This window comes from Prionailurus viverrinus, chromosome C2 (genome assembly GCF_022837055.1).
Source record: "Prionailurus viverrinus isolate Anna chromosome C2, UM_Priviv_1.0, whole genome shotgun sequence".
Lineage (NCBI taxonomy): Eukaryota > Metazoa > Chordata > Mammalia > Carnivora > Felidae > Prionailurus > Prionailurus viverrinus.
In genome coordinates this window covers 49,458,037-49,602,215 of record NC_062569.1, presented here as the reverse complement: position 1 = coordinate 49,602,215, position 144,179 = coordinate 49,458,037, and the positions used below count along the sequence as shown (strand labels likewise).

General features: G+C 39.3%; 1 protein-coding gene and 1 long non-coding RNA gene across 3 annotated transcripts; one reads left to right on the top strand and one right to left on the bottom strand.

Moving 5' to 3' along the window:
• Positions 1 to 38,614: 38,614 nt before the first annotated feature.
• On the bottom strand, positions 38,615 to 43,235 carry LOC125175708 (uncharacterized). Its single transcript, XR_007155934.1, has 2 exons — positions 43,148 to 43,235; positions 38,615 to 38,680 (listed from the first exon to the last, which is right to left on the bottom strand). It is a non-coding gene; the product is annotated as an uncharacterized LOC125175708 (long non-coding RNA).
• Positions 43,146 to 109,365, top strand: STRIT1 (small transmembrane regulator of ion transport 1). 2 transcript variants are annotated; one of them, XM_047876508.1, is made up of 5 exons: positions 43,146 to 43,436; positions 61,345 to 61,421; positions 77,712 to 77,907; positions 80,442 to 80,537; positions 104,747 to 109,365. In XM_047876508.1, exons 3-4 carry the CDS (start codon positions 77,895 to 77,897, stop codon positions 80,531 to 80,533), a joined length of 105 nt encoding a protein of 34 aa, XP_047732464.1. In that variant the 5' UTR covers positions 43,146 to 43,436; positions 61,345 to 61,421; positions 77,712 to 77,894; the 3' UTR covers positions 80,534 to 80,537; positions 104,747 to 109,365. The 2 variants fall into 2 exon arrangements, with proteins under 2 accessions (XP_047732464.1, XP_047732463.1); XM_047876507.1 differs by lacking the exons at positions 43,146 to 43,436; positions 61,345 to 61,421; positions 77,712 to 77,907; positions 104,747 to 109,365 and adding exons at positions 78,595 to 78,691; positions 80,637 to 80,713.
• Positions 109,366 to 144,179: the final 34,814 nt, after the last annotated feature.

Below are 144,179 nucleotides of genomic sequence, written 5' to 3'. Positions count from 1 at the left end.
ACCTGAGCCGAAGTTGGACGTGCAACCGACTGAGCCACCCAGGCGCCCCTCATAGTTTTTAAAATACCTAAAAAGTTAGACAAATCTTTAATTAATCAAGGACAAAAGAGAATATGCAAATAAAACATTTAATGAAAAAGGGAAACAGTTACAAGCAAAGTTAGGCTTTTAAATAATAAAGTTATAAGCAACCATCACTCTCAGATTTGTAATAGAAATTCCAAATGGATCAGGGCTACTAACGGAAATGAAATGAGAATTATCCTACCTTCAACCTAGCTATTTTAATGGATGGGTTCTAATAGAATTTCAATGAACAAATAATTCTCATTTAAGTAAATTGTTCCAGAAACTTGAAAAGACTAAAAGCAAAATGAGTCATTTTTGAGGATAGCATAACCTTGATTCTTCAAGCAGTCAATAAAACAAAAGAAAATTGTAAGTCCAGTTATGACAGAAAAATCCAGTGTAAAATTTTAGATAATGAAAGCCAATCATATATTATAGAAATGTAATATGATGTAGTAGAATTTATTCCAGGAATACAAAACTAACTGAAAATCAGAAAATCTATCATTAAAATGAATCACATTAGGCGCTCCTGGGTGACTCAGTCGGTTAGGTGTCCGACTTTGGCTCAGGTCATGATCTCATGGTTTGTGGGTCTGAGCCCCGCATCGGATTCTGTGGTGACAGCTCAGAGCCTGGAGCCTGCTTCGGATTCTGTGTCTCCTTCTCTTTCTGCCCCTCCCCACTTGTGCTCTGCCTCTGTCTTTCAAAAACAAATAAATGTAAAAAAAAAAAAAATTTAAAAGAAAGAATCACATTAATAGAAAGAACTTGATAAATTTTAACATCTCTTGATGGAAAAAAAAAAGTACCTCACAGTAAATTAAGACATGAAGGAAACTCCATTAACTTGATAAATATTGCGTATAAAAACACTACAGAAAATATTTAGTGGATAAACTATTTATTTATTTATTTATTTATTTATTTATTTATTTATTTATTTAATGGAGCAACTTTAAATTCACTCCCTTTTAGATCTGGAACAACAGAAGAACATGGCATATAAGCAATGCTTACTGACCCACAAATAATTAAAGGTCCTGGCTAATGCAGAAAGACAAGAAATAGAAATGAGAGGGAAAAGAGTTTGGAAGAAAGAGCAAACTTGTTATTTGCATACAACATAATCATCTGCATAAAAAACACAGCACAATAAGCAGACAAACTCTTAGTATAATGAGAGAGTTCAGAAGCTTGCTAGTTAAAGGTAAACTTAGGAAACTCCACCATAGCAATAATTGAAAATGCTATAGAAAAACAGGCATGATAACAACAAATTACATATAAAATTACATATTACATAGTTAGGAATCAATTACAAAGAATGCAAAAAAATTATTATAAAAAATTTTAAACTATAAGAGAAATAAAATAAGGCCTGAATGATTAGAAAGCTATAGCATGTTAATGACAGAATGACAATGTTGTAAAGATCTAAATTGTCCTCATGTTAATCCACCAATTTAACACAATTCTAATAAAAAGTTCTTGTGTCAGAGTGGAGGATATTCTCTTAAATATGATAGTAAAATTGCAAAAATAAGGTAAAAATAGTAGACTTAGTTATATACAATTAAGGATTTCTATTAAAGAAGACTATAGGTAAATTTAACAGAATGAGGATGAGCTTGGAGAAGATATATAGTGTATACTAACAAGTGATTAATATCTAAGATATGCAATGAACAAATCAGTGAAGAAAAGAAAATGCTTAAAAGAAATAAATAAGCAATCCATAGAAGGAGAAATCTATATGGGTAACAAATATGTGAAGAGGTATCCAATTTCAGTAGTAATCAGAAATGTAAATGAAAACAGTAGCAATCTCCTTTATAAGCATCAGATTGGCGAATGTTAGAATGTTGGAAAATCCCAAGTGGGCAAACAAGAATTCTCATGCATCCCTCCTGGGAATGTAAAGGAACAATTTCTGAAGTACTTCATAATAATGAAATACTATATAGCAGTCAGAGGTAACAATATTATATCAATGTAGATGCAGTCATCATTGTATAATATTACTACATATTAATATTATATATATATTTTTAATTTTATTGTTTATTTTTTAAAATTTATACCCAAATTAGTATATAGTGCAACAATGATTTCAGGAGTAGATTCCTTAATGCCCCTTACCCATTTAGCCCATCCCCCCTCCCACAACCCCTCCAGCAACCATCAGTTTGTTCTCCATATTTATAAATCTTTTCTGTTTTGTCCCCCTCCCTGTTTTTATATTATTTTTGTTTCCCTTCCCTTATTTTCATCTGTTTTGTCTCTTCAAATCCTCATATGAGTGAAGTCATATGATTTTTGTCTTTCTCTGACTAATTTCACTTAGCATAATGCCCTCCAGTTCCATCCACGTAGTTGCAAATGGCAAGATTTCATTCTTCCTGATCGCCAAGTAATACTCCATTGTATATATATACCACATCTTCTTTATTCATTCATCCATCGAGGGACATTTGGGCTCTTTCCATACTTTGGATATTGTTGGTAGTGCTGCTATAAACATTGGGATGCATGTGTCCCTTTGAAACAGCACACCTGTATCCCGTGGATAAATGCCTAGTAGTGCAATTGCTGGGTCATAGGGTAGTTCTATTTTTAGTTTTTTGAGAAACCTCCTGACTGTTTTCCAGAGTGGCTGCACCAGCTTGCACTGCCACCAACAATGCAAAAGAGATCCTCTTTCTCCACATCCTTGCCAACATCTGTTGTTGCCTGAGTTGTTAAAGTTAGCCATCCTGACAAGTGTGAGGTGGTATCTCATTGTGGTTTTGATTTCTATTTCCCTGATGATGAGTGAAGTTGAGCATTTTTTCATGTGTTGGCCATCTGGATGTCTTCTTTGGAGAAGTGTCTATTCATGTCTTTTGCCCATTTCTTCACTGGATTATTTGTTTTTTGGGTATTGAGTTTGATAAGCTCTTTATAGATTTGGGATACTAACCCTTTATCTGATATGTTGTTTGTAAATATCTTCTTCCATTCCATCGGTTGCCCTTTAGTTTTGCTGATTGTTTCCTTCGCTGTGCAGAAGCTTTGTATTTTGATGAGGTCCCAGTAGTTCATTTTTGCTTTTGTTTCTCTTGCCTCTGGAGACGTGTTAAGTAAGAAGTTGCTGCGGGCAAGACCAAAGAGGTTTTTGCCTGCTTTCTCCTCGAGGATTTTGATGGCTTCCTATCTTACATTTAGGTCTTTCATCCATTTTGAGTTTATTTTTGTTAATATTATACATATTAAAAAAAAGCAATGGAATAATTCAGTGCTATTTGTATACATTGAAATCACATTCACATATCTTTCCAAGACACCTATAGATGCAATGATATACATTAAGCACATTAGAATTCATGCCTATGGGGCAAGGGAAGGGAAATAATTGTGTGGGTTATGATGGGGAAAAACACAGAAATAAAACAAGAGAAGAGCTTTGCATGGATTGATGATGATAGCCTGAAACTGAAGAATATTGTACGCAACACTCTCTGTCCAAAGTCCAAAAGGAGGACAATAACAAAACAAAGTAAGGAGTGTGAAGCACAAGTCTGTGGGGCTGAGTGAGGAATCCAAGTGTGGTAAAAGTGCCATGTAGAGAGAATTTCAGAGGGCTGAGCCTGTTTCACCTGACATCAGTATATACCAAACTCAAGGTTGGTTTTCAAGGTTCTTCCTGCAAGCCGTGGGCACCCTAGTGAATTGTTCATGAAATGGGAATAATTTGATACTAAAAATATTAGAATTGCTAGATGAGTGCTGGGGTGATATATAACAAAGTACCACAGACTGGGTACTTTGTAACAGTAGAAATTTATTTCTCACAGTTCTGGAGTCTGGAAGTCTAAGATTAGGGTTCCAGCATGGTCAGGTCCTGGTGAGACTCTCTTCTGCGTTGGTTGCACACTCCTGTCTTCTCTTTCTATCCTCACATGGCAGAGAATAGAGAGAGGGAGCAAGGTGTCTCCTGACTCATGAGGGCACTACTCTCCATCATGGGGGCTCCACTCTCATGACCTCATTTAATCCTAATCATCTCCCAAAGGCCCCACCAACGAACACTATCGCATTGTGGGGTAGGGTTTCAATGTATCAATTTGGGAGGTGGGAGACAGTGGCATTCAGTCCATTCACATGCTATAAGGATTCATTGCCAGTGTATTGCAAGGCAATTTGCAGGGAGCACATTAAGCCTCTCTTTCCACAAAAGAGCTCTTTGAGGAGAAGTAACAAATGCACATCTCCCTCTATGACCCTTGTAGTATTTTATTTGGCCATCCTCTTATTCATCCCATCACTTGAGAGTGGTTCCTCTTCACATCAGAGTGGCATATCCAGACTCTGCATGCAGGGGTAAAGTGGGCTTCAGTCTTGGCCCACAGCTTTGCACAGGGCTTGGTATCCAATCATAAATTAGTCCCTAAGGGGGCATGAGAACATCCCAGTAATTTGTTCTGACAAAAGCTGGATTAAACATTTCCAGGTCATTTGGTGCTCAGTGTGGCTCAATTAGGCACACCCGAACCCACAGGCATCTGGCTTTTTGTACTTTTGGAGAACAAACCAACATGAGAGAGAAAGTCACCACAGCAACTCCATGTGGCTGGGAGACAGAAAGTCATAAACACTGGATTCTTCCCAGCCCAGCCCTGGGACAGACTCTATTTATGTACCATTTGATGCAGTGAGCTTATTAGGTTCTCTTAGATGGCTATATGCATTCCACAAGAACATGAATTTGCTTATTGTTTTTTTAAATTAGACTTTAAGGTGCCATTATTAATACAAGCACTTCTATCAAGAATGTCAGATCTCATTTTTATTTTAATTTCAAATCTCAAATTTATGTTCTCTGCTATTTTTAATTCAAAAGTATTATGTGATTCATCACACAGCATGTGTTACTAGATTCCTTAGGATTTCATATATTCTAGCAACTTCTAATGATTTACATAAACATACCTGGCGTGCATTAAATGAAGTTTAGTCATTTTAAATGCAGGGTAGTCTCCACTGCATTTCTATCTTTTAAAATTTGTTTTGCTTTTAAGCTAGTGGTTTCATTATTTTTCTTTTTAACACTCAACTTATTTAGGGTTTAGGACCATTTTTCCCTGTGACATTAGTTTCAAACTAACTTTTTTGCCTTGAATTATTTTCCTGATGAATTTTGGTCATGATGGAGTAGATTGAATAAAGCTGTGAGTTAAGTATATTTCCCCCCCACTTAATCCATTTGAACACCTTTATATCAGCTTAATATTCCATAATATACAAACAGCTGAAATATTTTCCCAATTGTTTTCAGATTTGATTACCTAAAAAAGTTTTATAACTATTTTTAAAGGGGGATTAAAAACCAATAACAGTGGTGGTCCTTAAATATCAAATTAGAATTCTTGCTGAAAAATTAACAAGTGAAATAAATCAGTCCAGTGTCTGATTGCACATCAAATGATAAAGATCAACTTCCCCTTTGTGGAAATGCTAAAGCTGTTCTCACTGCACTTCTCTTCCTGTCCTTTGAAAATTTGAATGAAATATTATTTCAGTGGCTAGATATAAAGCTAGCAATATATGTACATGTGTAATCCTCTAGAGTTGCAAGGAAACTACCAGTTGCTTGTCTAGGTGACCACTGAATAGTGTCTTAGAACTTCCAAAATTAGAGGTTGTCTCTGAAGGCAGGATTAGAAGTTATTGATATTGTTTCTTTGCAAGGAGGTGGATATTTTAGGGTTCTAAGTCAAAGGATTTTGTAATCTCTTTCTCCACTATCAAATACAGTGCTAAAAAATGTTGTCTATCCTATCTAGCTTCTAGTTTTCTGGCAAAAGTGAGATTTAAAGATATAAATAGCTCTGGAACCCAAGGTGGCAGATAGGGGATAGGATACAGCAGAAAGGTTTTGCTCTCCATTCTCAAGTCTTTGGCAGAAATGCATTGGTTGTTCCAGGAGTAACAGTAGTAACAGAGAGGTAGTCTGATCCTTTTCAAACCTTCTTCAGAAGAAAAATTTGGGTCCACTATGTCTGTCAATACTAATTGTCTTAATTCATTCAGGACAATGGGAGATGAGATTCTTTCTTTCTTCTAGAAGAATTATAGATAGCAAGTCAGCACAATCTTCCAACAAAGAGTCCTGAGCAAGGTATTTGGCAGATATTACATTTCTCCTCCCTCAGTGTATTTATCTTCTGGAGAACAGTCACACAGATCTTCCTGTAACTTGCTTACAAACAGTGGTTATAGTCTATTAACCTCCTTTGTTCCCTGAGGAAGAGAAAAATAATTACGTAGGTATGTTAGATTGTCCTAAGGTTTTTGAGAATCTCTTCTAACATTCTACACCTTGATTGTATCAATTGGTAACCAATGTCTGTGACAATCTTTGGTGCATAAAATATTCCCTTATTTGATCTGTTAAAGTTAAATAAAGATGGATAGTTATGATTGCCTGCCTTGATAACAAACTCCCAAGTCAAATTAATACAGAATTTCTATGCAAGACTACTTTCATCCCAGCTGTCTGGAGATTACCATTACAGATTTCAGATTGCTCACGTTTATTCAATATATTTGGCTTGTTGCTTTCACTTAATTTTCTTTTTTTTTTTTTAAATTTTTTTTTAACGTTTTATTTATTTTTGAGACAGAGAGAGACAGAGCATGAATGGGGGAGGGGCAGAGAGAGAGGGAGACACAGAATCGGAAGCAGGCTCCAGGCTCTGAGCCATCAGCCCAGAGCCCCACGCGGGGCTCAAACCCACGGACCGCGAGATCGTGACCTGAGCTGAAGTCGGACGCCCAACCGACCGAGCCACCCAGGCGCCCCTTAATTTTCAACTTTAGAATTGGTTTTATTGTGTTTTCTATTCTTATTACAACAAATAGGATTCTTCTAATTGAGTCCAATTTAAATGGAGTCTGAAAACTGAGGCAAGTGCCAATTTACCTCAGCATATTAGATTTGAAGCTGATGTCATGGCCTTAATAAGTCTTAACTTAAACACTGTATGTGATTTTTGAGCAACACCATTTCCTTCTGTAAATTGGGTTTTACATTAATTATAATCTCTTATATGTCACCGTATGTCTTGAATTTGCAAAGCACTGGCTGTAACATTACACAGTTTATTTAAATTGACACACAGTTTTTCAGTATTTACCACTTTAATTACTTGGTGATTATTTAGTGCCTAAATTGGAACCTTGGTCATTTAAACATAAAACACTTATTGGAAGGTTAGTCCCCTGTAACTGCTAGAATCAAGCATTTACTAACAGCTGCAATATGTTTTTGAACCTCATATCCCTCCAAGTATTAGGGCAACATAACTTTCTCAAAAGGCCAGGGTAGCTGTTTCTTGTATCCCTGACAAACGATGATCCTTTTTCTTCCTGAACATCTATAGAGACAAGAAGCTGACAGCTTCCCAAAGCAGGCATTAAGGCACTAGATACCACAAAAATGTGGGCATAGGGAGTGGTGGAATGAGTGTACTATAAGAACAGAAAATCATACTTGAAGACTGAGATCTTAGAGTTTAAACTTGAGGAATTGAATTATTCTCCATATTCACAGAATTCAAGCCACACCCATTGGGTGATTGAAATGGGTGGAGCCTAATGATGTAACTGAAGTTTAGAAAGTCTTGGAGATGGGAGCCTCCCTGGTGAGTAAGTCTCCCTTGTGGACTCAGGTTCTCCAGATGATGGGAGAAGTAGTTGGGGCATAAAGTTGTGGAAAAGAAACCTGGAGGTCAGTAATTGCCATTAAAAAAAGAGGGGGGGGGGGTGCCTGGGTGGCTCAGTTGGTTAAGCATCCAAATTTTGATTTCAGTTCAGGTCATGATCTTACAGTTTATGATTAGAACCATGCTTGGGATTATTTCTCTCTCTCTCTCTCCATCTCTCTCTGCCCCTCCACTGCTCACATGTACGTGCACTCTCTCTCTTTCTCTCTCTCAAAAATACATAAATGAACATTAAAAAAAAAAAATAAAGGAGAAGTAAAGTTGCCACTCCCAGTGCTATTAGGATGATTTCATATTTCTCAGTCACCTATCTTTCCTGAATCAGGATTACTACTATGTTCTATTTCCTGAATGCCATTCTTCTATCTGTACTTTAAGAACTGATGGCTTTTCCAAGAACAACCAGATGTAACACCACTAGAAAAAAGTCATGACGTACCTTTTCCACATAGACTTTTCAGTAAAACAGTTACATAGTGAGTTGATATGCTTAAGTTCTATTCACTCAGCCCTAGGAAAAAGAAAACAAAAAACACTTCTCCTACAGAGAGATAGACAATCTTAGGTTATCTTAGTGTCAAAAGGCAGCACTTTTTTCTTAAAGAATTTTTTAAGTTTATTTATTTATTTTGAGAGAGAGAATGAATGTAGGGGAGGGGCAGAGAGAGAGGGAGACAGAGAATCCAAAGCAGGCTCCAGGCTCTGAGCTGTCAGCATAGAGCCTGACACGGAGCTTGAACCCACAAACCGCGAGGTCATGACCTGAGCCGAAATCAGATGCTTAATAAACAGAGCCACCCAGGTGCCCCTGATTTGGACCTCTTTAAGTCTCCTTTCGAATCTGGTTTCCTCTTATTCCAGTCCATCTGAAGATACACTGGCTACTATAGAATTGTTGCAGAGATTGGATATTTTTGACTAAAATGAAATTTTTGGCTTCTGTATTAGTTTTAGTTATCAATGTGATCTTATTACTTGGAAGCAAAATCGACCATCAGAAAAGTGAGAAACTTAATTTTTGAGGAGGCTTCAGAGGAATGGAATAGATAATTAAATTGAGGCTACATGACTAAATCACTGCAAAGGCTTGTCTTGCCTATAAAAATGGTCAGTCTGTTTTTATTTTTAGCAGAAAAGCTGGGACATTGAACAGAGATCCTTGCCTATCTTCACTTCTCCTTTTTGTGGTAACAGGGATTTGCTTCAGCTGTCTGCATCTTCCCCCAATAGAATAAGGTCCCTGTCTATTCCTGAGGATTCAGGTCAGACCAAGACATTCCACCCTCACTTTGTCCCCTAATGTCTATCACACTATTCTGCATATTCTCTGCACCTATCTGTTATGATCTTGGTTATTTGTTAATTTCCTTAATGGAAGTAAGCTTCTTGAGCATGTTATTTATTTGGTTTTGTTTGTTGTGCCTAGTAGAGTGCTGAGCACATGGTAGGCACCCCTCAAATATTTACTGACCCAATGGTGGAATACAATTACAATTAATCTTGGGCTGCTTTCCTTTGTTCTTTTTAGTCATCCATGACTTTCTAAAGGAGGAGAAAGGACTGTCCCAAAACCTAGAGCCATTGTTCACATTCATTTACTAATTTAATGACACATAAACTGAACAGTTCTAATATTGGTTTCCTTCAATGATATGCATATATTCCATTCACTGTTAGAATTAGTTTGACCATGATCACTTGGAAGTGAATCCTGGAGAACAAGTTTTAACAACAACCACCAATATATGTATCTACTGCTTCTTAGGTGCCAGGCATTGTTCTAAATTCTTTATTTGGATGGTCTCATTTAATTTTTACAACATCTTTGGCTATAGGTACTCCTGTTTTCTCAATTTCTAGAGTGGGAAATTTGCAAAGAAAGGCTAAGTAACTTGCTTAGGGGCCACCTAGGATATAAACCCAGGTAATCAGGCTCCAGAATCTGTGCTCTCCACCTAGGAAAGGTGATGGATGGAAGGGGTCTGTCTCTCAAACATTCTCAGAATCGAGATGGTTCTTAAATATCTTCCTTAAAACATCACTGCCCAAGTATTTCATGTTTCTCCTGGAATACTTTCAGTGATAAACAACTCACAACCTTATAAAGTAGAACACCCCATCTTCTGACCAAGTTCATATTTTTGAAAAGCTTTTCCTAAATATTGAACTAAGGCCTTTTCTTCTCCACTTTTTTTTTTTTTTTTTTTTAATTTTTTTTTCTCCAACGTTTATTTATTTTTGGGACAGAGAGAGACAGAGCATGAACGGGCAAGGGGCAGAGAGAGAGGGAGACACAGAATCGGAAACAAGCTCCAGGCTCCGAGCCATCAGCCCAGAGCCTGACGCGGGGCTCGAACTCACGGACTGCGAGATCGTGACCTGGCTGAAGTCGGACGCTTAACCGACTGCGCCACCCAGGCGCCCCTCTCCACTTTCTTATTTGTTCCCTTTGGTGCATGAAACAATTCCAGTCCTTCCTCCAGCTGACTGTCCTTCTGACACAGGACACGGTCTATCACAAGCCTTCTGAATTTTCTCGTCCCCACGTTGTACATCCCCAGCCTCATGATTGTTTAAGGATTTGTTTAAACCATGTACGACATGGTTTCACATGTATTCATCCTGGCCTCTGTTATCTGAATGCATTCCATGTTCTGCAAAGTTTGTCTTTCAACTTAAAGCTCTTCTTGAATTAAACCTTGTAATTGAAATACATGAATCATGATATCATCCTGTCTAGTCCTTTTAAAGTTCTCTACCTTTGGCTTTGGTAATACTATCTGAATATTTTTTCTTTCTTTCTTTCTTTTTTTTTTTTTTTTAAGCTTGTTTATTTATTTTGAGAGAGGGCAAGCAGGGTAGGGGCAGAGTGAGAGAGGAGAGAGAGAGAATCCCAAACAGGCTCCGCCCTATCAGCACAGAGCCTGATGAGGGCCTGGAACTCACAAATGGTGAGATATGACCTGAGCGGAAATCAAGAGTTGGACACTTAACTGACTGAGCTCTCCAGGCGCCCTGAATATTTTTTCTTTTATTTGCTAATATGATGCCAAAGTGAAGCTCTTGTAGGTTTCAAGAAGCAAAGATAAGCTCAGGAGACAGAGATTTGCAGCAAAGCCACATGAGGAAATAAGGGAGACTTAGGGCCACACTGAGGCCACAGCAATAGCTCTGGGGCATGACAGGAATTTCAGTAGATGTCCCCTCAGAAATGGGTTCCTGTGTTTCCTCTTTGCTGCCCAGTCACTCCTGGGATTCAGCCAGTCTCCCACTTGGTACCTGTTGTTCCTGACTTCTGGCTATTTCATATTCTCTTTTCTCCTATTCTGGCTTCTATTGTTTCTGTGCTTCTTCCTGCTCCTTCTCTATGTATGTTTTTCAGATTCACATTAAGATATTTAGGCTGGAAAATGTGTAGGCTTCTCTCCCCACTCTTAACTATCCTGAATTTCAAAGTAAATGCCATGTGAAGTTTTATGATAAATATAAATAAGTCCAGAAAAAGTTCTGATTTTTTTCCCCTGTAATTATCATTTTAATGCTTTCAAAATAAAACAAATATCAATTATTTCCATAATACTTTCTTTGGCACTCTGGTGATTAGATATGAAATTTGCCTATTCAGAAATCAGAATGTTTTTATTTCCCCTTACGAACTGCTAATTCTTTTTTTTTTTTTTTTTTTTTTATGCCAGGTTCTCAAACGGTCTAAGCAATGAGATCTGATCAGCTCAATTAGGTCACAATTGTGCCTGTTTGGCAGGATCCGTGAGCCAGGCTGCTCTTTAATCAGGCATGCCTTCTTGGTACAACCAGTTGTAACCAGGATTTCAGGGTTACGTGGTACCAAATAGCCCCCTGGGTGGGTGTAGCTGAAATCCTAGAGTGGGTGAGGAGTCTGTCAGGCAGATTGCATGGCCATTTGTATATACATATATGTATACAGACCGCTGGAGGACTTGCTCACTGCCACATTCTACACCATGATTAATTCTTTCACCTTGAAATGTGGTGTCCTCAGCGAAGTACAAACTAACTCATGTTGCCAACCGTCCTAGGGGACCCTGGTCTTCACAAACCAGGGCTCCAGTGAGACACATGGCCCTGGCCAGACCACTCTAGGGTGTGCAGGTGGCAATGGAGAGGGGAAAGCCATCTGGCTCTCCACGTACAAGAGACCTGTATCCTGCACTTGGCTCAACTTGAGTATGGGAAATATACCTGCTAGCAACCTTTGGAGGGTGCTGATATTTCTACCACTCTATTAAGGATTTCAGTGATACCAGTTTAGATATGTGTGTTTTTGCTCTAACCTTATCATTGTTTTTCCAAGAAAGTGATATTCGTGTATAGAAATAGCGCCTGTGAAAGCCGACAGAAACACAGGCAGACCCCAGAGAGCCATCTGCTGGACTCTAATCTGCTCTGATGCTCTCTCAGGCTTATCTGCAGGGTCTGTTTGGTGGCCATATTTGAGCTGTCCTGAAGGCTTCTGCTTGGCCCTGGAGTCTTCCCTTCTCCTTATACTATGCCTGTGACAGCTGATGTTTGTTCCAGGGCAGCCTGGCAAGTTGCCCAATAGCAGAGAGCTTATTTCCAGACATGCAAAGACGCTGGCAGATTGGGGAGAAAAAGTGGGTTGTTTTTATTTTCATGCCCAGGAGTAATTGCACAGAAAGGCGATGCCCTGGGCGTTTCCCCACCAGCAGCAGATGTCACTGGTTGGGGGGAAGAAGTGCAGCCTCTCCTCCCCTCCTCACTTCCCTTTTCCTGGTAAAGCCCAAGGCAATAAAATTAAATCAAGCATTACTATTTTTTACATTGAAAATGCTCTTGAGTTTGAATTATGGATTCAAATGGCTCTTAAAGAGAGCACCCGAGGGGCTCTGAATGCTGCCAGATGGCAGGGGAGCCAGGCAGGGGAGCCAGCACCGGCTGCCTCTGACAGAGATAAGACCACAGGAGGCTCCTTTCTCTTGTAAACTGTGAGAAACCAGCCACACACATCTCCAGTTCAAGGTTTTCCTCCCCTTCCTACATTGGTGTTTGTGTTCGGTGGGATTCCTTGCCCAGGGTTGACTCATTAGGCCTTTTGGGTAGCTGGACCTCATTTGTGAGCCACGTGCAAGGCTGCTGGTGTCCAGCCAGGCAATTCAGGTCTGTGACTTGTATCCTGTAACATCCCCCAGGCCTTGGAGACACTTGATCTGGCACCTGGGGAAGACTGGAGAAGCTCCCGGTCTGTAAAAGCTTGTGGGGGAAGGTAGGGAGGAAATGCACAGAGGGAGAAGAGAGAATCTGCCAGAAATTAAATGCAGACAGTCTGCTCCTCAGAGTAGCCAAGGCTCTTTGGAGATGGGCATGGGGCTTGGTTCTGCTGCCCATTCCCAGAGGATATGACCTAAACTGAAATCTTTTTCAGGCTCCTCTCAGTCTTACAGTTGTTCAGAATGTCTCAGTCCACTGAACATCTGTCCATCCACTCACCCACACTCCCATCCAACAAAGATGGGTCTTCTGCTGATGCTGTGCTGTAGGCTGGATGACAAAGCTGAACAAATCACGGGAGCTATTATCTACTATGAGACTCCCACATGTGGCTGCTCTCAGAACTCCCCAGGAGCTTTTAGAGAAACTCAGCATCCCTGGTTTCACCCCAGACCTATTGAGTCTGTATCTCTGGGTGTGAGGAGGCCTGGAAATCTCATTTTCAAAGCTCCCCAGGTGATTTTGATGTGCACTTGAGTTTGAGAACGACCTAGGGGGTAAGCAGTTACAGTCAGAAGGTGGGACACATGCTAGAAAATCAATTGCAAGTGCCAGGTGAACCCCTGAACAAAGTTCTCTGAAAGTTCACTCCATTCTGGAGGAGTGGGGAAAGGTAAGAGAGGAGGTCACATGGAGCAGGTTCTTGAAGGGTGAGCAGTTTTCCAAGCAAGATATTGGAGCAAGAAGATTCTAGCCACCAGAAATGGCAGTCACAAGAGCATGGAAGTGTTCAAGGGATTATGGGGAGTTCAGTGTTGTGGGAGGATGGGGTACCCCTGGGGTACACAAGCAGTGAGTCTGGTACTGGTGCAAACAAAAAGTAGTGCATGTTTCAGGGGAAAGTTGGCTTGAGTTCGGGTTTCTCTAAGATGATCTGCGGTGATGTTCAAGAAGAAATGTGAAATGCATTTAAATCCCAAGAAAGCTGTCTGACTGGAGACATCATTTTGGAAACCAAAGCATATGGTTAGATAGGAAGGTGGCCTGGGCATCTGTGTAGCAACCTCCTCAAGTAGCTGTGAGAGCTTCAGGGTGGGCCCAGGATCCAGCCCAGACCCTGGAGGTAGTCTGGGAAACTCCAGGCCTCTAAAACTCTAGAGCGGACCTGGAGCTTTCTTTGGACGTAGCTTTTAGAGGATGTCTCATGTCCAGACAGAGTCCTCTTGAGGCTGACTCTGCAGTGGGTGCGAGTAGTAGGGTGAAGTGCCTTTTAAATAGGACACTCTCTTTGTGTTCAGCCAGCCAGGGCCACGAACGTGGTAAGGCCCTCCACCGAGCCCCTCTACCCAGTCATTCTCCAACAGGGAGCTGGTTGGGGCACAGTATCTGCTCACTCCTTTATTTGACAAACAAGTACTGAGCATCTGCTGTGTGCCAGGGACTGTGCGTGGCTTGGCGGATACGAGGTCGAATGAACGCAGCTCCCTAGGTGTGTGCTACTTCTGCCATTGATGTTATTTGTAAAGCTTTATGTCCCCCTCCTTTATTTTTCTTTCTTTCTGAGTGAAACAGGGTAAATATGCTGCCACTTCTTACCAAAAAATGTGCTATGCGTTGAATAAACTCAAATGAACAAAGAAAACCAGAAGAATCCATCTTTGCTTACTCTGTTCTCCAACAAAGCAGTTTAATGTTGTATTTAGTGTATAAGTCATTCCCCAGGAGAGCTCCGCTTGAGAACAATCAGCGGAATGAAGTCTCTAGTTCTGAATTGTCTTTTTGGATAACAAAAACTTGGGGTGAATAATGATAATGATAATGATAATAATAATAATAAAAGATGTACTGGAAGATGCCTTTTGTTAAACGAGGGGAAAAAAACTGCAGACATTTTTTAATGCTATGTCTGGTCTCTATACAGAAGCCTGTCAGCTTCATGCTGTTTTTAGTCAATTTCACAGTGGGGGAGAGAAATGCCGATGACTTAGGAGAAACAAGTTCAAAGTAGGTAACACAATTGCTGAAAGCATTTCCTCAAAAGGAGAGCTTTATAGTTGTAGCTAAAAGCAAATAGAAATCTAGGTGCATATATGGAGGGTGTTTCCAGGTGATGGTTGTGGGAAGTACAGACCCAGGGAGGGTTGGGAGGCTGCCTTTTTGGAGAAAACAGGGAATTTTGTGTACCTACATTGACTCTAAGTTTACATGTAAGGGTGCAGATGTTGCTGTTCTGTTCTTGGAAGAATGCCTTCCCCAGAGTCCTCACCTTGGGGTGAGGACGGGATGTGTTGAGCAAGAGCACCGGAATTTTCAATCTCAACTTGTTTCTACTCAGGATTCATGGCAGGCTCAATGAGTATTAACTGAATGAATAATATGCTTGTATTTTATTATATCATATTAATATTAACAAATGCTCTAAGACAGTGATGGTCCTGGCACTAAGACCACTCTCCCAGAGTTCAGACTACTAGCATAAAGCCCAGGACGAACTTAATTGAATTATTCTTCCTCATTTCTGTGTCAAGATGCTTTTATTTATTTATTTTTAATTTTTTAAAATTTTTATTTATTTATTTATTTAAAAAAAAATTTTTTTTTTCAACGTTTATTTATTTTTGGGACAGAGAGAGACAGAGCATGAACGGGGGAGGGGCAGAGAGAGAGGGAGACACAGAATCGGAAACAGGTTCCAGGCTCTGAGCCATCAGCCCAGAGCCTGACGTGGGGCTCGAACTCACGGACCGCAAGATCGTGACCTGGCTGAAGTCGGACACTTAACCGACTGCGCCACCCAGGCGCCCCAAATTTTTATTTATTTTTGAGACAGAGAGAGAGAGCGAGAGCGAGAGCGAGCGCACAAGTGGGGGAGGGGCAGAGAGAGAGGGAGACACAGAATCCAAAGCCAGCTCCAGGCTCCGAGCTGTCAGCACAGAGCTTGATGTGGGGCTCGAACCCACCAACTGTGAGATCATGACCTGAGATGAAGTTGGATGCTTGACTGACTGAGCTGCCCAGGCACCCCTGTCAAGATGCTTTTAAAGGAGGGGAGAAGGTTCAAGTTAGTGAGGTGACCCTTATTACCATTAGGTATATCTTGGACTTCACCAAAGGAATGTCCCTACAGCGACTATACAGAGGGAACTTGCCACCACACACCTTGGCCTAAATACTGGAGTGGGAGCAGCTGTTTGGATTTGACCACAGGCCACATTAAGATCTGAGATGAGTGTGGCAGGGTGAATGGCAAGGAGACATAAGGTAGTGATGGAAGAGGATGAGACGTCTGTGGGAGAATTATCTTCCCTAACTCAGTGCCTTAGAAAGGGAAGGAGGCAGGAGATATTAAAACTATGAATAAATGAAAATAGGACTCTTTCCTGGCCACTGAACATTTGGACCATTGCTGCTTCTGGAAGTCCCTTTCTGATCCATACCATTAATATGATGCATGGTGTTTCCTTCAACCAATGTGTGCCACTCTTTAAAGTCTGTTGAATTACGCTAACAAACTGAGTGTTTTCATTTACTGTGTTCTTTCCCAGCTCTTTTCCTTATACACGTGTCCAGAGACAGCTCCCGATTGGTCCAAATGGTCATTTGGGTCATATGTGGCCCAGCTGGCACTGCAACTGTCACCGCATGCCTTCCTTCGCTGTTTATTAGAATGCCTTTCATTCCCAGTGTTCTTCCCAGAGGCCAAAATGTTTGTGGCTACCATATGGTACCCACTTCCCTTATTTTATGGGATCCTGGCAGCCTCCCATCTCCAGTCGTTTCTGGGTCCTGCTTTTATCTGACAAAGCAGTTCATTCACATGCAAAAGTTAGTGAGTTGTCTGGCTAACTGTGGGGTAGAGTGTAGTAGCTCCTTCTCCACAGCATGTGCATAGGAAAGTCTATCAATTCTTCCTAGACTTTGATTTATTTCATGCAATATCTATTATATTTGATCTGTATGGTTCCAGAAGTCAGTCTATAACATCCTAAAGTGCAAATACCTTGCTTTTGTCATTTTCCTATTTTTTGATAATTGTATCACCATGCCAAATAATGCTGAGATAAACATTTGTAATCTACCTACTTTCTTTAAAAAAACAAAAAAGTTTATTTGTTTTGAGAGAGAGAGAGAAAGAGAGAGTGTGCAGAGAGAGAGAAAGAGAGCTGGAGAGAGAGAATCTCTAGCAGGCTCTGCACTGTCGGCACAGAGCCCATCGTGGGTCTTGGCCTTATGAACCATGACATCATGACCTGAGGCAAAATCAAGAGTCAGACACTTAACCAACTGAGCCTACCATCCTTTCTTTGGGATGATTTTTCTTAATGAATCAACCTTAATTTTTAAGGTTAACTCCCATGAAGGGATCATGAATCAAGAATTTAAGTTATATTGGCTTTTACAAAGATATTATGGTTACTTGGACATGTCCATAGCTTACTGGACTGGGACAAACCATCAAGGTAGATCTCTTGAAATATTTCTATTTTGTCAGGTAGGTAATGCTATTTCCCATGTTCATGGGTATGTAGTCAGGGCAAAGAGGTGATGACCCTTGACGTGGGCCTGCTTTGTGGGCCTTTTCAATGAAGTTCTGTGAAAACAGAGCTGAGCATGGAGAATACTGTATCACTTAAAAAATGCTAAATCCTGTGATTTATTTTAGCACATTTGAGTCTTTATTTGTAATATTTATTATAGTCTCAATGGATTGCCTGATCTACTTTCCTGCTATTGTTTTAAAGAAATTTCTCTCCAGATATAGTACTGAGTGAAGTAATTTGCTTGAATGTAATGTCAAATTAACTGCACATAGCCTAGGTAGAGAAATCTCCTTGTTGATTTCCTGAGGCTCAGCGTGAGCTCACCTTAAGTGGTGCCAAGTGGGTCCTGTGGGGCTGCGGAAGGTCACAGCACCAGCAAGAGGGGCTCCTTTGTCGAGAACAGCGGTGTAGAGCCTAGGCCTCCAGGAAAACCCAAGAGAAGGAGAAGTGTTGGCAAAGCTGCGAAGTCATTGCCCAGGAAACTAGACACCTCTGGAATAGAGTCATATCTGCGGTGACAAAATTGCCACAAAGTTGAATAGACTTGTGTTTTACTTGGAGAGAAGCCGGTCAGCAGGAAGCCCTGAGCAAAAGGCAGTGTCATTCTGGAGCCACTCTACTGGCTAAGGATTTACCTTCTGCCTCTTTCCCCTCATTTCCTTAATCCCCTGACTTTTAGAAATAAGAATGAAAGCTATGGGGCGCTTGGATGGCTCATTGGGTTGAACATCCAACTTCGGCTGAGGTCATGATCTCACAGTTGGTGAGTTCGAGCCCCGCATGAGGCTTGTTGCTTTCAGAGTGGAGTCTGCTTTGGATCTTCTGCCCCCACCCTCCTTGGCCCCTCCCCACTCATGCTCTCTCTCAAAAATAACTAAACATTAAAACAAATAAAAACCCAAAAGCTAAAACCATGGTAGATCTAGTTAAAATACTGTATTTTTATATTCAAATAAACATTACAGGCAAATGTGCAAGGTTCAGGGGTACAGAATTTTCTTTACACAGTGGAAAAAAAAGTAAACAAATGAGACTTCCTACTTTGTTAGTTTATCTTGTTAATCACAAATTGCAAAATCCCTCACTATTTTTCTATCAAATTAATGAGAGAGAAACCCTCCTGTATTAGTTTGTGAGGGCTGCCAAAACCAAGTCCCAGACACTGGGCAGCTTATGTAACAGAAATGTATTTTCTCACAGTTCTGGAGACCAGAAGTTAAAGATCAAGCTGTCATTGGGGTTGGTTTCTTTTGAGGCCTCTCTCCTTGGCTTGTAGATGGCTGTTTTCTCCCTGTGTCTTCACATGGTGTTTCCTGTGTGTGTGTGTGTGTGTGTGTGTGTGTGTGTGTGTGTGTGTGTCTGTCTGTCTGTCTGTCTGGGTCCTAATCTCTTCTTATAAGGACCCTAGTTGAGTTGGATTAGAGCTTGCCTTAATGACCTTATTTAACCTTAATTGCCTCTTTAAAGACCCTATCCCCAGATATAGTTACATTCTGAGGTGCTGGGATTAGCATGGATTTTGTGGGGACACTTTAGCATACTTTCTTCATGAGAGTTTTGGAGTACATTCTAAAACTGTGCAGATTTTCTGTGATTAAAAATTATATTTAAAACATTTTAAGTTCCTACCAAATATGTGCCCAAAACTCCACGAGGTCCAATGTGAGCCTCGAGGGAAGGAATTGGAGTCCTTTTCAAAGTAAGATTGAAATGAGTGTGAAGACAGAAATAACTTTAAAAATGGGAAAGTTAAAAGGATAGTTTATAACAGTCTGCTAAAATGAGTATTAACTGTAAAAGAAGACAGTCATGGGAGCTGGAATTTTCAAGGTGGGATTTTTGGAAGAGGTAGATTTTTAGCAATAACACAGTGGGGGGTGGGGGGGGGCAATGGTGCCTGGGTAGCTCTGCCCATTAAGTGCCCTACTCTTGATTTTGGCTCAGGTCATGATCTCACACGCTTTGGGATATTGAACCTTGCGTTGGGCTCTGTGCTGACAGGGTGGAGACTGCTTGGAATTCAGTCTGTCTGTCTGTCTGTCTGTCTGTCTGTCTCTCTCTCTCTGCCCCTCCCATGCATACATTCTCTCTCAAAATAAATAAACTTAAAAAAAAAAAAGAACACAGATAATATGCTGTCTATCCCTCATCCCCTTTTTTCTCAAGCTCTACCAATTCCACACATGTGTACTTCATCTTTTGATGGCTTAATTAGCACAAAAAGTCTAGGATCTGGTGGTTCCTGCTCCTCTACTAGAGTAGGAGGAAAGTTTGGGTGTCCTTTCCCTTCCTCCCCTTCCTCTTGTTAGTTATATTGTCCTTATTTCTTTTTCTTTCTATAAAAAATAGCACAGTACTCACTAGCAAAAGCTCTTATACCTAGGATTATATACATTAATCTCAGGGTGCCTGGCTGGCTCAGTCAGTGGGGTGTGTGACTCTTGATCTCAAAGTTGTAGGTTTGGGCCCTACATTGGGTGTAGAAATTATTTAGTAAAATCTTAATTTTTTTTTTTCAACGTTTATTTATTTTTGGGACAGAGAGAGACAGAGCATGAACGGGCGAGGGGCAGAGAGAGAGGGAGACACAGAATCGGAAACAGGCTCCAGGCTCTGAGCCATCAGCCCAGAGCCCGACGCGGGGCTCGAACTCACGGACTGCGAGATCGTGACCTGGCTGAAGTCGGACGCTTAACCGACTGCGCCACCCAGGCGCCCCTGTAAAATCTTAAAATATATACATATATACCTTGGTGGAAGTGAAAATTATCTGCATACCTAATCCTTTTGGAGAGAAGTAGTGTGTCTGCCTTAAGTAAAAGCAGTTATTTTTTCTTGTGTGAGAACACTCAGACTGAATGCCTAATGAGTAAATTTAGGAATAAGTTAGAACATTCACATTTAAGTCAGAAATAATTATTTTCTGAATGTTGGCTACTAATATTGGCTATAAAATTGCACTAGGCTTTGGATGACAGAGTGCAAAATATGAACAGGAACATAATCCAGAGCTTTCAGTGAGCAAGAGGGCAGCAGATAATGGGGGTTAAGGTGTAAGCAGACTCTTCTTGGACTGATATTAAAATGCCGTTTCTGTGTTTCTAGTAGCTTCCAAGATCTAAGAAAAGTTTTGCAGATCTTCAAGTTTTGCTGACCAAACCTGATTTACCTCTACCCAAGAAGCAGTTATCAGTATTAATTTTAGTCACTTGTTTGGTACTTTTGTCACAAAGTAGATTACATTCCCTGAAATACAATAATTTTCCTCTCCAATATCTATCACATTATTCCTACCAAGCAGGCCTCTAGCACAGGTAGGAGAAAAGATGAAAGGACAAAATTTCTGAATGCTACAGTTGAAGAATTCTGGAAAAAAACACTCCTGGGCAAATGTCTGTTGAGCACCTGCTATGTGCTAGGCATTGTCCTTGGTGATACAGTTAGAAAGATGAAAAATGCATGATTCTACACTCAGGAAGCTCACATTTTGGTGGAAGAGATGCTCAAACCTCTTAATATCATACAATGTCAACCAACAGCACTGTACTAGAAATACACACTAAGTGATGTAGAAACTCTGACTAGAAAGTAACTGACTGTGAGGAGTTAGTTACAGAATAGGTTACTCTGCAGAACAGGTGAAGCTTGAGGCTAGGGACTTGAAGTGTAAGTGAGAGTTTACCAGGTAGAGAACAGATGGAAAGATGTGACAGGCTGGTAACAACATAATGACAGCAGAGAGGATAAAGTGCATATGATCGGTACACGTTGTCATAGTGCAAAATGGAAGCAATTTAAATGCTCGACACCACAGGGGAATGCATAAGTACATTGCTAAATATTCATACAGTGGACTATTATGTAACCTTTTTAAATGATGTTTACAAAGACGTTTTAATGTGGGGAAGTGCTTATGCTATAATATTAAGAAAAAAATAAGCAAATATAATGGTCTATATGGAATAAGCTCATCTTTTATGGACATAAAAGTCTGGAAGAAAAATGTACATATCATTGCTTTTTGCTAGTTTGCAGTATTTGAATTCAGCTTTCATGAGTTTATATTGTTTTAATAGAAAAACAAGAGTCAGAAAATTAAAAAGAGTGTATGTCAGGTTGCAGAGTAAAGACTAGAGTAGCTGGAGCTGAGGCCTGGGGGAGGGAGATGAGGCAGGCAGGCCACCCTGCTGCGGTCACTTACTTATCCTGGAGCTGATAGGGAATTATGGAACTCCAGTTTGTACTGAACACTGAAGCCCTGTTAAAACAGAAAAATGAGTCATGAGGGGCAGAACACTGAGCTTCCATCACTTGTAAATTTTTGCCTTGAGTTACAGTGGTGGTCATGCTGCTGGGTCCACAAATACCGTGGACCCAATTTTCTATGCATTCTGTTGCCTCTTGATAAGCCCTATACAGCAGTTTTTCCCTCTAGAGCTGGAATAGATTACTGCTACTACTATTGAACACTTGGAGAGCTACTTGGCTTGCATTTACATAAATATATTTTTTCATTGTGTTTTTCTACCTGTGTATAATTAAATTTGCACAAGTTAAATACGCATACACCCATGCTGTACTGGCTTTTCTGGCAGAGCTGTGTCCTCAGGAATAGGGACATAGGACTTCCAGGTTTGGAAGGGGACAGAAGGGCAAAGGCTTAAGATGTTTTTTGCCATCATGGAGTGTTTTCGTGGAACACCCTGGGAATCTGGGGGTTGGTGGGGAAACCTTCAGTGTTAGGGTTGGAAGTCCAAGGAGTAAAGGTAGGGGAACCTTAAGCTCAAATTTACTTACTTCTCAGGTTTTTCTAGGGTTGGAATGAAAATTGCAGCTAGGCCATATTGTTATTTGACATCAATACGTCTAACTTGTGAGATTTTATTCAAGCCAGTGCAAAAAAAAAAAAAAAAAAAAAAAATCTATCTAGCCAGCCAGCCAGCCATCTAGGATGACAAATTCTGACATAGATAAATAAGAGTGCGCCTTCTTTGTTTACACAAGGCCTTTGTTACCTGAGGCCAGGCTTGACACAGTCAGTCTCAAAGGATGGAGACTGCTACCGCACCTTGGAAAGAAGCAGGTGTAGAGACACCGACCACATCTCCTCACTCCTGCCCTCTGTCCTCAGCTTGTGGGTGCAAGCTTTCCTGAGAGAACAGTCTCATGGCAGAACAGAGAGAGAGGTCTGAATTTGTGCCGATGGTTGATTTAGCATGTCAAGGGCTCAAGCAATGAATTTCTCTAGAACTAGTATGTAGCTACCCAGAGCATACAACGGCCGGGAGCTGGTTAAGGCCAGGCTCTTGCAAAAACAAATTACCCACATCACTATGACCCAACCAAATTTATGAAAGTTGAATCTGAAAAGAAGTATTATCAGTGAATGAAAAAAAAAAAAAACTGGCTCAAAAAGTTCCCGGGACTTAACGAAAGAGTCTTAGCTAGTCAGTGAGAAAGCTGGGGCTAAGAGCTCAGCTCCCCAAGCCCCCAGACTGTACTCCAGAAGTCAGCACATCTCATTTCACTGTTGTTCCATGATTTCCATTGGCAACATGAGATTATCCTCACCTTTTCCTCTTTTAACACAATGGTACACACATAGGCTTGAAATTTTTTCTCAGTTTTGATTCGAGGAAAGCTGGTGGTGCCCTTTGTTTTACAGTCGAGCTGTTGCAACCTGACTGAGCAGGCCAAAGTGGAAATGTGAGAAGAGCCTTTCCCCAGACAGTTAGAATACATAATGCAGATGGAAATTTCCAAGATCTGAATCCCTAAACCTGGACATATCTCCCCTCTGTCCTTGAAATATATAAGTAAACTAGCAAGATGTAAAAAAATTGAACCCAAGTAAATATTCATCATTTTCCTTCTTCCATTCTGGATCCTACAGAATATAACAGGTAGTGCTCTTTGCACTGGCTCTTGGATTTTAAAGTGTACGTGTGCAGAGGGCCTGGGTGGCTCAGTTAGTTGAGCATCCGACTTCGGCTCAGGTCATGATCTCACGGTTTGTGAGATTGAGCCCTGCATTGGGCTCCGTATTGACAGCTCAGAGCGTGGAGCCTGCTTCAGATTCTGTGCCTCCCCCTCTGTCTGCCCCTCCCCCACCCCCGACTCACACTCTCTTTTTCCCTCTTTCTCTCACAAATAAACATTAAACAAATTTAAAACATTAAAGTGTGTGTGTGTATAGGAGCAAGTGTGTGTGAGCATCTGTGTGCAAGTGTGTGAGTGTGTGTGCATGAAAGTGTGCCTGTGTGGGTGTGCATGTGATTATGAGTGTGTGAGGACATGTAAGCACATGTAAGCACAAGAATGTGGGTGTGCCTGTGTCAGAGTGTTGTGCATGTGTGTGCACTTTGGTAAAAATAGGAGTTGAGACACTAATTTCTTTTGATAACCAGTCCAACTTCTGCAGCTCCAGTTATGACATACACCTGTTCGCAGCACTCTTAAGATGGGAAATTGTATTCATGTTGACAGCACAGTTTTCAGAGTAGTGGTTTTAATAGGTTGAAGTCACATCAGCGGTATTTAGAGATGTTTGGCAATGTCAGGAAAATATTTGCCTTCATTTCTTAACTGCTCCAAGTTTTGATGCAAGTACCAAGGCACGTATTAAAGGCCAAGATTTTACTTTCAGATATAGCAAAGGCTTTATTTATAGGAAAGATATGTGTTCTAGTCTTGTCTTCCTCCATTTCAAATTTCATACTGCAGCCAAAATGATTTCAAATTCATGATTAAATTTGTTACTCTTTACCTGAATTCCTTTAATTATTTCTGTAGAAAACAACAAATATTGGTTGCCTACCCAATTCACTCCCTGCTTCCGATGGATGTCATTTAGTTGGACATCCCTGACCTCAGAGCTCCAATGCCATAGCACTAGAGATGGATGCTGGCTGGCTGAAGCCTCAACGACTTCACCTTCTCAGCAGCTTTCCTGCCCACAGTCACCTGCTCAAGGCTGGAGTGTGCACTCAGCTGGGAGGCCAGGGTGCATCTCAGGATCTTTTCTTGAAATGCTGGGACCGAGACATGCCCTCTTTCAGGATAAGCTGAGGCAGACCCAACCCTAGGAAATGTTGGCATCTTGAAATAGGGATGGGAGCCAGCCTGGGGAAGCTGTGATCCTTTAGAAAGTGAAGTAAAGAGAAAGAATGTGAGCCCATAGTGACTCTATTACAATATTCCTGAAGCTCACCTGCTTGAAGGCTCACTGTGAGACCTGAGCATTCTTGGGGAGAGTGCGGGTGACCCCACCACTGCACTCTCCACCAGCCTCCATTGCCTCCTGCCCGAAGGTGTCTCCAGGTGTGAAGTAGGCCCCAGTCTCTGTTCATGCATGCCCCCACTCAAGAAAATGTACACCAGTTTCTCCCACGTGCTCCCTCCCTCTGCTCCTCCTTAGAGGGGGTGAGCCTGTGAGATTCTGCCACTCCCGGATAAGGAGACTGATGCCTAGAGTCAGTCCCCTCCTAGAGGGAGATCCCCCTCCCTCTAGGCACTTCTAGGTGCTCCAAGAGATGTTTTTGACCTCCTCCTTTTGTTCCAGAGTATTCAAAACAGGGGGATGAAAGTGCCCTCTCCAGACCTCTTTGCCTTGAGGACTTCCTTCTGGATTTCTACTATTTTCCTTACATAGGACACAGAGATAAGTGAAGTCCTGGGGGATGACTTGTGTATCTTTCAGTAATTCTCACAGAACATGTCCAGAAGCTCTTCTTTAAGATTTGAGGACATTATTACTAATTGCCCTCAGCATTGGGACTTAAATAAACAGTTTTGTGATAAGAACAAAAATACCATCCAATGTCCTATTATAGGTCTCAAGACTAAAGGTCCACATTAAAGACACTAATTGTGAAAATATTTTTAAGTGACAAATTATAGGTGCACAGTGTTTCATAAAAGAATGGCAAGTACACATGGATTTCTAATTAGCAATAAAAAGAACACTTTGAGAAGTACTTTTGTTGAGAGAAAAACAGAATGGTTCTGGCAGATAATATGAATGAGGTGTAATGGGTTGTGCATAAGACGATAGAGAGTAGTGGGGATTGTGGTAAACTACACCACAGAGCTGTTTAAAAAGGTCAGCTGAAACTCAGTTCCAGAGATTTTGTTTCATGAAGAAACATGGCCTTAAAACTAGGTCCTATTGTGTCTTTTTAAAAACAGTTTATTTTTTTTTGAGAGAGAGAGAAAGAGAGAGAGAGCAGAGAGAGAGGGAGAGAGAGAATCCAAAACAGACTCTGCACTGTTAATGCAGAGCCTAATGTGAGGCTCGGTCCCACAACTAGGAGCTCCTCATCTGAGGCAAAATCAAGAGTTGGATGCTTACCTGAATGAGCCACCCAGGTGACTCTAGATCCTATTATTTCTTAAGAGGAGTTGGAAATACTTTTTTTTTTAAATGTAAAGTCCCCCAAATTTTAAATAATGGCAACTAAATCAAAAAACATACTGGGCTCAACAAAAGCCTAACACCTGGCCAAATGTGGTATTTAGAACAACAGTTTACCACCTCTGAGAAAGTGCTATATAAATATTAAACGTTATGATGATGGGAATGATGAATGCTGTTCAACATTTTCTTTTTTTTTTTTAATTTTTTTTCAACGTTTATTTATTTTTGGGACAGAGAGAGACAGAGCATGAACAGGGGAGGGGCAGCGAGAGAGGGAGACACAGAATCAGAAACAGGCTCCAGGCTCTGAGCCATCAGCCCAGAGCCTGACGCGGGGCTCGAACTCACGGACCGGGAGATCATGACCTGGCTGAAGTCGGACGCTTAACCGACTGCGCCACCCAGGCGCCCCAACATTTTCTAAACAATGCTGTAAAGTGATAACTGTGTATTACAGTAATCTAAAATATGTCCGGGGCGACTGGGTGGCTCAGTCGGCTAAGCATCCACCTTCGGCTCAGGTCATGATCTCATGGTTCTTGAGTTCAAGCCCCATACTGGGCTCTCAGCTGTCAGCACAAAGCCTGCTTCAGATCCTCCTTCCCCTTCCCTCTCTGTACCTCCCTTGCTCATGCTCTCTTTCTCTCAAAAATAAATAAAACATTTAAAAAATATGTCAATCTGGGGCACCTGGGTGGCTTAGTCAGTGAAGCATCTAACTCTTGATTTTAACTCAGATCATGATGTCACGGTCATGAGATCAAGCCCCATGTTGGACTCCACGCTTGGCATGGAGCCTGCTGAAGGTTCTCTCTCTCCCTCTCCCTCTTCTCTCTCTCTCTCTGCCCCTCCCCTGAGCTCTCTCTCAAAAAATAAATAAATGAATAAAATGAAATATGGTGATCTGATCCTATTGTCCTGAAGCTCAGCATTTCTACCAGGCGGACTTTGCTGGAAGACAGACTCTATAGGTAATAGGTGGTGACATTTAATTCCTAGAGCAGTTGTCCACCGTGCTCCAACTGACAGGACCAGCATACCCTTCATCATTGGGTGGCAGGAGTTAAAAATATACTGAATCAAAATCTATTCTATTCACTTGCATATCACTATCCTTTGACTCAAAACGTAGGATGGGTCAGGGAGAAGGATGGGAAGTCAATGACCAGTACCAAACAGACTCTTACTGAAGAAACGAATGAAATGGGTGTAACGCCATGGTTGTGTTCACATCCATGTATTTTTATCAACTGATTTTAAAATTCGGTCTGATTCATTCATTTTCAGTTCAGTGAGCCCCATACTATGGAAATGATTTTTGTAAACATCTCTCAGGCCAAGAGGCTTTTGTTTAGGCTTCACGAAGAATTAGCAGTGCAAAGCTCTGAGAAGTTTTGCCCTCCAAATCAATTTATGTGACAATGTTAGAATAATTGCTTGTGTGATATGCAGAGAAAGACACTTGAGGCGGTGGTTCCAGATGAGGGCTCTTTGTAAAATGCAAGCATACAGCCGGCTGACCAATGGCTGCTAGTGCTACCTTCACAGGCTCTTCCTTGTCGTCTTGGAATTTGTCCTGCTGCTGGTGGGGGCGGAGTTCTCCCACATGCATTTGCTTTAATGTCAACTTCTTTAAGTGGCATAGAGGTGGGAGGCTGGTTCCTAGGGTTTTCCCTTCCCATTCTTTCTCCTCACCTACTCTTCTGCCTCCCCTTTATAACTTGTGCTCACACACACTCAAACATTCACAAATTCCTACACTCTCATTTTACCTCCAGACGAGTACTGGGAGAGCATCCTTTTGTGTAACGAGGCCATTGGCTTGGGGAAGGAAGGAAAAGGAAAAAAGAATACCCTCCTAAGAAAGATGGTTTATAGTCTCATCAGGTTTATAGTCAATCTTTTAGAATTATTCTATTTTACTTAAAAAATAACTTTTCACAAGGAGGAGTGCCTTTGGCTATGTTTCTAACTCTAAAAGAGTCTAGACTGGCTTTTTATACTGGTTGGCTTAGTCACTCATTCAATTAATATTTCTTGACCCTCTTCTAAGCATTAGGCACTGTTCGAGTCAGTGGAAAGAGAACAACAACAACAAAAAAAGACAAAAACACCTACTTTTCCAGTGGATGTAAATGAATTAGATTAGAGCAGCGAGGTTGTATTCAGAGGGCAAATTATCAGCAGGTGGACAGTAAGATCAAACACCTGTTGAAGATGATTTGCATTTTAAGTGCACAAACACTGTTTTCTCAAACAAAGCATAGTTTCTTATTTAGAAAAAAAATCACAGTCGATTCTTAAATACAGAGAGCAAACTGAGGGTTGCTGGAGGGGTCATGGATGAGAGGGTGGGTAAAATGGGTGAGGGGCATTAAGGAGGCACTTATTGGGCTGAGCACTGGGTGTTATATGTAAGTGATGAATCACTGGGTTCTACTCCTGAAGCCAAGACTACACTGGCTTGAATGTAAATTTAAAAAGAAAAAAGAAAAAAAGAAAAAATCACGGTCTTCAAGAAGTGAGGCATTCATTGGGTTTCAATAGAAAATATACTTGGTTTTATTATGGTTAAAAAGTGAAGCACTATCCCTACTCATAGATGCAGAGGCTGAGACTGCATCCTCACAACTACCATTTACTAGTGTTAAAAGAAATCTAGGCATATTTAAATTTTTTTAAGTTTATTTATTTATTTTGAGAGTGTGTGTGTGTGAGTGCGGGAGGGGCAGAGAGAGAGAAGAGAGAGAATCCCAAGCAGTCTCCATGCTGTCAGTGCAGAGCCCAATGTGGGGCTTGGTCTCACAAATCTTGAGAGCATGACCTGAGCCAGGATCAGGAGTTGGTTGTTTAACTGACTGAGCCACCCAGCCACCCCACATATTAAAAATTTTGAGTTTATGTGAGCAAAATCAATTTAAGTCAGGCAGTATCCAATCTAACAGAAAAGAGCTCTGAGGAGCTGTACACAATAAAAGACTTTTATAGGCAGAAGGGAGCAGGGACAGGAATGTGATAGTAGGCAAGAGGGAATTGATCATTGCAAGGTTATGTTCCTTTGGGGGATGGCAGGGGTCTATCAGGCATATCACCTAACTAGTACTGATCAGAAGATTTCTGAGAGACTGGTTGAAGCTTCCATTTCTAGGAAAGACAAAATTGTAACTAAGCCTTGGTTTGGTGATGTGGGGCTTAGCATAAGTGGCTCAATTTTGGGCCTGTTTTCTTATTTTTAACCAGCATTGCCACCTTGGGAGTGTCTCCTTTTTTCCCTGTAAGTACCCTTGTTTGTAAAATGGGGTTAGTCCCTAATACAAGATAGACCTATGATGGCATTTAGATAGTGTACTCTCAGGAAAATCATTTTGTCTACTGTGAAGTGCCACAGAGGATATTATGGTTAAGTTTGGGAGTAGGTGAGGTGAGTTGGAAGGGAGAGGAGGCAGAGGGAGACCAGGACCCAAGTGGAGACAAATGTATCTAAAGAGATGGTCCAGGCGGGGGTGGTTGTTGTGGAAATGGCCTGATCTCTTAGTGCCCTGGATGAGATTATGGCAAAGAGACCTTTTCTGGAGGCAATGTCCTCACTACTCTGTTATTATGCAAGTGAATATGACTAGTTTCGGGTCTGGGCAGGTACTTAGGAGAACTGGCTCTGTTGTCCAAGTTCATTAACTACCCATGTGATGCTGGGAAGTTACTGCACTATTCTGGGTTCCATGTTCCATGCCGCTCACTGGCAAACAGCCTCAGGAGATTGGGCTTTTGGTAGGTTGGAGGTGGAGGCAGGAGGACACTGGCAGTTTCCCCATATAGGAGTCTGCTTTGCCTTTCTTCGGGAGCTGAAAATTTCAGTGTAGTGCAGTTTAAATGGTTTAAGAAGGACATGAGGAATAGAGGACGTGCTTTGCTGAAGGTATAGATGTCAGATTATAAATCAGAGAGTGGTAAGGGGCCTTGGACCACCTAAATCCAAATTCCACATTTTGTAGGTTAGGAAGAGGGCTGGTAATGATACATCCCATGTGATCTACCCCCATGAGAATCAGCACCCTCTTTACCTTTCTCCACATGCCTTTGTCTATAAGGCTTATATTAGGGTGGATCTTTTACATATAAAGTTGACTTTATATCGAAATCTTGTTATCATAAAGGATTATGAGTTTTATAATACTGAAGGTTTGTTGTACTAGTTCCATGAACTATTGATCTCTCTGTGCATATGCTTGTGCATGTGTGTGTGTGTGTGCTTGTGTGTGGGTCCATGCACGTGTTTGTGCGTGTACATGAATGCCTATGTTCTGTTGACCCAACTGTGCTGGTTGATCTGGTTCACTGTAATCCCAGGTCAGGGGAAAGGGAGCAGACACTCTTGTAAAATACTAGAAGTGTATCCAAACACTATGGTAACCAGTAAATTTATATTTACATTAGCTTATCATAATCTTATTTTAGTATTTGACTTAGTTTCATTCATTTTTAAATTTCACTTTCAAACTTTTAAAGCTCTTTTCCTCCCCCTGGAGGCCACACCTGTCTATGTTTTCCCAGCGCGCGCGCGTGCGTGCGTGCGTGCGTGTGTGTGTGTGTGTGTGTGTGTGTTGAGGGGAAGGGGTGTGGTCTGTTATTAATTAATTAATTTCTTTATTGGCCTATTTAGGTCTGTCCCTACTTCTAAGCCAAGCCCTTCTGGTGCTGTGGGATACAGAGGAGAGGCACAGGGCAAAGATGTCACTCTCCCACTGAGCAGGCTATAGTTCCTTCATTGTTGTTTCTCCAGCTCATACAGGCTGCCTGGCATCATGCTCCCCCTGCAGTGGCCCAGGTCCAGTGTGCCTCTCCAGGAGGCGCCGCTGTGGCAGGTTTCCTCCTGCTGGAGCTCCCTGCCCTGGCCTGGGAGAGCCAGCTCTGCTGGACCTCCTCCACCACACCTGTTAAGCCCTCCAAAGACTGTCTGTCCCACAGTCCCATTTGCTGGGTTCCCAACCCCAGCTGGAGGACACTAGGGTGAGGAATTGGCAAGTATGAGTTCAGCTCTGTCTGAGATGGCCACCCCACCTGTGGGGACACCTGACATCCTTGCCACGGCCATTCCAGGAGTGTGGGCCACTGCTCTGCTGTCCGCTCCCCATCCCTGATCTCACTCCTCTTGTCCTTTGCTGGGAGCAGATGGGCAAGCCAGAGACTAAGCAGACATGGGTCAGGGACAGAACTGCCCTCCTCTCTTTCTTCCAGACACCCCAACTTAATGAGAGGTTCTCTTGGGGTGCTCCACTCTTGACTTTGGAGAGAGTAAGCACTCCCTGTCTCTCCACAAGGAAGGCCTAGCTTCTCTCCATCACTGCACTCCCCTAGATGGCAGACTCCTCCTTCTTTGGGTTTAATCTGAGCCGGGGGTGGGATGTTCTTGGAGGGCTGGTTGGTTCCAAAGATTCTCAGTGAGCCTGCAGGCCCCTACTACCCACTCTAGCTGCAGGCAGATGTCAGCTCTCTGAACTAGGAAAGGGCTTTTAGTGCCTTTGTTCTTGGCGTTGGACCTTTGCCACAATTCTGAGACACCAGGAGAAATCCCTCTTGACATTCTGTATCACAGCCAACATACTCTGTTCTCTGTCAAAGAGCTCAAATCAAACCCCTGGTATTTCAATGCAAGATGTGCAATCCGGAATCCCACTGATTGCTAGCACATAGTTCAGAGGTATACATTTCAGTTTTAATGGGCAAATATGTCCAATTTTCTCTAAACTCTTGACTAATATATAAAGAGCTAAATTTTTCTTTAATATGTTGCTTTTGTATTTTTAATCCTGAAGAGAAATTTCCAGAAAATGAGATTTTCACATAAGTTTAACTAGTTTGTAAATAGTTGTACATAGTAAACTGATAACTCAACATTTGTTTGGTTATTTTAATTAATTATTAAAAAACTCTGTAGCAGAGAAACAGACCTGCCCAATGTCATCCAGTGGGATTAGTCAGTGGCCAGGGAGGGCCAGATACTAAGGCTCCTGACACTTTCCACCATAATGGGGCTCACGGGTTCTCTATTATATACCCTAAATCTTCCAGAAATCATCTTGACCCCCAACACCTAATTTGATGGTTTAACTGCATGATAACTGTACCTCACACTGTGTTTGAGAGTAACAGACCTCCATGTAAGTGTAAGTCACGAGGTGGAATTTTTTAAAGTTTATGTAATAGTAGTTTAATTATTTCAGTGCAGTGACTATCTGGGCCACCTAAACCAGGTGTCAAAATATTCCTTCTGCAATGATGCAAAATATTTCTTTTGCAGTGAATACAGAAATGAGGTATCCAATGGGTTTCAGTAGAAAATATACTTGCTTTTAGCATGGTTAAAAAGTGGAGCACTATCCCTACTCATAGACACCGAGGAGAGCATTTCCAGTCTCCTACACACAGGGGGTTTAACTGCAGCCATCAATTTATATGTGTCTATTGTTGGGGAACTTATTGGTGCAAACACCAGTATGTATATTTGATGGCCAGTTTTTAAAAATGTTTTAATAACTGGCTTTATTATCTTTTAGCAGACATATAAATAAATTCTTTTTGGGTTACAGGGGGAAAATAGTCAAAAAGATTGATTGGAGAAACAATTTTCCTAACTGCATCATAATGGAGTAGAAGCAATAATTTTATTAAAGAACTTTTTTCCGCAAAAAGAAAAAGCTGGAAGGAGTTTATGCATTTATCAGACCTGCCAGAGATCCAGAGATGTCTCTTTCACAGTGGCTAGAATTTCCCAAATATGCCAAGTGAAACATACATGGAACCAGGGAGCCTCACGGTCCTGGGGGTAAGACAGTTGACTTTGAAATAGGAGCAGACCAGCCAGGTCAGCCAGCAAATGGGTGAAGAACAAGAAAGAAGCCAGACAGACACTTTGAAGCCGATCATTTAGGGACAGCATGACTGACCATCTTGGTATTTCTGAGTTGCAGAACTGCTTGAATCCCTGCTTTAATGCCCTGCTTTATGAGGTCCCTAAATAGTTCTTCCTCAGAGAGAGATCTGGCCTTATGGGTGAACTGTGTAGGCTTGCTTTCAGGATATCTTCTTTTGCTTTGCTTGGTTGATAAAAGCATAGTCACAGATTCATTCTTTTACCTAGTATATGTGTGTTTGTTGGGGGCTGTCTTCTGCAGCCACCACATTGGGTGTCTTCTATGGGAAGTGGCACAGAGTGTTACTTACACAGGGCAGGACCTGGTCCTTCAGGGGACCTGTATTAGTCTTCTCAGCTGCCATAATAAAATACCATGGGCTGGGTGGCTTAAACAACAGACATTTATTTTCTCACAGTTCTGGAGGTTAGAAGTCTGCCCCAGACTGAATGTTTGTGCCTCCCTTCCCCCCCCCCCATTCATATGTTGAAAGCCTAATCCCAGTGTAATGGTATTTGATGTGAGGCCTTTGGAGGTAATTAGGTAGTTAGGGTGGAGCCCTCAGGTATAGGATTTGTGCCCATATAAGAAGACACCAGAGAGCTAGCTAGCTCTCTCTCCACCAGATGAGGATATAATGAGAAATCAGCAGTCTGCAACCAACCCAGAGGAGGGCCCTCACCTGACCTTGTTGGTACCCTCATCTCAGACTTGCAGCTTCCAGAGATACATTTCTGTTGTTTAAAAGCCACCCAGCCAGCCCATGGTAGTTTGTTGTAATATACCAAACTGACTAAAGTTCAAGATCAAGGTGCCAGCAGATTTGGTTCCAGGTGAGAGCTCTCTCTGGTTTGCAGATAGATACCTTCTTGCTCTGTACTACCCACATGGCCCATCTTATGTGCATACAATCAATGACAGAGAGAGAGAGAGGACAGAGAGCACAAAATTAGCTCTGGTGTCTCCTCTTTCTATAAGGACATTAGTTTTATTGGATCAGGGCTCCAGCCTGATGGCCCCGTTTAACCTTAATTACCTCCCTAAAAGTCCTATCTCCACATATGCTCACACTGGGGGTTAGGACTTCACTATATGGATTTTAGGGATACACACTTCAGTCCATAAGAAGACCCATGTGGCACACCCGTATGAACTGATGTCTGGCCCTTGTGGGCTCCAGCACTGATGTCTTCACCTGTCACCTGACTTAATCCATTCTGGGATTCACCTCCTGGACTTTTCCAATAGTCTCTATCCACAAATGAACTTTTGCCCCTTACCTGTCTCCATCCTACACACATTGCTTCAGCTCCCCCTTCCTACTTCCTGCCCCTGTGTCAGAGTCACCTGCCATGGGCATATTGCTGCAGAAGAGGGTGCATTAATCCATGTCATTTTTGCTTCTACCATGTACAAGACAGATTATCAGGATCTATGTCAAAGATTCATCTTGGGAGAAAACTCCATATTGAAGTCCCCAGGGCCTGGAAATTAGCTCTTGCCATTCAGTAGATATTACTGTGTGAGGTGCTCTGCCAGGACTGAGGAAGATGTAGTCTCTATTCCCACAGTGGATGGGATCCCTTTCAATCCATGATGAACTGTCAATTTAACAAGAAAACCCTTGAGTGATTTATTAAAAGATAGACTTTGACAGCAAAGTATTTGCAAACATATATCACCCCTCTGGAAACCATAAACCTGCTCCTGTTTGTGGTGATGCATTTATTCATCCAGCAATCACATGTGTTCATTATAGAGGGAGTGTAAGTTGCCAGCAGAGGCCAGAGTAGGTGAGACTGGAAAGTTAGACAGGATTCAGATTATGAAGGCCTTGTGTTCCTAGCTGAAGACTTTGTTCTGGAGGTAATAGGAAAGGTAGAGGCACAGGGGATAGATTCATGTGACTCTGAAGTTGTGGAACCCACAGGATATGGACCATGAGGGCAAGGGCTCACTCCATAATAACCCCTGGCTTCTGGCTGGTGAGCCTGGGGGGCTGTCTTCTAGAAAGAGAATGCAGAAGTCAGAGCGGGCTTCTGGCAGGGGTGATGGTTTTGCTTGGGGAGCATGGAAGTGGCAGATGCCAGGGGGGCATCTAGGTGGGGATTCTGAGAGTCTGTGTTTCCCTTGAGCCTGGGTGCTCTGGAAAGAGACCTTTTCTTCTCACTCTCTCCTTCTTTGGTACCTGCTTCTGTCTGAAAGCCTTTCTCCTTCTGCCTGGCTCATTCTCAGGCCATCTTCAAACTCCTTTCCCGGAGTTCCTTGGAGGGATCCTCCCCAGGAGTACCACTTTATCCACCAGGTCCATGGCTGACTTTAGCCCCTAAGCATGATTATTTTGTCACAACTGCTGTCCTGCCTGGACGCAGCCTGAACCCCCCTCCCCCCACCCCTTCCCATGTGCTCAGACAGGACTTGGCTTGCCTGTCCCCAGCTGTTTGTGCTTCCGGGTTGGATAGCCAGCTGCATCTTGTGGCTCCCTAGTTACCCCTTTACTAAAACACTGTAGAGTCCCAAGCTCTTCTAGGTACAGACCGTTCCTGGGTACACTTAGAACTTAAGGAAACAGAGAGACAACATTAGGACATTGCTATCACAGAGCCTTTTTGGAAAGTAGACCCAGTAATATAAATAAATGCATGATGAAAAAAAAAATCAAAACATAGGAGGTCCAGGGCCCTTTCCTGGAGGGGAGACAGTACAGAAACAAGGCCCGGTCTTTCAGGAAATGCATTTCATCCCCTTCCTCATTTTCTCAAACTCAGGTCAGAGAACCTCTTATTTCAGGTTCTGGTGAAAACACGAGGTAGAAGCCCTGTTTCTGAATTATAATAATAAAAATCACAACAGTAGTAATAACTAATGTTTATTGACTGATTACAATGTGCCAGGCACTGAGTACATTGCATGTATTATGCCATTTCATCCTCATAGCAAGGCTATACTTACTGTTATATACTGTTATTAGTCCTTTTTTTTTTTTTTTTTTTTACAAGAAAAAGACATGGAACTTAAACAGGTTACGTCACTTGTCCATGGGTCCCACAGCATGGCAGTGGTGAGACTGGGCTCAAACCTACCTACCCAGGACGCATGTTTTGTGTGTATACTGGGTCTAATAGTGTCTCCCCCAAATTCAAGTCCACTTGGAGCCTCAGAATGTGACCTTATTTGGAAATAGCTCTTTGCGGATATGATTAGTTAAGATGAGGTCAATGCTGGATTAGGGTGGGCCCTAAATCCAGTGACTGGTGTCCTTATGGGAAGGTCACATGAAGACACAGAGACATAGGGGTGAGAAAGCCAGGTGAAGATGCAGATTGGAGGGATGGGTCCTTAAGCCAAGAGCACCACGGATTGCTGGCGACCACCCATGCCAGAAAAGGATCTTGGGACAGATTCCCCCTCAGAGCCTCAAGAAGGAACCAACCCTGCTGGCATGTTGGTGCCAGACATCTAGCCTCCACAACTGTGCACTGATAAATTTTTGTTGTTTTAAGTCACTCAGTTGTTACAATACCCCAGGAAACTGACACACTGGACTATGGCTGAATTAATTTTTCAAATCATTTCTGAATAGTCAAAATGATAATCATTTTCCAGGTACTTTCCACCTTCTTCCAGTGTTGATCTGACAAGGCTTATTTTAACCTAGATTCATTTCCTCCTTTATACAAAATTTCCTGGTTTATTTATGTATAGGTGTGCCATCTAGTGGCATGAAGTGAGAAATGCTTGTTATTTTTAGAAATGGCTATGATTTGAGTAGTCTCATTTGCTTGCTCCCTGAAGAATATCAGAAAGAAAATCCTGCAGTAGAATCTTTCCTAAATATCTGTCTGAGTGACACAAGATAATTCAGATGATTTTCTAAAATTATATCTAGGTTTTAAAAGAGGTAAAATTAAGACATTAATTTTAAGTTGGACTTACAGCAAATTTTTTTTTTTTGCACTATTTTTACAATTCAGCGTATATGAGGAAGTTTGTGTTAAAAATACATGAACCTTGTGGGAATATCTTTTAGTTTTATTGTGAATTAAAGTAACTTTAGTAACTTAACCAACTTTATCTCTGCATCTACAGATCTACCTACCTATCTCCATATATGCATATTTTATAAGATTTGATGTTATTATTGGGAGATTATTATACAAACAGCATTAACAGATTTAGCTGCATTTAACCTACATACATAGGGTAATTCTGCCATACAAAAATAGAATGAAAATGGATTATGCTACTTTCAACCCCACTGCCTTTTTGTAATGGTGAATGATGTTGTTTTCAAAATTACCCATGGATTAGTCCTCCTGGCAGTGCCCCGATCATCTCACACCTGGAATGGAGGAATTCTCACTGTGCTCTCCTCCACCTCGTAGAGCACTGCTCAGTTAATCCTTGCAAGGCTCTACTTTCTTCCCCTGCTAAGTCAGTGGATTTTTTTCTCTTACCTTTCCAAGCTTCCTGCTCTAGGGCCCTGGACTAAGGAATGATGGTGTCACCACCCCTCAACATTTATCTTACATGATTCAAAGTAAAGCATCCCCTGACCCATAAAAGACACAGGTTACATCTACTTTGGAAGGTAAATAGCCCCTTCTTAGAATTTTGGTTTGCAAAATTCTTGATAAACTTGGCCAAGTTTAATATTTCTCCTTTTCAGGGACCTCTGCTTGCTCATGCCCTCAACAAGTACTCAATTTGCTTCTTAGATCACGCACCTTAGTTGTCAAACTGATTTGCTTCAGTGCCTCATTTATAACCTGTCTCCCTCGTTGCTCTCCTTCCTCAGCCCTCCCTCTCATGCTGACTAATGTTCGTTCTGGTCTCCATGACAGACTTGTGCTCGGCTCTCACCTGAAATGGAGCTGTCTCTCTCCATGAGCCAAGTTCCAACAATTCCCTAAGGCCCACACCAAATCATGCCTTCTGCAAAGGCAGGAACATTTTTTAACCCCACTTTGGCCCTGCCAGCATCAACATGTGTTCTGTTTTTCTTCATCCATAACTGAGAGTTTGGAAAGACCGGGTGGCTTTCCATGGAACACTTCAAGATCTGTTTTTAAATCGTTCATTTTAGACACCTTGTAATCTGAAAGATGTAAACAGTGGAAATACTGCTTGGCAAAACCCAATAAAGAAATCAAGAAAGATTTTATTTTATAACTCTCCCTGGATGATGCATGGCTTGATAGAGCAATATTTTTTAGATTGATAGCACTCGGCAGAGCTTTCTATGGGGAATATTGTTGACTCACGTACAACGAATAATTTTTATATTGAAATTCACTTCTAGCTTATCTGATGTTTCTATCTGCCTTGAGACATTAGCAAACATAAAAATGAAAAAAATATTGGCATATAACAAGAGAATATTTTTAATCTAGCATTTTTACTAGAAACACATTATTGCTTTTTTAAATGGAAAAGCCAATTATTTTACACTCACAACAGAATCATTCAAATCATAAAACATCCAAGAAAGTGCTTAAAAAAATAAAAATGATTGACACTTCAGACTCTGATTGCCCTGACACTGTATGTTCTAGCTTGGGAATTTTCTGATCTTGTAAAAAAACCATCTTTCTTTCATCTCTTCTTCCCACAGACCTAAGAAGTTTTTGGTTGGGGAGAGGGCAGTTACTTATGCTTAGGAAATTTTGATGTGACATTCCTGCCCTTTGGAGTCCTTTTTTGATGACTGGATTTTCAGTTTCTTCCACAGCTTGTTACATGATGCCAGGAATTAATCATTAGTTGTGGCTGCGAAAAGGAAAAAAAAAAAAAAAGGAAACAATAACTATAATAAATACATAATATATGTACTTGTTATATTTAATAAATAATAAATATGTAATACATAAAACGTAATAAAATATAATGAACACTGTGTCGGTGCTTGTTATAGTGAAAATAGTAGGCACTGAACTATTTGTCACTAGAGGTGCCTGTTAAATTGCCATGTGCTACAAAATCTTTCTCTCTTTATTTTTATTACTTTTTTATATACATATATAGAGAGATTGAAAGCAAGAGTGCAGGAGAGGGGCAGAGGGACAGAGAGAGAGAATCTTGAGCAGGCTCCATGCTCAGTACAGAGCCTGATGCGGGGCTCAATGCCACGACCGGGAGATCGTGACCTGAGCTGAAATCAAGAGTCAGACGCTGAACTGACTGAGCCACCCAGGCTACTAGAAAAGAGAAGCCTCATACACAACATGGCTACCATAAGCTTTGTTATTTGTGTCTTGATCAAATCAAGGCTATGATAATTAGACATTCAATTAGATTAGATGTCAGAGCTGTTATTGTCAAAACGCGGAATCTGTTGCATACATAATGCATGTTAGAAATAGGCTCTCCTTTGTAAGCAATGTGAGATAGTCAACATATAAGGATTGGCTGTTCCTCTTGCATGAATAAGATGTAAAAACTGGGGGAGGCCTACAGTCTACATCCTTAGGGAAGATACCACACGCTCAGTCCCTAATGGTCCCGTGTCCCATTGGTGTAAGATGATTGCTTGCTGATGCCTAAAAGTCTAACAGAATGTTGCCTCTATGTGCTGTTGTATCTGGCTCAAGTGAACTTGTCAGGAAACCTAAAAGGGATCCAGGAAGATGGGACTTCTGTTAGCTTATGTGGAGTTTTGTGCTGCTTGCTAATGAGTGTGTGGTCAACACGTACCTGTATACATGTTCCCTTTGCTTTTGTTATAGCCTGAATAGCAAGAGTGGGGCCACAGCTCACCCTTATCTACATCAAACTGCTCTATAGGCTCCTGCTAAGGTCAGCTTCTGCTAGCTGAGGTTAGTTAGTAACAGTATATAAACTTGCCTTTGTAAAATGCCTTAGTTGAGGGAATACATGTCAACATCTTATCAATCAACATTGATAATTGGCTAGACTGTATTGCCCTTTGGCATAACTGAATTACATATCATGCTAGATGATGAAAGTCTTATTAAAAAAAAAGAAAAATAGAGCAAGGTAAGAAGAAGCAGTTGTGGGGGCAGAGTAGTTGGGTCCTCTGGGGTCTTAGCTATTTTAAGTACTTTGCCTTTTTCTCTGAGACAAATAGGGGGACATTGCAGGGTTTTGAACAGAGGACTGATATAATCTGATTTAGGATCATTCTGATAGTTGGATTGAGAATAGTCTTGGAGAGCTGGGCTGGAAGCAGGTTCACCAGTGAGGATGCTTTTTTGGGAATCCAGGTGAGAGATGACAGTCTCTCAGGCATCAAGGGTATCCAGGAGTGGTTGCAGCTAGATCTGTTTTATAGTTAGAGCTTACTAGATTTGCTGATGGATTTCATCGAAGATATATGAGCAGGAAGAGCCAACAATGACCCCCTTTTGGCCTCAGCATCTGGAAAATGGAATTTCCATTAGCTGAAAAATTGAAGCCTGGGATGAAGTAGGGTTGAAGAAAATAAATAAATATGGGGATATCTTGTAGTCCATAATTGCTATAAAAATGTCAGCCTGTAGAATTTGGCGTGTTTATCAAGTCTATGTAATTTAGCATATTTTAGTAAACTGTTGCTTTTTGCCTAACGTACTCTTATGTAAATTTCCTGGTTTCTGATGATCGCATCACACCCCGCACAAGAAATCTGCTTTCATTTGCTCTGATTGCTTCTTGTCTCCCTCACAACCTCCTGCCCTGCCTCTAGTCCAGCACAGTGCTGAGGTAAAGATTATTGGCGGGAATTGGCGGGAATCGGACCATTTGCACCTGTTAGCTAGTGAGGAAGTTTGCCATCTGCTTAGCTTATGAAATCACTTAAAGAGCAGAACATAGTTTCTGTCACCAGTTTGCCTCCAACAGTCATTAGTAATGTGAGATGTTTATTGAATTTGGGGTTCCTAGGGTCTGGCCTGTCAGGATCTGGTTCAACTTTTAGATTTCTCTTTCTTGGAGACTTCACAGAAAAACCTCATGGTGCCAAAAATATACATGATATGTTAAGCATTAGCGTGGAGTAGTGAGGTGAGATGTGCCATCCAGATCCTAAGAAGGAGGAAAAAAATGAAACATTCAAAACACCATATTCTTGTTTACTTAAAAAATAACTAACGTACTTTCTAGCCATGGTAACACGTAACAGAGACTGGATTCAATCTCTAACATAAAAAAGGAAAACCAGACAAAATGTAGGAAACAAAGGTTTCCACACATTGGCTACGAAGCAATGCAGGACTGTGATCCTTGAGGAAAGGACAACCAAATCAATAAGATGAGCTCTGGAACTGACCCAAACTTTTGCCCAAAGGCAGTTTCCAGGCTGCAGAGTCTTGAAGTCTGGCTGAGTTGAAAAGCTTGAAATTGGAATTCTGGGGGCTAGATGCCTGGAGTTTGTGGGACAGAATATCAGGGAAGAGAGCTACAGAGAGTTTCTGAGACACACAGATGGGTCCTCTCTGGTCTTTGGCCGAGCTCTGATCTGCTCGTGTGTGAGAAGACACTCAGCCAGCACTAGATCAAACATGTCCCAGAGCTCACACTGGGTTGGGAGTATATCATATCCCCACAAACTAGAGTGGGGAGGCCTTGTAAGATGTGGACATTGAGTAGGATGAGAAGAAGGAGGTTAGCACGAGACTGTCAGTTTCTCCTGACCCATCCTGGTGAACTTTAAAGCAAGTTTCAAAAGGATGAAACTGTTCCTAAGTAACTTGGGTCTAAGTAACTGCGTGCTAAAATAGAGTCCAATACTCCTTAAAGTGCTACAACAAAATCCAGTACCCCGAAAAATGTAAAATTTACAATATCCAGCCAGCATCCAATCCGAATGACCAGGTATATTAGTTTCTTGGAGCTGTCATAGCAAAGGCACACACACTGGGTGGCTTAGGATAACAGAAATGGATTCTCTCACAAGAGAATTAGTTGACATAGATGTTGCAACAACTATGATAAAAATTCTCCATATGCAGGGTGCGTGGGTGGTTCAGTCGTTTAAGCGTCTGACTTTGGCTCATGTCATGATCTCAAGGTTTGCATGTTCGTGTGCTGTGTGGGGCTCTGGGCTGACAGCTCAAAGCCTGGAGTCTGCTTCAGATTCTGTATCTCCCTCTCTCTCTAACCCTTCCCTGCTCACACTCTACTTCTCTCTCTCTCAAAAATAAACAAACATGAAAAAAAATTACAAAAATTCTCCATATGCTCCATTTTGGATAGTTTTTTTTATTATGTGTTCTTTTGGGTTATTTTTTATATAATTTCATCTAATCTCTGTGATAGCATAGAAGACAGAGATTAATATTGTAAGTCATAAGTAACCCCTTAAAAAAAACTTTGAGAATGTGAGTCATGGAAATTTTCATAGTTCATTCCTTACTTTTAAATGGAAATAATAATACTTAAACCTCACAGATAAGTTGTGATGATCAAGTGAAAGTTTTATAAATTACCTGGTATATAACTGACTCTTATTAAAGAATAGCAAGTATTTTTGTTAATAAAAGCTGAGGCAATGACAAAAGCAATTATAGGTCCAATTATGATAGACCTATGATGGATGAGGCTGACCACAATAGTTTAATTATGATGGTTTTGATTTATTGCTTTTGGTAAGAACTGTACCAATTCAGACAAGCTGGGATAAGGCGAAAGTCAAATTTGAGTGAGCAGTCTTAATTACAGAATTTGAAGAAATGGTTTTTGATTATTGTCAACTACATGCAGTAATTTGAACCAGGCAGCAACGTTTTGCCTAGTATATATCCTTAAGGGACTGGGCTTTAATGATTACATAAAATGATCTTTCATTAGCATAACAGGCTTTCAGTTGCTATAAAACAGTTTCTTTACATAAGCAGTTTGTTTTCTTTAGCGATAGTATAACTCCTATTGGAATGATTTGACCAGCAACAACCATATGACAATTTCTTTATAGAGCCAGGCACCAGCCTCAAGGCATCAGCTGAGGGCTATAGCCCTGGCCATTGGGGCACCTGCACCCTGGGGAGCCCCCCTGTGAATGCCTGGCCTCTGGTGATGCCACTTCTTTCCTGTTGTTCCCCCACCTGTGGTGGTGGTAGCTGCTTCCTGCAGTTAGTAATATCCAGATTATTTTAGCCTGCGAATTTTTGCTCTTTCAGTGCTCCAACAACCATACAACCAAGTCCTGAGTTAAATCCCCTCTGTTTTAAATACCTAGCATAACTATTCTCTTGACCAGATCCCAGCTGATAGCATATCAGAGAAACAGTTGGCACCGACCAGACCAGAGAGATGCCAGAGATGGAGCAGAGGGGCAGTAACCAGAGAACGAGCTGGAGCTGTGCGGGGGGCAGGAACTAGAGGGAGGATTTCTAGGGCAACCCACCCAGTTGGTTGATGATGCAACTTTGGCAGAGTGTGCTGTCATAATGGCGCCCCCACCAGCGTTTCCTGCTCTCTAGCTGAGTGGCCTTGTCAAAGCCTCATCCACTACTTACAACATGGGTCTTCAGTTTGCAAAATGTGAAGGTTAGTCCAGAGGAATCCCATGCCATGCTTCTTTTTGGCTGTAAGTTTCTCTTGAATGGTTGACAGTTTTGCCCAGGTCCAGGTCGGGAAGACTCTCCTGTTTCTTTCCATATGCTAAGGGCATACAGGATTAAGAAAGCAGAATGATTTGGCCCCCTGGCATGCACTGCCTCCTGAACAGGTAGCAGAAAGGTTTTGTACAGCCTCTGTCAGGTTCAGATACCAGTCAGCCAGAGGAGGCAGCACATGTCAGACTTGGCAGAAAGCACTGCCACATGGCACTGACCATGTCACAGTGCAGCATGTTACATGTCAGTATGATTGTGTTTGAATGGTGGTCATTCCAAGTGTGGCAGCAAGATGAAGTCATAACCAGAAAGCTTATTAGGTTCCTGGGATGGTGCAAAAGGAGGCACCGGGCAGGATTCCTGAATATGGTATAATTAAAATGACTATGCATGTTTTCCCGTCTATAAAATGTACTGCCTTTTCTGAATAAGTTTTACAAGAAGGAATAAAGTCTAATTGCTTGCCACTTAAAAAAAATTTTTTTTAATGTTTATTTTTGACAGAGAGAGAGAGAGAGAGAGAGAGAGACGGAGCATGAGCGGGGGAGGGGCAGAGAGAGACACACACACAGAAACTGAAGCAGGCTCCAGGCTCTGAGCTGTCAGCGCAGAGCCCAAAACAGGGCTTGAACTCACAGACCGCGAGATCATGACCCGAGCTGAAGTCGGATGCTCAACCGACTGAGCCACCCAGGCATCCCAGTTTGCCACTTTTTAAAGAACTGGACTTTTCATTTTAGGTCTATTGTACGTGGCAGCTAGGTCTCCTTGGTCTTAATATAATTAGTATGGAAAAAGCTTTGAATTTGTTCCTGTGAAATTCCCAGGGATGTGTCTGCATCCTGCCCATGGGCTTCTGGCAAAACCTGTTTTGTATTCTGATATAAGGTGACCCGATATCAAAGCCTTATACCCTCAGCAGGTGAAGATGATGATATTGGACACTGAAGGGATCTGGGACTCTGAAAAGCATCATTTGCAATTAGTTTGAGGGTAGGTAGCTCAGCTGGCTGGCTTTCACGTTGTCAGTTACCATGAAAAAGTATCTGCTGGATATTGAATACCTATGACAGTAATAGTATCCTGGGTGTCAATCAGTTGGAAAATAAATCCTTTCAGGGTGGGTCAGATGTTGTTGGTCTTTAATTTCCATGGGCCAGATCATTTTCTGGTCCTGATGTAAGCATTCAGAGGACTTGAAACCATTCTTTTTTGGCCACATATGAGTGAGGCTAAAACAGCCGCCATCCATTTTCAGCTTGTACCACCTACTGAGCCAACCCATCCCCAAACCACGGTCAACTGCTCGTAAGGGATCCCCCATATGGCTGTGGCTTTGGGTTGAGAAAACGACAACGTGGTTGACAAGGGGGTCTGAGCTACCAGCTTACACAACTTGCTTGTGCCCTTTGATCTTGCTCATTTGGGATCCCAGACATACTATTTCCATCTTGTGATGAATTGCTGCTGGGCTCACTGGACACTATGACTTGGTGGGTCTGATAATAGGCCCACGCTCATGCTGAGCAGTTCTGGATGCATGATTGTTCTGGTGGTGTCCCATGGCCAACCACTCGCCCTCACACATAGCCCAGGAGCAAAGGAGAAGGTGTTTTTCTTTAATTTTTTTTTTAACTTTTATTTAGTTTTGAGAGACAGAGCATGAATGGGGGAGGGGCAGAGAGAGGGGGAAACACAGAATCCAAAGCAGGCTCCAGGCTCTGAGCCGCCCAGATGCAGGGCTTGAACCCATGAACTGTGAGATCATGACCTGTGCCGAAGTCAGACGCTTAACCGACTGAGCCACCCAGGAGCCCCGAGAAGGTGTTTTTCAAGAGGCCTTGAATTCTTTCCTGTATGGGACATGGCCATGTGCAAGACGCCCAGGGCCTGTGTGGTCATCCTCCACTGGGGTTTACTACACACTCCACATGGCATCCCTTCCCACAGCTACTATCTCTCGTGCTATAGGGTCTGCCGGTTCACAGGCCCAGGTGACAGGACTCCTTGTGCACCAGAACCGAGACGTGCTGTAGAGCTCTTCTCTTCTCTGGGTCCCACTTAAGGCTGGTGGACTTTGTGTCACCCACTATGGAGACTGAAGCATATTCCCAGGTGTGGCACATGCCGCCTGTAGAACCTCAATGCGCTGCGCTAACGTTTTCAAGGTTGAAGGTGTAAGATATAATAATTTGTCTTTTCCTTTGGAGAGGATTTACTGGCATGCCTCTTGCCACTCGACTCCAGGATTTTTATTGATGAAGTCCCTTGAATCTTTGTAAGGCTTATCTTTTACCTTTTGGAGCACCTGAGTCTTTCCAAAGCCTCCGGCACGCTAGACTTCTCAACTCATCCTGGCCAATTAGCATAATGTTATATACGTGATGCATCAGTGTGATTCTTTGTGGGATATCCACATAGTTCACACATCTTAGTATATTGTTACCAGTGGAAGGAGAGTTGACACGGCTCGGGGTTTGTACAGTCCTGCCTATTCCATGTGAATGGAAACTGTTTCTGATCTCCTTTTCTTTAACAAATGTTTATTCAATTTTGAGAGAAAGCATGAGTTGGGGAGGGGGAGGAGGGAGAGGGGGACAGAGGATCCCAAGCTGGTTCTGCACCCACAGCAACAAGCCTGACGAGAGGCTTCAATTCACGAATTATGAGATCATTACCTGAGCCAGACACTCAACTGACTGAGCCACCAAGGTGCCCCTGAACTTCTCTGATTAGAAAAGAAGATATGTCAAATCAATGGCCAGAAAAATACCACATCTGGCATAGTGGCTGCAATTGGGCTATTCTTTAGTTGAGTTTTCAATATTCCACTCTAGAGCCTGTTTGTTTCTCCATGGGCCAGACAGGAGAATGAAATGAAGATCTGATGGGTACCACCATCCTGCATCCCTTTTTAAAAAAAAAAAAAAATTTTTTTAACATTTATTTATTTTTGAGACACACACACACACACACAGAACAGAAGCAGGGGAGGGGTAGAGAGAGACAGGGAGACACAGAATCTGAAGCAGGCTCCAGGCTCCGAGCTGTCAGCACAGAGCCTGATGTGGGGCTCAAACTCACAAACTGTGAGATCATGACCTGAACCGAAGTTGGACACTTAACCAACTAAGCCACCCAGGCACCCCCTTTTTTTTAAAAAAAAAATTTTAATGACCATCCTTCATCCTTTAGGTCCTTAAGGGTAGCATTGATTCCTGCCATCTCCCCACCCCTTGGACCTGATATTTTTTAAAAGTTGGTGGTGGGCATTTTCAGAAGCTTCAGTTTGACTTTCCCCACAATGATACCGCTTATCTCACAAGTTGAGGCCCCAACTTGTGTTATAACTACTGACAAAAGCATTGATTAAGCATGCCAGTCCCAATTATGAATTCAGGAACAAGGTAAATCTTATTTGGTGGGTCCACAGACCCAGTGGACTACTTCTATCACATCATAACCCCCTCCTGCAAAGAGGAGGACCAGAATGATGCATTGTCACAAATCGGGAATAGATGGTAAATATCAAAAGAATGGCACTGATGGTGATGGTTACAGGAACTGGAAGAAAAACATTGGAGCTGAAGACCCTTATTCTAAGATCCTTATAAATATAGCATATTCCTGGAGTGGATGCTTGGGAGATTTATATGTAAGATGAAATTTATGTAATGTAAATTTAAATGTATATGTATATCTGCTAATAATCAGCAGGGGTGCATTATTTTTATTTCAGAAATAGATATCTCCACCCCCTCCCAAAGAATCTCAGACACTTGCATCAAAATAAAATAAATTACTCATTGGAGCTTACTAATTTTGAATTGACAGGCATGGATCCAAGGGAAATATGGATATGAGCAAGTAACAAGAACACGTCAGCTGCAGTTTACTTTCATCCTTAAGTGTGTTGCCCTTGACAGTTTTAATAACTATTTCTGTCTAAGTTACAAAGCTTTGTACTGTTTGGCTTTTAGTTAAATTGGCTCCCTGAAAAAGGAATATATGCTAACGCTCATGCTCCAGTTGCTTTCAAGTAAAGCAGATTAGCAATATCATGCATCATGTCGGTTTCTGCTCACTAATCACAAATGTTGACATGTTTCTTCAAAAATGTATTCACTACATCTGCTGCTTTCTGAAAGACTGAAATAGTGGCTCTTTTTTTGGAAATGGCATTAATGGCATATTGATAACCACGTTTGGTTACAATACACATTGTGAGATCCATATGCAGAATAAAAGGCCCATCTCTCTTTCCAAATGGATTGCTATTAAAACTCTCAGAACTCTCAGCTCTGGCTCAGCTGAGCAGGCAAGTGGCCCAGCAGGAGCCGGTTCCTTTGCCTTGACTGTCTTTCACAGTAATGAGGGCCTTTAGTATTTGGAAGGGACATCAAAGGTCATCTGGTGGCAAGAAGATCCCACATCTGACATCGCATTTATCAGATTCTCCTGGGGAGCTTAAAAATACATCCATCGCCGTCCTTATGCAGGCCCAGTAAATCAGAATACCTGGAAGAAGAACTGGAAAACCTTAGCCAGATCTGGGGATTGCTGATCTGATCCAGCTGCCTTCATGATTTCAGTAAGTCTTCATATTTAGAGTCAGAAGTAAGTAGGTCTTGTTAAACTTATCTCCAACATCTGGTTGTTGAACTATTTGTGAATGTCCTTGCACGGACAGACCAGAGCCATCGGGTTTTTATCTGATGGGGCATCATGTCCCGTTCATCTCAATATCCTCCCACAGAGCCTCTGCTGTGCCTTGTTCAGAGCCACAACATAGTTTGAGTCAGATGAATTAATAAACTTAGGTTTTAGACTTTCTTTCAGACAAAAAGGGAAAAAATAAATGTCATTCTTATTTTCTTTTTGTACCTAAACATTGGCTGTATCAGAACAAAAAGTGTTGTAATTATTTAAAAGCATGAAGTGGATTCCTTACCCATATGGAGGAATTTGAAGTTCTTCATTGCCATCTGCTGGAGTCAGTGTTGCACTAAATCCAAACTGCTGTAGTATACCAAAGCTTCCCCCGTAAAACAGCTTATATGGCTAATAATGCTGGAACTCCTATCCCCCCCAGGCCCCAGGCTAAAAGCCAGGTGCCACCCAGAGACATGTGGATGCAGAGTTGTGGGAATGAGGAGGCGTGGATTCCAGCCAGGTATCTCCAAATTTCGTCACTTGACACGTATTCATGCTCAGCTGCCTTCACTTCTGGGGGCAAAGTGGAAGCTTCTATAGTGAATGGTTCTGATCCTTGAGCTCAGAGAGAACGCTCCTTTCCCAGTTGTTTGGTGGGAGAGCGAAGCTGAAAGGGAAGCAGGCTCAGCGTCCCGGGACTGAAGCTGTGTGTGCGCTGGGCACACGTGAGCCCATGGTGTCCCTCTGTGAGGTGGAGACCCGAGCTACTCACAGACTAACACATGCCTCCTACTGTTAGGACAAACTGTCTGGAAGCATCTGTTTACTTATCCTTAACACAGTGTAAATCACTAACTTTATTCATCCTTTCTCATCCTTCTGTGAGGATGTAAGGTGGGTCTGTGTCCCTGAAGGACCCTTCCCCGGGTCTATTCCACCCTGTCCATTACTTATAGCAGGAGATTATTAAGGACATTGAAGAAAAAGTGCATCCTATTCCCTATTATAAGAAGGATGGGTCTTTTCTTGCTTTTTCAACATACATGAAACAGGATGACCCAAACCAAGCGAACCTGAACTCAAAGCCTCAAATTTGCTGGGATAACTCGAGGACAGTGTTGTCTCTGGGCTGGATGGCCCTTCGCTATCACGGGAGTGGAAGAAACTCTTCCTTCCCGTGCTATGGCTGTGGCTGGGCAGATGGAGGGGACGTACTTACCTGGAGCTCTAAGCACTTACGTGTGCTGGCATAGGTGTGCTTTACTTACACGATGCCCTTGCCCCTGGGCCTGCATCAAGCTGCATGTTAAATAGGGGACGTGTAGTAGGTTTTTGTTGCCCTGAGTCCTGAAGCATGAGACCTTTATTGGTCTCCGCGGGACACATTCTGCCTTTCTCTTCTCCTGGGTCCTGACTTTTTTGTTCTTTTTCCCTTTTCCCAGGCCCACCTCCCCCTTGGCATCTGACCAATCCTCAGCCATGACTTAGTTCTAACAGGTGACAGGCAAGAAAAGTAGCCAACACTTGGAAGAGGAGAGACTGGGGCAGAGGAGGGTGGGGCGGGAGCGGGCCCAAGAAAGAGTTTGAGTTGGGTCATCATTTCAGCGCTAGGGCCACGTCCTCCCTGAAGCTATCTGTGATGATGACCCTACTCCCCCCTCATGACCCACCATTATCTGTACCTTTCATGGGGGCCACTTGTCACATTCTGCCTTACTTAGAGGTGCTACATACAGATAAGAACTCCTCTGGCTTATCATCTGTTCTGGGGAAATTTTCAACTTTCAAAACAAAAAAAAATCATCTTTCTATCCTGCACATCGCAAAAAACACCATGTGACTTACTTTTAATATTAAATACTTGTTGAACCAAAGAAAGCAGGAGATGGGAGCTGGGTTTCAGCCTGAGGCTTGTAGCTCACAAAGAACAACACCTCCCAGTGCAAAGGGAAGTGAGAGTGTGTGGACCCACTGGTTGGGACATTCCTGGGGAAGAAAGAAGTTATCCTGTAGATGTGCCAAAAAGTCTCCATCAGAAGTAATTCAACCTCACTGGGGTGCCTGGGTGGCTCAGTTGGTTAAGCGTGGGACTCTTGGTTTCAGCTTAGGTCATGATCTCACAGTTCACACGTTCCAGCCCTGCGTCGGGCCTTTCGCTGACAGCACGGAGCCTTGGGGATTCTCTCTCTCCCTCTCTCTCTCTGCCTCTCTCTCTCTCTGTCTGTCTCTCAAATAAAGTTAAGTTTTTTTTTTTTCAAGAAGAAATTCAACCTCAGAATGCAATGGTTAATAAATTTAGGAAGTGAGTGAAGTACAAATTATAAATGAGTACATATATTTAGATGTTCATTTATTTGATGCATAGAATGAAAGTTTTCACAATTAACGTAAACCCACAGTATGAGTGCAACAGAAGGCAAACTGAAAGTGTATAGATGACATTTATCCAGTTTCTGAATAAAAACCAACTATGCAAAGCCATGTTTGGCTCAGGAGCGCAGCTCCATCATGTGGTATTTAATAATCCCCACCAGCCCTCCTGTATTGGCTACAGATGTGGTTCTTCCTGTCGGTCATGTGGGCATTATCCCTGCAGCAAGTGCAGTAGGTAATAGAGATAGGTTGCACTGAAGTTAGAAATGTCATGGATTATGTAGCTCACCCTGATGTCCTAAATGTTGTGGTACTGTGCTCTGAGTCTGAAAGTCAAATAAGAGCTGGACCCATTAAGAGTAGAAATATTGAACTCACATGGTCTGAAAAAACAAAAACTGAGCGCATTTAGTAAGGCATGCTTGCAATTCTCTGCAATTAAAAACTGTTAGTAACCATGCTGGATAGGGACCCTCCGTTTTCAAGCGTAATTACAAGAATGAACCGAGGGTTTGCGATCTGCTCACTAGAGGGTGTTAGACACTAAAGAGCTGCCTTCTCAAGGAGCGCTGAGCTGGATTGACCAAGACTGAGGAAAACAGATGCCAGACTTCCTGTGACAGGGCCGTCTTTTCATAGATTTTTAAAAAAGGATCCTTTACTAGTATGGTCAATAAATCGGAATAATTTTTAAATTGTTTTTCTAATTTTACTGTAAATGTTCACTGGAGGAAAACAGAAAAGTAATAGAGATACCCTAACATATGAAAAGCATTTTAATTCACTTATAAAGTCCACATTGAGAACCAAACATGATTAATAACAGGTTTAACCACAGACTTGCTGGAAGCTGAACATTCTTAAGCAACACAAGCCACGATTTCATATGGTTTCACTTAGTATTTTGGTGTCTATCTTTATTTTCTTTCCTATGCTTATAAAGTGTTAATAATTTATTTTTTACTTGATATTATACAGACTATGTATTAACGTTCATGTATGAATATATTACTTATAAGTTTATGTCTAGGCTTTGCATATTATGTGGATCAATATTAGATTATTCTCGAAGTTTTGAAAGGTAATTTTCAAGGAAATGAATTATCAGTCCAAACTTTGTCTGAAATCACTCAGTTTTCCGTAACTATAATTTTTTTCAGCTGCTTAACAGAGACAAAAAAGGCGACAGCTAATTAATATCAGTTGTATCAATTGTATCTTGCTTGTATCAAGCAAGATAGAGAATAAAAAGCAATGGTTCTTGATATCAAAGATTGTGTAATCTAGCCAGGGAAATGACACTAACAGCATCGCAGGAATGAATGATAGTGAAGTAAGCAGAATGCCAGTGCCAGTCCAATATTCCTGTAACATTGAGTTGTAGACCCTGCCTGCTGAAGAAGCTCCGAGAAGGAATCAGAGTTAGGTGAACTTTTCCAACAGGCCTCCTGGAAGAAGCAGACTTCAGAATACAGTTTTGAGAAGGCAGGGACTGTGCCTAACTTCTTCATTACTGCATCCCCAGCATTCAGGGTGAGGCCTGGAAGGCAATTCGTTTCTTAAAAACGTCAGCACCTCTGCTCTTTTTATGTAAGAATGGTGATACTGCCCTCCAGGGGAGGATGTGTCATTGAAGATATATTCCAGTCCTGTGAGGAGGCCATTCACTCATGTATCAGGTTTTCCTACTATCTTTTATTAGAGAAGTAATGAGGTTCTGGAACACTGTCTAGGGCCATAAGTCAGAGTGCAGGTCATTAGCTCTTGTTGCAGGTGAACTTTTAACCTTAGCTTCACGAGCACGGAATGAGCTAATCCGCCACCGGTGATATATAAAATATGCTCAGCAGAAGTATATTGTTTTTTTCTTTGTTGTCTTGAAAGACCTAGAATAAAAGGGAAAAAATGGCTAAGAGAAGCTTAAAGGTATGGGAAGATGTGTGGTGATGGAGTTTTTTTCCCTCCGTAGTCTCTTGAAACATTCTCACACAAAATCCTGTTCTGAATAAAGTATGAAGGCTAGAATGAAAATTGCAGTGCACGGTTAAGCCAGGCATTCAAAATGCCTTACAGATTTTGAAACTATATTCTGGTTTTAATTTTTTCATGCTATATGATCGGTGCTGGCTGTAGGCCATGCGTCCTCTCAAGTTGGAAACCTCTTGCCAGGCAGAACATTGCTGGAAGCTATTAGAGACGCCAGCTCTGTCAACACAGGACACCCGTGGGCTTAGCTATCCTGCATGGGCCTAGGGCCGAGGTAAAGAACTTATATTAGATGCATTTGAATTTTGTGACTCAGTGACCACATTTCCCAGCTTTGAGGGCCAGGCAAAAGACATAAACAGGTTTACCCGAGATACAAAATCTGGCTACAGTTTCCTGGATTGCACACAAAACACTGAAGTAGCTTAAGCATTTAAACATTAGTGTTGCCTACCACTTTAGGAACTACAATCCCCTACTAGATTCAGTGTGAACTGGTTGCAGTGATGGTAGAAAACAAGAACGCATTGAAACTTCTGAAATGTTAATGAAGCTATTATTGCAGAAGGAACCCTGCTCTGAGATTTGGGTTTCCTTGTGTCAGTGGCTACTAATTAGCTGTATGTCCTTTGGTTAGTGTCCTCCCATTTCTGGTCTCACTTTCCTATCTGTAAAACAGGTCAAACTAGGCAACCTAAGATCCTTTCTTGCTCTGCCACTGTATGCTTCACAGATCATAGCTTAGTCAATATATCTTAGGTGTAGAAATGATTCTGAAACTATTAGTGTGTATTAACCTTGAAAAAAAAGGTAGGCTTCTGGTTGAGGAAAAATGCACGACAGATTTCATGTATTATACCCCAAACTGTGCCACTAAAAAAATGAATGCAATTTCTAATATTCTGTACATTTGACTTAAAAATAATTAATGATTTTCTGCTTTTCAGGTTGGTTTTAGTGAATGTAACTGATGGCAACATGTACTTGTTTGTATTATATTTTGTTAATTGGCAAAAAAATTTCAGGGAATTTGGTGGGGTGGCTGGTGCGAGCCATTCTAGTTTTGAGAAGCAGTGAAGACTGAGGAAGAAGAAATAGAGAGTTTACATTTTACATTTTCTTGGGATTAGGTGTTTGGAAACAGAACTTCCTCGGCAGCCGAAACACTGTAATGAGGGAAATAAAATGTTCCTGGCTAAGTCAATGTCCCTGTGCATTCATATTACCTACCTATGAGCACATGTTTTGAATTTTGGCCTGCGTATCTAATGGCATGCAGAGTTCTTCACTTGATGTCTGCTCATCAGGGTGATGTCACACTTGTCTGGCCAGGAGCTATTGCTAGACGAAATTTTCTTGACTCAAGGATCATGCTGTGTATGGTATGTGCATGTGGTGGGGGATAGAATCTAAATACATAAGTATCAGACTTCAGCAGAGGTCAGGGATCTCAGAATGGCATTACATCTATTTCTGCTCTTACCAAACTTATACTCCAGCTTTTTTTTTTTTTTTTTTTTTTTGTCCTGGTGATTTTTCCTCTTTGGATTTTACCTGAGTAGACAAGCATGAAATGAAGTTCTCTTTGCATTTTACTAATGTCAGGAATTCTTGCAGCTCAATATCGCTGATTGGTAACGGTCCACCACACCAGGGACAGGTAGTGGCTTTACGCAATGCCCAGGACTCCTTCAGTCCACCAGCTGCCCCAAGGATCACGACCCACCAGTCCACAGCTGAGTCCTTCCCCAGGCATTGCTCTTAGCCTTAGGGGGTGACCTTGCCCCAGTTTCCATCTCCTTCCTAGGGTGGCCTACGTCCAAAATCTGGTCGATGTGGAGGTACAAAGGCCTGGCCTCCTTGTCTCAAGCTTTCATGGCCCTGAGGGCCATCCCAGCTCCATGGCCTCCTACGGGATTCACTGAGGCTGACTGAGATCTTGATCACAGCTGCATCACAGTTTAACCTCGCCTTCTGCCCAGTTCCACATCTCTTTTTTACCTCACCATGTCATTCCTCAGAGCCCCCAGGGAAGCCTCCTGGGTGCTAACCTCAGACTCACAGTCTGTTTCCCTGCAAACAGACTGAATGGGAACTGTTTTCCCATTTAATGGTGTGAGCTTCCTCAGTGTCCATGCTCAATCCTAGTAAGATAAACTCTTCTGGAAAAGTTAATATTGACTGTCTGGAATATTAACACATAAAATTTAGTATTTGTATTTTTTACTTTAGTGTCTAGTAGAAAATTCTAAAATAAAAAAATGACTCTTTTACTTATTGCAAATATTCCTAAAACCTCATTCCTTCTTTGGATATACTGGAATGGTCTTTAAAAAATTACAAAATATTGTTCAGTATGGTAATCATGGCCTCTTTTAATAGTGTCTTTATATGATTTATCCACTAGCTTTTTTCATCTTCATTAGAATGAAAAATTAAAATGCTTGATATTGTTCATAAGAAATAATTAGTGCAGCTGAACACACATAGAACTGGATTTTTTTCCTTATGATTTATTTCTTCACTGTTGTGACTCAAACCACACACATAAATAACAATGAAAATTTCAAAGAAATAGCCTAAACTGGTACTGCTTTGTACCAGTTTATATGCACGTGCCCTGTACCTTGCATGAAAATTCCATTTTTGTAAATCCATTTTTAGGATTTTTTGGGGGGAGTCATAATTGAACTTAGTAACTTTTGTCCACCTTTTAACTAAGCCACAAGAGATATTCAACTGAGATTGATGACATATGCCTCTTAAAGAAAGTATTGTGCTTTTATCATGATGATCTCTTGCCAGATTTGGAAATTAACAAATGAAACAAAATAGATTTTATATCAAAATGGCACCTAGAAATTTCAATTGATAGATGTATCAAATATATAAATAAATGACATAAATTCTATTTCTCTAGGAAATAGAGGAATTTGAAACTTTGTAATATCTTTTATGAAACAAAATCTGTCTCTTCAGTAATAAAATCAAGGTGTATTTAAAAATTTATTTTAGGCTGAAGCTCCCCAATTTTTCGTGCATGGGATGCAATATTTGACATTTTTCAGTTTGGTTTTTTTTCAAGCTCAAGGTGTTCATAGCTCAATACAGTTTACAGAATGGATGCTTTTCCTTATCAAATGACCACTGTATGGATTGATATTATGAAAATCATGGGGTTGTTCAGGCAGGGGCAGGGAAGCACTGTATCATTAGCATCCACTATGCAGGCTATAGAAAACATTTCCAGTAAAAGCCTGATGCTGCCATCTTGGAGTTGGCAGAGAGACGACATGGCTATGGGCAGGGTGAAGCAAAGCCTAATGTTCAAATGGCATCTGAGACACATACGCTATTTATAGAGTTGAGAGAGTAATCTGGTAAAAGAATTACACTGGGTTTCCATAACGTGTCTTGGAAGCCTGTTGTATTCCATCCATGTCTCTACTTGGGTGTCAAAGTTAAAGAGACCTCTGGTTAGAAGTTTCAGAAAATAAGTTCTGTTTCTTACTCTTTCTAACTGGGTTGTTCAACCTTTCTCTCTGGGGCTATTTCCAAATTTCACTTGTGTCTCTCAAAGCTGATGGGGGAAAAAATAAAAAAATAAAGTGCACAGATGCGGATATTTAAGGGAATACAATGCCCTTTGAAAGATCTGAATAGGAATTAAACATATAAGCGTGTAAATGGAGAATCATGTAACTATTTGTCAAACTTATGAGGTATAACAAATTCATTATTAATAGCTGGGGCAAGGGATATCACCTTATGTTTCCTGTCCTGATAAAATCTGATATCTTTCCAACTGGTGTTGATCATTGTTGTTTTGGCATCTGGCACCTTCTTTGCTTTGGGAAAGGTTTTGGGCCACAAAAAGATAGCGATTGCTTACAGCCAAATCAATTGGGGAAATTTTTGGTTAAATTGATTTCTTCACTGTAGAACTTCTCAGATCCTGTATTATGAGTCTTCAAGAAAGGGATATCATAGTGTCACTTATCTAGATAATTTGATCACAAAATCGTTTTTGTGTGTGCATGATTCATTAGTGTGCATTTGAAAGAGGGATTTCTGGATCAGTTTTGGAAATGCTGACCTTAGTTCTGTTTTTGATTATAATATTTTAGAAAGTTTTTCTAGCTTTGTAAAATGAATTGGAAGTTTTAGAATTTCTCCCTCCCGCCCATGCTTTGAAAGTCACTACAAAAAATTACAAGGATTTGTAACTCTTAATTCTTCTTGTGTAAGATGGGCCAGACGACAAAAGTCATCCACGTTTGAGGATTTCATGAGAATTATTTTTTGAGAAATAAAATTTTATTTTTATCCTTTTTCTTTAAAAGTTTATTTATTTATTTTGAGGATGGGGGAAGGGGCAGAAAGAGAGAGAGAATTCCAAGCAGGCTCAGTGCTGTCAGCACAGAGCCCTATAGGGGGATTGATCCCACAAGTCAGATGCTCAAATGAAGGAGCCACCCAGGAGCCCCACCTTGGTTGTTTTTTAAACACAACTTTCTTAGGACCCCTGGGTGGCTCAAGTTGGTTAAGCAATTGACTCTTGATTTCAGCTCAGGTCATGATCTAATGATTCATGAGATGGAACCCTGTGCTGTCAGCATGGAACCTGCTTGGAATTTTCTCCCTCTCTCTGTCTCTGTCTCTGTCTCTGTCTCTGTCTCTCTCTCTCAAAATCAAATATAAATAAACATTAAAAAAATAAACACAACTTTCTTATGCAACATAACTTTTTCTATGTTGGACTTCCTAACCAGCAAATAGGCAATTCAAGGGATACAAGGAGATCAAAGATTAATGATGATGTGAATAAATTGGACTTTCTGGAAACACCCTTGCTTTTCATAAAGGAATGCTGAACTTTAGTGACTTTAGCAGTCCGCATGAAGACAAGGGTCTATGAGGTTGGAGAATCCATGCCTGGCAGCTGACTGCCTGATATCACCTCTTACAGGGAATAGGAGTGGTGTGGGGGGCAGGGTATAGGTGGGTGTATATCAAATCTCAGGGACCTGTACTGAAAAAACACATTTCTATTTCACTTAAACCATGTTACTCAGTTTCCAGATTAAGATTTTTTTTGAGTACCACTTTGCACCACTGAGGTACCTGATATTTACAAAGCATCTTATATATAAACTAGTTTTAAATATTTTACTGTGCTATTGTATCTACTTAAGGTGTTAACAAAACAGGCCTGGTCATGTTTTACTACAATATGGTTATTGATCTATATTTATGTTTTTCTACTTGCTCTTGAGTAAGTTTTGAAAATTCACACAGTGGAAATAAATTTTAGGTCCAAGATGAAGCCACTCCTGACCAAGGTGCTATGTCAGCAAACCAATTTTTGTGTTTCTATAACGTCCCCCTTGACCAGAAACACGTATATCCAGTCACCCAATATGCGAATACTGATTTCCTTATTCCTTGATTTCTCCAAATGAGGTCAGATATGCAGCACCAGCCAATCATGCCCCATTTTCTGTTGCCACTTCTTTTTTAAAATGTTTATGGGGGCGCCTGGGTGGCTCAGTCGGTTGGGCGGCCGACTTCGGCTTGGGTCATGATCTCGCAGTCCGTGAGTTCGAGCCCCGCATCGGGCTCTGTGCTGACAGCTCAGAGCCTGGAGCCTGTTTCAGATTCTATGTCTCCCTCTCTCTGACCCTCCCCCGTTCATGCTCTGTCTCTCTCTGTCTCAAAAACAAATAAACGTTAAAAAAAAATTCTAAAAAAATGTTTATGTATTTATTTTGAGAGTGAGTGGGGAAGGGGCAGAGAGAATCCAAGCAGTCTCTGGACTGACAGCACAGAGCCCAACCGGGGCTCAAACTCACCAGCCATGAGATCATGACCTGAGCTGAAACCAAGAGCCAAATGTTTAACCACTGAACCATCCAGACACCCCTCCCTGTTACTACTTCTTTTTTTTTTTTAATGTTTTTTTAATTTATTTTTAAGACAGCATGAGTGGGGATGGGGCAAAGAGAGGGGGAGACACAGAATCTGAAGCAGGCTCCAGGCTCCAGGCTCCAGGCTCCGAGCTGTCAGCACAGAGCCCGACACAGGGCTCGAACTCATGAACCATGAGATCATGACCTAAGCCGAAGTCGGATGCTCAACCGACCGAGCCCCCCGGGCCCCCCAACCTGTTACTACTTCTAATGCTCTATAAAGTTTGCTCTTGATCCAAATCCCTCAGGAAGAGTGTTCCACTGCTTGTGAGACATTGAACTCCCTCAATGCATGGATTGTTTTGCCTTCAACAAAGGACAATAAACTTGTTACTAACTTTAGTTTTGTCATTTGACTTTGCCTTTGCAAAAATTATGTATTTTACCATCTTTTTAAAATCCTACTTCTCAACAGATGATGAGCAACAGAAGTCATGTGCTTTCCATCTTTCTCAAGCCCATATCACCAGCACAGTGTTGCACAAGGTAGACATTTATAAAATGTGGTGAGATCATGTCTGCAGGTCAGCGTTGTCATTCTTCATAGCATCATTCTGCACATGTTCGTGTGATACTGTAATATAATGAGAAATGTATATTTGGTCTTCTCTGGTTCCTGGCAGAGCTCCTAAAATCCTTGGAATTTCCTGAATGAAAGGGATGGGGGGAACATCTTTTGTAATTCATAACAAGCCTCTTTCAACTATACCAGAGTCATGCTAAAGAGGTGACCCTTAGAGGTAGGGGACTGGTTGCCAGAGGAACCAACCCTGTGATTAGAGGTTTGTAACTTTCAGCCCCACCCTCTGATCTCAGGGAGGGGAGAGGGGCTGAAAATTGAGTTAATCACCAATGACCAATGCTTTAATCAATCATTCCTGCATAATGAAATAATAAAGCCTAAAAAATTTTAAAACATAAAAATTCTAAACAGTGGAGTTCAGAGAGCTTCCGGGTTGGAGAATTCATCAATATGCTGAGAGAATGGTGCACGCAGAGAGGCGTGGAAGCTCTGTGCTGCCCCCCTTACCCTACCCTGCATAGTTCTTACATTTGGCTGTTCCTGAATTATAGGCTTTAGACTAAACCAGTCATAGTACGTAAACTATTTTCCTGAATTCTGTGAGCCATCCTAGAAAATTATCAAACCTGAGGAGAGGGTCATGGGAACCCTCCATTTACAGCCGGTAGGTCAGAAGTACAGGAAGCCTGGACTTTGAAACTGGTGTGTGAAGTGGTGGCAGTCTTGTGGGACTAAACTCTTGTGGGTGTGTGCTAATTCCAGGTAGTGTCAGAACTGAATTACAATTCAATTGTAAGCGTTGGAGAATTTGTTGTTGATATGGGAAACCAACCACCACCCTTGACATTTAGTGTCAAAGGTGTTCTGGGAATAGAAATAGATCATAGTGTTAGCTAGTGATAGCTATCATCTATCTATTGAGTGGTCGATATTTTGCCAGCGCTCACCATATATTGTTTCTAATTCCAATGATCTTTTAAGATCATATTCTTGGCACCATTTTACTAATGAGAAAACTAAAACAATTGCTTAGTAAAGTTTATATTTCAGATAAACTGAGTTTTCAGTTCTCCCTAACTTGCGATCCCTGCCTACCCTTACCCCACACTAGGCTACTACTACATGTCTCTATAGCCATAAGAAATCTACTGGGGACAATTTATTCAATGAACATATACTGAGTGACTCGTGTGGTCCCATTATTCTGCAGGATGCTGTGTGTCAGAACATAACAGAAGGAGAATAATAATAGTAGGAGAAAACATTTAATTCCCAAAAAAAATAGATACTTTTATTGTCTTCCTCTTACAGAGGAGAACAGTGAGGCACAGGATTGCTATGTAATTTGCCCAAGGCCACACAGCTGAGTGGCAGAGCCATTACTGAAACACAAGACATCTGACTCCAAAGTTGAAATGCCTCTTATATGCCATCCCTTATATCAATGCGTTTTGAGTCTGATTTGAAAACAAAACAGATATACATGGTACAGTTATAGAACTATGATTCCATAGTGTCCATACAAATCTGAAAGAACATGCTATAACCTTCATATTCAAGACAAAAATATCTTCATGGATCTCATATGCAAGTTTCGTGAGCTGCAATGTGATTCAATAGCTTATAATGATCAGTTCAGTTACTTGGTTTAACTACAAATTTTTGTTCAGTGAATTTTTTATGTCATCTTTTGATTGAAATTCCCTAAAAAGAAGCTCCCATCATGACTATTTCTGCCATTCTGAATCTCAAAAAGACAAGGACCAAGAAGATCACATATGAGCCTCTGAATAGAATATAATATCTTTGGTGAAATGCAGTTGGCTCATTTAGACATAGTTCTGCTCAAAATAACCTAGATGGGCTGGATGGAATTTATTGCATTACTAATGTTCTAAAGGCAGATTTCCCAGTAATAACTCACCCATGAAACTCTACTTCAACAAAAGGCTACTTGATGGCATAGAATAAACTGAAATGCTTTTTTACAGCCAGAGATTTCCAAACCATCTATACCCCCATCCCTGTAAGCAAATGGGTCAGAAATATTTATGAGGCACCTTGCATTTTTATCACCTCTGCAATGGAATATAGCAATTTCATCATGACCACATTCCATCTCTACCTTTATTCTGGTGATGGACTCCTTAGCATATCATAAGCAATCCATTAGTGAAAGGAACTTTGGCATTCAGAAAGGAATGAAGGGGAAAAACAGAAGTTGTTGAAACTAGTTATTTTTGAGCAATATACTATCAATAGCTAAACTAATAGTTAATTTCAGAACAATGTCAGCATAGGCAGTTGGGAAGATAGCTGCCTGGTAATTTAATTGATCTGCTGAAGGTATTAACCATTTATTTTTCTTTATTATAGAAAGAAACATTCAGTTGATCTTGGTAAATTCCAAATGGCCAGCATTTGAGACATGATGTAAGACTCATCACAGACAGGTTAGCTTTGTTTTCCCCCTTTTTTTCCTAAGAAAGAAGCATGTGATAATAACTGCTTTAAAAGCATCTCTTTAAAGCTGTCAGAGGTCAAATTAAACATTAAAGCATTTTGCCGTTGATCAGCATTGCTGTTTTGTCTTTCTTCCTTGTTAGAATGCTATATAGAGAAAGCCAATATGTGATTTTACATTAATTTTTTAAGAATAATGATTTTATTATTTATGTAAGTGTTGCATGATTTTTATTTTAAAATTCAAGCAACTCAAAAGTTCACAAAGAAGAAAACTTAAAAAATGAACTAGAAAAGGAATCTATATTATATTAGCTAATATAGATAATAATAAAGTCTAAGTATGAAAAAACATCAAGTAACATATATACTTTTGTTATTTTAAATTATTTTCTTTTAGAAACCCTGGTTAAAAATTTGGTTAGCCAACTCTCAAATTTCATTACACATTCATAAGGTATGAGACATACATTGTTTAAACTGAAATTTGTAGATGACCTTATATGAAATGCTAGTTCTAGATTATTCTAGTTTTTATTTTTTTATTTTTTAATTTTTAATTAAAAATACTTTTTTTAGTTTATTTATTTTACTCTGAGAGAGAGAGAGAGAGAGAGAGGGCAAGCAGGGTAGGAGCAGAGAGAGAGAGGGAGAGAGAGAATTTCAAGTGCTCCACACTGTCAGCACAGAGCCCGATGCTGGGCTCGTACTCACAAACTGTGAGATCATGAACTGAGCCAAAATTGAGTCTGATGCTTAACTGACTGAGCCACCCAGGTGTCCCTTTATTTTTATTTTTTATTTTACATTTTTATTTTAATTCCAATTAGTTAACATACAGTGTTGTATTAGTTTCAGGTATACAATATAGCGATTCAACACTTCAATCCATCACCAGTGCTCATCACAGGTACACTCCTTAATCCCTATCACCTATTTAATTCATCCCTATACCTACCTCCCCTCTGGTAACCATCAGTTTGTTCTGCATAATGAAAAGTCTGTTTCTTGATTTGTCTCTCTCTTATTATTTTTTTTCCTTTGCTTGCTTGTTTTGCTTCTTAAATTCCACATCTGAGTGAAATCATATGATATTTGTCTTTCTCTGACTTATTTTGCTCAGCATAATATTCTAGCTCCATCCATGCCGTTACAAATGGCAAGATTCCATTCTTTTTTATGGCTGAATAGTATTTCATTGTATATATATATACCATTCTCTCTTTATCCATTCATCAGCTGATGGACACTTGGGGTGCTTCCATAATTTGGCTATTGTAAATAGTGCTGCTATAAACACAGGAGTGCCTATATCCTTTTGAATTAGTGCTTTTGTGTTCTTTGGGTAAATACCCAGTAGTGTGATTGCTGGATCATAGGGTAGTTCTATTTTTAACTATTTGAGGAACCACCATACCGTTTTCCAGAGTGGCTGCATCAGTTTGCATTCTCACCAACAGTGCAGGAGTGTTCCTTTTTCTCCACATCCTTGCCAACGCCTGTTGTTTCTTGTGTTTTTGATTTTAGCCATTCTGACAGGTGTGAAGTGATATCTCATTGTGGTTTTGATTTGCATTTCCCTAATGATCAGTGATGTCGAGTATCTTTTCATGTATCTGTTGACCATCTGTATGTCTTCTTTGGAGAAAGGTCTATTCATGTCTTCTGCCCATATTTTAATTGGATTATTTGTTTTTAGGGTGTTGGGTTTTATCAATTCCTTATATATTTTGGATACTAACCCTTTATTGGATATGTCATTTGCAGTAGATTTTACTTTCCAAAGGAAATATGGCTTTGTATTAATACAAATTTCATTGTGTTAATTAATATTAATTTGTTATTATTAAGCACCCATGCACAAAGCATTTTTTTAGTCATAAAGATAAATATGGTAGCAGAGACTAGGTAGGTACTTGGACACACAGGTAGATGATATTTACTAACCTTCCTTCGCATTAGACTTGTGACTGAATTCTGTCTGGTGGAATGTGGATAGATTGATACACAACTTTAGGGAGAAACCAGAAGATCTCCCATGCATTTATGTAAAGGCTTTTATTTCTTTGCTTCCCATAAAGATCTAGTGAAAGATTTTGAAGTTCTAGGTGTTAGTGGGGCCACTGGATGAATAAAGCTCTTGATAATTATTTTTACTAATACTTATTGGTGAAACCTTATAGAAATTATTTTTTCAAGTAATATACTGTAGGCATTGATTTTATATACAAAAATCACTTCTGTAATTATGATGCTTTATTTCATACAGTAACCCAATTCCCTCCACTTTTTGTTCTATAATTAACATGCAGCTAGATTTCTGTCATTATCATATGATTTCTAGAGATGCCTGAAATCATTCTAGCGTTCTGAATGGGAAGAGACTTGGATGGATTTTCTTTCTTTTCTTGCCTTAAAAAAAATTTACTCTGTTATCACATCCTGGGTGTTCATTTTATTTCCTTTCTATGCTATCAGATAAGTTTTCCTGCTTTTTAAAACTAAGAATAAATGCGCTTCACACAAATCACCACAAACCTCATATTTTTCTGCTGTCTACATGCTTTTCTCATATCTTCTTTCATCATCATGTGCAGTTTTGATTTTCCTCAGCACTTTTAATTTTTAAAAATGTTTATTTATTTTGAGAGAGAGACAGAGTGAGTGAGCACACAAACAGGGGAGGGGCAAAGAGAGAGAGAAAGACACAGAATCTGAAGCAGGCTGCAGGCTCTGAGCTGTCAGCACAGAGCCCGACATGGGGATGGAACTCAGACTGTGAGATCATGACCTGAGCCAAAGGCAGACGCTCAACCGACTGAGCCACCCAGACGGCTTTGATTTTCCTCAGCACCTTAAGTGTGGGAGATGGATGCCAAATGCTTTGAAGCTTATGACCTAGGTTAAAAGGCCACAGGAGGCCTGAACAGACTTGGAGACACCCGAAAACAACCATGTTGCAATGACCTTCACCACCTCACCATGCAGTAGCTCATGAATGGTCAACACAACGACCTTATGTGGGCTGCATAAACATTGTCCTTCCCTGGCATGAAAATAACCACATTTTTAGAAAATATTTTTGCAAAAATGGAGGATTTAGAGATTAGGATTATTTATCCCAGAGACAATGACTATGGAAGGCCTCCCTCAAGTTTACAAGGAGTTATTATGCAGAGAATAGGGACCAGCTGTTCTCCATCTCTGAAGAATCCCGAAGAGAGAGCTAACCCTCAGCATGAAGTAATTAGGTTGGGTATGAAAAAGGATTCCTGGTGGTGAGAGTGAAACAAGGAAATGAACCTCTTTGAGGAATACCTTAAAATTGGAAAGAACTCCAAAAGCAGAATCACTGTCCTGGAGCACTCCCAACATGTGAAATCTCTAAAAGCCTTGTACTTGTAGGAAATGTGCAATTACTTATCTGCATTTCTCAATGGGCATCCATGACATCCTCAGTGACTGCATGTTTATGGTGGTGTGTTGGGCATGTATTTGCTCTAGATGGTAAGTAATTTGTGTTTTGTTTCCTCATATGGTTCTAGTGATGCAGTCTGGGGAGGTAGGATTGTGTTGGCCGTGGCAGGCATCCTGCTCTATTATTTTGATTCCAAGATCTATGTGGTGTTTGACAAATTGCTTAATCTCTCTGAGACTTGATTTCCTATAATAAAAGAGGATAATTAAGGAATAAATACGTCAGTGTATTTGGGTCACAAATACAAAGCTAGCACTTATAGGAAACAACACTCCCTGAACAGATGCATAAATACTTAGTATCGTATATTAAAATTTTTGTCCTATAAAAAGTGTTACTCCATGATTTATTTTTTATTTAAAAACATTTTTTAAACGTTTATTCATTTTTGAGAGATCGAGAGAGACAGAGTAGGAGTGGGGGAAGGACAGAGAGAGGGAGACACAGAATCTGAAGCAGACTCCAGGCTCTGAGCTGTCAGCACAGAGCTAGACGTGGGACACAATCCGTGAGATCATGACCTAAGCTGAAGTTGGATGTTCAACCGACTGAGCCACCCAGGCATCCCTATTTAATTTTTTAATTCAGAGAGAGAGTGAGCACGTAGGGGAGGGGACAGAGACAAAGAGAGAGGGAGAGAATCTTAAGCAGGCTCCATGCTCAGCGTAGAGACCAAGGCAGGGCTGGATCCCATGACTCTGGAATCATGACCTGAGCCAAAATCAAGAGTCTGGATGCTCAACCAACTGAGCCACCCAGGGGCCCCTCCATGATTCATTTTAAAAGCAAAATACCACTTAGAAATTTAAAAATTCTCTCAAACAATTCCTTTGTCAAAGAGAAAATCAAAAGTAATATGTCAGAATATCTAGAAAACATTATTAATTAAAACATGACATATCAGAACCCATGATACAGCTAAAACTGTGCTCAGAGGAAAAATATACAACCTTAAATGTTTTTATAGATGAACAAAAATTAATGAAGTAAGCATCACATTTTAAAAATTAGATAAAAGACAAGGAGATAAACCCAAGAAAAGTTGAAGGAAGTAACTCAGAAATTTAAAAGCAAAAATTAATGAATATAAAACAGGAAAATGATAAGCCTGAAAAATAAATTCAAGAGTTGACTCTTTGAAAAACTAGTGAAAAAGAGAAAAGCATAATTATACAAAATAATAAAGGAGATGGGGAAATGACCATGGATACTGAGGAAATGGAAGTAATTGACTCTTGATCAACTCAATATTGGAGTGAAGTGGAATAGTTTTTAGGGAAAGGTAAATTGCTAAGACCATCCCCTCCCCCTAAAGAGGAAGGCCATTTTCCATATTCAGAGGCCATTTACTGTGAAAGAGATACATAAAAGTTGTTCAAAACACTAATGCCTGTCTAATGACAGCTTGGCTCTAATTGATGCAACTATAAATGTGGGGGGGCAGAGAGGGGGAAGGAGATATAGAAATTGGAAAAGAGAAGGTAAATTATTGTTTGTAGATAATGATTTATATATCAAAACCTAAGAAAATCAACTGAAAATTATTGTCGATCATAAGCAAATTTGGAAAGTTGTTTGTATACAAAATTCATATAAAAAAGTATAATGGAAAAAACACATTTAGAAAAACAACCCATAAATAAACTCAAGAAGAAATGTGCAAGAATTTTATGAAAAGAATTCTAACACATAAAAGAAGTCTTCACTGAATAGAAAAGCATTTCGTGTTCTTGGAAGGGTACATGGAATATTACGAAGTTTCACACATCCCCACGTTAATCCTAAACTTAATGCAGGTTAATTAAAGATAAGGAGTTTTTAATTTTTATTTTGTTTTCTTTTTTTGTGGGAACTAAGTGGTTTGAAAATTCAAGAGAAAAATTAAATCTGTCAGAATAGCAAAAATAGTTCTGAAAATAAGAGCAACAAAGGGGGATGAGACATGCAGATTTTAAAATATATTTCAAAGCTAAGATATTTAAAACAGATTGTTACTTGCATGTGAATACACAGGTCACTAATAAAAGCTAGTAGGTCAAGAAATAGATTCAGGTCTCTATCCTAATAAGAGTTTAGATTACAATAAAAGACTCTTAAGTACAGAGAACAAACTGATGGTTGCTGGTGGGGTGTTGGGTAAGGGGGATGGGCTAAAAGGGGGATGGGCATTAGGGAGAGCAAGGGAGCTATAGGTAAGTGACAAATCACTAAATTCTATTCCTGAAATCATTATTATACTATATGTAAACTAATTTGGATTTAAATGAAAAAAAAAGAGTTTAGGTTACAGAGGTACATGCATTTGTCAAATTCAGTTAATGTACAGTTAAGATTTATACATTTCACTGTATATAGTTTATTTTGAAAAAAATATTAAAATGTATTGGACTCTTGTCCAATGACATGCATACTAAACTATTCAAAGGGAAGAGTGCTGCTATCTGCAGTTTATTTTGAAAAAAATCAGAAAGTCAAAAAATCAGATGGATTGATGAAATTTTGTACACATAGATGGGAAATTTTGTAATTATGTAAAACTATCTCAACATTGCTTGAAATGTGCTTGAAAATGTCACGATAAAGTGTTGGAAAATAGGTTTAAATGTATAGAGATTTAGAATACAGTAAAGATGAAAGTGGTTATAACTTTATAGAATGAAAGATTTTGTCTCCTATTATAATAGTTTTAGGAACCAGAATGCTGGTGGGAAGGGCTAGGTCTAGGGAACAGAATTACTCCTGGGGTGACTCTCATAGATTCTGTAGTGTTCCTGGGGGTTCTGACTTGTGAGGCTGTGTGAAGCCTCCATGAGGGCTTCCCCATTGGGAGGCATGTTGGCCAGCAAGGGGAGCACAGGTCCTCTGGGACAGCACATGTTCAAAGAGCCGAGAGAAAAATGTAGTCACTGGACCAGAGCAAATGTGCAGGCCAAGGATGGCTCTGTCCTTCAAGCATGGTGATTATTCACTCCTTTGAGTTTTGTGTTAAGCTGCTCTCTTATAGCTTAAAGCCTTAGGATTGAGAACAGTTTGTCCAGGAGTTCTGAGTAGTTCATAAAGTACAGTTATTTAACTATTTGTCTTCTGTGGTTTTGTGCTGCTCAACCCTATATTTATAGTTCTCAAAGATTGTGTGGAATGGGTGTTGGGAGAAGAGCATTTTTCTGTTTTGTACACAGCCCAGCCCCCAGCAGGAGTAATTTTGCCACCATGTGGAGAGAACTAGCCACACTTCTTCAACCGTAAAAATACCCTTTGGCTCTGATGGGTAAATTTGGGGTTCCTTTTGTTTAGGGTCTGAGGGTGGGATAGGTGTATACCTTTGGGTAGTAAAAGGGAAATATCAGGGGGCACCTGGGTGGCTCAGTTGGTTGAACATCTGACTTTGGCTCAGGTCATGATCTCAGGGTCCATGGGTTCGAGCCCTACATTGGGTTCTGTGCTGGCAGCCTGGAGCCTGCTTCGGACTCTGTGTCACCCTCTCTCTTTCTGCCCCTCCATCACTCACACTCTGTCTCTCTCTCTTGAAAATGAATAAATGTTAAAAAAAATTTTTTAATAAAAATAAATAAATGGTAAATATCAGAAACTTGATTCCATAGTTTTGAGAGTTCTTAGGGAGAGTTCTTAGGGAGGGGAAAGTGTTAAACAGTTTACAGAATATGTTTACAACTGAATAGGTTTCCTCAGCATATCCTTCATTGAAAATATCAGCTTTCATGTCCCCTTTTTTGTTCTGAAAAACTACCACTTGAAAATACAGAAATGCTAATGCATGGTCTCTGAGAAAAAACTTGTTTGTCTTTTGGTTTAAATTTATTTGATTGACAATATCGTGGGCCTTTAAAACCCTACACCTGCCTGAGCACTATTGGAAACAAGCACTGGAAAGCTTTCAGTGATGAAGGTCACCCAGCTCCCACACATAGTTCCCACTGGACATTATTTCCATGAGGTATAAAGTGTATAATTAGCAAAGGGTCAGCAAATAAGGTTTTTAAGAATGTGATTATAGAAGCAGAAAATCATTTCAGGCAAGAATGTAAAATGTGGGTGTTAAAGTGTTCAGTGATGAACTGGACCACATCCCCAATTCCAGCTGCTTTGTACTCTCTTCACAAACTCACCTTCAAAGCTCCAGACTGTGCAAAGTGCCTTATATACCTTTGCCTCTTAACTTTCATGATAATCCTATAAATTGGTCTTATCTCTGTTTTACAGATCAAGAAAACTAAGGCCAAGAGAGTAAAGTCAAGTTAAAGCATAATTTTCAAAAAGATAAAATCAGAACTCTCAGACAAATATAAAAAGGACCTGTATCAAATATTTTATTGAATTCATAATTAAGGAGGGAAAAAGATGTTATGATCAGTTCAAAGAGCATTAAGAGTGTATTTATCATCAACATAACAAAGAAATGCTAGGATGAGATTGATGAACTAGATATAGAACTGGTTAATGTCCAGCAGGCCATTGAGATTTGGGGTTATCTACTCCATTGGGTATAAATTACTTGAATCTCTACTGGACAGAAATGTACAAGTTATCAAGTAAATTCCCTAAGTATGGGAACTTTAATCAATAGTAAAAATGAGGTGAACACAGTACGGGTCTTGACAATCCTTGAATGACCTTTGTCCCTATGTGATACTGAAAGAATCTGCCTCCATCTGTCTGCCTTATTTCCAAGTATGAAGAATTTTTCTGGCAGTAACCCGTTCCAGGTCTCACAAATAGCATAGTAGTAGAGCAGAGATTCAAACTCCTGACACTGTGACTCTACCGTCCATGTATTCAACCTGTTGTCATGACTCAGTAATGAGTTTTTTTTTTTTTAAAGACTATTGGAATCTCTCAGATCTGTGCAGATAATTCCCTTTGATAGCCAATGCATCTTTGAAACACATAGATTCTCTGGGTGATGAAACCATCCAACCCAGCCAATAAACATCAATCTAAAGTAATAGCACCTTTTGTGTCTGTGTTAGTAGAGATTGCTCAGGCTACGGACTCCAAGAACAGGAGTACTATATTAAGAATGACACTGAAAAAAACACTTTATATTTACCTCTGTCTTTATATGAAAACATTCAAGAAATAGATTCAGACTGAAACCATATTTCATATACTGTTTTGCAAGGTGGGGGTACTGGTGGCAACGGCTTGAAGTTTAGGGAAAAATGTCTTAGAATAGGAAATGGATACATAGATGCTGACCTTTGGGTATCTATCAGCCTTCTTCCTTAAATTCCTTTATACTTTACAGTAGGCTAATAAAGGATTCTCATATATAATCACTGAACACATCATGTCATGAATCATGTAAAATCACTGAACATGTCATGTCACCAAAGAGGTCATGGATACCAGGAAAGCAGCAGGAAGGTGAGAGGTTGGAAGTAAGGAGGCTGACTGTGAAATTGGAAAAGTCACTTCACTTTTCCATGCATGCCTGCTGCTGTCATGGGCTCCATTCTGCCCAGGTCCCAGCCCGGCCCCACAACTCTGCTCCCCGCAGCTCTGCACTGTCTGAGGCTCTGGCCTGCCCGCAGTGTCCACTGCTATGTGGATGCTGTTACAGGACTTAGAGCCTGGGCCTGCGCATACTCGAGCTGTGGCTGGATCAATACATCACGCATACACAGTCTCCTGAATATCCTTCTGCTTGTGCACATGCTCCATTTCTCCATCAACTCTGATGAAACCCAAGAGCAAAGATAAATTATTAAGAATTTCAAGACACTGACATCAGAGCATTAAGCCAAGCATGGGGGCCTTTTTAGCACAGAGTCCTAAATGACGGTACAGGTTGCATACCAAGAAGCTGACCCTGAAAGGAACTCTCAGGGCCTTGTAAATGCACATGACTTTGTGATTTCACTTACTGGCTCTCTCCAAATAATCATCTTGTATCCCGAAACCTCTGTTCTGATATATTTACCAAGGAACAAATCTTTAATGTTTGGGTGGATGATGATAAACATACAAGACTAAGAATGAACAGTTAAAAATGGGAAAAGTCAGAAGAATCTGATGCCACAGAAGCCAAGAAAGAATTTCAAGAAGAATAAAGTAACCAAGTGACACTAAGAGGTCATCAGTAAGTAAGATCAGGACTGAAAAATTTCTATGGACTTTGGCCACATGGAATTTATGTGATAATAGATGTTCATGATCTTAGGAACAAGCTGTTTTAATAGAAAAATGCAGGCAGAAGCTAAATCAGAAGTACATTGGGAAGTGAGTGGGAGTTGAAAAATGGACTCCTACAACCTGCCTTATGCGGCCTGAGGATGAAGAGATAATCTAAGACAACCCTCAGGAATGACTGTGGCTACATGTATCAGGGAACATCTAGTTCTTTGTACATGTTGCTTCTCATTCATCTTGATCTCTGCTTATGATAATTATAATAAATATCATGTATTGGGAATCTACTACGTGTTAGGCTAGCGCTGAGCACATAATACCCATTTATCTCTAATTCTGCAACAACCTTGTATGCTATTTCTCTCATTTTCCAAATGAAGAAATAGACTCAAGAGTACACATGACTTGTTTAAGTTCACACAGCGATTGCCAGAGATGGTGTTCAAACTTGATCCTGAGTCCCTCCTCCTTCACTATCATAGTCCCTGCTGCTTTGAGCCACTCTTTCTTTTCTATGACATGTAAGGAGTCCCAGGGAAGAGGATCAGGTAGTTTGTAATCCTTTGTTGCCTCTTACTCATTAATCTCAGTACATTTCATATTTTGGACACCTCAGATTGGATAAATATTGTTCAATACATTCTATTGCAATTTGCTTGACACAGCAACTTGGTCAACAAAAATTCATAATATGGGAAAGTCCCACCCAACCTATCAGAACCATATTAGTCACACCTTTGTAAATGTGCCACACTACTTTCTGCCCTCATTAATAGTCACCTTTCTTGATGAGAATTGACCACCACCCTGGTCCAAGTCTCCACCATTTCTTATCTGTATCATTACAATAGTCACTAACAAGTCTGCTTCTACCTTTGGTCTCAATCAAACAGCCACAAATGAGACTTCAGAACTATAGGTCTGATCATGTAATCTCTCTCTTCAAAACTTTCTGTTGGCTCCCTGTTTCACTCAGAGGGGAAAAAACAAAATTCTAACAATAGCTGATAAAGCCTCCTTACTACCTGGACTCTTCCCTTACTGCCATCCCCCTTGCTCACCCTGCTGGAGTCACACTAACTCCTTGTTGTCCTTTCTCCCAATGCTGTTTTACCTCTCCCTCATTTTTTGCCTTCGAGGTCTGGGGTTCTTTTCTAAAACTTTTTTGTTTCAAGAACTAATTTGAACTTGTTAAAAAATTGAGGTATAATTCACATACCATAAAATTCACTCTTTTAAAGTATACAATTCAAGGGCACCTGTGTGGCTCCCAACTTTGGCTCAGGTCATGATCTTGCGGTCCATGGGTTTGAGCCCTGCATCAAGCTCTGTGCTGACAGCTCAGAGCCTGGAGCCTGCTTTGGATTCTGTGTCTCCCTCTTTCTCTGCCCCTCCCACGCTTGTGCTCTGTCTCTCTCACTGTCAAAAATAAACACTAAGAAAAATAAAGTGTACAATTCTGTGGTTTGAGTATATTCACAAAGTTGTGCAACCAGTACTGTTATCTAATTCCAGAACATTTTCATCACTCCCCAAGAAAACTCAATAGCCTTTAGCCATCACTCCCCATTCCCATCTCCCCCAGTCCAGAGCAACCATCAATCTACTTTCTGTCTCTATGGTTTCTCCTATTGTGGACATTTCATATAGACAGAATCATACAATACAATATGACATTTTTACATACCATGATATTTTCAATGTTCAACCATGCTGTAGGATGTACCAAAACATGTTTTAATGGTTGACTATTACCCTGTGTGGCTATACCACATTTAGCTTATCTGTTCATCAGTTTATAGATATTTGGTTTGTTTCTACTTTTTGAGCCTTATGAATAATGCTGCCCTGAACTTCTGTATATAGTTTTTGTATACTTGTTTTCAATTCTTTTGGGTATACACCTAAGAATGGAATTGCTAGGTCATAAGGTAGTTCTATATCTAACATTTTGTGGAATTACAAAACTGTTTTTTAGAGTGGCTGAACCATTTTGCATTCCTACCAGCATTGTATGAGGGGTCTAATTTCTCTACATCTTTGTCAACCCTTGTTATTGTGCAACTTTTTATTTTAGCCATTTTGGTGGGGGTGAAGTGGTATCTTATTGTGGTTTTGATTTACATTTCTCTAATGACTAATGATTTGAGTGTATTTTCATATGCTTATTGACTACTTATACATTTCCTTTGGATAAAAATCTATTTGAATGCTTTGCCCTTTTTAAACTGGGTTGTCTCTTGTTGAGTTATAAGACTTTTTTAAATATATTCTGGATATTAAACCATTGTCAGATATATGATTTGCAAATATTTTTTCCCATTCCATAGATTATCTTTTTTCTTTCTCAGTGGTATTCTTTGATATACAAAAGTTTTAAATTTTGATGAGGCCAATTTATCTGGTTTTTTTTTTTTTGATTGCTTGTACTTTATGTATGTTTCTTTATCTAAGAAACTGTTGCCTGTTTACCCCTATGATTTCTTCTAATTTTATAGTTTTAGCTCTTACATTTAGGTCTTTGGTTCATTTTGGCTTAATTTTTGTATATGGTATGAGGTAGGAGTTCACTTTCATTCTTTTGTATGTAGAAGACTAGTTGTCCCAGCACCATTTGTTGAAAAGACTATTCTTTCCCTAATATACTGTCTTGGCACCTCAGTTGAAAATCAATTAACCACTAGTGAGTGGATTTATTTCTGGATGTTCAATTCTATTCTATTCACCTGTATGTCTCTCCTTATGCCTGTACCACACATTATTGATTACTGTAGCTTTATAGTACATTTTCAATTCAGTAAGTGTGAGTCCCTTGTATTTCCTCTTTAAGACTGTTTTGATTATTCAGGGTCCTTTGTAATTCCATATGAATTCTAAGATTAGATTTTCCATTTCTGTAAAAAAGACCATTGGTATTTTGATAGGAATACAGTCACCCTGTAGATTGTTTTGAGTGGTACTGCCATCTTTAACAATATTGTTTCAATTTGTGAACACAGAATGCCTTTCTATTTATTTAGATTTTCTTTAATTTCCTTCAGCAAGGGTTTGTTAGTCTTTAGTTACAAGGCTTATACATCTTTGATTAAATTTATTCTTTATTCTTAAGTATTTTATTCTTTTTGATGCTATTGTAATGTTATTTTTTAATTTAATTTTCAAACTGTTCATTGCTATTGTGTAGAAATACAGTTGACTTTTGCATGTTGATCTTATATTTTACAATCTTGCTGAATTTGATTATTACTTCTAAAAGAGTTTTTTGGGGGGTGGGTTTTTTGAGCTGGGGTGGCTCAGTTGGTTAAGCATCTGACTTCAGCTCAGGTCATGATCTCACGGTTCACAACTTCAAGCCCCACATAGGGCTCTGTGCTGACAGCTCAGAGCCTGGAGTCTGCTTCTGGTTCTGTGTGTGTGTCTCTCTCTGCCCCTCCCCTGCTCATGCTCTCTCTCTCTCAAAAATACGTAAATATTTAAAAATTTAAAAAAATAAGAGAGTTTTTTTGTGTGCAGAAGGGGCTCTTAAGGATTTATTGGTATATGAGATCATGTTATATGCAAATGAAGATAGCTTAATTCTTCTTTTCTAATTTGGATGACTTTTTATCTCATCTTCTTGCTTAATTCTCCTGGCTACAACCTCCAGTACAGTATTGAATCAAAGTATAAGCGTACACATTCTTGTTTTATTCATGAGATTGGTGGGGGGGGGCATCCAGTCTTTTGCCATTAAATATGATGCTAGCTGTGAGTTTTTGTAGATTCCCTTTATGAGGTTGGGGAAGTTCGCTTTTATCACCAATTGGTTGGTTGGAGTCTGTCAAATGCTTTTCTGCATTTAGTGAGATGATCATGTGTTTTTGTTTTGTTTTGTTTTTTGGGCTTTTAAAAAAATTTTATTAATATGGTGTATTACATGAATTGGTATTTGAATGTGGTGCTGACTTTGCATTCCTGGGTTAAATCCCACTTAGTCCTGGGATGTAATTCAGGATGTTGTATGTTGCTGGATTTGGTCTGTCAGTTTATTGTTGAGAATTTTTCACCTATATTCATTAGAGAGATTGGTCTGTAGTTTTTTTCTTATAATATCTTTGGTTTGGGTATTGGAGTAATACTGGCCTTGTAGAATGAGTTGGGAAGTCTTCCCTCCTCTTCTATAGTTTTTGAGGTATTGGTGTTAACTCTAAATGTTTGGAAGAATTCACCAGCGAAGATACCTGTTCCAGGGCTTTTTTTTTTTTTTAATTATTTTTTAAATGTTTATTTTTGAGAGGGGGAGAGAGAGAGACAGAGTGTGAGTGGAGGAGGGGCAGAGAGACAGGGAGACAAAATCTGAAGCAGGTTCCAGGCTGTGAGCTGTCAACACAGAGCCTGACTTGGGGCTGGAACTCACAAGCTGCGAGATCCTGACCTGAGCTGAAGTCTGATGCTTAACCATGCTTAACCAACTGAGCCACCGTGGCACCCCTCAGGGCTTTTCTTTGTGAAACATTTTTTTTTTATTATAACTTCAATTGCTTTACTTGTTATAAGTGTATTCAAATTTTCTTTCTTTTTGAATCCGTTTGGGTAAGCTAAGGTCTTAAGAGGAATTTGTCCATTTAATCTATCATGTGAAGATTTATCTACTATAATTCCAGACACTAATGGTTAGAAAAAATTAGAAAAATGAAGAATTATGATTTATCTTGAATAAAGAGCCAAATATTTGACTTTTTTTACCTTAAGTGCCCTGGAAGAATCTAATGTCACTTTGATAATAAGGGATTTGAGAACTCATGAAGAAATTTTTATGCAAAGTAGAAATGTAAAACATTCCTAAATGGTATGCCCTAAGAGGAAGATTAGAAAATTGTCAAAAGAGGCCCTTGCATTTTGAGTTCAAAGTGAATTCAGTCTATTAGTGAATAAAACATTTTTCCTGAATAAACATTATAATTATTTTTTAAAAGTTACTGATGGGATACCAAAGAAATGAGATTCTAGACTGAACTCTTTTCTGAGATCTGGGCAATTCATGTTCATTGAATTAGTTCCCCCCCCCCCCCCCCCCATTTTCTGTAGAAAACAAAAATAAATGATGAGTTATAAAGTAATTCCTCCTCAAAATTCAAATTGGTAGCAATGTTAATAATAGTCAATTTTATATCAAAAAAGAAAGCTTAAGGTAATTTTAATGTAGAAATGTTTTTATACATTCTGTTTTTAACCACTTTAGGCAAATTGTTTTATACTAGTATATATGTATATTTGTTTTTTGGATGGTATGTCACTGTTTCTTTTTAATATCTTTTTTTTTTTTTTTGGTTTTAAGATAGGGTATTCATTTGAATCTATTTAGTTTAAAAAATCAGTATTTAAGTGAGATTAATCACTTTTTCATTCTGTTTATCTTGCCTCAATTAACCTTTTATCAATATATCATTATTTAGTATTAAAAAAAAATGGACTTTACCGGGGATTTTGTTACATAGATATTACAAGTCTCTCTTCTGTCTGGTATACCCAGGCATTTTTAAAAATATATTTAAATTGTATATAGAGAAAGAGAGAGATGACAACTGTGCTTGAATGATATAACATAAACATATTGCATAATCATGTAATAAACTTACCACATTGTTGGCTGCACAGTCTAATTATAGGCATATGACTTGAGGTAAAAAATCAATTCATCCCGAATTCATATATCACAAAGGATTCACTGTGGCTGAGGCGTCACTGCAAGTGGGAAAGTAGGAAGATGAGGCTTTTCAGGTACTCAGTGAGGAATTCAGATTTTTATTTTCTGGGAGATGGAGAACCATGGGTGGATTCTGGTGAGTGATGAGATGTGGTCATTTGCAGGGACAACTCCCTCTCGGAGCTCTGTGGAGGTAGACTTGGTCAGGCAACTCTTGTCTTTTCAAGAAGGACACCCTTAATCTCGTGGTGGACTTTTTGAGAAGTTGGTCACAGGGTCATTTTGCAAAACTTTTCCATCCAGACCTGAAAATTAAAGTTATTCCAGTGAGAATCTAGAGCACAGTCTAGGTCATATTGCATAAACCAGGTTGGACTTTGAAAAATGGGATGTCCTATTTTTATACATTGCTAATAAAAACAAGCTTATGACTGCTCTCTGAAAATTCTAGGCAATACCCCAGCCTTTCGTTGTTTTAGTTTCTAGTACATTTATATTAAAATGTTCTGTTTTTAGAATGGTTCACAGTGAGGGGCACCACTTAATTTACTTTATCTTTTGCATCCTGTAATGTAATAAATGTCTGTATTTCCACATAGCTTTTTCATCTCCTCTTTATGACCCCTCTACTGTGGAAAGGTATCACTATTCTCATTTTAAAATTCAAGAGGCTGATACTCAGGTTAAGCAACTTGGCCTTCATTACAGAAATAGCAGAGTTGGAATTTGAAGCCAGGTCTTTCCGACTCCAAAGTGTTTTTCCCCCAGTAGATTACCCTCTCTCCTTGATAGAACTTGTCTAATTGCAATGCCGTTTTTCCTCTGTACGCCCCCTTTCCTAAACATTTTCTCCATGTTGCCTGAAGGCATTGGGTGAATTAAAAATCTGCCCATCTCTGGGTTAGGATAGCTCAACTTCTTTAATTGTTTAGCTTATGTAGCCCGTTGCTTCCTCCATGATAATAGGATAAAGAAGAGCCAGGGGAGATCTGTTCTCCAACACCTTACATCACTCTGCAGACAATTGGCAGTCAGGAGAGAGGCAGCTGCCACACTCTTCAGATATCTATTTAAAGTTCAAAGAGACGGTGTGTGACAACAACGAAGAGGTGAGTGTGGCCCTGACCAACCCACCCAGCAACAGGAAGAATGGCTGAAAAAGGTAAGATTTAAGGCATCAGACCCTCTTGGTAAGACAGGCCCAAGGTCCCTGGTTTATTTTATGTTCCCCAGTATTTAGTATTTCTCAGTTTCTTAACAATGTGGTATCTCTGCTAAATGGGCATTAATCATATATGTTAGCATGGCTACGAAAAAAGCCATTCAATGTACAATTTATGGATTATGTCTGTACGTTACATGTAGTTTCAAAGGATCAAACAAACAGAAGAGCTTAATTTGTTCATGCTTGTTTTGAAAGAGGTGGGAGTCAGTTATTCTCGAGTGTTATACAAGATTCGAGGTATTGTGGTGTGCTGGACCAGAATTGAGGACATTTGATTCTGTCCTCAATTCATGGCTGTCCACAGATCAGCCATGTGAGTTTAGGGAAGCTCCGCTAGCTCTCTGGGCCTGTTTTCTGCCTCTAAAGTGAAAATAAATAAAATGGACTTAGTCATTTCTGATATGCTTCAGATCTGAATTTCTTATTTTCTGGTTTTAAAATGTGTGGTATATTTAAGAAAAATGATTGACTCTACTATGACAGAAGGGGCTGAATATATATTGTATCCAAGAAATGCTCTTTTACACTACACTGTTTGCTCTTAATCTGGACAATGATCTCATGAGATAGGCAGTATTGTCTTCATTTCCATTTTACAGATAAGGAAACTGAGGCATAGCCGAGTATAGCCACTTGCCTGTGATCATAGAAAGTGGTGACAGCAGATTCTGAATGCAGACAGTCTTGTTTCAGAGCACAGTGCCCTTAAGGATACTTCCAGGTATAACCTCTTGGGCATGCTCAGAATTGGACAGAGAGAAGCATTTTGAAATCACTCTTCATATTTAAAAAGAAGTTTTGTGCTTGTTTGTGCCATAAGTGACCTATGCAAAGTATATTGTGTTCCTATATATTCCTATTTCAAAACAATGCTACAGATTATGGTAAAACTTAAAATATTCATGTTAAAAGAACACAAATGCAGGCATACTCTGAGTGTTGAAATGCAGTCAACTGTACTGTTTTACAATCAGTAGTAAATAATGAGATATATACTTTTAGGGCTTTATTATATGTAAATTTTAGAATCGTACAAAAATATGCTTGTAAAGATATTTATAAATGCTCAATTAGAATATTCGTATTAATTTTTAAGTTCTTTGAAACTGGGAAAAAAGTGAAATCGCATATATGAACAGTTCAAAAAAATTACTGCTATGTACTCCCACTGTAATGGCACCTTAATTCATAAAAAGGCTTTCATCCAAATGAGAGTAAAGGGCATATCAAAATGTTCGCTTTATACTTAAAGCAATACCACAGGCAGGTAAAGAGAAAGGTTTTTCCATGAGTGGTTAATGCTTTGTTCAAGGTCAAAGCGAGATGGAGAAGCAAGGAAAACCCGTTGAATTTGTGAGAGTTAAAAGACATGCCAACATTCCTGGAAAGATAGATTTAAACTATTAAAATTCACTTTAACTGCACAAAGTTTGCTTTTATTAGAGGAGCTCCTAATTTTAGAAGTGTTTCTTTTCCTGATGATTTTAATAGTACTTAAAAAAAACCTTCACATTTTAAAATGATAGAAATGGTAACAGGCACACAATTGCTAAGAATATGCGTTCTCTTTGTTAGCTGGTGGTACAAAACCTAATTGTGCTTTTCAGTTAAGAATATATCTGAGTCCTTAATGTGTGGACATTAATTCTATATGATGTCTTTTTGTGCTCTTTTTGAATCTTTTTGTGTGGTGTGCATGTACAATGAATATTTAAAAAATGATAATTTTATAAATTGCTTTCTTCAGATTAGAGTTCAAAATAGACACAGGAGTAATCATTGTTCTAAATGTCTTTTATGTGTGTTGGATCAGTGTTGGTTGCTCTATTGAATATGTTAAGAAAATAGAATCTCTTTTCTCTAGTTGAGAATGATTGTATAAGGTATAATGCTTTTATTTTCCTATGATACTTAGGATTAAAGTCAGCTATGAAGGCTAACAACAATTTTCAATAACTTTCCCTATATTATGATTATTTAGTTTAGGAGGAATTGCCTCAAAAGTCATTTTCGATGGTTTCTATGTAAACAGCTGCTCTCTGTGTTCTTGAACAAATGCAGGGATGTGTTCTGTGTACCCTAGGCACACACACACAGGAAGGTTAGAGTTTGCAAAGCTCTTGCACATGCACAGTATCATTTCAACAACTCAGGGAGGTAGATATCACAAGTTTCATTATCTCTACAAATAGGGAAGTTCAAGCTCAGAGTTGCCGAAGGTCGCATAACTGTATAAGGAAAGCCTATCATTTGAACACAGGTCTTTCCTTTTAAATACCCAGCTGAGTCTCATGTACCCTTTGTAAAACAGAAGATAATAATCATGTCTGAGAGTGACTGAAGAGTGTATTTTTTTTTCCTCTTGATATTATCAAATTCCATTTATTCTCTCAAATAAACTCTCTATCTTCAGAAGATATGATGCCAAAATGACCTACCTACTCTGTTTTCTTTTCTTTATTTTTAACCAGAATCTACACTATCACACCTTCTGGTCCCTATTCTTCTCTTGATTGGCTGGATTGTGGGCTGCATCATAATGGTTTATGTTGTCTTCTCTTAGAAAGGTAAAGTTTTCAATAATTGAATATGTTTATTCATAAAGACCATACGTTACTCCAGGAATAATCTTTTCTGTTTTACTAATGGAACATTTTATCATACAGGCAAGAAGACTTCAGATTGACTTCATTTAGAAGAATTAAGAAAAACATGAACATGACAGATTATTAAACATTTCTCATGTAAATAAACTGCAATGTTTGACATCACTTTCTAACCTTGGATTTGTAAACTGTTACTTTGGTGTACATATGAATCTTTTTAGGACCTTTTAAAAATTCCAACTACAAATAAGAACTGTAAGAAATTATGGATGAATTTCTCTATAACCTGGGAATAGGAAAAATGTTCCAAACTTTGACTAAAAATGCATAACCAATAGGGAAAAGTTTGATAAATTACATTAAAAATTTTGGGGGGGTGCCCACCAAAAAAAAACCCTATAGAAAAAATGAGCTAGAGATGAATAGAGATCGTTGTTCACAGAAAATAAGCTGTAAATATAAACTTCCCCTTCCCCTCTTGCTCATGATAAAAGAAGTGTAATTAAAACCGCACTGGAGAACCATCGCTCACCTCGTAGCTGGGACAAAACAAAGATGTTTGACTTTATATATGTGGGGAATAAAACACTCTCATATACTGCCTTTAGAAATTAAAAATGGTACAGAATTTTTAGAGGTGTTTGACAGTCAATATCTATCAGAATTAAATATGTATTTAACTTCTGACTCAGCCATTCCTTTTCTAAGAATATTGCATTTCCCACAGATGCACACTGGTAAAAGTGCAAAATGGCATCTGCACAGGCCTATTCATTAAGGCATAATTTGTTATAGCAAAAACCTGGAAACAAGCCAAGGGTCCATTAACAGGGGGCTGACTAAATAAACTGAGTTCTAGCCACATAATGTGTTACTTGGACGTCTGTGAAAACGAATGAAGGGAGTCTCTATATACTGATGTGATGTCATCCCCAGGTCAAAGTGTTGAGTGAAAAAAGCCAGGTACAGAATTATATATTCTACCTTTCTATAAAATGGAGGGGGCTGTATCAATATGCACATTCTTATTCAAGGGCTCAATATTCTTTTCTCCAGCACTTTAAAACAGAAGGTAACGTTTTAAAGGAGGAATAGAAATGAATTTTTCTATTTTTCTATGTTTCCACATCCAACCTGATCATTTTCTCAGAGAACAAAGAAAGCTTAGCGCAGTAAAAAAGAACAAAAATTTTGGAAGTCAGATTGCTTTATCCTAACTTGGGAGTCCTTTGAATAGTTAATTAATCTCTCTAACCTCAGTTTTCTCAACTATAAAAGAAGGATAATAATATTCTCATGGGATTGTTTTGAGGACCACAATGTTTTCTAAACCTGCCTGATCTGAATTGACTGAGTCATTTGTGAAAAATACAGATTCTTGAGCTCCTTCTCTAAGAGTTTATTGTGGTAGGTCTGGAGAAAGCCTGTTAAAAAAATCAATTCTCCAGGTGATTTTTATTATCAAAGAAGTTTGGAAAACACACTTACAGTGTATGTGTATATGTAGGCATTCCTCCAGATACATATAGACATTGATCCACGACAGCTTACATTGGTAAGTCCCAGCCACTTTTCTGTTTATTGCTGCAGCAAAAAAATTGCACTATATTATTATATTATATTATATTATATTATATTATATTATATTATATTATATTTTAATTACATTAAGTATAATGATACATAGTATTATTTGTCCACTAATATTTTCACATATGTGAATTTTATTTTCTTTATTAAATTTAAGCCCGTTATTGGTGAATCCATTTCTTACCTTTTCAACGTATAGACTATAATTCAAATTAGACAACTACTAAATATGCACCAAAAGGGTAATTATTTTCCCCCTACAATATCCTTGAATACACAATGTTGATGCTCTAAGTTTGAACTTTAAAGATGTTGAAGCAATTTAAGCTGGATTGGAATTCTCAAAGAAGTGACTAGTGATCTGTGAATAATACATCTGAGTAGATGATTGCATACAGATCTTATAAGGCATAGAAGCTTATATGTTTTTAAATTTCCAAAATCTTCAGTGTACGTTCTGTCAAAGTGCAGTTATACCTATTTGAGAAGAGTATGATGGGTTAACTGTTTCTTGACATTTTTGACTGAATTAATGCCTAGCCTTACATCATCATAATACCCACCCTATGCCTCTCCCCTACCCCAAGACCTGTATTGATATTAGTGCTGAGAAATACTACTTTTCTAATACCTATTAGGACATAAAATATACAAAACTTTAAAGAAAGCTGTTTATCACTCTCTGTGTCTGGGAAAAGTGACAAATTCCACTGAGTCTTGAAATGTTTAAGGAAACTCCTCATGATCTACCAAGCTCAACAGAGCTGAGAAAATTCCCAAGGATAAGTCCTGGAGGAGAGATCCCTGTGCACAAACAGATACAAGGTTTTCAAGTAATATGCATTTATCGATCTTATAATAAAATAAACCTGAATTTCTCTTTTTTTCTGAGGAAATTTCCTAGTTTTATTTATTATTTGTTTTATTTACTGTCCTTTATTTTTGCTTATTGCAGTTTCTCAGACATCCCCTTTCTCCTCTTCTTTCTTAGACAAGCACAGTAGTTCCACTTAAAATATAAATATACATTAGCCTGAGATTCCTTTAGAGGAAAGAAAGAAAGAACATCAAAAGCAGAAGAATATTTTGAGTTGGTAATTTCCCTGAGAATGAGATGGATAAGGTGTTTTATTCTGCTCTCCTTTGAAAGTGATTTCCTGTTTTGCAAAGTGAGATGGGTATGCAATTTCTTATAAATCATCTGAACGAATCCTGAGTGGGCACAAAGTGGGTTTTTTTTTTTTTTTTTTGGAAGGACAGAAATATCCCAGGGCTTCAAATTTAGGCCATTATCGGAGATTTAAGACCATTTTCAGTAATTTCCCTGGGCTGGGCATACACGCCCTTATAAATTCAAAATTCCAAATGACACAAATATAGAGCTGATGAAGTTATTTTTAGAGCTTATGCCTATGACTATTAAAGGAAATAGGATATTGATTAGAATCTTGATGCTGAATGAAATAGGGTCATGGAGAGATTGTTTTGAGTTACAGGTTACCTGCTCTGTAAAATCGGTCCAGAAGTGGAGAGTAAATGGAAACAGGCTTAAAAAGTGGTTTGCATACTGATGTGCTTAAACCCTCTAACCTGGCATCCTATTTGTTTTCTCTCATCTCTACCATGTGAAGATATACTCAGGATAGGATGTATTTGCATTTAGAAAATGCAATTCCCTAGTTTAATCGACACGGTGATCTCATCAGGATGTTATAGACATTGGGCATATTCCTCATTTATCTCGCTAAAGGTAGAAACTTGCTTTGGAGCCCATTGACATTAGATGGAGAGATTGCTTTGGACCTCTTCAAGCATATAGCCAGATCTGTCCAATTTTGTTTTTCCCTTCATTTTCTGCTCTTATCTTTATTTAATATTCTCTCTCACTCTCCTCCTATTTCCCTGTTGTACGGAATTGACACTTCTTTTCTGGTCTCAGTAGCCCATGGGGAGTAATGAAATCACCTTAATATCAGTAATTCTAACTTCCTTGGCTCTTGCACCCTCCTGCTGAGGAAGCCAGGAGGGTCTCATGTGGCTCACATGGGCTTATGAATATGTCCCCTGCTCTAGTCACCACTTCTCCTCTCCAGGACCCAGCCGTGTCTCAGAGACACTGTGGGTGGTTTCCCATTTCCCCCATTTCTCCCATGGCAGCCCTCACTGGGCCTATATGTTGGTCTGTGAGCAAGTAGTTGTTTGTGGAGTTCTAAAGCAGTGCTGCCTAATGTTACATGTTCCTCAGGGCTTAATTAAATAGTTCTTTTAGTTTTCATTTTCAGCCTCCCCTCTGGCTCCCTAGGACATACATCCAGGGCAGAGCCAGACAGACTCAAGTGGCACCTGCCACACTGAATTCACTATCACTGGGTCAAGTTCCTCAAGCCTGGCTTCTTCGAGGAGTTCTCCCAGGAGTCTCCTCAAAGTTACGCAAGCAGGCTTTAGTTTATTTGCCAGATCAAGATACCAGACATGCTGAGAGCTGTTGGGATCTCACTGCCACTCGAGTAATGCATCTGGATTCTCAGAGTCTTGTGATACAAATAAGTAGGGTCGGTGATAATTTAAGACAAAATACTGGTCTCAACCTGCCAAACAGATTTAAAATGTCTTTTAATGTTTATTTATTTTTGACAGGGAGAGAGAGAGGGAGAGAGAGTCAGAGAGGGAGATGCAGAATCTGAAGCAGGCTCCAGGCTCTGAGCCGTCAGTACAGAGCCCGACAAACTGCAAGACCATGACCTGAGCTGAAGTCATTCGCTCAAGTGACTGAGCCACCCAGGCACCCCCCACCAAACAGATTTAAAAACGAGTCGACTGATTAACCATTGGAAGAACATTATTTTAGAATTCAGTGTTATTAGACATTATCATCTTGGTAAGAGTTTATCTGAGCACCCTTACCTCCAAACACACACACACACATTCCCCACTAAATAAATGGCAGGTCCCCTTTTTAAAACTGATGTATAGTTGACATATAATATTAGGTTCAGGTATACAACACAGTGATTCAACATTTATATTGATTACAAAATGTTCACCATGATGAGCATAATAAACTCTTTCAATGTAGGGTGTGTGACAATGTAGGATTCACTAGACATGACAGGAAGATGTCTCATGGATATATATCAAGTGAATAAGTGAATGAATGCCTGAACATTACCTTTAACCAAACAGCCTCATGAGATATATTAAGCGTGAAGCTCTTAGCACAGTGTCTAACACTTACTATGTGCCCAACTAATGTAAGATTATTTTAATCATTATTAATGTCACAATTTTCCTTACTACATCTTACATACATTCTTATTTATTCCGGTGAACAACTCTGTGAAGTAGAAATTATCATTAACTCCATGCTGAAAATAAGCAAGCTGGAGTACAGAAATGTTGAGACTTGTTCATGATTATATAGTTAGTGATTGGTACAAACAATACTTGACCCCATGTCTTCTGATTTCAAATTACAAATTGTTTTCTACTATACTGTATGATCAAATTATAAGACTTTTTTTTTCTGAGAGAGAGAGAGTGCAAGTGGGATAGAGGAGCAGAGGTAGAGAGAGAGAGAATCTCAAGCAGGTTCCATGCTCAGACAGGAGCCCGACACAGGGCTCAATCCCACAGCCCTGGGGGTCATGACCTGAACTGAAATCAAGAGTCAGACGCTCAGCCAACTAAGCCACCCAGGTGCCCCTAAGATTCTTTTTGAACTATACTAGAAGATGCACCAAATTTCAGAGGAGGAAATCTCTACCCTATATTTAAAGAATTAACAGCTACATTTGTTTCTTCTAGGTGACATTTTATTTTCATGCTTCTTGGTCTCCACATTTGCATCCTTTGGCACAACCTCCATTCTTTCTCTAACCTCCTTTTGGTTTTCCATTCAGTCCCTATGTAATACTGTCAAGTTCTTAGGTTTCTGTTATCAGTCCTTTGACATTAAAGGATCTTTGTACCATAGAACTTAAGGCTCTTAACCAGGTATATCTGGGCTGCCTACTTTCATTTCTAGCTCTAAGCCAACTTTGCATGTTCTGTTCTGGAAAATAACTACTCTTGGCCCTAGCATATTCCACCCCTTTTCCAAACACCTAAATTTATATAACTGCCTCCTTCTAGACTTTAAATTTTGGCTCAAATGTGAGCCTCCTTCAAGAAGCAAAGGGACATGGAACTTTAAAGCTTTCTCTGTATCTACAGATAGAGTGAGTTGAGGGTTTTCATGTTGTAAGTGCTGTAGCGATATTCACACAAGTGCTTGCAAGTAAACATGTAATCCCTAGATAGTAAGGGTTTTTAGATCCTTGCATAGTTCTAATAACAAAGACATATGAAGACTATCATTAAAAGAGACATCTGTAATAAAGGCCCTCTTCTCCTGACAACCTCAAACAATTCAGTAGTAAAAAGTTCAGATTTGCTTCATCTATCTTCAGTGCTGCTCACTTCCTCAGAAGTAACTGCTATTAGCAATTAAGTGGGTATCCATCCAAAATCATTGCAATGTGTTTACAAGATAGTTTACATGATATGGTTGTAAAAGTGCTTTCTTATTCATTATCTCACTTGATTCTCATGAAAGGTAGGTGTATCCAGATGTGTGAAATAAGACTTAGGAAGTCTTTATTTGGGCAAAGTCCCACAGCTGGTCACCAGCTCAGCAGAACTTAACCCAGGGCTGTTTTATATAGTCTTTCTGCTATAACAGATGCCAACTTGCAGCATGTGTATTTAAGATTGATGGAAATGGAGAGAGCATTGAACTTGTACAGTAAATGACTTAGTCTTATTTATGGTGTGGCATGTATCTATATTGCTTACATTTTTATATTCCATTAGCCTGTATCTTCATGTAGTTAAAGCACTGAACAGCTGCACTTGCTCTGAGATGCTCAAAAGTCCCTCCCTTACCCCCTTCTTCTTCCCTAAGCCCGAGGCTGATGTATTCATTTTTCTACCAATCTTGATAGAGGTATACAGTGAAGTTGATATGGGATCTCTGAAAGTCCAACTGTCTGGCTGCCTGGTGCATGTCTCTACAATGTGATGAGTTAAAATTTTTCAAGTTTAGATGGGGCACCTGGGTGGCTCAGTTGGTTAAGCGTCTGACTCAATATCAGCTCAAGTCATGATCTGGAGGTTTAGGAGTCCAAGCCCTGTTGTCAGGCTCTGTGCTGACAGTGCAGGGCCTTCTTGGGATTCTCTCTCTCTTCCTGTCTTTCTGCTCATCACTTCCTCTCAAAATAAATAAACAAATTTAAAAAATACTTAAAAAAAGTAAAAGTTTTCAAGGTAAGAGACGTCGCTTCATAGTCCTGGGACTTAGCTATGATACAGAATACCCAGAAAAGTAATCCTTTATGTACCAAAAAAATAATAAAATTACCTAGCAATAAATTTAACAAAGGAGTGAAAAACTGTGCTCTGAAAACTCTAAGACATTGAAGAAAGAATGGTTATTGCAGCATTAACCATAACCAAGATATGGAAACAGTCCAAGTGTTCATTGATAGAAGAAGGGATGAAGAAGAGGTAGTATATATATATACAATGAAATGTTTTTCAGCCATGAGAAAGAATGGGGGCGCCTGGGTGGCTCAGTCTGTTAAGCATCCAACTTCGGCTCAGGTCATGATCTCACGGTCTGTGAGTTTGAGCCCCGCGTCGGGCTATGTGCTGACAGCTCGGAGCCTAGAGCCTGCTTTGGACTCTGTGTCTCCCTCTCTCTCTGCCCCTCCCCTGTTCATTCTCGGTCTCTCTCTTCTCAAAAATAAATAAACATTAAAAAAAAAAAACAAGAAAGAATGAAATCTTGCCACTTGTAACAACATGGATAGAGCTAGATGGTATAATGCTAAGCAAAATACGTCAGGGAAAGACAAATACTGTATGATTTCACTCATATGGCAAATTTAAGAAACAAAACAAATAAGCAAAGGAAAAAAAGAGAGAAAGACAAACCAAGAAACAGACTCTTTGTTCTAGAGAACAAACTGATAGCTACCAGAGGGGAGGTAGATGGGGGGATGGGTGAAACAGATCATGGGGATTAAGAAGTGTACTTGTGATGAGCACTGGGTGATGTATGGAACTGTTGAATCACTTTATTATACACCTGAAACTAATATAACACTGTATGTTAACTATACTGGAATCAAAATAAAACACTTTTAAAAAAGTAATTCTTTGGAAGACTTTTTAAAAAATCCATGTCTACATAAATTCAATTTAGAGAAAAAAGAAAAAATAAATCAGTGGCATTTTAGTGATGACTCCCATCCAGGAATCCAAAGAGGTTTAAAAACAGCAACAGCAGCAGCAACAGCTCATTACTCTTAGTAGCGTATCTACAGATAGTGACAAGGAAACCTGTTGAGAAGAAAAGTGGCGTGGTGTATGAATACATCAGGTAATAGAAGTAGAATAGAGTCCAAGTAGAAAGCAGGGTGTTGTGACCCATTATCTTGAGGAAAGCAGGCCAGGATCAAGTGTGGGGAGGAACTCAGTGTTATATTTTCAAACCACATTTGACTTTTCTTTGATGTCACATTAAGATATTTAGCTACCGAGAAGCATTTGAAATTCATTGCCTGAAGTAATTTTGCCTAACAGTTATCAACTGGAATTTAGAAGGCCGTATTCCAGGTAGTGAAAGGATGTGCCCTTCTGATTAATCATCTCAGTCTAAAAAAATGGTAAAGAGAAAGTCCAACTCAATACTCAGCCTTGGAAAAATGGTTGGAATCCCACTTCCCTTGAGATAGGTGGCTTATGAGTTGGTGACTATTTACAGAAGGACTTGAAGAACAGTGAAAATTTAAAGGCTCAGTAATCATCAATCATGTTGCAGTTAATTAGACTGATTTCCAGCAAAAGTACTTGATGTGTTGTGGTTTTTTTTTTTTTTCCCCCATGTCTGGCCCATCCATTGTTTGATAAAAGATTGTAATAGAGATCTGGTTAATTTTCTAGTAAATTGATAAAGTTTTTTTTAAACAACCAGAACAAAGACCTCTGTGGTATGAATCATCTGTGCACATAAGTGTCCAGAACCACAATGTCCTTCGTTGTCATAGAGGTAGAGACTGGTTTCTCTCAAGTCAATGTACTCTGTATTTTTAAAGCCCACCCCCCTTAGTTTTCCAACATGTCTTCCTACATCCTTCCAAATCTTATTTATTCCCTTCCAATAATTCACTACTATATCCCACTAAGTTTTATCTGAAGGAATTTTAACCATGTAGTAAAGAAAATAAAGTCCATGTCGGTATAAGTGTGTGTGTGTGTGTAACATGAAAAATAAATTTGATAAAAAAGTTTCCTTCCTCTTAAAACTATTTCAAGTCTCTGGATATTTCTTATTCCAAGAGTTCTCAATATTTGGTCCCTGGACAAGCAGCATCAGCATCATCTGGTAACCTGTTAGAGATGCACATACTGGGACTCCAGGGCTTTTCAATCAGAAGCTTTGGGGGTGGGGCCCAGCCATAGTCTTTTAACAAGTCTTTTTAGGTGATTGTGATGCACACGTGTTCATGTTGGGAAGCTCTGTCTCCAAGCTGTCTAACTTGTAAAATATCATCTCAGCTTGGGCATGTATCGGTAACAACCTGACACAGTCTTTTTCTTGAAATCTATGAGTTTCTTTAAAAAATTTTTTTAAGTGTTTGTTTATTTTTGAGAGAGAGAGAGACAGACAGAGTGACATCAGGGAACGGAGAGAGAGGGAGACACAGAATCTGAAGCAGGCTCCAGGCTCTGAGCTGTCAGCAGAGAGCCCAACGCGGGGCTGGTACTCACGAACTGTGAGATCATGACCTGAGCCAAAGCTGGACGCTTAACCGACTGTCACCCAGGTGCCCATGATGAATATCTTTTAAAGTACAGTTTTTGCTCTCTTTCTGAATCTGGCTCTAATTTACTTTTGATGAACGTTAGTCCATTCTTGATAATTCAGAGGTCACAAATTCACATGCTTGGGGGACAGCAAGGTAGTGGAGGTGAGAGACACAAAACCCAAAGTAGAGAACAGTGAAAACTATGTGAACAAATGGAGAGTTCACTCCTTCCTGCTTGCATCCATTGAAATTCATATTTAAAAGAATATTATCTAATAAAACAGACAACATTGTAATCAATGAGACTTAAAAATCTATTTTAAATATATTGTCAAGAAAAGATTTATAAAAAGTGCCTTTAATTCCAGTTGCTGTTGAAATTACATTTATTTAAATATATATGAACCCCAGAGGAAATAAAATAAAAATGTATAGTACAGTAAGATTCTTTGCTTTGTGTTAGACTTTAGGAAACCAAAGCCAGGTCTACAGCTAGGTTTAAAGACTTGTGCAGGATTTGAGATCTTTTTACAATGACTTGATTTTATTTCCTTGTCTGATTTCACTTAGCATTAGGTTAAGAAATATATGCAAGAGCAAATTCGAGACATCTGCCTCTTGAAAAGAAATCAAAGCATGGGGAGGCAGAGAAACTAACATAAAATACACTTTTTTGATCTAAGATCACTGCTGTACAGGACTCTCGGGCTTTTGGATAAAAAGTTAATGTAAGTAAAGCAAGTGTTACTGATTTCCCTTCATCTAATGAAGGTTTAGAAAAGGAAATGACATTTTCCCCCCTTCCAAGAGAAGACATTATCTTTCTAGTTTGCATATGCTTCACCTCAAACCTTGAAAAAGATATTTATTTCCTTTTAGCTTAATGAACATATTTGCTTTGTTGGGCTTCTGGAAACTATACTATAAGAGGAAATAAAATTTAGATATAGGCTCTCTTTTATTGTCTTTCTCTAAACAAGATCATGTCTGTGTTTTAAAACTCATTGTTAGGTTCTAATGATAGTGAAATTCTTTAAATCATGGTATTTCAAACATGAAGTAGATAAGTTTTAAAAGTTTACCTAAGAGGGATGCCTAGGTGGCTCAGTGGGTTGAGCGTCCCACTTCAGCTCAGGTCATGATCTCATGGTTCATGAGTTTGAGCCCCGTGTCAGGATCTGTGCTGACAGCTCAGAGCCTGCATCCTGTTTCAGATTCTGTGTCTCCCTCTTTCTCTCTCCTCCCTCCCACTCATGCTCTGTCTCTTTCTTCTCAAAAATACATAAACGTTAAAATTTTTTTTTTAAATAATACAAAAATAAAATGCTATTTTTTAATTAAAAAATTTTTTTAGTATTTGGATCAGCACAGTGCTCTATAGTTGTGTCCTCAGAGCAAGCCCTTAATCACCCCTTTTTCTGGTGGCTACAGGGATGATGGGTGCAGGATGGGGCCTTTCTGGTCCATAACACAGGGTTCCCTGAGACATCTTTTTTTTCCTGGGGTTACCTGAGTAGATGCCTACTGGAAGATGGCTCTTGCACAGAAGACCTGGCTGGTGTGGTAGCCCTGGCAGAGCCTGAACCCTTATACCTTGAAATCTTCAGTACACTTTCATATAGGCATTGGTCAAGGTGACCAACTATCCCAGTTTGGATATCTATGGAATGGGAGAAAATTGGCAAACTGTATATCTGATAAAGTGTTAATATTCAGAATATATGGGGAACTCCCATAACTAGCAAAAAACCCAAATAGCCCAATTAAAAAATGGGCAAAGGAAGTGAAGAGACATTTCTCCAAAGAAGATATGCAAATGCCCAAAGGGAAGGTGAGAAAGTACCCAGCATCAATAATCATCAGGGACATGCAAATCAAAACCACAATAAGATATCACCTTACATCTGGGGTGGGGAAAAAAAAGAAGATATCACCTTACATCTGTTAGGATGTCTTTAAAAAAAAAAAGGAAAAAAAAAGTGTTGGCAAGGATGTGGAGAAATTGGAACCCTTGTATGCTATTAATGGAAATACAAACTGGCAATTCACTATAGTAAAGAGTACGGTGCTCCCTCAAAAAATTAGAAATAGAACTATCATATCCAGCAATCCCACTTCAGGGTATATATCCAAAGAAAATGACATCACTATCTCCAAGAGATATTTTCACTCTCAAGGCTATCATCACAATAGCTGAGACATAGAAGCAACCTAAGTATCCAAGGACAGATGAATGGATAAAGAAAATGTGGTATACATATACAATGTCATATTATCCAGTCTTTAAACAAAGGAAATCCTGCCACTCATGACAGCATGGATGAACTGAAGGACATTATGCTGAGAGAAATAAGTCAGACACAGGACAAACACTACCTAATACTTAGATGAGGAATCTAAAATAAATAAAGTCATAGAAGCAGAGAGTAGGATGATGGTTGCCAGGGAAGGGGGAAACAGGGAGGTATTAATTAGTGAAAGGGTACAAAGTTTCACTTATGCAAGATGAGTAAGTCCTAGAGATATATTGTACCACGTAGGTACTGTAGTTAACAAAACTGTATTGTATACTTAAAAGTTTGTTAAGGAGGTAGATCTTATGTTAAATGTTTTTATCACACATTAAATAATAATAAAGAAGGAAAGATAAGTGATGAATATCTTTATGGCATAGATTGTGGTAAAGGTTTTTTGAGTGTATACTTATTACTAAACTCAACAAATTGTATATTTAAACATATACAGCTTTTTGTATGTCAACCATACCTCAATAAAGTGGTTTAAAAAATCATTGGAACAGAGTTATAGTTATTAGTAGCAAGGAACTGATAAAAATCATAGAATTATTAACTTGAATTACATGAAGTTGGAATGTTCACCTATTTTGATCTATAAAAATGGCAATTTAATATGGTAACATCATAAATTTTGAAAATAATTATTAAGTCTAAATAATAAAGTTTTATTTAATATATATACATTGACTTGAACAGAAAGAATTTATATGAAAGCTTCTAGGGATTCTGATATCCTTTGAAGACTGATCCATACTCTAGGGATCTGAATGTGTCAGGTTAAATTCAACTTAACAACACTTTATTGTGCATGCACTATGTGCCAGATACTGTTCTAGGTGCATCAACAGATATATCAACAGATATATATCAACAGGGTTATATCAACAGATAAAATGTCTTCTTTTATTTTAAGGTTCCTACTGTCATGGAAGGCAACTTACATTGTGATAGGGAGAAACAGAGAAATAGGGATTTTAAGAATTTTTCTACTAGTATCTTTTTTCTGCTCTAGCATCCAATCCAGGATACCACGTTGAAATCAGCTGTCATATCTCCTTAGTCTTCTCCAATCCGTGACAGTTTTGCCATGTCTTTCAGGACCTTGTCACTTTTGTGGAAGAGTGGTCAGGTATTTTTTAGGCTCTTTCTCAATTTAAAATTGAGTTTGTCTGTGTTCCTGTAATTGGGCTAAGATTTTAGATTTGGGAGATGACCACCACACAGATGATGGGGCTTTCTCTTGGGCATCCTACCAGGGGTCTCAACATGACTTATCACCAGTGATTCAGCTGTGATCACTTGGTTGAGGGGAGTATTTTCCAGGTTTCTTCTATTCCTCAGAAGTGAGTCACTAGGTCCAGCCTACACTCAAGAGTTGGGAATTAAGCTTCCCCTCCTAGAGGGAGGATTATCAAACAATTTGTGGACACATGATAAAACCACTATAGTAATTGATAAATATTTGAGGGGAGGTACTTTGAAGCTATGCAAATATTCTGATTCTTTTTAAAGTTTTGTGTTAATCAGTGGATCTTGCCTCAGAAATTATTGCTGTGGGGTTCTAATGGTGATACTCTGTTTCCCTCATTTCTTCCACATTTATTAATTGGAATTTTTTGTGAGGAGGATTTGTCTCTTCTCACCAATGTATTTATACATTTAATTTTTAATTTATATTACTATGGATTCATGGATTTTTCCTCCTTGAATAATAGTCCAATACTACGGTTATTTTGTTACTCAGATTGCTCCAACTGTGGCCATTGGAAAGTCTTTTGGTCTTGTTCCTGTGCCTTTTTGAAGTGTCCTCATTTTTTACAGTGCTTCCTTACTTTCTGGTGCTATAAAATGCTCCAAACTTATCTTGCATTTTCTCATCCCCAGTCCTAGAATCAGCCATTTCTCCAAGGAGCCCTGGTACCTCATATTGGAGAATGATATTTACAAGCCAGGATCTGGGCACTATACCCCATTATTGCTGGGATGCCACTGCTTCTTGACCCTCCTTGCAGACAGAGCCAGGAAACAGATGTATATCAGTAACCCAAGTGTGTATCACTAACCTAAGTTTCCTATGCTGCTGTAACAAATTACTGAGGACTTAGTGACTTGAACAACACCAATTCATCTTACACTTCTGGAGGTCAAAAGTCTAAAATAGATTTCCGTAGGCTAAAATCAAGATGTTGGCAGGTTAGTGTTACTTCTGGAGGCTATAGGAGAGATTTTGTTCCCTCACCTTTTCTGTCTCCTACAGGCTTCCTGCATTCCTTGGCTCATGGCCTTTTCTTCCATCTTCAAACTTGGCATCATAGAATTTCAGATCCATATTGCATCACTGTGATACTCTGCTTTTGTTGTCCCATCTCCTCCTCTGACTCTTTTTAAGGATGGTTGTGATTACATTGGACCCACCCAGCTAATCCAAGTGAATTCCCCCATCTCAGGGTTCTAAATGTGATCACATCTGCAATGTCCCTTTTGCCATGGAAGGTAACATATTCACAGGTTCTAAGGATTAGGATGTGGACATCTTTACAAAGGGGTCATTCTGCTACCTACCACTTTGCATACGAACAGGTACTAAATTTATGTATGTATCTACCTGTCTTTACATATATTAAAATAAACATGGGTTCATACGGATCTCTGGATCTATTTTGATAATAGAACCAATTCGATTTATATTTAGATTGGATGAGAGGTATGAAAGGAATAGAGGAGTCCAGGATGACTTAAGCTTTTGACCAGAGCAGTGGGGAGAACAAAGTTGCTATCAACAGAGAAAAGCAAGGCTATGGGCAGAGCAGCTTTGGCAGGAAAGATCAAGAGTTTATGGGGAGTGGTGAGTTATAGATTTTATTTAAAATGCAAGTGGAGTTGTTGACTAGAAGTTTGGGTATAAGAGCTTAGAATTTTGGAGGAAAGTGTGAGCTAGATATACAAATTTTAGAGCTATTGGCATATAGATTACATTTCATGCATGGATGATATCTTCAAGGAAGTGAGTGTAGATAGAGAAAAGATCCAAGGACTGAGCCCTGCCATTTTCCAGGATTAAGAGATTGTAAAGAAGAATAAAATGAAGGAGAGGGTAAATTTAAACGGGTGGATTTTAGCTGCCTTGGTAATAGGATAAACCAGAACAGCTCTGACTTGGAAAGATTGTTTTATGATGGATATGTAATTTTAAAATGGATACTGAATACCAGTAGGAAGAATACTTGGTATTAAAAAATATAAGGATATCATCTTAAAATTATTACATGAAATAAAATATTTTTCTCAATCTCAATAGAAACCAGTATTTCTATACTTGCCTCTTATAGAAGAAAATTGAGGGAAAATATCCCCAACCTTGTATTCATTATTTATCCAAATAGCCAGACTCCTGGTTCTACTGAGATTTATTATAACCCATTAGCACCAAAAGCATGGATTCTTGCAGAAGTACTGGATTTTGGCCTGGTTGTAGTATCACATACCGTCTTGCTGTTTTGTTCGACTTTCTGGGTTGCAAGCAGTCTTAGAAGAACTAAAATACAAAGCAGCCAGTTCCTCAATTTACTAGACCTATGAAGCAATGAAAGTTGATTTCGGCTATTGTATGAGGCAGATAGTTAGGGAGAAAGCACTCTTCAAAGACAATTGCTTCAAGTTCTAAAAATTCTTTGAAACTCAACACATTTTCTACGGAACTGTAGAGATATTAGTCCTTATTAACAATCTTATTATCCTCCAATTCTCATAGTGCCAATTATGTGTGTGGAAACATACACAAAACAGTATTAAGGGCAAGATTACAATGAATAATCCTTTCCACTTCAGTCTAAAAATATCCATTCCAGGGTGGAGATCAGCAAAGTCAAAAGAATTGCTGATTACAAAATGAGTCATAACATCGGTCCATTGATTGGAGACGTAAATGTAATTTCCTCTTAAATTACCCGTGGGTTGCAATTTAGCAGTATTAGATTATGACGATTGCATGAGTTTATCTAGGTACTTTTCTATTTAATTTAGCAGCTATCTCAAGAGGCGTGGACTATGAGGAATCAACATGAATACAGATTGCTAACAGATGAAGCCTAGGCAGAATCTTGCCTTGACTGGCATTTAGGGTTCCTAAAATTACTCATTCAGATACTGGTTGCCGGGTATATTTTAAGCCCAAAGCAATGTCACATGCCTTCCAGGCACTGGTGAGTTTGGTGTGTGTGTGTGTGTGTGTGTGTGTGTGTGTGTGTGTGTGTGAAATATGCTCATTCTGAGGGAACTCAGATGATTCCTTAATATTGGCTGGTGAATGCATGATTCTACTAGAAGTTATTCTGTCATGGGGGATGAAATGAGTAGGGTCAGTGCACCTAACAGAGCTGCCACATTTGGCAAAAGTGAATGCTGCCTCTGCCACTCCAGGTCTTTTTGTTTGTTTGTTTGTTTGTTTGTTTGTTTTTTCTTAAGCCAGAAGATTGTACAAACACTTAAGAATATAAGATTTTTCATACCATCTGACAGCCTAATACTTCCAGTTCACAGCAGTGAGATGACAATGCCATAGGACAGAAAAGTAGGTTTTAAAACAGAATGAAGCTTTTTACAGGTCTCTATCAGGTATAAAGCTGTATTTCCTTTTGTTTAAAGATAAAGATTCATGGCCCAAACTATGAAACATTAAAGGTCTACAGACAGTGCTTTGTTGTGTGGGATTCTCACTTTTTGTTTTACACCAAAAAAATGTCTATAAGTAAATGCTGAAAACAGTTCTCTTCAAATAAGTCGGTATCTGTGCAATGTGATAGCTATCCACCTTTGAGAAAAGTAGGCAAATGCTGTATTAGTTTGCGAATGTAGGAAAATACAGAGGCCCCAGGTGGTTCTGTGCCATATGGTAGATCTGCATAGAGGTAACCTTGGGATTTCACTATTACTTGAATGAGCTGGGGGAGTGAGTGAAACTCTGTGGGGTTTTATTCAAGCACCTATTTTTATTTATGATTCTAGCTTGAATTAACTAGAATGAAAAAAATGAACCAGTGGACAAAATAGAATAATTATAGAACCAAGGGAAGTTCTTATGCAGAATTTCCAATGATTTAGTTTCATGGATGTTAGCAATTGTTGAATGGCAAAAAGGGCTTCATGGCCAAATAAGTTTGGGAAAAGCTGAGCTTAAGAAAGCTGAACAGATTTCTTTACTGAAAGACTGCTCAGAATTTTTTATATGATAATGTACATTTTGAATCTCTAAGAAAGGGATATATATGTATACATATCTTTACATACATAGATAACAGATACAGCTATGTGTGTATGTTTTTTCAAATATAAATTTTATATGGATAAATATATATACATACAAACATATACAACACAATACAAATACATACATGCATACATATATATATATATATATATATATATATATGTATACACACATACACATACATACACTTTTTATAATGAATAGCACCTGAAGAAAGTTGTGTACCCCACATCTGGCACCAAGTTGAAGCATTAGCTGGCTGTGTGATTTTATTTGAGTCACTTAGCCTCTCTGGACCTTGTTTCCTTCCTCTGCTAAATTAAGGGAGTGAACTAAATGACCTTTCAGGTCTTTTGAAGTTCTAAGAACTAAGTCTCCATTTTATGGAAAGATATCATTAACCTTGTAGACAGCAACCACAAAATGTGTACTAAATATCATCAGCTTTTCTTGATGATACATCATGGATCTATAAAACATGTATTTATCTAAACCCTTCTTTTAGCTGTGAATCAGCAGTTTACAAGAACAAATGCTTACTGAGCTTACTTCTTCTACTACTTGGCTCCAAACAACTGGTACACATTAACTGGTGTTTCTTAGTTCTTATTTCCAGTGTTTGGGGTAAGCCTGTGTCAAGAAGTCCATTTTGTTTTCGGCTGCCACCACAAAGCAGCTGTCTTATAAATTCAAACACCTGAGGTCCCGGGGACCTACCCTTAGTCATCTTGAAATCAGTTCTCTTTGGACCCCTAGGCCATTCAATATCATACCCAGAGGCATTTTCCTAAGTGGACTGATACCCTTGGTAGGTCTCTCCAAATAATTTGCCTTCCTAGGAATATCTGGTTCTAGGGCACAGACCAAACAGTATCATTCCCTTTGGGGTCTGAGGATAGGATGGCATCTGGATTTATCTAGGCTTGGGCAGTGTGGACCACTACCTCAGTGGCTCATATTACAATGTAAAGATCCCTGTTTGGACACCATAACATTACCTTTTGGGGTGATAAATGTTTTATTGTTATTCTACTGGTGCAGCCACAAGATGGCATTCTTTTTGTATATTTTCCCCTTTTGCTTAACCATTTCCTAGGACAGAAGTTATTTTTGAGGCACTCTTCAGTCTTCGTAGTTTACGGAAATAACTAATCTAGATGAAACAAATGGGTATTTTCTTGCCAATATCAACCAAAATGGATGGATGGGCTGTTTCAGTTGAGAGGAAAATTATCCATAAAACATAATGTTTTAGATTATTTACAGAAATTGCTTCAAAAATAAAGCTCAGAAGAATCTCATAACAAAAACCTCAACTTTTTAAAGAATAGGCAAGAGTTGAAAATGATTCTCCATAATACTGTATGTCTGATGAAACATAACATTTGTAAGAAAAATGGCATGAATAAAACAATGGTATTGATTCACCTCTTTTGGAAAAACATGTATATATTTATGATTTGAAGAGTACCAGTTTGTGGTAGACCAAGGAGCATGGATGTTTAGCAGATGACTGTGATATTGATCCAAACATTCTGCCTCTTTCTAAATGGGAGCCAAGAATATGGTCTAGTTTATAACTTCTGGTTCCATTTTTTTTTTTTTTAAATATTCACTCCCACCCATCCCCTAAGGAAAAACAGTACATATAATCAAAAGGAAATATTTCTTCTTCTGTTCTTTGTTGGGTCAACTCATGATAATTAGAAGAGAATTGCCAGTTGTATTTTGAAAAAGGAAAATTATATTAATAAAACGCTTTCTTCCTGCATTGCCCACACACTGATTAAATTGTCTGGGCCAATTTGTGGGGTAATCATGACTTTCTAACTTCTCAGAACAGCTTGCGTATGTTCCCCTTTGTCCCAGAACAATACCCTAATCTGCTGGCATGTGGGCTTGTTGTTTCATCAGCAAGGCATGCTTGGATTCTCATAGGATTGAATACAATGATTCCTTTCCTGGGAGTACCGGACCCCCAAAAGTTTTCTGATCTGAGTGGCATGGCTTCTTGGAACCAATCCATTATTCTTTGTCCCTTTGTAATGTTCAACCATTTGCAGTTGTTTACTCTTCTCAATATATCTCTCTTGATTTGTATATGAAACAGCTAGCTTGGGCCTTCTTCTTAGCTTATAAATCGAATAGGAAGGAGTAATTGAATAGAAAGGACTAAGGTAGGTATGGGAATAAGCTGCAAGAGAGCCTGGAGGCAGAGCTCATTTGTGGTAAAACTTTTAAGTAGTTGAAAGGAGGAAGAAGAGGGAGAGGAGGGGTTTTTGAAATTCCTTTCTAGAATTTCCTCCTGCCACTTCCTCCAAATTTTAAGACACACACACACACACACAAACACACACACACGTGTGCATGCACATTCACACACATGCTCCAATCCTTGCTCTCTCTTTTTGCTTCTCCATGGCCTCTCCTGAGTCCTCTTTTTATCCACTATGGGCAATCAATCCTTCTTAAGGTTTTAGGTTTTTCTCTGTAATATCCACTGATAATAATGAAAGGTATGCTCTATTATTTGCATCTTCTACAGAACTTAAAATCAAAGCCTTTAAGAACTCTGCAGAAGTAGATAAAAAGGGGTATAATAAAATTACTAGTGTTGGTATCAGTATTCGTGATAAGAGACCCAGATTTGATGACACAATGGATCACTATTAAAAGTAAATCATTGCTAGGGTGCCTGGGTGGCTCAGTCCATTAAGTGTTCGACTCTTGGGATTGAGTCCACGTCGGGATCCTGAGCATGGAGCCTGCTTGGAATTCTCTCTCTCCCCTTCCCCTGCTCATACTCCCATGAGCTGCGCACACGCTCTCTTTCTCTTAAAATAAGTAAACAAACATTAAAAAAACAAATCCTCACATATTGAAGAAACAATCACCTGAATTTGCTGCAATAAATTTTATCTAGAATACTGCTTTCTGTTAATACTGTCAATACTGCTTTCTGATCTGGAAATAGCAGGTAGATAATTTTATTAGGTAAAATAAAATTTCCACTTTCCACCTAAATAAAAATTTCCATTTTCCTGTTCTCCAATATTGCATATATGCAAATACTTTTTAACTTGAAAACTCCCTTTGGTAATATCACACTGCCTTCAAAAGAAGCATCTTATTTTAAGGGTATTAAGATGAGTGTTTTGAAGAGTTCCCAATTAGTGATAAACCATTGTGACTATTCACACCCTTAACTGTCTTCCAAGACTGACTTATGGCTTTGATCTTTACCTTGCTGATTAAGTATGTTTGGCAAGATTTTATGTTACATCCGACCAAACTGGCTGTTTCATTATCAAAATATGTTAATTCAGGTTCCCACAACAACATGGGGAAGCAGCCCTCTGTGGCATCCCTCTGTCATTGCTGTGTGCTGTTTGCAGAGAACAGGTGGTGCCTATGTTCCTCCTATGATCAGTGTTTCTCCCATGGCCACGGTCCAAAGGACACGGTGCCTTTCTCCGCGGAGAGGCTGGAAAGGGTCCAGGAACAGGCAAATTCAAGATCTGGGATTAGGGAGATTTCCTTAGAAGGTGGGCTAAAAATGAGGTCTAGAAAGACCAGGGCTACCAGGTGATAGGAAGGAGCCTGTAACAGTTGCCTGGTGGTGAGATGTTTGTTTATGAAATTCCTGAGTGGAGAACAGAGTAGCTGTGCCTTGAAAACATAAGAGTCACTTTAAGATAGGTTAGAGACAGACTTAGCCTCCATCTCCAGGCTATTTGCTGATGACCCTCTGTGAGTTACGGTACCGTCTGGATAGATGTTATAGCTGTTCTCTTTAGGAGTTAGTCACCTTAAATTAAAAGTAGAGACTATGTGAACAATTTAAGACTATGTAGCATAAGATAAGAATTTAGACCCTAGAATTTAAGACTCCACACTCATTCCAGATAGGAATATTATTTTTCTAGTTGAGAAACATGGCCTTTTGGCAGGCAAAGCCAGTACTCATGTGCTAATAAAAACGGTCCCAGTGCGTGCTTAGTTGCCACCCCAGGTGACATGACATGAACAGCTGTTGCAAAATCTCAGACCTTGATTCCTGCCAGACCACAGGCTACTGAGCCCAGAAAACAAAACCATGACTCATAGTGAACATTCATGGCCCCTGAGGTGGATACAGTCACACACTCACACACACACATATACACACACACACAGAGTGCTGCAGGAACTTGGACTCTGTTACCTGGCTGTCCATGTCTTTGTAAGGACGCCACCCTCACCCGTTCCTGACAGAATCCAAAGACCTTTGTGGAACCGCTCCCTACTTCCCAACACTGTGAAAAGGAGTGTGTGTTTCCAAAGGAAAGTGCGGGCTCTAAAAGGATCTGTTTGTGGCGAATGGATGGCTCAGTTGATTAAGATTAAGCATCTGACTCTTGATTTCAGCTCAGGTCGTGATCTCACTGTTGGGAGTTTGAGCCCTGCATTGGACTCTGAGCTGACAGCGTGGAGCCTGCTTGGAATTCTCTGTCTTCCTCTCTCTCTGCCCCTCCCCTACTTATGCTGTCTCAGTCTCTCTCAAAATAAATAAATAAACTTAAAGGAAAAAAGGACTGTTTAACTTCCTTTTAGTTCCTCTTTGCTGAGTTCTCCTGGGACTCTATGTTTGGGGAAGATACAAGTTTTGAGTCTGAGTCTTTCCTTTAGAGTAAGTCAGGCAATCTTGGGGGTCTTTGTGATCCCTGTGGTCTGGTGGCAGTCTTCAGGATGCTATGGCCATCATCAGAAAAGTGGGTCCATTGCAACTCTATGATTCTCTGATTTGGGACTTGGGCAAATAAAGACCTAACTTCTGGATCTAAGACTAGTACCCTGAAAATTTAAAAAATTTGGAAGTCAGTGAAAAATGGTGGAAAATGACACAAACGATTCCACGTCAGCGTGAACTTCCCAGGCCCAGGCAGTTACCACAGGCAAGAGAAGCAGGCCACACACAGCCTGGCTGGTTGGGTGGATAGGAAGTGGCAAGGACTGTGGCAAGCTACTGGGACCAGGTCTTGTCTAAAGAAAAGGGGGAATCTGAAGCTCGGCACTAGCTGACTGTTGCCACATGAAGAGATGAGCTTATGGGTGCCAGCTCGTCTGGTTTCTTTCAGGAGAAGCCAGAGATCCAACGTAGTAAATGACACCCCTGAGGTTTAAATATTGGGCACTAATTCAAGTTGTAAAAAAGACAAAAAAAAAATCAAATTGCTTTGTGGTTCAAATAAGACCAGTGCAGATAAGCTATGAGTTACCAAATATTTTTAAGTTTATTTATTTATTTTGAGAGAGAGCAAGCATGAGCGGGGGGAGGGGCAGAGAGAGAGGAGAGAGAATCCCAAGCAGGCTCCAAGGCTTTCAGCAAAGACCTGATACAAGGTTTGATTCCACAAACTGCAAGATCATGACCTGAGCGAAAATCAAGAGTTGGACACTTAAATGACTGAGCCACCCATATTTTGACCCATTTTTTGTACAGGAAGACATTACAATATCAAAATTTTGATTGATAATCGCTTACATGGAATTTTCTAAAACTGCACTTACTTTAATATAAAATTTTGTTTTGAATTGCTTACCTTTCTGCCTAGAACATAACAGATCTTGAATAAATATTTGTAAAACGAATGATTAGAATACAATTGGTACTTCTGGTAGATACTGCCTGTTGGTTCTGTTTCCTGCATTCCAGTGTGAGAAATGTGTCCTAGGATATGGAGTAACATGGTTATTCAGTTAGTAGGTAATGGAGTTGGTGGCACAGCATCTTCAGGCTACATTGTACTACTTGGAGCTATCCATCAAACTCAACTCACAAAAGATTTCAGTAGGAGTCTGGTTGTAGCTCCCATCACTTGGGCTCAGTTCCCAGCCTCCCTGTCTCCTTACTCCAGTTTCCCCATACATTTATTTAAAATTTTTTTAATGTTTATTTATTTTTGAGAGAGAGAGAGAGAGATTCAGAGCATGAGAAGGGGAGAGGCAGGGGGAGAGGGAAACACAGAATCCAAAGCAGGCTCCAGGCTCTGAGCTGTCAGCACAAAGCCTGATGCAGGGCTTGAACTCAAGAGCCACCAGATCATGACCTGAGCCAAAGTTGGACACTTAACCTACTGAACCGCATAGTCACCCCTCCCCATACATTTATGAAGCACCTACTGTCTTCCAGTTGGGGAGATGAAAAAAGTAAAGAGACATCTTATAATCCAACATGGAAAGTGAATCAGAGGTGCAGGGGTAGAATCTGGGGTCCTAGACATATGAAGCTTATGCCTCTGAGTTACATATTTTATCTTTTTCCCTTTCCAAAGATTCCTCCAGACAATACCCTTATTTTGATTATCTATTGGTACATAAACTTAGCAGTGTAAAACAATAAACCCTAACTTGTTATCATTACCTCTCTTGGTTTTGTGAGCTGACTGGACAGAGTTACTTAAGATCTCTCCCCTGTTGCAACCAGACAATCAGTGCATCTAGAGTTCTCCCTTTCTCTCTCTGTTTTTTCCTCTCTGTAATGACTCCTTCTAAAGGACTTTTCATTTCTCCTGGCCTTCTGACTGTCTTCCCCAAACAAACATATTGGTGCAGTTCTATGGAAAGTCCTTTCTCACATGCTAAGATTAAGGAGCGCCATGAAAAACCAAACTGATTCACAGCAGAGGCTCTGAGGACAGCAGAGTCTATGGGTGATTATCTTAGAAGCTGGAGGTCTGGAAGAGTCCTGAGTCTAATCTCACAAGTGTGTAACATGTGTTATGTAAATCATTGACACTATAGACTATTTGAAGCCAGAATAAAAATGGCAAAACTTCCTGGAGCATCAATTAACTCAAACACTTGAGAAGAAAAAATAAATTAATTCACAGGACTTTTAAGATATCAGTTCTATATTAAAGTCAATAACCTGAATTTTAAATAATAAAACCAATACTCAGGGAAAGGTGCACTTGTGTGGGGACCCTTGTGAAATTCTCAGTGTGCACGTTCAGTTTCCTCTTCTACAACATTTGGCATTCTTTCTGGAAGAGTTGAGGCATCACAAGCTCTCCCATGTTACCGTTGAAAATCAAGATGAGAGTGTTTGTTCTTAGTGGAGGATTTGAGCTTAGGTCTTACTGATTCTAAGAGATGCTTTATTCTTCAAAATTCTGTGTCTTTCAGGACATTGGAGCAGGAAAACCTTAGCTGCTGCTGCTGTGGAATCATGATTATCCAGGCCCAATGGTAGGTCCTACACATCCTGGCCTCTGTTAATTCCTTCCTCCTGCTGGACTCAGCATTTTTACTTATGGGTAGTACTAGATGGTAGTACTAGACTGTGGTATCTACTGTTTATGGTGTTGTTTGCTTGTTGGCTATATTTATCATGCCTTCTTTTCTATCTAGTTCCTCATACAGCAAAGGAATTTTCCTTTCTGGGGGGGTTCTGCCTGATATTATGTGCTCTTGGATGTACCATCAAGCACATGCTCCCACCCTGCCCCTCTCCCTATCAACTCCCATCCCCTTCCTTGACCACAGATCAAAACATGTAAACTAAACAGAGCCAAATCAGGAAACCACATATGTTAATTTCTTTCACTACTGTAACAAATTAGCACAAACCTAGTGGCTTAAAACAACAAAACTTTATTCTTTCACAGTTCTAGAGGCCAGAGTCCAAAACTGGTATTGGCACAGCTGGTTCCATCTGGAGGTGCTAAGAGAGAATCTGCTTCTTGCCTTTTCCACCTTCTAAACCTGTATTCCTTGTCTCGTGGCTCCTTCCATCTTCACAGCACAGCAATCCAATCTCTGCTTCCATAATCACAGTTCTCAGTTCCTTCTCTCAGACTCTGATTCTTTCTGCCCCTTTCTTCTGAAGATCCTTGTGATAGTATTGGGCTCACCTGGATAATCCAGGATAATCCCCCCATTGCAAAGTTTCTTAATTTAATCACAGGTGCAATGTCCCTTTTGCCTCATAAAGTAACATATTCACAGGCTACAGAGATTAGAATGTGAACATCTTTGGGGGGGTGCATTTTTGTATACCATTCTCCTGGGAAAGTAGTTCATCCAAAGGTGGACATGTGACCTAAACAGGAAAATTAAATATTTCCCTGGGATTATTATTAGGATGGGAGGAGAAGTTATTTTTCCTAGGAGTGGCTAATCTTGAAGAAAGTTATGGTGGTGCTGCCGGCAACCCTGTTTCCAGTTACTGGACAAAGCTCATCTGTAGCAGGAGGGAATAAAGCCAAATGATTGAGAGCTGTAGCCAAGAACATGGAAGCAAAAGGCAGTGGTGATAATATTTGAGCACCTGTATCCAGCTACACTTGAAACCAGACCTTCTTGTGATTTCCCAGGCTTACAAACCAATAAGATCTCTTTTTGCTTTGAGCTGAATTTATATACTAATGACTCCATATTTTTCTTAAACAATGAGAAAGAAAGGGAGGTGGGAGCCAACTCAATTATTTGTCTGTTCTTTTTCAGGGATATGATAACTGTTTGAATATAAATGAAGTTGAAGCTGTCAAAATAAGTCTTTATAAACATGATTAAGTTTTGTTTTCTTATGTCTATGCTCTACCAAACTACAACAGGGAATTAGAAGCTAACTATATTAAAAAATATGAATGTGACTGTAACTGGAATGTTACTGAAATAATACATTCCTTGACTTTTTGCCACTGTTTTCTCATTTCCAAAAGGAAAACAAAAGAACATTTCTCTTTTATGGGAAACCAATTCTTATAGGCTCCCTTGTCTAGAGAAAGGCAGGTGCATTGTGTTAGTAACTTTTTGTCATTCAGGCCTGAAAATGTTTGTTCAGTAAGGTTAGATCCATTAAGAGATTATCATTGGCTTGTCCTGAGAGGATGTAGTTACAGAAATAGTTAAAGATGTAGTTAAAGAACGAGTGGTCCAACTCAAAGGGAGGGTATAGAATGGTGGATTACAGTGGCCACATTCTTTCAGGAGGTGAAGGTTCTTTCCTTCCCCTTCAGTCTGGGTTGGCCTTATGGTTTTTTCTGACAAGCAGAATATGGAGGAAGTGATGCCTTGCTAGTGTCACCTCCAGCTCCTTAGAGGACAGCTTCTCTTACTTTTCCTTGAACCACTGCTTCTTAGGATCCAGACACCATGGAATAAGCATTGACTAGATCACTAAGTGATAAGAGGCCACACAGAGAGACTGTGGAGGAAGAGACATTGGGACTTGCTAGCTCCAGTGGTACAGACAGATGAAAGCAGTTGCACGAATGGTTTTCAGTTGCAAATATTGTTGCAACAAAGATGAGACTTTCCCCATTGAGGTGCGCCCAAATTGAAGAACCACGGGAGATATTTGGTTGTATTTTAAGCTCTTAATTTAAGCTCTCGGGGTTATTTGTTATGCTGCAAAAGATCACGGAAACAGGTACGGGTGCCTAAGATTGGAAATAAGGGATTGGCAGTGGGTACCATGGTGGCTGAGACTTGCACGATACACTTTTCTTCAATGCATCCTGTAAGTGGAGAATGCTGCGTGGTTATCAGGAAAGTGAGCATCAAGTGCCAGCCAGCAGGAGCCATGGAGAAGGAAGGCTTCCATGGCCACATTTGGCACAGAAGGTGGAGGATTGGGACAGGTTGGGCCTTTGGCAAAGTTTTTTAACAGAACATGTTTCTTCACCTTTCCTCCTTCCTGGCTGTCTGGAAGATGTCATGAGAAGAGCTCTAGCAGTCGTCATAAACATGAGACAATTCTGCGCATGAAAATTATGCACTAAAAATGGCAGAACAGAATGTTGGAAGGATCCAAAGAATTAGATGACTTTGTGGAGCTGCTGTACCTGGAGTCCTGATTTCCAGATTTCTTTCACTTGATGGAATAACCGTTATTTCCTTAAGCCCCATTAGGTCTCATTTACATTGACTGAAGGCATTTTCTCACTGATATACTACACAAAATGACTAAAGTTATGTTTCCCCCAGACCTTAGTAAATTATGAAATGAACCATATCTAACATGATTTATAAAAGTAAAGAAATATAATGTTTCCCCTACCTTTGCTTCACAAAGCAGATCTTTTAGTAACAGGTCTTTAGAAAATAGTAGCATTAGAGCCCATGGAGACATTATAGGCAACCAGGTTTCCCTTATACACTGAAGACATTGTGAAAAAAGCTCGAGATTTAAGTGGATGTAAACTTGGGTGTGAGTCCTAGCTCTTTCTCCTCAGGCAGGTGAGTTACTCTCCCGGAACTTCATATTCCTTATGTGAAAAATGGACGTAAGACACCTGAGTGTCTGGGATGATATAATGAAGTACCTCAAGAAATACAACTTACACTCCTTGACACATAGAGAGTCCTCAATAAATGACAATGTTACAGGTTGTGCCCAGTAGAGAAAAAGGGAAATTATAGAGAAAAGAAAAAAGTAAAAGTAGAGAGACAGTAGATGGCACAGAGGAAAGAAGGCTCAGATGTGATGATAATGATTTTCAAAGCTCTGTTTTCTGCAGACCTTCATTTTCCCAAGGAGCAGAGATATTACCTATAGCAGGGAGATACTATAGTTAGCAGGTTATTAAACCAGCTATTAACCCAAACACCCAGCTCTATGCTCAGAATTTGAAAACAGAACAAAACCTCAAATCTGGGCAGTTGTAAAGAAAAGAAGCCAGTATGAATGAAGAATTCACTTTCAGTTATTTCTTCAGCAAATATTGATGACTTCCAGTGTTCCAAGTGTTGAGGATATAGTGGAGAACAAGACAGACCAAGCTCCTGTGCTTGGGAGCTTTCATTATAGTGGTACAGGACAGGCAATACATATGTAAATTAAAGCACATACTGTCAGGTACTGAGGGATACGTTGATGAAAGAACAAGCAAGTGAAGAGAGAGAGGGATAATTGTAGGAGAGATGATTTTTAAAATAGGTTTCTGAGGTCCAAAATTGTACCTAAAGAATGTAAATTAAATATGTAAAGATTAAAATTTGCTTGGTTATTGTATCTTCAAACCATCATGGGTTTTGTCTGAGGGTCATAGAAAGAGATGCTGATCAATCATTTTCTTCTTTATAGAAAGATTTCACAAAACAGTTCCTAAATATACTTACTCAGTATCCTTAAACTAGTCATACAATCTCTCCAAGCCTCAGTTTTCTTAACTGTAAACATTAAAGCCATAATATCCACTTCACAACGTTTGTGGGAAACCAAGTGAAAACATTAAGGTTTATGAAATGTCTGGCACACTTTAAAAGCTCAAGGAATATTCATTCCTTTCTCTTTTCTTGGAGTAGGATTTAACAAAAAGAAAGTGATCCAAACTAAAGCAAGACATCATTTGTGGAAAGACAAGAATTCTTGATTGTTGGGGTGATGACTTTGAAATTGAGCTTCTGATGGTGTTTGTGGATTACTGAGATATTTGGGGAGAGGAAGCACATGTGTGTCCTTTAATAAGAATGAAGACAATGGGTTGGGTCCAGTCATTCCTTCACATTTTTTTCTAGTTCTGTGGTTCTGAACTTGGCTTCTGCCCTTTCTTTTTCAGGCTAGAAGTCAAAGTTTCCTAGATGTGAGTTCACTAACTTGTGCGGGAGCGCCTACATTACAATCATCTGAGAACTTGTTATAAATAGAGATCCCTTGGTCCCAGCTCAAGATTCTTCCCCCCAGCTCTAGACATTTTGATTCGACCATTCAGGAGTGGGGACTGAGTGATACTGAGTGATATTTGATACTGAGAATTGTATCAAATTCCATTTTAGGTTGTTCATTTACTTATAATAAAAATGGCTCTTCTCCTTTGAGTCTCATGTGTAATTTTGCTTATCATTTGCCCTTAATTTGTAAAAGGAAAATAAAAAATCTATAGCAGTATTTCCCTAACACGACCTAACATTTTCCTTACATAACTTTCTATATCCATTTCAATCTAGTTACTAGTGAATCAAAGAATCTCAACAACAAATTTAAATTTTCACTTCCATCTTCAAGTGGATTGTGCACAAACCAGGGGGTACTTTCCTAACCCCCTTCTTTTATAAATTTTAGCTTAGAAAATAATGAAACCATTACATTTAGCTAGATATCTAAAATTGTTATTTATTTATTTATTTATTTATTTATTTATTTATTTATTTATTTTAAGTTTATTTACTTGAGAAAGAGAGAGACAGCATGCGTGAGAGAGAGAGAGCAGGGAAGCAGAGGGAGAGAGAGAATCCCAAGTAGGTTCCACACTGTCGAGACCGACATGGGACTCGATCTCACAAACTGTAAGATCATGACCTGAGCTGAAATCAAGAGTCCAACACTTAATCAACTAAACCACCCAGGTGCCCCTAAAATTCATATTTAAAGATCCTAAAAAAACAAACTTACCAGTAACTGCTATTGGTACAACTTGGTAAATAACTGAAAAAAAAATTAGATCTGTATCTCACAATGTATAGTGGTGTAAATTCCAAATAGATCAACTATTTAAATGTAAGAAAATAAAACCATACAATTACTAAAAGAATACATGGGAAGGTAGGAGAAATTGGCCACATAGGAGGACGCTGGGCTCACCGCGTCCTGCTGATTGCTTAGATTCCACCCACATCTGCCTAATTTACCCCGATAACCACCAGAAGACTAGCAGAATGGACTCACTGGAGCCAAGCGTAGATGAGAGGCCCACGGAAGAGGGTAGGAAGGGTGGAGAGGCGGTGTGCACTACAGGGACTGGCGGGAGGGACCCGGGGCAGTGGAGGGGCAGCCAGCCCACCCAGCAAGGCAGAGCCCCTGAGTCTGGCCATAAAAGCGGAGGGCCTCACGGAGTGTGTTCTGACAGCCAGTGGGACTTAACATCTGGAATGTTATAAGTCAACAGCTCTGCTTGGAGAGCAGGAGAGAGAGTTGTTGAGCCTCGGAGGACAGAGCTCAGCTTGGTGGGAACAAAGGCATGGAAAGCACTGTCTCCCTCACCCATCCCCCAGCCAAAATCCCAAAGGGAGCCAGTTCCCCTCACGTAACTTGCTTGCACCATGCAAACACCCAACACTGTGCTTCTGTGGATCCATCCCTCCGTCGGGTCTGCCTCCCTCCTGGTGCTGCAGGGCCCCTCCCAAAGCGGACCACTGAAGACAAAGCCAGCTGAGCCTGCCCCTCCAGCCCCTGTGCACCTTCCGGATCCACCCCGGCTAATACGCCAGATCCCATCGAAGCAGTACCACAAGACTGGCAGTGTGCAAGTAGCCCAGACAGAGGCCACACCACTTCACAGTGAGTCCTGCCCCTGGGAGAGGGGAAGATAAGGTACACACCAGTCTGACTGTGGCCCCAGCGGTGGGCTGGGGGCAGACATCAGGTCTGACTGTGGCCCCGCCCACCAACGCAAGTTACTCCAGACAGAACAGAGGAAGAGCTCTGCAGTTCCCCGCCACTCCAGGGACTATCCAAAATGACGAAACAGAAGAATTCTCCTCAAAAGAAACTCCAGGAAGTAGCGACAGCTAACAAACTGATCAAAAACGATTTAAGCAATGTAACAGAAAATGAATTTAAAATAATAGTCATAAAATTAATCACTGGGCTTGAAAAAAGTATAGAGGACAACAGGGAATCTATTACTACAGAGATCAAGGGACTAAGAAACAGTCAGGAGGAGATAAAAATGCTATAAATGAGCTGCAAAATAAAATGGAGGCGACCACAGCTCAGATTGAAGAGGCAGAGGAGAGAATAGGTGAATTAGAAGATAAAATTATGGAAAAAGAAGAAGCTGAGAAAAAGAGAGATAAAAAAATCCAGGAGTATGAGGGGAGACTTAGAGAACTAAGTGACATAATTAAACGAAATAATGTACACATAATTGGGATTCCAGAGGAGGAAGAGAGAGGGAAAGGTGCTGAAGATGTACTGGAAGGAATCATAGCTGAGAACTTCCCTGATCTGGGGAAGGAAAAAAGCATTGAAATCCAAGAGGCACAGAGAACTCCCTTCAGATGTAACTTGAATCGATCTTCTGCATGACATATCATAGTGAAACTGGCAAAATACAAGGATAAAGAGAGAATTCTGAAAGCAGCTAGGGATAAACATGCTCTAACATATAAAGGGAGACCAATAAGACTTGTGATGGATCTGTACTGAAACTTGGCAGGCCAGAAAGGAATGGCAGGAAATCTTCAATGTGATGAACAGAAAAAATATGCAGCTGAGAATCCTTTATCCAGCAAGTCTGTCATTTAGAATACAAGGAGAGATAAAGGTCTTCCCAAACAAAAACTGAAGGAATTCATCACCACTAAACCAACCCTACAAGAGATCCTAAAGGGGATCCTGTGAGAAAAAGTACCAGAGACATCAATGCAAGCATGAAACCTACAGACATCACAATGACTCTAAACCCATATCTTTCAATAATAACACAATGTAAATGGGCTAAATGCTCCAACCAAGACATAGGGTATCAAAATGGATAAAAAACCAAGACCCATCTATTTGTTGTCTACAAGAGACTCATTTTAGACCTGAGGACACCTTCAGATTGAAAGTGAGGGGTTGGAGAGCTACCTATCATGCTACTGCAAGTCAAAAGAAAGCTGGAGTAGCCATACTTATATCAGACAAACTAGACTTTAAATTAAAGGCTGTAACAAGAGATGAAGAAGGGCATTATATAATAATTACAGGGTCTATCCATCAGGAAGAGCTAACAATTTTAAATGTCTATGTGCCAAATACAGGAGCCCACAAATATCTAAAACAATTAATCACAAACATAAGCAACCTTATTGATAATAATGTGGCAATTGCAGGGGACTTTAATACTCCACTTACAACAATGGATAGATCATCTAGACACAGGATCAATAAAGAAACAAGGGCCCTGAATGATACACTGGATCAGATAGACTTGATAGATATATTTAGAACTCTGTATCCCAAAGCAACAGAATATACTTTCTTCTCAAGTGCACATGGAACCTTCTCCAAGATAGATCACATACTGGGTCACAAAACAGCCCTTCATAAGTATACAAGAATTGAGATCATACCATGCACACTTTCAGACCACAATGTGATGAAGCTTGAAATCAACCACAAGAAAAAGTCTGGAAAACCTCCAAAAGCATGGAGGTTAAAGAACACCCTACTAAAGAATGAATGGGTCAAGCAGGCAATTAGAGAAGAAATTTAAAAATATATGGAAACAAATGAAAATGAAAATACAACCATCCAAACGCTTTGGGATGCAGCAAAGGCAGTCCTGAGAGGAAAATACATTGCAATCCAGGCCTATCTCAAGAAACAAGAAAAATCCCAAATACAAAATCTAATAGTATACCTAAAGGAAATAGAAGCAGAACAACAAAGTCAGCCTAAACCCAGCAGAAGAAGAGAAATAATAAAGATCAGAGCAGAAATAAACAATATATCATCTAAAAAACCTGTAGAGCAGATCAACGAAACCAAGAGTTGGTTTTTTAAAAAAATAAACAAAATTGATAAACCGCTAGCCAGGCTTCTCAATAAGAAAAGGGAGATGACCCAAATAGATAAAATCATGAATGAAAACGGAATTATTACAACCAATCCCTCAGAAATACAAGCAATTATCAGGGAGTACTATGAAAAATTATATGCCAACAAACTAGACAACCTGGAAGAAATGGACAAATTTCCATTCCAAACAGGAGGAACTAGAAAGCTTGAACAGACCCATAAGCAGCGAAGAAATTGAATCAGTTATCAAAAATCTCGCAACAAATAAGAGTCCAGGACCAGATGGCTTCCCTGGGGAATTCTACCAGACATTTAAAGCAGAGATAATTCCTATCCTTCTCAAGCTACTCCAAAAAATAGAAAGGGAAGGAAAACTTCCAGACTCATTCTATGAAGCCAGCATTACTTTGATTCCTAAACCAGACAGAGACCCAGTAAAAAAAGAGAACTACAGGCCAATATCCCTGATGAATATGGATGCAAAAATTCTCAATAAGATACCAGCAAATCGAATTCAACAGCATATAAAAAGAATTATTCACCATGATCAAGTGGGATTCATTCCTGGGCTGCAGGGCTGGTTCAACAGTGGCAAATCAATCAATGTGATACATCACATTAATAAAAGAAAAGATAAGAACCATATGACGCTGTCAATCGATGCATAAAAAGCATTTGACAAAATTCAGCATCCTTTCTTAATAAAAACCCTCGAGAAAGTCGGGGTAGAAGGAACATACTTAAACATCATAAAAGCCATTTATGAAAAGCCCACAGCTAATATCATCCTCAATGGGGAAAAACTGAGAGCGTTCCCCCTGAGATCAGGAACACGAAGGGATGTCCACTCTCACCGCTGTTGTTTAACATAGTGTTGGAAGTGCTAGCATCAGCAATCAGACAACAAAAGGAAATCAAAGGCATCAAAATTGGCAAACATGAAGTCAAGCTTTCGCTTTTTGCAGATGACATGATATTATACATGGAAAACCCGACAGACTCCACCAAAAGTCTGCTAGAACTGATACGTGAATTCAGCAAAGTCACAGGATACAAAATCAATGTACAGAAATCAGTTGCATTCTTATATATTAACAATGAAGCAACAGAAATACAAATAAAGAAACTGATCCCATTCACAATTGCACCAAGAATCATAAAATACCTAGGAATAACCCTGACCAAAGATGTAAAAGATCTGTATGCTGAAAACTATAGAAAGCTTATGAAGGAAATTGAACAAGATATAAAGAAATGGAAAAACATTCCATGCTCATGGATTGGAAGAATAAATATTGTTAAAATGTCAATACTACCCAAAGCTACCTACACATTCAATGCAATCCCAATAAAAATTGCACTGGCATTCTTCTTGAAGCTAGAACAAGCAATCCTAACATTTGTATAGAACCACAAAAGACCCCAAAGAGCCAAAGTAATTTTGAAGAAGAAGACCAAAGCAGGAGGCATCACAATCCCAGACTTTAGCCTCTACTACAAAGCTGTAATCATCAGGACAGCATGGTATTGGCACAAAAACAGACACATAGACCAATGGAATAGAACAGAAACCCCAGAACTAGACCCACAAACGTATGGCCAACTAATCTTTGACAAAGCAGGAAAGAATATCCGATGGAAAAAAGACAGTCTCTTTAACAAATGGTGCTGGGAGAACTGGACAGCAACATGCAGAAGGTTGAAACTAGACCACTTTCTCACACCATTCACAAAAATAAACTCAAAATGGATAAAGGACCTGAATGTGAGACAGGAAACCATCAAAACCCCAGAGGAGAAAGCAGGAAAAAACCTCTCTGACCTCAGCCGCAGCAATTTCTTACTTGACACATCCCCAAAGGCAAGGGAATTAAAAGCAAAAATGAAGTATTGGGACCTCATGAAGATAAAAAGCTTCTGCACTGCAGAAGAAACAATCAACAAAACTAAAAGGCAACCAACGGAATGGGAAAAGATGTTTGCAAATGACATATCAGACAAAGGGCTAGTATCCAAAATCTATAAAGAACTGACCAAACTACACACCCGAAAAACAAATAATCCAGTGAAGAAATGGGCAGAAAACATGAATAGACGCTTCTCTAAAGAAGACATCCAGATGGCCAACAGGCACATGAAAAGATGCTCAACATCACTCCTCATCAGGGAAATACAAATCAAAACCACACTCAGATATCACCTCACGCCAGTCAGAGTGGCTAAAATGAACAAAACAGGAGACTATAGATGCTGGAAAGGATGTGGAGAAACGGGAACCCTCTTGCACTGTTGGTGGGAATGCAAACTGGTGCAGCTGCTCTGGAAAACAGTGTGGAGGTTCCTCAAAAAATTAAAAATAGACCTACCCTATGACCCAGTAGTAGCACTGCTAGGAATTTACCCAAGGGATACAGGAGTACTGATGCAAAGGGGCACTTGTACCCCAATGTTTATAGCAGCACTTTCAACAATAGCTAAATTATGGAAAGAGGCTAAATGTCCATCAACTGATGAATGGATAAAGAAATTGTGGTTTATATACACAATGGAGTACTACGTGGCAATGAGAAAAAAATGAAACATGGCCCTTTGTAGCAACATGGATGGAACTGGAGAGTGTTATGATAAGTGAAAGAAGTCATACAGAGAAGAACAGATTCCATATGTTTTCACTCCTATGTGGATCCTGAGAAACTTAACAGAAGAGGCAGGGGAAGAAAAAAAATGGTTAGAGAAGGAGGGAGCCAAAACATAAGAGACTCCGAAAAACTGAGAACAAACTGAAGGTTTATGGGGTTGGGAGGGAGGTGTGGGTGGGTGATGGGTATTGAGGAGGGCACCTGTTGGGATGAGCACTGGGTGTTGTATGGAAACCAATTTGACATTAAATTGCATAATAAAAAAAAAAAAAAAGAAAAATGCCATTCCATTAAAAAAAAAAAAAAAGAATACATGGATAGATTTCTTTATCTGATCTAAGAAAGGTGTTTCCAGGGCTCAAATTTCAGATGTCATAAAAGATTAGGTAAAAGCCCCAAATTCTGCATGGCAATAAAAGTGCCACCAGAAATATGTTAAAAGACAAACAATAAACTGGGAAAAAGATCTCCAGCTCATATTACAAATGAAAATTAATATCCTTAATATACAGAGTTCCTTTAAATGAAAAGGTATGTATACTTTTTAAAAATTGGCAGATACAGAAAGGATACAGAAAAGATACAGAAAAAAGAAATGTAAATGGTCTCTAAAACTTATGATGTTCAAAGTTCCTCATGATAAAAAAGTTAACACTATATTAAGATACCATTTCTCACCTAGTGGATTGGTAGAATCTAACTTTGCCTTCAGGCACGTTCATCTGTTGCTAGTGGGAATGTAAATCGGTATAACTCCTGTGGAGAGCAATTTGACACTAACAATCAAAGTTACAACTGCCTCTACCCTTTGACTGGGCAAGTCCACTTCTGGGTATTTCTCCTACAGTATCTCTTCCTTTGTGCAGGATGATGTGTGTTTGAGGGTTTTTTATTTCAGCTTTGTCTGTTGAAATGGTCCAAATGTGCAACAAAGGAGGATTAGCTAAATATTTCATGTACATTCAAACAATGGAATACTTTACCACTGTAAACATGTGGATGCCATTCACAGATATGGAACGCCTCCAAGATATGTGGTTTCACACGGGAAGAAAGGCGTAGGGCAACCTGTTAAGCTAACTTCTGTGTAGCAAGGGCAGGAGAAGAGTGCATACCCATATTAATTTTTATTTGAGTCAAAAATCTTTGTTGTAAGTAAATTAATAAGATAGTTGAAGAGGAGGGAAGCAGATTGGATTCAAGGACGAGTGGGCACTTTTTTGTTTTGCCATCACCATGTGGTTAATAACTTTATCTGAAAGAAAATATCTGATAATAGTTTTGTTTTTTTTTAAGTTTGTTTTTCTTTTAGTGATCTCTATACTCAATGTGGGTATAGAGTCGCAGGCTCCACCAACTGAGCCAGCCAGGCACCCCTGACGATAGTTTTTAACATAGGTTTTACCAATGAAGCAGGAGACTGTATTCCTTTCCCTACAGTTTTGTTTTACACACCAGAAGACTGTATCACCTAAGATGTAAAATTTAAAGGCCTCTGTGGAAAACCAAGAATGAGCAGATCCCATGTGGATAATTAGTGTTTTAAATAAAAATAATATTTTGACCAGAGGAATGTGAAGGAAATTATAGACCATCCCATGCCAAACACAAGAGGAAAACTCCCTAAGAAGGTGGTGTAAAAAACAGATTGCAGGGGCCTCCAGATAATTTTTCCAGAATGAGAGTGGACTAGCCATGAACCATGTGTGTTTAAAGATCTTTTTTTCCATGAAAGTGAGAAATCCATCTAGTGAAATGTTATTTTAAATACACTAAAAACCATGAAGAAAAGGTGTTATTAGTCCTCAACTGTGTGTTTTGGCTGCAAATAACAAAAGAACCTTTTCCTAGTGCCATAATTAGAAGGAAGCGGGCCTCTCATGTGGGTTCAGAGACTTAATAAAGTCACAAAATTGCTTCTAAAGCCCCAGACATAAGCATGCATGTTAAAGGAGGATGAAAAGGAGGAACTGCTTTTATAAGAAACAAAAAAGAATACACAGTAACTTTGCCTAAACTCCCTAGCATACTTTTCTCCCACCTCTCATTGGCCCAACTGTGTCACATGGCCATTCCTAAATGCAAGGGGCAGGGATGGGAGAATGAGAATATAGTTTTGCCAGTTTCTGCAGCAGGAACAGGAAGTGGAAAGTGTTGGGAAGTCAGCCCACAATGTATGCCGTACTGTAATTGGTGATGGGCACATCTTCAAGTGCCTCTGCTGCATATGGTCCGTGGGGGGGCGGTTATTAGATCCCCAGCTGGAGGCTTATTTGAGGCTGATTTCTCCCGTATTAAAGGAGGACGCAACAAGAGATTTCTTTACATTTCCTGGGCCTCTACCCTTTAGGAACTGCCCACCTGTTTTCTGCAGCTGTAAAAGTGTAGTGCCCTTTAATACAACACTATTCAGGGCGCCTGGGTGTCTCAGTCGGTTAAGTGACCGACTTCAGCTCTGGTCATGATCTCATGGCTGGTGGGTTCGGACTGCGTTGGGCTCTGTGCTGACAGCTTGGAGCCTGGAGCCTGCTTCCGATTCTGTGTCTCCCTCTCTCTCTAACCCTTCCCTGCTCACTCTCTGTCTCTCTCTCTCTCTCTGTCTCTCTCTCTGTCTCTCAAAAATAAAATAAAACTTAAAAAATATAACACTATCCTACCCCTGTTATATTATTATATTATTATATGTTTAACTTTAAAAATGGCTATTAGCGAGCACTTCAATAACCTTTGAGAAAATCTGTTCACTGGATATTCTAACAGTCAGAGTGACACTTTCTTTAAGAAATTGCCTGATGGTAAGTCCGTCTGGCTTGAGTTCCTTTGATTATTTCAGTACCTTTGGGAGCTTGGAAGGCATTCCTCATTCCTTGAATATTAAAGATTTGTGTATGACCTTTCTGCCCAATCAAATAATTAGTGTAAACCAGGTCTTGTAAAATGAAAGCAAATACTCTTAACCAGGAAATACAATTTTAATAAGGTGTTTGTCTGCCATTACCCCAAAGCATGCCTTCTCTCCCAACAGGTTTATACTGTGCTAAAGAACAATTTAGATAATTCTCTCATTAAAACCCAATGTTTATAATTTTTAGATGATTACCTTTTTCAAGAAATAAGTTGTACTTAACATTGCAAAGCCATTCAGCAAATTGGTATTTATAATAATTTGGTGCAGGTGGCATTTAAATGTCACTAATTGCTATGGATTGTCATGTTTGGTGATCCTTGCTAAAGTTCCTTCTAGCTCCATCAAATGTCCTGTGATTCCATGGGTGATCTTATTTATTTAATTTCATTTTTTTTTAAAGATTTTATTTTTAAGTAATCTCTACAATCAGTGTGGGGCTTGCACTCACAACCCTGAGATCAAGAGTCCCAGACTCCACTGAGGAAGCCAACCAGGCATCTCACAGGCATTCATATTTAAAAAAATAAGCTACAGTTGACTGAAAGTCTGAACTTGCTATTTCTTTTGATCTCAAATCCAGGTATGTAAGTTTGATCTTAGGGTGAGAAAGTGGCCCACCCAAAATATTTATTCCACCTAATTCTCAATATCCCCTCAAGAGGAGACAGATGTTTTTTTTTTAAGTCATCAATAGGGAATCCTTTGAATGTAGATTGCCGTGGAGGGGGTAATACCTAATATTGATGGGAAATAACAGTCTTGCTCCTCCTGGTGTTGGAGTAGAAATTAGATTAGTAAAAGAGATTAACAGAAAGATGGAAAGTAGTCTTGCTGGAGGTAGATATTCTTCACTCACTCAAATATGCATTTCTTATGGGAAGGACAATCGTCCATCCTAGAATTCACAAAGTCTGTCTATTCAATTACTCATCTGGCAAATGTTTATTGAGCAACTGCTTTATAAAAGACACTGATACAAAAAGAACCTTCTTTTCGTATCCTCTTCATATTGGGGATGAGAATATGGAGGGCCGAGAGGCAATGTTTTACAATGTTTTTAGAGCCAGAGAAATCCATAATTTAATAACATTTACAAAGATGTCTCAAACCTGAAGCAGACACAGATGGAACTGAGTGTGTGAGGTAGCCTCACACCCAGCAGCCCAGCTGCTCTCCTCTCTCTCTGAAGTCTCTCCAGGTTGCAGCGTGAACATTTTTGCTGAAGGGATGAAATGAGCCCCCTCACTGAATGGCATCCCTTCTGAAGAGCTGCCACTCATATAGCTCAGCTGTTTGACTTCAAGACCCCTTACATTCACTTAGTGGCCTGGTCAAGGTTGTTGACATCCAACCTCCAGGATTTTTGCAATAATCGTGATGTCCCAGAGAGGTGAATGGGGCAGAGGTGAGAGGCCTCCTGTCTGGCACCAGGGTTGCAAATTGAAATGTTTAGAAGAGCGTATGCCAGCAAGGTACTTATATGAACTGACACAGTGGGGAAGAGGGGAACTGTGCTGTACGTGCTCCATCGAAAGGAGATAGCTCTTCAACTCCGGTTCCCTTCTGCCCAGATGTTCTCATTTTTCAAGAAAAGCCAGAAATCCAGGGCGCCTGGGTAGCTCAGTCAGTTCAGTGTCCAACTCTTGATTTCAGCTCAGGTCAGGATCTCATGGTTATAAGATCAAGCCCCTAAGTCAGGCTCTGAGCTGACAGCATGGATCCTGCTTGGGATTCTCTCTCTCCCTCTTTCTCTCTCTGCCCCTCCCCCACTCATGCTCTTTAAATAAATAAACAAACAAACATACATTAAAAAAGAGAAGCCAGGGGGAGGAGCCAAGATGGCTCAACAGCATGGAAGTGTTTTGGGTGTCTTGTGTCCATGAAATACAGCCAGACCAACACTAAACCATCCTACACACCTAGAAAACTGACTGGAGGATTAACACAGCAATATGCACAACCTGAACCACAGAATTCAGCAGGTACGCGGCACAGAGAAGTGAACTTGGGAGCGAGAAGGCGCAGGAAGGGAGGTGCTTTTGTGAGAGGAGAGAGGACAGAGACTGGGGGGAGAATACGGGAAAAGCACCCCTCCCCCAAAGCAGCTGGAGAGAAAGTGGAAAATTGGAAACCGCCGCAGGGACTAAACTAAAAAGGGAGAAAGGAGAAAGGAGAGGGTTTCAATTCCATTTAGACTGTAAACAAGGGGAGTGCAGAGTCTGCAACTCCACAGCCCGATACCTGGTGGTGCTCTGGTGGAAAGGGCGAATCCCCAGGAACAGAGTGCGGTCCGGGAGGTTCTCAAGCCACACGGGGAAAAGCGGTTCCACTGCTGAAAGGACATTTGGTAGAGACTGTTGAAGCCATCTGGTCCCAGCAGACCCCACAAACTGGCCACATTCGCTGGTGCTAGAACAAGGTTAAGGGTGAAGCCTGGTGCCAGGTGTGTTGCGATTTTCCATAATCCCTGAAACGCTGCTGCTATACTGCCTCGTGAACATTTTCTGGAATGTGCTGGCACCTGGCCGCAGCCTCAGGGCACTGGCAGCAGCAGGGTCCAGCTAGCGTTCCTGGGTGCGGCCGACATTCGGCCATTGCTCATTCGGCCACTGCTTGGTGAGACCCTCCTGCAGAGGGGCAGAACGGGTCAAAGCCACAGTCCTTCAGAAGTAAGGGGCCGGGGAAGGCAGCCATATCTGAGACAAAATTCGGGAGAGAGGTACTGCCTGGGCCCTGGTCACGGAGAGTGAAAAAGCGGGGAGTGGCCGAGAGCTGAAGACAGAGGATGGGTGCGCGATGGCTGATCCCGAAAAACAGACTGGGTAACTGAGTATCGCCATTTTTACCACTCCCGCGCATGCGCCAACGCACCTACGAGCCCCGCAACAATCCACCTCAGTAGGATAGCAGCGCCATCTAGTGGAAAGCGGAGCTGTTACACTGAGCCCCGCCCAACTGGGCCAACCTCACTCTTCAAGAACACAAGTCTCACTGCTGGCTTAGTTTATGGACTATAAAATGCAATTCAATTTTCTTTCTTTTCCTCTTTTTTCTCTTTTACAATTCTTTTTCTTGAATACAGAAAGAGAAAAAATTCATTTTTATTTTCAATTTTTATTAAAATTTTTTATTTTTTATTACTATATTTTTACTTTTGTGTACATTTTTTCAAATTCTATTTTACTTCCATCATTTTATTTTAGTCTACTACAGTGTATTCACTTTTTCAAATTTTCAAACGATTTCTTTTTTCTTTTTTCTTTTTTCTTAAATATAGAAAAAGAAAAAATTCATATTTATTTTTAATTTTTATTAACAATATTTTTCTTTAATTTTTTTCTAGTATATTATTTATTTTGTGTATATTTTTTCAAATTCTACTTCACCCCCATCATCTCATTTTAGTCTACTTCAGTGTATTCATTTTTTCAAATTCTCAAACGATTTCCTCCCACCCCCCTTTTTTTTCTCTGTCAAACCACTTTCAACACCCAGATCCAAACACACCTAGGATCTAGCATCATTTATTCAATTTTGTGTGTGTGTTTAAGTTTTTAATTATAATATTTTTTAATTTTAATATTTTTAAATTTTAATATTTTTTAATTTTAATTTTTCTACCTCATTAATTCCTTTTCTCCCTTTAAAATGCCAAAACAAGGGAATTCACCCCAAAAGAAAGAGCATGAAGAAACAACAGCCAGGGATTTAACCAACACAGATAAAAGCTAGCTGTCTAAATCAGACTTTAGAATCACGATAATAAGAATACTAGCTGGAGTAGAAAATAGATTAGAACCCCTTTCTGCAGAGATAAAGGAAGTAAAAAATAGCCAGAATGAAATTAAAAATGCTATAATTGAGCTGCAATCAGGGATGGATGCAGCGGCAAGGATGGATGAGGCAGAACAGAGAATCAGTAATATAGAGGACAAACTTATGGAGAATAATGAAACAGAAAAAAAAGAGGGGATTAAGGCAAAAGAGCACGATTTAAGAATTAGAGAAATCATATATAATATATATACCAAAAGCAACAAAGATTAGAAAGGAACAGAGAACACCACCAGAAATTCCAACACTACAAGCATCATAATGGCAATAAATTCATATCTTTCAGTACTCACTCTAAACGTCAATGGACTCAATACTCCAATCAAAAGACATAGGGTAACAGAATGGATAAGGAAACAAGATCCATCTATATGCTGTTTACAAGAGACCCACTTTAGACCTAAAGACACCTACAAATTGAAACAAGGGGATGGAGAACCATCTATCATGCTAATGGTCAACAAAAGAAAGCTGGAGTAGCCATACTTATATCAGACAATCTAGACTTGAAAATAAAGACTGTATCAAGAGATGCAGAAGGGCATTATATCATATTCAAGAGGTCTATCCACCAAGAAGACCTAACAATTGTAAACACTGATGTGCCAAATGTGGAAGCACCCATATATATAAATCAATTAATCACAAACATAAAGAAACTCATAGATAGTAATACCATAATAGTAGGAGACTTCAACACCCCACTCATGGCAATGGACAGATCATCTAATCAAAAAATCAACAAGGAAACAATGGCTTTGAATGACACACTAGACCAGATGGACTTAACAGATATATTCAGAACATTTCACCCTAAAGCAGCAGAATATACATTCTTCTCCTGTACACATGGAACGTTCTCCAGAATAGACCATATACTGGGACACAAATCAGCCCCAAATAAGTACAAAAAGATCAAGATCATACCATGCATATTTTGAGACCACAACACTATGAAACTTGAAATCAACTTTAATAAAAAATTTGGAAAGGTAACAAATACTTGGAGACTGAAGAACACCCTATTAAAGAATGAATGGGATAACCAAGAAGTTAAAGAGGAAATTAAAAAGTGTATGGAAGCCAATGAAAATGATAACACCACAACCCAAAACCTCTGGGAGGCAGCAAAGGCGGTCATAAGAGGAGAGTATATAGCAATCCAGGTCTTCCTAAAGAAGGAAGAAAGATCTCAGATACACAACCTAACCTTATGCCTTAAGGAGCTGGAAAAAGAACAGCAAATAAACCCAAAAACAGCAGAAGACAGGAAATAATAAAGATTAGAACAGAAATTAATGCTATCGAAACCAAAAAACCAGTACAACAGATCAATGAACCCAGAAGCTGGTTCTTTGAAAGAATGAACGAAATTGATAAACCACTAGCCAGTCTGATCAAAAAGAAAAAAAAAAGGACCCAAATAAACAAAATCAAGAATGAAAGAGGAGAGATCACAACCAACACAGCAGAAATAAAAACAATAATAAGAGAATATTATGGGCAATTATATGCCAATAAAATGGGCAATCTAGAAGAAATGGACAAATTCCTAGAAATATATACACTACCAAAACTGAAACAGGAAGAAATAGAATATTTGATCATACCCATCACCAGTAAGGAAATAGAATTAGTAATCAAAAATCTGCCAAAAAACAAGAGCCCGAGGCCATATGGCTTTCCAGGGGAATTCTACCCAACATTTAAGGAAGAGTTAACACCTATTCTCTTGAAACTGTTCCAAAAAATAGAAATGGAAGGAAAACTTCCAAACTCTTTCTATGAAGCCAGCATTACCTTGATCCCAAAACCAGAGACCCCACTAAAAAGGAGAACTATAGACCAATTTCCCTGATGAACATGGAAGCCAAAATCCTCAACAAGATATTAGCCAACCGGATCCAACAATACATTAAAAAAATTATTCACCATGACCAGGTCGGATTTATACCTGGGATGCAGGGCTGGTTCAATATCTGCAAAACAATTAATGTGATTCATCACATCAATAAAAGAAAGGACAAGAACCATACGATCCTCTCAATAGATACAGAGAAAGCATTTGACGAAATACAGCATCCTTTCTTGATAAAAACCCTCAAGAAAGTAGGGATAGAAGGAGCATACCTCGAGATCATAAAAGCCATATATGAAAGACCCAATGCTAATATCATCCCCAGTGGGGAAAAACTGAGAGCTTTCCCCCTAAGGTCAGGAACAAGACAGGGATGTCCACTCTCGCCACTGTTGGTAAACATAGGATTGGAAGTCTTAGCCTCTGCAATCAGACAACACAAAGAAATAAAAACCATCCAGATCGGCCAGGAGGAGGTCAACTTTCACTCTTCGCAGATGACATGATACTGTATATGGAAAACCCAAAAGATACCACCAAAAAACTGCTAGAATTGATCCATGAATCAGCAAATTACAGGATATAAAATCAATGTACAGAAATCGGTTGCGTTCTTATACACCAACAATGAAGCAACAGAAAGAGAAATCAAGGAATCAATCCCACTTATAGCTGCACAAAAAACCATAAAATACCTAGGAATAAATCTTAGCAAAGAGGTGAAAAATCTATATGCTGAAAACTATAGAAAGCTTATGAAAGAAACTGAAGAAGACACAAAAAAATGGAAAAAGATTCCATGCTCCTGGATAGGCAGAACAAATATTGTTAAAATGTCGATTCTACCCAAAGCAATTTACATATTCAATGCAGTCCCTATCAAAATAACACCAGCATTCTTCACAGAGCTAGAACAAATAATGCTAAAATTTGTATGGAACCAGAAAAGACCCTGAATAGCCAAAGCAATCTTGAAAAAGAAAACCAAAGCAGGAGGCATCACAATCCCAGACTTCAAGCTATACTACAAAGCTGTAATCGTTAAGACAGTATGGTACTGGCACAAGAACAGACACTCATATCAATGAAACAGAATAGAGAACCCAGAAATGGACCCACAAACGTATGGGCAACTAACCTTTGATAAAGCAGGAAAGAATATCCAATGGAATAAAGACAGTCTCTTCAGCAAGTGGTGCTGGGAAAACTGGACAGTGACATGCAGAAGAATGAACCTGGACCACCTTCTTACACTATACACAAAAATAAACTCAAAATGGATGGAAAGACCTCAATGTAAGACAGGAAGCGATCAAAATCCTTGAGGAGAAAGCAGGCAAAAACCTCTTTGATCTTGCCCACAGCAACTTCTTAACACGTCTCCAGAGGCAAGGGAAACAAACAAACAAAAAAAAATGAACTACTGGGACCTCATCAAAATACAAACCTTCTGCACAGTGAAGGAAACAATCAGCAAAACCAAAAGGCAACCGACAGAATGGGAGAAGATATTTGCAAACGACATATCAGATAAAGTGTTAGTATCCAAAATCTATAAAGAGCTTATCAAACTCAACACCCAAAAAACAAATAATCCAGTGAAGAAATGAGCAAAAGACATGGATAGATACTTCTCCAAAGACGACAATTAGATTGCCAATCAACACATGAAAAAAATGCTCAACATCACTCATCATCAGGGGAATACAAATCAAAACCACAATGAGATACCACCTCACACCAGTCAGAATGGCTAACATTAACAACTCAGGCAATAACAGATGTTGACAAGGATGCAGAGAAAGAGGATCTCTTTTCCATTGTTGGTGGCAATGCAAGCTGGTGCAGCCACTCTGGAAAACAGTCAGGAGGTTCCTCAAAAAACTAAAAATAGAACTACCCTATGACCCAACAATGGCACTACTAGGTATTTATTCAAGGGATACAGGTGTGCTGTTTTGAAGGGACACATGCACCCCCATGTTTATAGCAGCACTATCAACAATAACCAAAGTATGGAAAGAGCCCAAATGTCCATCGATGGATGAGTGGATAAAGAAGATGTGGTATATATATATATATATATACATATATATATACACACATATACATATGTATGTATATATGTATATATATATATACATACACATATATATGTGGAGTATTACTCGGTAAGCAAAAAAAGAATGAAATCTTGCCATTTGCAACTATGTGGATGGAACTGGAGGGTATTATGCTAAGTGAAGTTAGTCAGAGAAAGAAAAATCATATGACTTCACTCATATGAGAATGTAAGAGACAAAACAGATGAATATAAGGGAAGGAAAACAAAAATAATATAAAAACAGGGAGGGGGACAAAACAGAAGAGACTCATAAATATGGAGAACAAACTGAGGGTTATGGGAGGGGTTGTGGGAGGGGGGATGGGCTAAATGGGTAAGGGGCACTAAGGAATCTACTCCTGAAATCATTGTTGCACTATGTGCTAACTAATTTCGAATTAAATTTTAAAAAGTAAAATAAAATAAAATAAAATAAATAAATCACTGAGTTTATGCAAAAAAAAGAGAAGCTAGAAATGTATATTTTTATCATATTAACTAATTCAAATCTTTAACACTTTTGGAACCAAACAAAACATGTTTGTGGGCTGGCTGTCAGTTTGAAATTTCTGATTTACAACTCTGATTTTAGGCCTTACCTGAGTATCTTCTTCATTGACCAGGGTTATTGTCTTTTTATATTCATTCCATATAACTGAGATTGCAACAGAAGTCGAGTTGAGCGATAAATAATATGGAGATTCAAATGCAAACACCACAATATAAGATGCACTAGTTATAATAATAGTGACATTAAATAATGTGCATGATATTACATTCGTTAATGATGAGTTCAGTCCCTCACTATATCACCTTTGGTAAGTGACTTAACCTCTGTTTCAATTTCCTCACTTGTAAAATAGGGATATATTAGTATTTACCTCAAAAAATTGTGAGGACCAAATGAGATAATGCATGTAAAATAACTTGATGAATTAATGACATATGAGGTTATGAGCGGGATCTAAAACAGCACCCCTCTTCACTCTCTGAGATTTAAACCAGTTGAAATATAATAAAGCTATTCCATGGAGAACTAAATATCATCACTATCAATGGTAAAGGCTAGGTTGCAAGTCACATTAATTGGACTAACGAAATGGGCTTGCTAACTATCTATGTCCCATGCCTGGCCTTGACACAATCTGTCTGAGAGAAATTTTGCTTTCAGAGGAACAGACACTTAACCCAGAGTACTAACTGCCCTTGGTCCAGATGCAAAGGAAAAAGGGGCTTAGTGTCTTTGTTCACTCCCACTTTTGGTATTAGCTCTGTCTAACTGAGAAACAGTAACCAATGGCTGTCAACTAATGGTAATGCTCCCCTCCAAGAAGAGTCAAGGGTAAAACAAGAAGCCTGGGATATTGAGGGGAAATCCTCCTCAAGGAAAAAAAAAAGGAAAGGAATAGGGAAGAAGCAATTTCCCTAAGAATTAGTAAGTTCTCAATAAGTGGCATCTATTATAATCACCATTAATTTTCAGTGTGATAGCCTTTAGATGAATTACAAGATGAGCCTTGCCAAAATGTAATCAATGTATCCCCAAGCAGGAATTCTGCAAACTGTGTTCTTTAGAATCTAAAAGAAAAGCTGGGAGAAATGGATCCAGGATCAAATAATTTTGGAAAAATGTGCATTAAAGAAGAAATGGATTTCTCCATCACAGGGCATCTTAGAGTTTTTAATATGCTAATTAGCACTTGGCATGATGATAAATATGGATAATGAATGCCTCTATCTCATACTTATTTGTATTAGGACACTTTTCTCCTAGCATGTTCATCAACATCCTAGGAACAATGCTCTGTGGATGATGGTTAGGGAAATGCTAATTTGGATTAATTTTAGGGGGCGCCTGGGTGGCTCAGTCGGTTAAGCGTCCGACTTCAGCCCAGGTCATGATCTCATGGTTCGTGAGTTCGAGCCTAGTATCGGGTTCTGTGCTGACAGCTCAGAGCCTGGAGCCTGCTTCAGATTCTGTGTCTCCTTCTCTCTCTACCCACCCCCGACTTGTGCCCTCTCTCTCTCTCTCAAAAATAAATAAACGTTAAAAAAATATATTAATTTAAATCAACCAATTTTCCAAATACTTAAGAAAAACACTATTACATATCATAGACATCAACTTACTACAAACTTACACCAAAAACCCCCCCAAAAAACAAAAAACAAAAACCCTGAAAACAAAACTAAGCACATGGAAAGCAAAGTACACTTTATTAAATTCTCCTGCCTTTAAAAATGTGTGTGTGTGTGTGTGTGTGTGTGTGTTTTGACCCAGAAATTCAAATAAAAGCAGTGAATTCTCTCTTAGACAAAGTCAAAGATTTATTTTTTTGTTCAGTTTGGGTACCAGTAGCCTTTGTCATTACCAGCTAGGCTCCCCTTAGTGGACTGAGCTGGTTTCTGCATATGGGGCATTATGTACAATGTTGGGAAGAAGGGAGGATTTGAATTTAGGGTCCCATTAAATTTAGGTTTCTAATTAAAGCAAAAGATTCTTTAAAAACAAACAAACAACAAACAAACAACAAAACTAGTTTGAGCTGCCAATTTATTGCTTTCTTCCTAACATTTTCTTTATAATAACTAAACAAAATGGAAGCCATATGCTTTCAATTCCTTTATAATTCTTGTTCCAAATGCAGTGTAAAAATTATCCGTTCAAACATTAACTTCTAAATGGTCTTGGTTTTATTTAACCAGTTTATTCCAGCTTTGAACTTGGCAGGTATAGAGGTCTAACCAGTTTTTAAAACTATGGATGAACTGTTCTTGCAATTTCTTTGTATGACACCATGTTTCAGCCTTGGTGTTCTCTTTAATAAGAAATACAGCAACTAATATTTATAGAGTGTGTGCCAAGAACATTATTTCATTTGATGTTCACAAACATCTTCTAAAGTAGATGCGATTATTTTGCCCATTTCACAGATGGGGACTGGGGTTTATAGAGAGGCTAAACAGTTCCCGAGGCCACCTAGTTTATACAAAGTAGTGGTTTGATGGGAACTCAGGCTGTGTGCACTTCGTTCTGTCCCTGAACCACATGTCCAGTCTAAGAGTACTTGGAGATACAGTTCTTAAAACCCATCTGGTTCTTCAAGATCTTTACAGAGTCATAAATTTGTATGAATCCAAACATGCTTTGTTTACTGTTTACATGAATGAGTCTATATTTGGTAACTCCCAGGGCGCTCTCAATAATTTAAAAACCACAATGTTCAAACTGTTCTGGGAGGAAGAGATTAATAGGAACAAAGAGTTAGCTGATGCTGTTTAATTGGGCAAGCATGAGAGGCTGAATAAAAAAGAGAAAGACTGGTGTTCAATTATGGATGGGATGCTACATGGATGAGAATGTAGTTGTATTCTTGAAGCTTTAAGCGGAAATGGATGGGTTGCATGGCAAAAATCCATGCCATGTAGGAATATCAAAGGATTGTAAAAGTTGCAAAGGATACTTTACAACTGAGGCCATGGTGAAATAAAAGCAGCAGAAATGCTAAAGGCTCAGGTATCTGAAAACTGTTTTCAAAATATCTACCACAGACTAAGATATATTATACATGGGCACCTTTGCAGATGTGCCAGGATTTATACTTTATCTGATTTGAATTCTGAGAGGGTACATGATCACGGATGACGATAAATCACCTCTTCAAATGCAGAAAGGTTCCTTCTTTCATTTAGATAGGTTGGAGTTTTGTTTTTTCTTCTCTTTGTTGTTGCAGCTTGAGAAATGTTCTGTCATGTGAAACAGATTATGCTCTGTGAAATCATCTGAAAGAATATTAAAGCCACATTGTGGCTTTGCATGGCATGTTACTTCCTTTGGGGTATGGGAGGGAATTGTAGTTCATGGTCTTACTAATCAAATACTCCAAGGTGAGTACCAAATTTGATCTTTCAGGAAGAAGATCCTTGAACCTTTACCAAAGCTACTATATGAGATACATACATGCCTGAAATGGAGTTCCTGCCTCCACAGACACATAGTTGCATGGAGTATCCCACATACACATCAAGTATCTATCATATGAAAGAGGACTGTGGCAAAAGCTCCAATGGGGAAATGACACTTGGTAGAACCCAGAGTAGGCAGTTTAAGTTGACCTGAGGATATTAGAGAAGATGTCACAGAGGAAGAGTCATTTGAGTTTGTGTGAAAGGATAAGCAAGATTTTGACTAGAGACAAGTGGGAGGCAGCAATTTCAAGCTTAAAAGTAGCTTCAATCAACAAGGAGGAGTGGGATTTGCAGGTAGTTAAAGGTTGCATCTTCAGTTAAAGGGTGCAGATCTAATTGAAAGACAAAACAGAAAACAGACACATTTATTTCAGATTCAGTCTGTGGATTGCTAGTTTTCAACCTTTGGGTTAAAAGATCAAAGGGCTCACAGTCAACAAACCCCATCTACCACTCAGAGCTTCAACTCAGCTTTTTTATTGTCTTTTTCTTAAAAGGTGAACAGATAATCAGGTACCCGAGAAAACTTAGCATAAAAGACAAAGGCTAAAAAACACACACAAAATGGACAATTTGAGGAAACCCAAAACTATGCATAAACATGAGAACATCGAAAGGAGAATTACCATTACTCCCCTTAGAGAGGTAAGAAAAGATATTGCATCTCTGAACCATGAGCAAGATGCTATTATAATTAAAAAACCCAGCTCTTAGAAATTAAAAAATACTATAGCCATACATAAGAAAAAAAATAAGAGTAATGCTATAAAGTAGAGAAAAGATCCTCTAAAGCGGACTGTATTCATTTCCTAGGGCTGCTATAACAAAATATCAGAGTCTGGGTGGCTTAAACAAAGGAAATTTATTTTCTCACACTTCTGGAGTCTGGAGGTTGAAGATCAAGATGTCACTAGGATTGGTTTCTTCTGAGGCCTCCTCCTTCTCCTTGTAGATAACCACTTTCATGTTCACATGGCATTCTCTCCCTGGGTGTGCCTGTATCCAAATTTCCTTTTCTTAAAAGTACCAGTCACATTGGATTAAAGCCCACTCTAATGACCTCATTTTAACTTAATTATCTCTTTAAAGACTCTGTATCTAAATACAGTCACATTCTGAGGTACTGGCAGATAGAACTTCAACATTTTAATGTTTGGGAAACACGATCCAGCATATAGCATAGACTAAAAAGGATTAGAAATGGAAAACTGGGAGAAAAAGTAAAGAATGGTAGAAAACTAGGAGAGAAGATCCAATATCTGAAAAATATGAGCTCCAGAGTAAGAGAACAGGTAAAAAAACAAAGAGGAGAATAAGTCATTAATGAAGAAATTTAACAAAAATTTCCAGAATTTTAAGACCCAAGTTGCAAGATTAAAAAGAACTTTATAGGGAAGCCTGGATGGCTCAGTTGGTTAAGTGTCTGACTTTGGATCAGGTCATGATCTCATGGTTCATGGGTTCGAGCCCCGTGTGGGGTCTGTGCTGGCAGCCCAGAGCCTGAAGCCTGCTCTTGATTCTGTGTCTTCCTCTCTTTTGCCCTTCCTCTGCTCACACTCTGTCTCTCTCTCTCTCTCTCTCAAAAATAAACATTAAAAAATTTTTTTAAAGTGCTTTATAGCAAGAAAATGGATGAAAATAGGCCCGCATCAAGACAATTATAAAAAAATTTTCAAATACCGAAGGCAAAGGGAAGTCCCTATAAAAATGTAGTCGGAAAAGCACAGGTCATATATGAAAGACTAGGAATCAGAACACTTTCAGACTTCTCAAAAGCCAATATTGAGAGCTAGAAGATAGTGGATCAGTGCCTTCAACAATTTGGAGAAAAACAATATTTTCCAGTATGAATTCTATATTCGGCAAGTTATAAATTGAATGGATGGCAGAATATAAGTATGTTCAGAAAAGTAGTCTCAAAATTCTTCTTTTAAATAATCTTTCTCAGAGCTTCTGGAGGATGTGTGCCACCAAAATTGGAAAGCAAACAAAGAAAACTACAGACAGAGTAGTTGTTCTCCTTCTTGGCTACTCATTGAAATCAACTGGAATGCTTTAAGAAATACTGCTTTTTGGGTCCCACCTCCAAAAGTTCTGTGTTAATTGGCCTTGGATGAGGCCCAGGCATCAGGATTTCTTAAAGTTCCCCAAGATGATTTTTATGTATATTCAAGGTAGACATAGAAGAAACAAGAGACAGGAAGGGAATCCCCATGGTGATACAGAAGGAATTCTGAAACAAAAGGTCTACAATGAGAATAGAGTGCAAGTCATTTATGATGGAGCAAGTAGGAAAACCTCAAAAGAAATTTCTTCAAACAGACAAAATTGAAATAAGACATACTGCAAAGTATAGAGAAGAGACTTGGACAACTGATGGAGAGTTTTGTGTTGAGCCAACGCTAAGTACATAGGAAACCAAACAAATATAAAAACCAGAAAATTATTAGTCCCGCCAACACACACACACAAATTCAGGTAAGGAAAACTTATCAGAGCCTACTACATGGCTTGGTCATGGAAAGAACCTACATGAACTCTGAATATTGGGAAGGAAGGGCAGAGGAAGTCTACAGGTGTGCAGTGGTATGTGTGTGTGTGTGTGTGTGTGTGTGTGTGCATGCACAAGAGTTGTGTTTACCTTTTCTATGGTAAGAAATCAAGATTAAATGGTTAAAAATAAAATATCAATGAGCAGCCATACAAGTGTGGTATTTAGAAAGCCAAAATCTTGAAAGTTTTGCTTCCAGAGAGTGCGAAGTAGGTTGGAAGGCTAGGGGATTGTTTTTTCTCATAAAAAGTTTTGTAAAACTGGGCGCCTGGGTGGCTCAGTCAGTTAAGCGTCCGACTTCGGCTCAGGTCATGATCTCGCAGTGTGTGGGTTCAAGCCCCGCGTCGGGCTCTGTGCTGACAGCTCAGAGCCTGGAGCCTGTTTCAGATTCTGTGTCTCCCTCTTTCTCTGACCCTCCCCTGTTAATGCTCTCTCTCTGTCTCAAAAATAAATAAATGTTAGAAAAAAAATTTTTTTTTAAGTTTTGTAAAACTATTTCACTCCTTAAACCATTTACATTTTTAATTTTATTAAAGTAAAAATTAAAATATACAAACAGTATAAGAACAAAAAAAGATGAGATATACTACTGAGGGATGACAGAGACAAACATGAGAACAGACAGGCTAGATCATGCCTTGACTTAAACATTGGTGTTAGGAATATCAACCAGATCCTTCTACAGAGACCTCTTGGAGTTGAGATACCAATATGGAAGACTTATTTTAGGATGAAAGAGGGGAATCTTTCAGGGAATAGATATGTTCTAGATTTCCTTTTAAGGTCAGAGGATTTTATCAGAGAATAAAGCTATCTAAGGACACTAAAGAACTCAGCATTTAATCACCCAACTATTTATTCAACAAACATTTATGGACCAATGGCACTACCCTGGATATTAGATATAATTGGGAAAGGTGATTAATCCCCCTTTGGACATCAATTTAGCAGAGGAATAAAGTGATAAAAAAAAACAGGGTAGTAGATTCTGTGATGGAAGATATGGTGCTATGGACATATTTAAGAAGTTCATATAAAGACAGCTAAAAAGGAAATTATTCAGAGGGGTAGGTCAAGTAGCAGCTTATGAACTCTGATAAGAATTGTGTACTTTTTTTTTAATCCTCAGACCTTATTCATCTTATAGCTGAAAGTGTGTACCTTTTTGATTGATTGATTGATTTTTTAAATCAATCTCTTCCCTTTTCTCCCCACCCATAGCTCCTGGCAACCACTTTTCTATACTCCGTTTCTATGAATTTGACTTTTTTTTAATTTTTAATATATGAAATTTATTGTCAAATTGGTTTCCATACAACACCCAGTGCTCATCCCAAAAGGTGCCCTCCTCAATACCCATCACCCACCCTCCCCTCCCTCCCACCCCCCATCAACCTTCAGTTTGTTCTCAGTTTTTAACAGTCTCTTATGTTTTGGCTCTCTCCCACTCTAACCTCTTTTTTTTTTTTTCCTTCCCTTCCCCCATGGGTTTCTGTTAAGTTTCTTAGGATCCACATAAGAGTGAAAACATATGGTATCTGTCTTTCTCTGTATGGCTTATTTCACTTAGCATCACACTCTCCAGTTCCATCCACATTGCTACAAAAGGCCATATTTCATTCTTTCTCATTGCCACGTAGTATTCCATTGTGTATATAAACCACAATTTCTTTATCCATTCATCAGTTGATGGACATTTAGGCTCTTTCCATAATTTGGCTATTGTTGAGAGTGCTGCTATATGAATTTGACTTTTAATTTATATTCAATATATAAGGGAAACCATGGAGTATTTTCTTTTTCTGCCTGACTTATTTCATGTAGCATAATACCCTCAAGACCTATCCACATTGCCAGAAGCTTCAGGATTTCCTTCGTCCTTGTGACTAAATATCCAATTGTATATGTGTACCACATCTTTATTCATTCATCCATTGATGGGCACTTAGGTTGTTTTTGTTTCTTATAGACTTTATCCAAAGAGAAGCAGGGAGACATTAAGAGTTATACACAGAACTGCTATTTATAGAATAGATTAGAAAGGACAAGGATGAATAAAGAAAGTCTCTTGCCGCAACTATGTAACAAAGGCTTAAACTAGGGAAGAGTAAGAGGAATGGTGAGCAGATAAAGGACATATTGGAAGGCAAAATCCATGGAACTTAGGACTTCATGACTGATTGAATGTGGGCAGTAAGGAAAAGGAGGAAAGGTACAATGTGGTACAATGTGGATACAGCAATATGAACGACAGCACCATTCTCAAAGATATGAAGAGGGGCAGATTCCAGGGAAAGTCTTTAGTTCCATTTTGAGCATATTGAGTTTCATATATAATATCCAAGCGAAAATGTAAGCTCCAGTTTATGTGATTAGACCTTTAGAGAGAGAACTGTACAGGTGATATAAAGCTGAGAGTCTTAGATGATAATTGGAAGCCTGTATGCAGGAAAGGTTGTGAAAGGAAGGTATAGAGAGTAAGAAGAAAAGACACTGGTAGAACCATGAGGATCACTACTATTTGAAAAATAGAAGATTAGGTGGCTGAAAAAAAAACTGGAAAGAAGTAGCCCAATAGATAAGAAGAAAACTAGAAGACAAAGTATTAAGAAGGAAGGATCCAATTAGGAAGGATGAAGAAAATACAGAAGAATGGGAATAATTAATAGAACAATGTACTTGAGGGAATGAGAAGTGAGCTTCAGATAGAAGAGGAGGCAAGCTAGCTTCTCCAATTCAATGGGAGAGAAGAAGAAAAGGATAGATGCAAATACATGTAAGCTTTCATTTAAGATGGCAGTAAGTAGACTTGAGTCCAAATCTGCTTGATCCTTTCTCATCTTGGAAGTAGGAACCAGGGCATTTTCTGAGAGTGAAAGGGAATAGTAAGTTTGGAAATCTGAGGAAAATAGGGAGTGCTTGACATTCCCTTTGTGGAAAATGAGAAATAAAGCTTATTAAGAAAATGTCAGAGAATTCCAGGTACCTATGATGGCTCCAGTGCTGTTGGGAACTATGTCATATCTGTGTTGCATGATTTTCTCCAGCAGCCTAAATCTAGCATTTAAATCTACCAGACCTCACAACATGCTGCCTTTAATTTCTTTGGTGTTCTCAATCCACACGGTTACTTCCAAAGCATTCAGCATTTCTATCCCTCGCCTTGCTGTAAAAATCCCTGTCCCCTTCCACAGCCAGGCTGGGGCAGAGGTGGACATGTTTACCCAGTATTCACCTGAGGGATTTCTTATTATAGATGGATAGGGAAGCTCTGATAACTCTAAAAATAATGAGTGGCTACATTTCGTTCTAGTTGATGAGTATACATAGAAGAAAGTTTTGAGATTTGGTAATGATAACTGAGACCATCTATGACAATAAGACTATAGACAACCTAAGTCAACATGATTTTGTTGTTTACTCCAGAAAAGCTTTGCCTTGCAAACAAATAAACCAATAATAGAAACCAATATATAACTTTACTATTTGCTTCAGAAAATTCCTACAAATTATTAATTGGAGATAGCCCTATCTGCTCAGTGGGGCAAACTTACAAACAGCTGTTTATATATCAAGGCTTACTTCAAGACCCTTGCCTTGTTGGGTTCACTGATTCTAAACCACTGTGTCACAAAATTTGCTGAACCCCAGTCTGTTCCCTATCTTGAAAGATATGTCTTAAACCATTTGACCTCAGACCCCAAAAGCCCTATATGTATCCCATTTCTTCCCATTGTTAAGATTCTGTTCATATTTTGGGGTGTTCAAATAGGGAAAATTTAGAGATATAGCAGAAAACAAATAATTGAAATTTAGAACTTTTCAGCACTTCTTAGCTATAAAATCTGTCCCCCAGGGACTGGGTCAAACTATTTTCAATTCTCCAAACTTGCATCTACTCCTCTTTGGTGGATGTCTCATTACAGAAGTTCCCCCCGTGTGAACAATCTTCCAGCAGAATCCATTGTTGCCCATCTTCACCTCCCACAAAAACTCGATTACCAACACCTGTTAACTCTACCTCATAAATAGCTCCCAAGTTCATGTGCTCTTTACCATCACCACAGCCACACTCTCATCCAGCTCACTTTGGCCTCTGCAACAGTGTCCTGATCCTCTTCTAGTGCTTCCTGCCATTTCTACAGGATGGGACCCACAGTACCCTGATATCAAGGGAGAAGTTTGCTTATGGTTTGAGAAAATTGGGTAGAGATTCTGACTATCTCAGTTTCCTCCTACATGCTCCCAAGACTGAAAAGATTAATATTTTGCTTTGGACATAACAATTCTGAGCAATGAAACTGAATCATTAATAAAAAAAAACCTCCTGACAAACAAAACTCCAGGATAAGATGGCTTCCCAGGGGAATTCTACCAAACATTTAAAGAACAGTTAATACCTATTCTTCTCAAACTATTCAAAAAAATAGAAGAGGAAGGAAAACTTCCAAATTAATTCTATGAGGCAGCATTACCCTGATACCAAACCCAGAGATGGACATGACAAAAAAAGCGAACTACATGTCTATATCTCTGATGAATATAGATGCAAAAATTCTCAACAAAATACTAGCAAGCTGAATCCAACAATACATTAAAAAAATAATTCAACCATTATCAAGTGGGATTTATTTCTAGCATACAGGGGTGGTTCAATATTTGCAAACCAATCAAAATGTTATATCCTATCTATAAGAGAAAAGATTAAAACTATTTGATCAACAGATGCAGAAAAAGCATTTGGCAAAATACAACATCCATTCATGATAAAAAAAAAAGTCAACAAAGCAGAGTCAGAGGGAACATACCTCAACATAATAAAGGCCATATATGAAAAACCCACAGCTAACATCATACTCAATTGTGAAGAACAGAACTTTTTGTTTAAAGTCAGGAACAAGACAAGGATGTCCACTGTCACCACTTTTATTCAATATAGTACTGGAAGTCCTAGTCATGGCAATCAGACAAGAAAAAGGAATAAAAGGCATCCAAATTGGTAGGGAAGAAGTAAAACTCTCACTATTTGCAAATGATATGACACTATATATAGAAAACCCTAAAGACTCCACCAAGAAACTACTAGAAATGATACATGAATTCAGTAAGGTCACAGGATACAAAATCAATATACAGAAATCTGTAGCATTTCTATACACTAATAATGAAGTAGCAGAAAGAAATTAAGATAACAATCCCATTTATAATTGCACTAAAAGTAATAAAATAGCTAGGAATACACTTAACCAAGAAAGAGAAAGACTTGTACTCTGAAAACTATAAAACATCAATGAAAGAAATTGAAGATGACACAAATGGAAAGATGTTCTGTACTCATGAATTAGAAAAATTAATATTGTTGAAAATATCCATACTTTAACAAAGCCATCTACAGATTTAATGCAATCCCTATCTACATACCAATAGCATTTTTTCCCATAGAACTGGAATTAATAATTCTAAAATTTGTCTGGAACCACAAAAGTCCCCAAATAGTCAAAGAAATCTTGAAAAAGAACAAAACTGGAGGTGTCACAAACCCAGATTTCAAAATATACTACAGAGCTGTAAGAACCAAAACAGTATGGTACTGGCACATAGATAAATGAAACAAAATATCAAGCCCAGAAATGAACCCATGATTATATGGTCAATTAATCTTTGACAAAGGAGGAAGGAATATTCAATGGGAAAAAAAGATATTCTCTTCAAGTGGTGGGAAAACTGGACAGCTACATACTAAAGAATTAAACTGGAACACTTTCTTACACCATACACAAAAATAAATTCAAAATAGATTTAGGACTTACACAATACACAAAAATAAATTCAAAATAGATTTAGGACCTAACTGTGAGAGCTGAAACCATAAAAATCCTAGAAGAGAACACAGGCAGTAATTTCTCTGATATTGGCTGTAGTAACATTTTTCTAGATGTATCTCCTAAGGCAAAGGAAACAAAAGCAAAAATAAACTATTGGGATTACATCAAAATAAAAAGCTTCTGCACAGCAAAGTTAACAATCAACAAAACTATAACAATAAACAATATACTGAATGGAAGAAGATATTTACAAACAACATACCCAATAAAGAGTTAGCATCCAAAATACATAAAGAACTTATACAACTCAAGACTGAAGAAACCGAATAATCCAATTAAAAAATGGACCGAAGATATGAACAGACATTTCTTTAAAGAAGACATCCAGATAGCCAACTGACACATGAAAAGATGCTCAACATCAATCATCACTAGGGAAATGCAAATCAAAACTACCATGAGATACCCCTGCACAGCTATCAGAATAACTAAAATCAAAAACACAAAAAACAACAAGTGTTGGTGAGATTGTGGAGAATAAAGGAACGCTGTGGGTAGGAATGCAAACTGATGCAGCCACAGTAGTAGACAGTATGGAAGTTCCTCAAAAAATTGCAAGTAAAACTACCATATGATCCAGTAATTCTACTATTGGGTGTTAACCCAAAGAACACAAAAACACTAATTCAAAAGGATACAAGCACCCCTATGTTTATTGCAGCATTATTTACAATAGCAAAATTATGGAAACAGCTCAAATGTCCATTGATAGATGAATAGATAATGAAGATGTGGCATATATACACAATGGAATATTACTCAGCTATAGAAAAGGATGAAATCTTGCCATTTACAACAACATGGATGGAGCTAGAGAGTATAATGAAAAGTGAAATCAGCCAGTCAGAAAAAGCCAAATACCATATGATTTCACTTACATGTGTAATTTAAGAAACAAAAACAAACAAGCAAAGGAAAAAAGAGACAAACGACAAAGCAGACTCTTAACTGTGTAACGGAACAAACTGATGGTTAGTTACCAGGAGGGGAGATGGATGTGGGGTATGGGCAAAATAGGTGAAGGAGATTAAGACTAAACTCATCATGATGAGCACTGGGTAATGTATGGAATTACTGAATCACTATTGTACACCTGAAACTAATATAACACTGTATGTTAACTAACCGGAATTAAAATTTTAAAAAGCTCAATATTTTGATGCACGCACAGATGTGGATGGTGTGTGTTCTAACACACTGCATAGGAATCTTGGCACTAAATTCTTCTCAGTATATTAGCATTTGGAACATTTATTCATCTTGTATCACCAATTTTTAGTCATCTCTCACATAGTGAATACCTAACATGTGTTGTCGAATTGGCACAAACTAATTTCTGGAGCTGATATCTTGAAACACAGATTACTCAGGGGGCCTGGGTGGCTCAGTCGGTTAAGCATCTGACTTCGGCTCAGGTCATGATCTCGTGGTCTGTGGGTTCGAGCCCCGCGTCAGGCTCTGTGCTGACAGCTCAGAGCCTGGAGCCTGTTTCAGATTCTGTGTCTCCCTCTTTCTCTGACCCTCCCCCATTCATGCTCTGTCTCTCTCTGTCTCAAAAATAAATAAAATGTTAAAAAAAAATTAAAAAAAAAAAGAAACACAGATTACTCATGTCATGAAGAGCAAAACCTTTTGGGGAGCCAAGATAAAGCCTTACTTCCACAAACCGTCGTCAAGATCCTGTCTCTCCCTCACAAGGCACCTTTGCAATCTGACCTGGAATTCTACTAGTGAGCTACATGGGATTTCACTTCAGGCTTCTGGACTCTACTCTGCATTCTTACATTTTTGTATCCCTTCTCATGTAATACCCTCAACTCAGCATGCCCTTCATCTCATTTTTGGCTTCAGGAAATTTGCTGATTCTTTAAAACCCAACTAAATGTCACCTCCTCATGTAAGTCTTCTCTAAATGACTGTGTCCTTTTTATGTTTTTTGAAAGTACTTCGTTAATAGTCTGTAGTGGAGATTTAAAAAAAAAATCCAGTTAACAGCTGACAGTATTCTTCTTAGGGAAGGAGATGCCTTTGGGTAGGATAAGGTCTTGACAATGCCCAAACAGGTAAAAGGAGAGCAAAAGATCTGGAAAAAAAAAATAATAAGTAGCCCGACCTCTGTGTGTGAGAAACGGGTAGGAAATGGCTGAGTAACATGGTGGAGTAATCTAAAGGGTCAGGATAGGGACTTTGGTATTCTATTTTAGGTTGTTATATCACTATGTGGTATTTCTAAAGATTTCAGTGAAGTATGCCACATGTTTAAAAGCCTCATGAATGTTGGTTTTATTTTATTTTATTTATTTTGGGGAGGCACAATTGGTTTGAAAGTGGTAGAAATAAAGGTACATTCACAAGATAGAGTAAAAAATAAGACAGCAGAGCAGAATGTGGAAATTGAAGGTGTTACGAGTTACAGGACAAAAATGGGGATTTAAGTCAGTCTTCTCTGTATCTCAAGGGACAGCAAAGCCTTGGCTGGGTTTCACCTCAATTATAGCAGTTATCATAGTGCATTTTAGATTATAGACGATTATAGGCGGTAGGTATTTTCCCTGGGGGGCAGGATCCCATTGAAACATGGATGCCTCGGCTGCAATCATGGATATTAAATGGGGACTGAGACCATTCATAGAAGAAGGGGAGTTCTAGGCAGAAAAGCAATGTGTGTCTGTGACAAGCAATAATTTTCTTCATGTAACTCAGCATAATTGTTAATGTCACCTACTGGACTCTTAATCCTGTGTTGTACATTGTACTGCTGTTTGAGAGATCTTACTAGGTGGAGTCATCACAACACGCCATAAATTTCTTGTGGTAACTACATTTCTATGCACTCCCTGTGCACCAAATGCAAGTTTAGAAACAAGCTGAAGTGTGCCTTTTCTGAGGGCAGAGATTGTATCTGTTCTGTTTACCACTGAATCCAAGCACAGTGCCTGGCTCACTCTGTAAGCAGAATAAATATTTGTTAAAATAATGAAAAAATTAATAGTTGCTCTGTAAACTTTTAACCAGTTTCTTGAATGATGCATTCTCATGATCTGGAAGTGGAAGAAATGTGGTGATTGGCAGCTGAAGAGAAATAAGGCATAGAAAAATACAGAATGTGCTGATCTATATAACCTATTTTTAAGGTTGCTTTTTCTTGGTGCCAATTAACCTCATTTGATATACAATATAAGCATGGTTATCTTAAATCTGCGACGATTTTCCAATTCGCAAATGAATTTCCATGTTTGCCAGCAAATTGAATTGGGTCCACTAAAATACAATCTTGCTTTCTGGGTTTTTTGAATTCTATTCCCTTTTCACTTTAAAGCAAACTAGAAATGCATATGAAAGTATGGCCTGAGTTGGGTTGCTGGAGACTACTCCAAAATGTTCTAGGAAAAGGTATCTATGAAGTGTATCCTTGCCTGTTGCTGTTCATTCCCCAGGTTTTCAAAATCCTAACCTGCCTGCTACTTAGCTGAAATTTGTGACTGAGTTTCAATGGTTAAATATCCTCCAGTTTCTGGGCACTATCAATTCCTCCAGTTTCTGGGCACTATCAATTTCCTCTGGGAATTGAAAACACGTTTGTCAATTTCACATGCACGAATCTTGCAGAAATACAGTTCTAGGAGGCACTGGAAGTACTTACCAGACTAAAAGCTTTTTTTTTTTTTTTGTGAGCAATTAACGTAATTAAAATACTTGGTTACATCTGATGGCCTCATTTTCTGAATACTGTAATGATCAGAATAGAATAAATACATTTGATACATATTGATCAAATATTGCAGTACTTTTGCCCTCTGAATTTTTATTTGATTTTTCTGAATAATTTTGTGTTATATAATTTGCAGCTGTTCTCTTGTTGCCCTATATACTCTTAGCGTTTACTGTCTTAGTTTCCTGGGACATGCATAAAAAGTACCACAGTAGTGTAGCTTAAGCAACAGAAATTTATTCTTTCACAGTTTTGGAGGCTAGAAGTCCAAAATCAAGATTAAGCTTAGTTACTTCTGAGAATGCGCTCCATGCCTCTCTCCTGGCTTCTGGTGGATTACTGACAAATGTTGGTGTTCCTGCCTCATAGAGGCCTCACCAGCATCTCTGCCTTCATCTTCATGTGGCTTTCTCCTTGTGTGTGTGTTTGCTCTTGGTGTCCAAATTTCCCTTCTAAGGACACCATCCATATTGGATTAGGGCCCACCCTAATAAACCCATCTTAACTTGATCATCAGCAAAGGCCCTATTTCCAAATGAGGTCCCATTCACAGGCACTATGGGTTAGGGCTTCAATATCTTTGGGAGACACAGTTCGGCCCATCATGGTGGCATAACATTGTCAGTGATGGCTGTAAGGGAGGATGAATAAGAAACTGAAATTTCTTTGAAGCATTGAGCTGGGCCCTGAAGAGGCCAAGTGCAAGGATTGGTGGGGAGAGACAGAACACTTCACAAGCTATGAGAATAGAGATTCACTGTGATTCCTTTGATTACTGTCTAATACCTGAACCAAACACAAATGGAAGGGTTTTTCGGAAAGAGATAAATAGTCAAAAAAAAAAAGGGCTGGATTTCAGTCCTGGCTCTGCCATTTTTCCAGCTCAGTAATCCCGTATAAGCAAACCAACTTCTGCAAGCCTCTCTTTCCTTGTTTGTAGATGGAAGATCTAATAGCTTGAGGGTTAAGTGAGACACTCTATGTAAAGTACCCAGAACTGTACCTAAAATTTAGCAGAGCTCAAAAATAGGTCTTTCCTTCTCCTTACTCCATTTTCAATGCTCTTTCCCTCTATCCTTGAGGTCCTAAAATTGCTCATACTAGTGGATTTCAATAAGTGAAAATTTTGGAGCATCATATTGCAACTTTTTAAGAAAAGTGAACGAAGGATGAAGCGGCATATACATTGCAAAAATTGAAGGATTTTGAACTCTTCTGTCTCCCATTCTGACTCATGGGTTAAGCATTAGGGTTAAGACATATAGTTTCAGCAGTTCTTTTAAAATGCTTTCCTTGGGGTGCCTGGGTGGCTCAGTTGGTTGAGTTACAGACTCTTGATTTTAGCTCAGGTCATGATCTCACAATCATGTTGGACTCTGAGGAGAGTGTGGAGCTACATAAGATTCTCTCTCTCTCTCTCTCTCTCTCTCTGTCTCTCTCTCCCACTGCCCCTCTCCCTCACTCAAGTTCTCTCTCTCTCTCAAATTGAAAAAAAAATAACTTTTCTGTCTACTGGGAGATTGTCATACGAACACATTAGCATCTAATAACTCTTGAGGGGGCTATTTCTCAGATGAGCCAGCAGGGGCTTGAGGGAATGGGATAAGATCAGGTGGGTTTGTTATATCTAAAAGGATGAGAGGCATTTAC

Excerpts from the sequence above, each read along its gene's own strand:
- STRIT1 (XM_047876507.1), top strand. The coding sequence starts at position 78,643 with ATGCAGACAGTCTTGTTTCAGAGCACAGTGCCCTTAAGGATACTTCCA. Across the intron at positions 78,692-80,441 it reads GCCCTTAAGGATACTTCCAG|AATCTACACTATCACACCTT; the intron begins GTATAACCTCTT and ends ATTTTTAACCAG.